General features: G+C 33.2%; 9 protein-coding genes and 2 non-coding genes across 15 annotated transcripts; 7 read left to right on the top strand and 4 right to left on the bottom strand.

Annotated features, from left to right (window-relative positions):
* Positions 1-44325: 44325 nt before the first annotated feature.
* Positions 44326-47193, bottom strand: LOC112784298 (putative FBD-associated F-box protein At5g56440). The gene is made up of 5 exons (XM_025827451.3): positions 46941-47193; positions 45831-46732; positions 45575-45724; positions 45185-45483; positions 44326-44761 (listed from the first exon to the last, which is right to left on the bottom strand). Exons 2-4 carry the CDS (start codon positions 46698-46700, stop codon positions 45205-45207), a joined length of 1299 nt encoding a protein of 432 aa, XP_025683236.1. The 5' UTR covers positions 46701-46732; positions 46941-47193; the 3' UTR covers positions 44326-44761; positions 45185-45204.
* A 3142-nt stretch (positions 47194-50335) lies between these two features.
* On the top strand, positions 50336-55954 carry LOC112784002 (allantoinase). The gene is made up of 15 exons (XM_025827079.2): positions 50336-50784; positions 51085-51187; positions 51395-51515; positions 52061-52134; positions 52540-52616; positions 52764-52800; positions 52875-52960; positions 53071-53130; positions 53391-53536; positions 53842-53968; positions 54113-54268; positions 54353-54463; positions 54856-54966; positions 55308-55406; positions 55542-55954. The coding sequence occupies exons 1-15, from the start codon at positions 50674-50676 to the stop codon at positions 55668-55670; spliced, it is 1548 nt and encodes a 515-aa protein (XP_025682864.1). The 5' UTR covers positions 50336-50673; the 3' UTR covers positions 55671-55954.
* Positions 55955-56263: 309 nt separating this feature from the next.
* On the top strand, positions 56264-58315 carry LOC112784003 (stem-specific protein TSJT1). Its single transcript, XM_025827080.2, has 4 exons — positions 56264-57109; positions 57342-57582; positions 57758-57878; positions 57988-58315. The coding sequence occupies exons 1-4, from the start codon at positions 56904-56906 to the stop codon at positions 58194-58196; spliced, it is 777 nt and encodes a 258-aa protein (XP_025682865.1). The 5' UTR covers positions 56264-56903; the 3' UTR covers positions 58197-58315.
* A 2201-nt stretch (positions 58316-60516) lies between these two features.
* LOC112783663 (putative nuclear RNA export factor SDE5) lies at positions 60517-65053 on the top strand. 4 transcript variants are annotated; one of them, XM_025826699.2, is made up of 12 exons: positions 60517-60685; positions 61210-61783; positions 61875-61900; positions 62251-62325; positions 62749-62822; positions 63009-63256; positions 63608-63687; positions 63822-63878; positions 64145-64212; positions 64343-64446; positions 64531-64601; positions 64724-65053. In XM_025826699.2, the coding sequence occupies exons 2-12, from the start codon at positions 61228-61230 to the stop codon at positions 64838-64840; spliced, it is 1476 nt and encodes a 491-aa protein (XP_025682484.1). In that variant the 5' UTR covers positions 60517-60685; positions 61210-61227; the 3' UTR covers positions 64841-65053. The 4 variants fall into 4 exon arrangements, with proteins under 4 accessions (XP_025682484.1, XP_072085417.1, XP_072085418.1 ...); XM_072229316.1 differs by having other exon boundaries at positions 60650-61069; XM_072229317.1 differs by having other exon boundaries at positions 60685-60772.
* Positions 65054-65169: 116 nt separating this feature from the next.
* LOC112783666 (stress-related protein) lies at positions 65170-66799 on the top strand. The gene is made up of 3 exons (XM_025826703.2): positions 65170-65762; positions 65845-66090; positions 66218-66799. Exons 1-3 carry the CDS (start codon positions 65742-65744, stop codon positions 66587-66589), a joined length of 639 nt encoding a protein of 212 aa, XP_025682488.1. The 5' UTR covers positions 65170-65741; the 3' UTR covers positions 66590-66799.
* Positions 66800-67278: 479 nt separating this feature from the next.
* On the bottom strand, positions 67279-69481 carry LOC112783665 (pentatricopeptide repeat-containing protein At4g21705, mitochondrial). Of its 2 annotated transcripts, none has more exons than XM_025826701.3 (2): positions 69156-69481; positions 67279-68662 (listed from the first exon to the last, which is right to left on the bottom strand). In XM_025826701.3, exons 1-2 carry the CDS (start codon positions 69399-69401, stop codon positions 67424-67426), a joined length of 1485 nt encoding a protein of 494 aa, XP_025682486.1. In that variant the 5' UTR covers positions 69402-69481; the 3' UTR covers positions 67279-67423. The 2 variants fall into 2 exon arrangements, with proteins under 2 accessions (XP_025682486.1, XP_025682487.1); XM_025826702.2 differs by having other exon boundaries at positions 68878-69471.
* Positions 69482-69553: 72 nt separating this feature from the next.
* Positions 69554-69626, top strand: TRNAV-UAC (transfer RNA valine (anticodon UAC)). Its single transcript has one exon. It is a non-coding gene; the product is annotated as a tRNA-Val (tRNA).
* Positions 69627-79965: 10339 nt separating this feature from the next.
* Positions 79966-80039, top strand: TRNAT-AGU (transfer RNA threonine (anticodon AGU)). The gene has a single exon. It is a non-coding gene; the product is annotated as a tRNA-Thr (tRNA).
* A 7110-nt stretch (positions 80040-87149) lies between these two features.
* On the top strand, positions 87150-89385 carry LOC112784767 (pentatricopeptide repeat-containing protein At1g08070, chloroplastic). Its single transcript, XM_025828088.3, has one exon. It carries the CDS (start codon positions 87733-87735, stop codon positions 89284-89286), a length of 1554 nt encoding a protein of 517 aa, XP_025683873.1. The 5' UTR covers positions 87150-87732; the 3' UTR covers positions 89287-89385.
* A 4993-nt stretch (positions 89386-94378) lies between these two features.
* On the bottom strand, positions 94379-96476 carry LOC112784312 (E3 ubiquitin-protein ligase RMA1H1). Its single transcript, XM_025827463.2, has 2 exons — positions 96340-96476; positions 94379-95437 (listed from the first exon to the last, which is right to left on the bottom strand). The coding sequence occupies exon 2, from the start codon at positions 95390-95392 to the stop codon at positions 94691-94693; it is 702 nt and encodes a 233-aa protein (XP_025683248.1). The 5' UTR covers positions 95393-95437; positions 96340-96476; the 3' UTR covers positions 94379-94690.
* A 9612-nt stretch (positions 96477-106088) lies between these two features.
* On the bottom strand, positions 106089-113777 carry LOC112784106 (DNA-directed RNA polymerase II subunit RPB2). The gene is made up of 25 exons (XM_025827223.3): positions 113111-113777; positions 112786-113007; positions 112406-112696; positions 112116-112313; positions 111675-111739; positions 111499-111585; positions 111294-111414; positions 111151-111195; positions 110927-111064; positions 110754-110826; positions 110594-110670; positions 110390-110497; positions 110187-110303; positions 109946-110101; positions 109761-109865; positions 109518-109643; positions 109362-109439; positions 109175-109270; positions 108975-109090; positions 108820-108889; positions 108626-108679; positions 108378-108521; positions 107700-107999; positions 106910-107332; positions 106089-106809 (listed from the first exon to the last, which is right to left on the bottom strand). Exons 1-25 carry the CDS (start codon positions 113363-113365, stop codon positions 106690-106692), a joined length of 3585 nt encoding a protein of 1194 aa, XP_025683008.1. The 5' UTR covers positions 113366-113777; the 3' UTR covers positions 106089-106689.
* Positions 113778-144179: the final 30402 nt, after the last annotated feature.

Raw genomic sequence — 144179 nt, 5'->3', positions numbered from 1 at the left:
AAAAATATATATTTTTTTTTAAAAATTGATAAATTTTCAACGGATCGCAATCTAACTTTAATAAATATATAGCAAGCTGAAATTTCTAAGTAGCTATATATTTTTGGTTGTCTAGTCTAACCATTGAATATTTGAATTCACATATTATTACGTCCAAAATTTTATATATTAAAATACGAGTATTAATTCTGCTAAAAAAAATTATTAAGGTAAGAGAAAACACAAATCGTTATTTACTACCCAAGATTGCCAATTGAAAAGGGTGGTGAGTCATGTGTTTTGGAGGGAATTTGTTGCAGTGTAATTTATGTGTTTTTATACGGTTAATGTGATAAAAATAAATAAATAAAATATTAAAAATTATTCTTTTGAATGGATAATTAATTAATTTCTGTTCATTTCTATAATAATAACTTAAATAATTAATATTTAATTATTTATTCATCTATTATTTTTTGATGGTTGTTAGTTAAAAAAGTTATTTTTTAACAAAATCTAATAAATAAATGTATAAGACGATTAATTTTAAATTCATGAAGTGGTACTAAACTGTTAATAGTGTTATAAATATAATAAAAACTCAAAATTGTAAATCCAATTAAGAAAGTAAAGAAGAAGGAGTACGTACTCTTTAATTTCAAATTGCTTTGTTAGGATTAATTTATTTTTCTGACAAAACTTAATTCAAATTTTAAAATAATACACTAAAGAGGAGACAATTCCAATTTTTACCCAATTAAGAGAGTAAAGAACAAGGAGTACGTACTCTTTAATTTCAAATTGTTTTATTAGGATTAATTTATTTTTCTGACAAAACTCAAATTCAAATTTTACAATAATACACCAAAGAGGAGACAACTCCAATTTGGCGCTGAAAATTCAAATTTCAAATCTCCTTTGTCTGCCTATATATAAATCTGGTGATTCAAAAATCCCAACCAAAACTATTTTAGCACAACCATGAAATTTGAGTGAGGGCAGCGTATTTATTGGTGCATTGGTTTTCAGGCGCACTTAGTACATTGAATGGGGGTACTTTAGCTTCTCCAAGTGTATATGAATTTCAATTTTCGAGGAAAGGAAAGAACTTGATGGGTAAAACTTTGTCTATTTTATACCACAAAGTTCAAACCTTTGGGTCCCCTTCTTTTCCCTCCAAAATCGAAATTTACCAATATAATCTAAAGAAACCATATTGATTACTGAAGAATATGTTTGTATCACTCTACTGATACTACTTATGAGTATGACACTATGATAAGTGAATCGATTTAGGGTATCTTAATAAAGAAATCCCAGATTTTTTATTCACAATTGAGCTAAAACACCAAACACAAAAAATCAAAGAATAAGAAACAAAAAAAACAACAAATTCAATAAATAAGAAAGAGCATATTGAATGAGTAGAGAAAAGAGATACAAACAAGGAATTTGAGTGAGGGCAGCGTATTTATTGGTGCATTGGTTTCCACAGGGAGATGCCCACTGCTGAGGTATCATTTTTCTTCTTCTTTCTTCAAATCCTCAACACAGTCACAAACAGAGGCGCCACCAAAGTAAACAGCACGCCAGGTAATTCCGTAATTCAAATCCCAAACATGGCTACCTTACCATCGGTTCGGTACTCAAGATAAGGGCATTTAGGGTAGTACATGTCGTAGAATAAATAAGGAAGATAAATAATATAAAGAAGCGTAAATTAATATAATTAGCTCAATAAAGATGATTCATATATTTATTTACTGTTGTTCTACATGTACACCACTTTCAGCCACAAATTCAGCCATTGTATTTTTATACACATACAATATAAAATACATACAAAATTCAAAACTTAAAAATTAAAAATCTCACTCTCAATATTACTCTCACGCGCTCGCTCAAACAACATTCTTCTTCTCTGCTTCCTTTACTCTCACTCTCCGATGGTGATTCTCCTTCCTCATTCTCATTTTCAACGGTGATTCTCTGGCGGCACGACTCTCCTTCCCCCTCTCTCCGGTGGCACGATCCTCCTTCGCTCTCTTTCAAGCGCGGTTGCGATTCTCCTTCCTCTGTCTCGAGCGTGGTGCTCTCTGTCTCAGGCGCGAATTTCATCGATTGCATTTTCCTTGTTTGATTCTACAAGGTAAATTTATATTCCTTGTTTGATTTTGCATTTTCCTTGTATTTTTCTTGTTTTATTCTATTATCATCTTCGATGGCATTTTCTTGGTTCGTTTTGAGCTTCTATCAGCTTCTTCAATTGCATTTTCCTTCTTCATTTTGAGTTTCTATAAATAAATTTGTGTTGTGCATAGTTTGTACTAAATTTTTTTAAGTTAGAGTTTTGAATTGAAGTCTCAGTTAGCTAATTTTAACAATTGATTATTAGTAGACTATTAATTGATTATAACTGGATTTTTGTGATATGAGTTGGAGTATGTTTGATTATTATACTGAATGAGTTTGATTAGTATGCGCACAGAAGCTGTTTACTAAAATGCCCCAAAGGAACACTGTTTTCTGGTCTTGTTTGATTTCAGGATATGCACAAAATTTGGATTGGTCTCACTCTAAATTCATCAATTTACCACTATAGAGTATGGATTGATTAAAATGGATAGTGTGTTTTTTTTACTTTGAGCAAGACCTTATCGCTATGTCACACTTGTAGTCATGAGCTAGTTCATTATCTACCCTATGAGTGTTCATATACCTATACCAGAAAAGATAACTGCAAAACTCCCCCATCTAATTATAAGTTTTGTCCTGAATTTAAACATATATCCAATCTAGTCTCAATTTTAAAATTAAAAATCAAATTTATTATTTAATCATCAATCTAATTAACATATTCATGAAACAAATAAGGGAAAGTAAAGAAGCACCATAGTTTAATTTAATTAAGAAATAAAACAGAGAATGTAGCAGCAACATAGGCATAAGGCTTCAAAGCAAACAACAAAAAGTACAATAAGACAACAATACCTAAGCAGCAAGAGGCGGAGGAGGAGGAGGAGGAGTGTTGGAGTCATCGGTGGCGGGAATAACAACGGACCATTCAGGAGGTAGAGGAGGGAGAGGAGGGTATACAGTGGGCTTGCGCTTGATGTCCAAAGGAATAATAACTGGATTTTTGTGATATGATTTGAGTCTATTTGATTATGCTCAGCTTTTAAAACATGATATTACAGCATGTTTGATTATAGTATACTTGATATTTGATTATTGAGTTTTAACTTTTTTTACTTTTTGAATTTGATTGGATTTTAGTTGTTGAATTTGCTAGTTTTGAAATATGTGCGAAAGAAGATTGCACCAAAATGAGTAGAAAAAGAACCAGAAAACAGGGACACCAAAGAAAAAAAAAAGAAGAAAAAATGTATCCAAAGAAACTTCGAAGGAGTATAATCAAACTTTAAAATATCTATAATCAAACTTTAAAATATAGCACTAAACCTAAGTATAATCAAACTTTGTAAATATGTAAACATGTATAATCAAAGTCAAAGTATAATCAAAGGAAGCAAGTAATTATTAATTTTTAACATCATGAGTACTGAAAAGTCAAAACAAAGAATGATGGGAATGCCAAACTAACTTACTTTTCATTGGAACTTATTGATGGTTTTCAGTAGCTAAGAGAAGGGGGGTTGAATCTTAGCCCATTTTTCACTTAATAACACTTGTTGGTTTTTGAAACAACTTCTGGAGACTTTTTAATTTTTATCTCGTACCCAGCCACGAGACTTTTTCTTTTTATCTCGTCACCCGGCACGAGATATTTTTCAGTTTTATCTCCTGAGCAGCAGAAACAGAAATGGAGTAGAAGAGAGAGAAAATTACACCAAGATATATCCTGGTTCAGTTGCTAAGTGCAAGGCAGCCTACATCCAATCTCCATCACAACAATGATGGAATTTCACTATAATCATACTTGATTACAAACACTAATTCTCCCTAGGAACAATCCTTCCTATCCGGGACAAGTCCAGAATCTAAATCCCAATCCTGAACTTGACTTGGTCACTGCCAAGCTTTCAACTGCTAAGTGCTAACCCAACTTGCAAGGGGATTCCCACAGAATCATGAAACACAACACAGATGTACAAAGGACCTCTAAGTACATCTATGGCTTTTTCTTTTAATTTTGCACTCTCTGCCTTTTTCCGCTCTATGACTTTTTCTTACAAACCTCACTGTTTGCCTTTTTCCATGAGACTCAAGACAGACAAAATTAAACAGAAAAATACAAAACAAAAAATATTGAAGGAGAAGAACTTCTGTTTGCTTAGGTAGCTATGAGAACTCTGTGTCTTGCACTCTCACTCCTTGCTTCAAGCCCTGACTGTTCTCCCTTATATATAGGGGGAAGCCTCCACGGTTGAAACCAAATGAACCAAGCTAAACTTCTTCTTCTTCATGCAAAACTGGTTCGGCCAGAGAGAGAGGAGAGATAACCGAATGCTAAAACCCAACATGCAATTACCTCTGTGTCTTCTCTTTACACCAATCTTCATCAATCTGAGCCATCCAACTTGACTTACCCTCCAAGTAGGATTTCTAGCCCTTGATGCTTCTTGATGCATGACAGCTCCTCCTGCTCCACTTTTGCTTCCTCCTTCACGCAGCCACCCTAGCTACCTTCTGTGATGAGTGAACACAAAAGCAGAAACGAGCCATCCCTCTGAGATCTTCTTCCTCTGACCGAAATCTTCTTCTTCCATTTTTGGTATGGAGAAGCTGAGATCTCTTCACCAAATCTTACCATATGTGATGAAAATCTCAGCCACAACATACTTTTTGTTTTCTTTTTCTTGCCATCATTACAATAGTCTTGTTGCGTGCTTCTTCTTCTTTTCGGTAGCTAGCCATAGCTTCCAAGCTTTCCTCTGTGATATGACCGAAGAAGAAGAGATAGATGAGAGAGTAGAAAGAGTAGAAAGAGAAGCAATCAAATGGATTTGATGAATTAAAATGATTAATTACTTCCCTTTGCTTTAGGTAGCGTGCCTTATTAAGGCAATCAATCAAATCAATTATAATTTCTCTCTCATTGTTCCAAGGTTTGCATTAACTCTCCTTAATAAAATTTTGAATTCCATCACATGGTAAACAAAGGAGATCTGTTGGAAGCATGAAGCAAAACATTTGCTTTCTTTCAATATTGGTCTCGGACCAATTTTAATGGTCTTGGAGCAAGAATTCCAATTGGGCTTGTATCACACATTCTGGCCCAAATATCATAACATCAATTCAGCCACAAGAGTAAAAATAATTTTGTATTAATGCTGAATATATTTTTAATAGAATTGGGCTTGCAACAATTTTCTTTTCTGTTCGGCCCAATACAGAAATCTGCACACACAAAATTATTAATTAAGTATGAATTAGGATCAAATTAATAATTTTATAATTTAATTATATTAATAATGTTTAGTCATCACTAATATTAACTTAGAGTTTTCCAAACTCATCAATCTCCCCCTTGATGACAAACATTATTAAAAATTGAAATGGAAAGAGATCAAAAGTTAGAGTACTCCCTTTTTAATACTTGGATTCCTTCCTTTCCAATTGTTACTTGACTCCCCCTTAATATATGCTATTTTACTAAGGGAAGCATTATACCTGTATCTTTAGAAATCAAGCTTAAGGCAACTATGTTATTCAACATATTAATTTTTGAAATATTGAATGCTTGATTTATGAGCAGAGTTGGTTTGATAAGCAAAACTCATTTGTTATTATAAATTGATTTTCTGCTCAAACTCATACAAAGCAATTGAGTACATATCAACCAAAAATATTTTTGATGTTTCAAGAGGTTGTTATTCAATCTATTCGAAAATATTTTCCAAACAATATACCAGAGCAAAAAAATCAGGGCAAAAAAAATATTTTTAATCAAGCATGATCATCTCAAAACATAGCAATTATTAGAATTTATTTACATATCACAGCTTAAAGGAACTGCCAAAAATAAAATATTCCTAATTCACTATACAGTATAGCCAACATATTTACCAAGGTAAATCCAATGTAGATTCCTGATCCAAAACATCAAACATCTTTACCAAGGTAAATCAAATGCATCCACAAGATAAGTCAAATGCATATTTTTAATTCAAAATACAGCAGGCATATCTACAAATGCATCACAAGAATCAAGCTGATCACCACAACAAGTAATTGAAACAAGGATGATCATAAATCCACAAAGGATTTCATCCCCTGTTTTGATCATTTCAATTTCTCAGCCATTTTTCCCCCTTTTGGCATCAAGGGGCACCTGCAAAAATGATATTGGAAGTAAAATAGCCAAAATATAACCAAAATACCAAGAGTGTATCACAGTGTCATAGGTCTAAAGTATCCAAGCAGACTACTACAGTATCAGATTGAGCCGAAACAAGCCAAATATCAACAAAAGAGAAACACAGTTATTAATCATCAGATAAATTGTACTCAGAGCCATCTGCCTCTTCTTCACTAGCAGCACCTATCTCCTCCTCAAAACTCTGCAACATTAGACCCACCCTATCTATGCACCTCATCCAAGCTCTCTCATGTTCAAAGGCTTGCTTGAGGGCTGCCTTATAGGATTGTACTATTAGCTCCGACATATTGGTGAATTCAGTGAGGATTTCTTTGATTGATTCTGTTGTCTTAGAAGACTCAGGCCGACTTTCAAACTCACTGTCCGAGGGTACTGACTTCTTCCCTTTGGTTCCCTTCATAGCTCCTCCTCCTTTAATCATTGAGACCTTATTCTCTACAGCTTCATTGGTTAAATAAACTTTAAAATAATCAAAAATACTGATGAGAAACATGCCATAAGACAGATTTACCTTTTTGGTACTCTTAACAGATTCCCACATGTGCTTTATCATAAGGTATCTAAAAGAGATAGGAGAGGAAGTGACAATAGCAAAAAGTATGAGAGAGTCAGAAACAGTTACTCTGTTATGTGAACCACTTTGAGGGGTTAGGATATGAGTGATGATCCTGTGGAGCAGGGAGTTTGTGGGGCCGAGTGCCTTGTGAGTCGGGATGGTGCCGTCCAAGCCAGACAGGTTCTCGCAAATATGTTGAAGGGCAACCTTGGATATGACTCCAACCTGCGAGTCCCATTGGTCAGTCATGTAGGCTCTTGGTCCTTCATCTGTGTAGCCTAAGGCAGCGCCGATTATCTCAGAGTTCAGAGTCAAGTATACCCTTTTTACATAGGAGTGAATGGTACCATCGATCAGCCTCATATTAGCATAAAACGCACGTACCAATCCAGGGTAAACCGGTTTCTGAATATGGAGCAGAGGAGTCCATTTCAGATTTTCAAACAGATGAGAAAATTTCATTCCTTTGGCTGCCAGTGAGTCCAGATCCACTAGGTATGTGGCACATAAGTGGCGTTTCTCCAACACTTCCTTGTGAAACTCATAGGATGCACACGAATTGAACCTGGCTGGATCAAAGTGTGAATGAGATTTGTTGAACTTGTTTTTGAAATCCAATGATTCCAAGTTTGTTGGCTCCCTGGTGTTGTGCAACATAAAGCTTTTTGTCTTCTGTGAACTGCGTCCGAGGGTGGTCTTCTTCGGGGGTGATGGCGGTGGTGATGGAGGAGGTGAGGTGTGGGATTCTTCTTCTTCAGCCACGGGTATCTTCTCCTTCTTTTTCCTTGAAGAAGTCTTCGTTGCTATCACTTTTCTCCTCATGGTGTCCGTGTGCTTAGATGGTGGTGAGGGAATATGTATATGAGTGAATGTGTATATGAGTGTGGGTTTAAGGTGTGGAAGGTTTGAGAAGAGGATTCGTTCACTTTTCCTTGGAGCGATTTTCTTTTTCATGATAATGAAAATGAAGAAGTGGAATGGGGAAAGATGAAGAGAACCAAATTGAGAGGAGAGAAGAGGGAGGTCAGGGACGCATTAAATGTTGAGTGGAGAGAGAATTGGAGGGAGTTAATACTCATTAATGGGCGGTTATTAATCAAGGGGAGTTTCCTTTTATTTGAAATGAACACTGAAAAGTGGTTTCCTAGAATCAAGGGATGAGAGGAGGAAAAAGATTTGATTTGACAATAACCTCTTCCAACAAGATTTGATGAGACAACAAAAAAGGAATTGTGATTTACACAAAGAGGAACTAACAAAACAATCAGAGTGGGGTCAAAGAAGTTTTGGTGGAGCCCAAAAGAATTAATGTCTACGCAGTCTCCCCCTTGATCATAGCCCTTTCAACACATCCAGATTTTTATCTCCTACTTTTCTACGAGATAAAACTGAACAGAATCAAAAAATTCACAAGTTATCAATAGAACTTAAATCTATCATTCCCAAACTTTTTCTCAAAGTGCAGAATCTGTCTTCACAGAGGGGTTTTGTAAAAATGTCAGCGAGTTAGTCTTCAGATTTTACAAATTGAATATCAATAGTATCCTTTTGCACATGTTCTCTAATAAAATGATATTTGATTTCAATGTGCTTGGTTCTTGAGTGCAGCACAGGATTTTTAGAAATATTTATATCACTCATATTATCACAAAATAAGGGTATACTATTGATTTTTAATTTGTAATCTTCCAACTGCGTTTTTAACCAAATTAGTTGTGAACAACATGAAGATGCAGAAATATATTCAGCTTCAGCTGTGGATAGAGCCACTGTGGCTTGTTTTTTGCTTAACCACATGTTGAGTGAGCTTCCAAGGAAGCAACACATGCCGGATGTCCTCCGTCTATCCATCCTATCTCCCGCATAATCTGCATCACAAAATCCTACTGCACAAAAATCATCAGATTTTAGATACCACAAGCCATAATCACTAGTTCCCTTAATATATCTAATGATGCACTTAACGTCTGAAAGATGGGATTCTTTTGGGTGAGATTGAAATCTTGAACATACACCCATACTTTGAACAATATCCGGTCTAGAGGAGGTAAGGTACATGAGTGATCCTATCATTCCTCTATACCATGTTTTATCCACATCTTTGCCATCATCATCCTTTTCAAGTTTAGTGTTTGGATGCATTGGTGTTCCCATTGGTTTGGAACTTTCTAAGCCAAATTTTTTAATAAGTTCCTTTGCATACTTTCCTTGGTGAATGAAAGTGTCACTAGGAGTTTGTTTAATTTGGAGGCTAAGAAAGAATATTAGCTCTCCCATTAAACTCATTTCAAATTCACTAGTCATGAGTTTTCTAAACTCTTCACACAAGGATTCATTGGCCGATCCAAACACAATATCATCCACATAAACTTGAACTAGGAGATATCATTATTAGATGCTTTAATAAATAAATTAGTGTCGGTGGTACCCCTTTAAAATTTATTTTCCAACAAGAAGGCACTAAGCCTTTCATACCAAGCTCTTGGAGCTTGTCTAAGGCCATAAAGAGCCTTTGAAAGTTTAAACACATGATTTGGAAATTTTTTATCTTCAAAACCGGGGGTTGTGCCACAAACACTTCTCTATCAATAAAGCCATTAAGAAAAGTACATTTCACATTCATTTGAAACATTTTAAAACCCTTATGGGCAGCATAGGCAAAAAGCAACCTAATTGCTTCCATTCTAGCTACCGGAGCAAAAGACTCATCAAAATCTATACCCTCTTCTTGATCGTAACCTTGGGCCACTAATCTAGCCTTGTTACGAACAACTTTTCCATCCTCACCTAATTTATTTTTGAACACCCACTTAGTACCCGTAACTTTCTTACCATCCGGATGAGGTACTAGTGTCCAAACCTCATTTTTGTCGAATTGAGCAAGCTCTTCTTGCATGGCTTTGACCCAAGATGGATCTTCAAGAGCTTGTTTTACATTGTTGGGCTCCATTTGTGACAAGAGGACAAAATTACTAGGTTTGGATTACTTTTTGGTTGAGGATCTTGTTGTTACACCTTGAGAGGGATTACCAATGATAAAGTAATAAGGATAACCTCTCATGGACTTCCATTCTCTTGGCTTCTGGAGTGATGTTGAGATTTGCTGAGCTTCTGTGGGTCTTACTGTTTCAGTTTCTCTTGCTGGCTCAGGAGACAAAATAGAAATGTCTCCTCTATTCTGACGAGACAAAACTGAACTAGCAGATTTTTCATTTTGAACAGACTTGGGATTCTCTTCACTGGTTTTCTTGTTGACAACATCTTCACAATCTGTATCATCTTCTTTCACAGTACTGGAAATTGAGTTAGAATCACAAAAAGAGACATGTATGGATTCCTCTATGGTCTTATGTTCTTTGAGATAAATCCTATAGGCCTTGCTAGTGGTGGAATATCCAACAAACATTCCCTCATAGAATTTTGGATCAAATTTGCCAAGATTTTCTTTATTGTTAAGTACAAAACATTTGCATCCAAAAATATGGAAGTACTTAAGATTTGGAGGGGTTCCTTTCCATAGCTCATAAGGAGTTTTCTTCAACCCTTTTCTAATAACGGTCCTATTCAAAATGTAACAAGCTGTATTTACAGCTTCAGCCCATAGAAATTTTGGAATCTCATTCTCACAAAGCATGACTCTAGTCATCTCTTGAAGGCTTCTATTCCTTCTTTCAACCACCCTATTTTGTTGAGGGGTTCTAGGACATGAAAAGTTATGAGCAATTCCAAAGTCATCACAAAATTTTTCAAAATCTTGGTTTTCAAATTCTCTTCCGTGATCACTTCTCAAATGGGCAATTTTTAAATCTTTTTTATTCTAAATTTTTTTGCAAAGGATTGAGAAAGCATGGAAAGCATCATTTTTATGAGCAAGAAAAAGTACCCAACCAAATCTAGAGTAATCATCCACCACCACTAGAGCATAGTGTTTACCTCCTAAACTTTGAGTTCTTGTTGGACCAAAAAGATCAATGTGTAACATCTCTAATGGCCTTTTGGTTGAAATTCCATCTTTTGGTTTAAAAGAATATTTTACTTGTTTGCCTAATTGGCAAGCATCACAAGTAAGATCCTTATCAAATTTGATATTTGGAATTCCTCTAACCAAATTTTTCTTGACTAGCTTAGAAATTTGGTACATGCTAGCATGACCCAACTTTCTATGCCATAGCCATTTTTCAGATTCAAGAGAAGTGAAACATGTTACATTTTGTTCTTTCAAGTCCTCAAGAGTCAATCCATACACATTATTGCACTTTTTAGCCTCAAATAAAATATCCCCACTTTTTTCACAAACAACTAAACACACAAACTTTCTAAAAATAAATTCATATCCTAGATCACACAATTGGCTTACACTAAGTAAATTATGTTTCAAACCATTCACAAGAAGAACATCATTTATACAAGATGAAAAGCTTTTACCAACTTTCCCAATGGCCACTATCTTTCCTTTACCATCATCACCGAAAGTGACAAATCCTCCATCATACTCATCAAGCTTTATGAAGAAGGTTGTCTTTCCAGTCATATGCCTAGAACACCCACTGTCCATGTACCACATGTTATCCTTCCGTTTGGATGCTAGACATACCTACAAAACAAGCTCAAGTGACCTTAGGTATCCAAATCTTCTTGGATCCTTTCACGTTAAACCATCTCTTGTGTCCTAATCCATTATAATAAAAAACAACTTTGTAAACTTTATCGCCAATCATCCTCTCACCAAAAAAGCATTGAATGGGAAAGTGTCCATTTCGGTTACATAATCTATAAAATCTTGGAGTTGTTGTTTTATTAAAGTGTGTTGGGTTTTGAAACCTTGTATCATTAGAAGATGATGCAATATTTTCAAAATAAGGTTTCTCAACAGATTTAAAGAAACCCAAGCCGGCTTTATCATAAAGAGATTTTTGACTAGCCAAGATTTGATTTAGATTTTCAGAACTTTGAGTGAACTTGGCTAAGTCTTCTTTAAGCTTTTTGACATCTTTAAGCAACTCTTCATTTTCTTTAAAATAATTTAGATATGCAACAACAGAATGATCACTTTCACAGCTCCTAAGTTGGGCTTTTAACTGCTTGTTTTCTTCAATAAGATCAATAGCAGTTTCGGCCTCCCTTAGTTTTTCTTTGAGAAAACCATTTTCTGCTTTAAGAATGGTAATTTGTTGTTCAAGATCTTGATTATCCAGCAAGAAGCATCTAATTTTTTTAGAAAGGTGGTCTATCATAAGATGAAGAGATTCAGTGTCAGGGTTGTGAATAACTACCTGTTCAACGTAGTCTGCCATAAGACAATGTTGAGACTTGGTTTCGGATTCCTCATAATCTTCAGAATCATTTTCCAAGTCCTCCCAAGAATCCATCAGACCTTTCTTCTTTCCCTTCTTTGGTTTCTCTTCTTTCTTCAACTTAGGGCAATCTGACTTGAAATGCCCAGTTTCTTTGCAGTTGTAACATATTACCTTGCTGAGATCTTTTCTTTGTTTTCTAGAGCTGCTTCCCTTGCTTCTCTCCTTGAACTTTACCATTTCCTGAATTTTTTGGCAAACAACACAAATTTATTTTCAGAAGAATTATCACTGGATTCATCATCCAGGGGGTTAGTAACAGATGTAAAAGCAATTCCTTTCTTTTTTAAATCTTTTTTCAAATAAGTATTTTCAAAAGCAAGTAGGTTTTCTCTCAAGTCATCACATGTCATGGAATCAAGACCACTACTCTCAGAAATGATTAAAGCTTTTGTTTCCCACTCTTTAGTAAGACATCTTAGAACCCTCCTCACAAGCACAGAATCAGGATACTTAATCCCATAGCATCCAAGCCAACAATGATAATGTTAAATCTTTCAAACATTTCGTCCATGGATTCTCCTTCCTTCATTGAGAATATTTCATATTCTCTATTTAGCATGTCTATCCTTGTCTTCTTTACTAAGGTGGTTCCTTCATGAGTGACTTGGAGTTTGTCCCAGATTTTCTTTGCCGTTGTGCATCGTGATACCCGTCGGTACTCCTCGAAGCTGATTGCACAATTGAGCAAGTTGATAGCCTTGGTATTGAGCTCCACCTTCTTTCTGTCTTCTTCAGTCCAACTCGCTTCTGGTTTAAGGGAAACTGCTCCTACTGCACTTGTGGTGGTTGGATATCGAGGACCCTCCAGGATGATCTTCCATAGTCTGTAATCTACTGCTTGCACAAAGATATTCATTCTCTCCTTCCAATAGGTGTAGTTTTTTCCCATTGAAAAGAGGAGGTCTGTTGCTTGACTGTCCTTCTGTCAAATTGTAGGACACCAGAGTTAAGCCACAGCTTTCTGTCATCTGGATCTTTTCTCCAAGCTGCAAAGCTTGATCTCTTTGAGACCAAGCTCTGATACCAATTGATGGTTTTCAGTGGCTAAGAGAATGGGGGTTGAATCTTAGCCCTTTTTTCACTTAATAACACTTGCTGGTTTTTGAAACAACTTCTAGAGAAACAACTTCTGGAGACTTTTTAATTTTTATCTCGTACCCAGCCACGAGACTTTTTCTTTTTATCTCATCACCCGGCACAAAATATTTTTTAGTTTTATCTCCTGGGTAGCAGAAATAGAAATGGAGTAGAAGAGAGAGAAAATTACACCAAGATATATCCTGGTTCAGCTGCTAAGTACAAGGCAGCCTACATCCAGTCTCCATCACAACAATGATGGAATTTCACTATAATCATACTTGATTACAAACACCAATTCTCCCTAGGAACTACCCTTCCTATCCGGAACAAGTCCAGAATCTAAACCCCAATCCTGAACTTGACTTGGTCACTGCCAAGATTTCAACTGCTAAGTGCTAACCCAACTTGCAAGGGAATTTCCACAGAATCATGAAACACAACACAGATGTACAAAGGACCTCTAAGGACATCTATGGCTTTTTCTTTTAATTTTGCACTCTCTGCCTTTTTCTGCTCTATGACTTTTTCTTACAAACCTCACTGTTTGCCTTTTTTCATGAGACTCAAGACAGACAACATTAAATAGAAAAATACAAAACAGAAAACATTGAAGGAGAAGAACTTCTGTTTGCTTAGGTAGCTATGAGAACTCTGTGCCTTGCACTCTCACTCCTTGCTTCAAGCCCTGGCTGTTCTCTCTTATATATAGGGGAAAGCTTCCACAGTTGAAACCAAATGAACCAAGCTAAACTTCTTCTTCTTCATGCAAAACCGGTTCGGCCAGAGAGAGAGGAGAGATAACCGAATGCTAAAACCTAACATGCAATTACCTCTGTGTCTTCTCTTTACACCAATCTTCATCAATCTGAGCCATCCAACTTGACTTACCCTCCAAGTAGGATTTCTAGCCCTTGATGCTTCTTGATGCATGACAGCTCCTCCTGCTCCACTTTTGCTTCCTCCTTCACGCAGCCACCCTAGCTACCTTCTGTGACGAGTGAACACAAAAGCAGAAACGAGCCATCCCTCTGAGATCTTCTTCCTCTGACCGAAATCTTCTTCTTCCATTTTTGGTATGGAGAAGCTGAGATCTCTTCACCAAATCTTACCATATGTGATGAAAATCTCAGCCACAACATACTTTTTATTTTCTTTTTCTTGCCATCATTACAATAGTCTTGTTGCGTGTTTCTTCTTCTTTTCGGTAGCTAGCCATAGCTTCCAAGCTTTCCTCTGTGATATGACCGAAGAAAAAGAGAGAGATGAGAGAGTAGAAAGAGTAGAAAGAGAAGCAATCAAATGGATTTGATGAATTAAAATGAATTAATTACTTCCCTTTGCTTTAGGTAGCGTGCCTTATTAAGGCAATCAATCAAATCAATTATAATTTCTCTCTCATTGTTCCAAGGTCTGCATTAACTCTCCTTAATAAAATTTTGAATTCCATCACATGGTAAACAAAGGAGATCCGTTGGAAGCATGAAGCAAAACATTTGCTTTCTTTCAATATTGGTCTCGGACCAATTTTAATGGTCTTGGAGCGAGAATTCCAATTGGGCTTGTATCACACATTCTGGCCCAAATATCATAACATCAATTCAGCCACAAGAGTAAAAATAATTTTGTATTAATGCTGAATGTATTTTTAATAGAATTGGGTTTGCAACAATTTTCTTTTCTGTTCGGCCCAATACAGAAATCTGCACACACAAAATTATTAATTAAGTAAGTATGAATTAGGATCAAATTAATAATTTTGTAATTTAATTATATTAATAATATTTAGTCATCACTAATATTAACTTAGAGTTTTCCAAACTCATCACCAGGGACGGACATATGCCGGGGGGGGGGGGAGTGGAGGCCTCGACCCCCCAACTTTTTAAAAAAAGATTAATAGTAATAAGTTATTAAGTATGATTTAATTTTTTTAAAAATTTATTTAGTATTTAGTTTAATATAAATAAAAGTCTAATCTAACTTGAATATTAATGATTTCTAATATCTAAAAAATAAGTAACAATATTAAAAAATCTGAAAAGATATTATTACTAATATTTTTAAATTAATTAAAATTTTTCAAATCTCATAAAGTATATTTTTTTTCTTCTTGTGAACGTCCTTCTTGATTCATTTGGTATTAATTCTCTATGTTTCAACTACTACAACTGAGAGATCTTTTTCAGTTATGAATGTTGTGAAGAATAACTCAGAAATAAAATGAAAGATGAATTTTTTACTAATTATTTTTTAATTATATTAAAAAAATTGTTGAAAAATTTGACACAGATTATCGATGAATTTTATGATATGAAAAATCGACCACTTTGTTAATAAAAAATACATACATATTTTTTGTATTTTAAAATATATTCTCTATCAATATATTTTTGTAATACATTTTACATTATATAATTTTTTGCATAATTTTTTAATATTATATATGTTATTGGCCCCATAATAATATTTCTAGATCCGTCCCTGCTCATCACTTATGTTTGCTCCTCCTTCTTGCCTCTTTTCTTTCTTTGATTTCGTGGAGTCTTCTTGCCTCAATTCCTTTGTTGTTTTTTCTTCTTGCCTCAATTCTTTTTTCTTTTCACTTTGCTCTTTTTTCCGCTTTAGTAGCCTCTTTTACAACCCTTTTCTTTAGTCGAACTGGTCGTTTAAGCACAGGTTGCTCTTTCTTTGACTTAATCAGCCCCTATAATACATGCATAATTAATGAAAATTCATTCATTATGGATATAAAATGAAATTTTAGAGAACGGACAATGTAAGAACCGATGAACTTTTTCTTTCTAATGATATTTGGGCAGAAATGAGTTCCTTTGTCTAATGGGGAAGCCAAGGCGGTTGTGGTTCTTTCTCAAAATCAAAGAGTCCATATTTTTGCTTATGGAAGTATAAAATCTGAATTCAATTAATTAAAGTTATATTATAATCAAACATGCTTTAGATAATAGTCAAAGAAAAAATTAGTTTAAATAAAAAATACCTGAAGCACATATATGCACCCATTCAAACTTGACACCACTCCTTCTTTATAGTTGTTAACTCCATCAGCAAGGCCATCAACAATGCATCTAATCCAATTGTACTTCATTAGATTATCAACATCAATTATAAATAGGAAAATTTTATCCCGAGTGATTGTTGTATTTATTGGTAACAAAAATATTATCAATGCATACAACAAAAAAGCTCTCCTAAATGTGGGACCCCCTCTTGGATTTTCTAACATGATTTGTTTCAAAGTATTTGGACTTTTTTTCTTGAACTCTAAAAGCAAGGGCTCATGCTCTTTAGTTACCTCCTTGAATGGGTCACTTGTTTTAAAGAAAATAATGAGAGAAACATGATTATAATCAAACTCAGTAAACATGTATAATCAAATTCATAGTATAATCAAACTCAGTACATATGTATAATCAAACTCAAAGTAAAATCAAACTTAATAAATATGTATAATCAAATTCAGTAAACATGTATAATCAAACTCAGCATAGCACGATATTTTTAACATCAATAGCTTCAATATGTAAAAGTTTTATCAAGCAAGTCATTAGTAATGCAAGATTTAGGTTCAATATATAGTTATACTCCTATACCAATCAAGTGATATTAAAACATGTTATACAGCATGTTTGATTTTATACAGTCAATCCTAATTAATAAAACCAAAGGATCTTAAAGAAATTTTAATTATTACTGTATGCACGCATTCCCAAGACAGCTGCAACTGGATCCCAAGTAACATCTACTTTTCCTACTGGAGTGAGAAGATGAAATTTGGAGGGATTATAGGCATTTACAAGGGTCAAAATCAAATTATGGTTTAAATTTTCCTTGGGAATACCCAAGAGGGATCCAAAATCCATTGCTCGGACCTCATTGCGTTGCGCATCATTCAAATAATCAGAAGAAAGTGTCGCTAACAAGTTTAGTGCGCATTTCATGTCAATATAGCACTACATTAATGAAAATACTAATCATATTCAAATCAAATCACAGATATAAAGTAGTAGCGTGCTCAGTTTCAATTCAAATTACCAACTTTCAATTAGTTAAAATAATAAACATTTCAGTAAGGCAATAATGTAACATCCATATGAATAACATTGTAATCAAATATGTAGTTGCTATATAGAATGAGAATAGTAGAATAGTGACTATATATAACAAGAAGGAATCCTGTTTCTTGAATTGTGACAACCTAATTGATGATAAACTGGTTTCCAACTAAAAGAACCTGCAGATTCTTCGTGCTTCTTTATTAATTGCTAAAGTGGCAAAATAAAAGATTTGAACTCAACACTGCATTTAATGGCTATTATTTCTGAAATTCAGAGATAATAATCAAACACTAAAATACAGCATATGTTAGATAAAGTGGCATTTGTTTTGTTGTGTAAACTAATATTTAGTAATGCACTCTGCATAATAAAATCAGAGCATGCAAAGACCTTATCAGATAGAAAAAAAATCTAGCATAGAAGATAAAAAAATAAAGACAAAATACCTTTCTCCACTCCATCTCCTTCGAAGTTTCTTTGGATACATTTTTTCTTTTTTTTTTTCTTTGGTGTCCCTGTTTTCTGGTTCTTTTTCTACTCGTTTTGGTGCAGTCTTCTTTCACATATTTCAAAACTAGCAAATTAAACAACCGAAATCCAATCAAATTCAAAAAGTAAAAAAAGTTAAAACTCAATAATCAAATATCAAGTATACTATAATCAAACATGCTGTAATATCATGTTTTAAAAGCTGAGCATAATCAAATAGACTCAAATTAAATCATATCACAAAAATCCAGTTATTATTCCTTTGGACATCAAGCGCAAACGCACTGTATACCCTCCTCTCCCTCCTCTACCTCCTGAATGGTCTGTTGTTATTCCCGCCATCCATGACTCCAACACTCCTCCTTCTCTTCCCCCGCCTCTTAATGCTTAGGCGTTGTTGTCTTATTGTACTTTTTGTTGTTTGCTTTGAAGCCTTATGCCTATGTTGCTGCTACACTCTCTGTTTTATTTCTTAATTAAATTAAACTACGGTGCTTCCTTACTTTTCCTTATTTGATTCATGAATATGTTAATTAGATTGATGATTAAAGAATAAATTTGATTTTTAATTTTAAAATTGAGACTAGATTGGATATATATTTAAATTCAGGACAAAACTTATAATTAGATGGGGGAGTTCTACAGTTATCTTTTCTGGTATGGGTATATGAACACTCATAGGGTAGATAATGAACTAGCTCATGACTACAAGTGTAACATAGCGGTAAGGTCTTGCTCGAAGTAAAAAAACACAATATCCATTTTAATCAATCCATATTCTATAGTGGTAAATTGATGACTTTAGAGTGAGACCAATCCAAATTTTTTGCATATCCTGAAATCAAACAAGATCAGAAAATAGTGTTCCTTTGGGGCATTTCAGCAAACAGCTTCTGTGCGTATACTAATCAAACTGAGCATAATCAAACTCATTCAGTATAATAATCAAACATACTCCAACTCATATCACAAAAATTCAGTTATAATCAATTAATAGTCTACTAATAATCAATTGTTAAAATTAGCTAACTGAGACTTCAATTCAAAATCCTAACTTAAATATTTTTAGTACAAATTATGCATAACACAAATTCATTTATAGAAACTCAAAATGAAGAAGGAAAATACAATTGAAGAAGCTGATAGAAGCTCAAAATGAACAAGAAAAATGCCATCGAATAGAAGAGAAGAGAATTGGGGTGCATGCAATGGAACCCTTTCTGCGAGAAGAGAAGAAAGCGCGAGAGATTTTGGCGCGATGAAGAAACTCACTCGCAGCGTGTTTGCTACTGTAACCGTATTTTTTTACTTCCTTATACGTAATGTATTTTTTACTGTATTTTAGTGAAAGTGGCTGAATTGGTGGCTGAAAAGTAGTGTACAAATAGCATTTTTTATTTATTAATATATGCAATAACGAAAAGAGAGAAAGAGAGAAACTATTAGTAAGGTATAAAGAGAGAGAATGGTGTTTTATTGCTTCTATGTATATCTCATATGCTTCATATTACGTTGCTATTTATAAGCACAAAGAAAATTTACTTTTCAAACATAATTAAATGCAATCACCCTTGGTAAACTAAGTCTCATGGAAAATGGGCATCCACATCAGGTATTCTTATCAAAACCTTATCACAACACTTCCCTTTGGATGATCATTTAGGATTATGCCTCGTTAAAACCTTACTAAAGAAAAATCCAATGGGAAAAAATTTTAGTGAAGGAAAAATAGTACAAAATTCTTTGTAATGGGGACTGCCTCATTAAAAACCTTGTCAAGAAAAAGCCCAATAGAAAAAAACCTGACCAAGAGAAAAAGAGTACAGTCTCCCCCTCTTGTCGACATTATTTAGTATGTCGAAATCGGTGCATCCCAATCTGATATACCAATCTTTCAAAAGAAGATTTTGGGAGTGACTTTGTGAATAAATCTGCCAGATTATCACTTGAGCAGATCTGCTGGATATCAATTGTCCCTTAATTTTGAAGATCATGAGTGAAAAAGAATTTGGAAGAAATATGCTTTGTTCTATCACCTTTAATGTATACACCTTTAAGTTGAGCAATGCATGCTGTATTATCTTTAAACAGGACAGTTGGAGCTATCTTCTGATCAATCAGTCCACATGATGACAGAATATATTGGATCAAACTTCTGAGCAAAAAACACTTGCGAGTAGTTTCATGTATCGCTAGTATTTCAGCATAATTAGAGGATGTTGCTTCAATTGTCTGTTTCATGGACCTCCATGATATAGCAGTACCACCATATATGAACAGATATCCTGTTTGAGATCTCCCTTTGTGTGGATCAGACAAGTATCCTGCATCTGCATAGCCAACTAGTTGTGACTTGGATCCATATGGATAAAACAATCACATATCAACCGTTCCATGAAGATATCGAAAGATTTGTTTGATTCCACTCCAATGTCTTCTGGTTGGAAAGGAACTATACCTTGCTAGTAAGTTTACAACAAATGATATATCGGGTCGTGTATTATTAGCAAGATACATTAGCACTCCAATGGCACTAAGATATGGTACTTCAAGACCAAGGATATCTTCATTTTCTCCCTTAGGATAGAATTGATCATTTTCCACATTCAAAGATCTTACGATCATTGGGGTACTTAGGCCCAGTTTGGGTAAACAACTTAATTAAATTACTTTTGAAAAAATAGCTTAAACAATAAATGCTTATATTAAAAGTAACTTATAAATAAGTTATTTTGTGTTTGGTTGTTTAGTTTTAAAAGTGCTTATTTTAAGAAAAAAGTGATAAAAAGTTTTTTATTATGAGAGAAGTCATTTTTTTTAACTTCTCCATAAACACTAAAATAGCTTTTTAGAAAGTTGCAATTTGGTTTTGAAAATTATACCAGACATTAATACTATACATTTTCATAAGTTAAAAGTTAAAAAAAAAATCACTTATGAACCTATCCAAACGGGGCCTTAATGGATGTGACTTATCCATATAAAATCTCTTCAAAATCTTTTCTATGTATGTTGTTTGATGAATGAAGATCCCATTTTTTGTATGCTCGATCTGTAGGCCGAGACAAAATTTAGTCTTTCCAAGATCCTTCATCTCAAACTCTTCTTTTAGAGTTTTTATAATTGTTGGAATCTTTTCAGGAGTTCTAATGATATTTAAATCATCAACGTACACAGCTATATTATAATGAATCCAGATGCAGATTTCTTTATGAAAACACACGGACAGATATCATCATTCTTGAATTCATTTTTTGCCAGATACTCAGTAAGACGATTATACCACATTCATCCAGATTACTTTAGACCATATAAAGATCTTTACAATTTGACTGAGTATAACCCTTGCGAATATTCATTGGATGATTTAGATATCTTTAGTCCTTCAGGGACTTTCATATAGATATCACGATCTAATGAGCCGTATAAGTAGGCTGTTACCACATCCATTAAATACATATGTAGTTTATGATATGCAGATAAACCGATCAAATAACGTAATGTTATCGCATCCACTACAGGGGAATAAGTTTCTTCATAATCTATACCGGTCTTTTGTGAAAAACCTTGTGCCACAAGTCGAGCTTTGTAGCGCACAACTTCATTTTTTTCATTTCGTTTTCTCCCAAATACCCATCGGTAACCAACAGGTTTTACATCTTCTGGTGTACGGACTATAGGTTTAAAGACTTCACGTTTTGTAAGTGATCAGTCTAACTCAGCTTTCATGGCTTCTTCCTATTTTGGCCAATCATTTCTTTGTTGATATTTTTCAATTGATCTTGGCTCAAGATCCTTATTTTCATGCATGATATTTAATGCCACATTATATGCAAATATTTTATTGATAATTGTCTTATTTCGGTCCCATTTCTCTTCTGTAAAGACATACATTTTTACAATTTTCAGGTACCTGAACGTCTTCTGGCGTTAAAATTATATCAGAATTTTAGACAACTGTATGTATCTTTACTATGTCTTTTTCAACAGGAATAGTATTTACCTCTTTTATTTTTCGAGAATTTTTGTCTTTGGAACCGACACGCCTGCCATGCTTCTAGCGTGAATTTGCTTCGGTGGCAATTTGTCTGACTGGGATATCAACTCAAATCGGAGCATTTTCAGCCGGTATATAGGATTTAGTTATCCTTTTTGTATCAGAAAATAGATCAGGCAATTCATTTACTATCCTTTGCAAATGAATAATTTTTTGAACTTCTAGTTCACATTGTCCTGATCGAGAATCCAAATGCATCAAAGATGATGCATTCCAATTAAATTCCTTTTCAAAAAGCTTATTCTCTCCCTCTAATGTTGGAAATTTTGATTCACCAAAATGAAAATTTGCAAATCGGGCTTTAAATACATCCCCAGTTTGTATCTCAAGATACCTTACTATAGAGGGAGAATCATATCCAACATATATCTCCAATTTTCTTTGGGGTCCCATTTTGGTGCGAGAAAGTGGTGCAATGAGAACATATATCGCAATCCGAATATTCTTAAATAGGAAATATTTGGCTGTTGGCCAAAATCTAATTACACGGGAGAGAATTGATGGTAACTTGTTAGTCTCAAACGAATAAGTGCTGCGGCATGTAAAATAGTATGCCCGCAAAACGAGGTTGGGAGATTTGTTCTCATAAGTAAGGGTCTAGCAATTAATTAGAGATGTTTAATAAGTGATTCTGCTAATTCATTTTGTGTGTGAACATGAGCTACTGGATGTTCAACACTTATTCTATTAGCCATATAATAAGCATCAAAGGCTTAGAAAGTAAATTCACCAGCATTATCAAGGCAAATTTCTTTGATTGGAGTCTCTAGAAACTGTGCTTTTAATCGAATAATTTGAGCCAGTAATTTCGCAAACGCTAGGTTGCGAGAAGACAATAAGCACACATGTGACCATCTCGAAGATGCGTCTATTAGGACCATAAAATATCTAAAAGATCCACATGGTGGATGAATAGGTCCACATATATCGCCTTAAATCCTTTCTAGGAATTCAGGGGACTCAAATCCAATCTTTACTGGTGATGAGCTTAAAATTAACTTCCCTTGAGAACATGCAGCACAACAAAATTCACTAGATTTAAGAATCTTTTGGTTTTTTAGTGAATGTCCATAGGAGTTTTTAATAATTCTCCTTATCATGGTTGTTCCTGTATGACCCAATCGGTCGTGCCAAGTTATGAATTCATTTGGGCTAGTAAACTTCTGGTTTACAATGGCATGTGATTCAATTGCACTAATTTTTGTATAATATAACCCAGATGAAAGTGAGAGTAACTTTTCTAATATAACCTTTTTATTTAAATCATGAGTTGTGATACATAAGTACTCATGATTTTTCTCATTTATTATCTCAATATGATATCCATTTCGGCGAATATCTTTGAAACTCAATAAGTTTCTTAGAGACTTAGTAGACAATAGTGCATTATTTATTATGAATTTTGTTCCTCAAGGAAACAAAAATTATAGCTCTTCCGGAGCCTTCTATCACATTGTCTGAGCCAATAATAGTATTAACATATTCTTCTTTTGGTACAAGATGGGTAAAATATATATTACTTTTGAGAATGGTGTACGAACTTGCACTATCCGCAAGGCATACATCTTCATTATATGTCCTTGCCATTCTCTTCAAAGACAATAATAATAATAAAATGAGTAAAAGTATATGCACAATAAAATTATATTCTTAATTGAAATCGTTTTTCTAAGAAGTACTGTACATAGTATCATATACTAAAAATTTTTGTTATTATTATCTTGGCACATTCAGTAATTTTGAAATTCATAAACATAAATATTTTATCAAACATTATTCATATATATCACACTTGAAATTCAAATGCATAAAACTTAACAAGAAGTTTCTTACATTATTTATTCACAAGAATACTTAACAAACACACACACATTAAACTATTCCATCATTGATCAAATGATCAATATTTCCTTCAGGATCCTCAAAGAAATCAGATACATCATAATGAGTGGTGTAATTTTTAACATTATTTGAAACAAAATTTGTTTGCTTTTCTTTGTCATCTTTTTTCAAAGATACTTGATAAAGATCGACTAGGTACCTTGGGGTATGACAGGTACGCTACTAATGTCCCTTTCCACCACAACAGAAACACTTATCCTCTGTCGATTTATTTTGTCCATTGTTTCTTTCTTTATCCCACTTCTAGTGAGAGCCTTTCTTGTGAATATAATTCCTTTTCCTTCCATAATTTTTCTTGTTACCAAAACCTTGTCATTTACCTCTTCTGGGGTTATGATTTGCCGCATTTACTTCAGAAAATGGGGCGGCACCAGTTGGGCGCGCTTTATGATTTTTTAAAAGTAACTCATTGTTGCATTCAGCAACAAGAAGACAAGAAATTAACTCAGAATATTTTTTAAATCATTTTTCTCGATATTGTTGCTACAGGAGCACATTCGAGGCATGGAAGGTCGAGAAAGTTTTCTCTAACATATTAGGCTTGAGGAAGTATCACCGTCTTTTGATGATTATACCTTTCTTCAAGGTCTTTCCACAGATCTGCATGATCTTTTAATGTGAGATATTCATTTTTCAATCCTTCGTCAAGATGACGACGAAAGAAAATCATGGCTTTGGCGTTTATTCTTTTGGAATGGATTATTTTCAGCCTTAATGGTATCTCCAAGATCCATTGAATCAAGATGGATTTTAGCATCTAGTATCCATGATAAATAGTTGTTTCCAGATATATCAAGGACATTAAATTCAAGATGAGAGAGTTTCGACATAATAAAAATTTATTACCTGGAGTCTTCCTAAAATTTTATCAGAGTCTTGTGCTGATAACATGTTGTAGAATAAATAAGGAAGATATATAATATAAAGAAGCGTAAATAGAAGACTCTAGTATTAATATAATTAGCTCAATAAAGATGGTTCATATATTTATTGATATATGTAGTAACGAAAAGAGAGAAAGAGAGAAACTATTAGTAATGTATAAAGAGAGAAGGGTGTTTTATTGCTTCTTTGTATATCTCATATGCTTCATATTACGTTGCTATTTATAAGCACAAAGAAGTTTTACTTTTCAAACATAATAAAATACAATCATTCTTGGTAAACTAAATTTCATAAAAAATAGGCATCCACATCAGGTATTCTTATCACAACCTTATCATAACATCACAATGTTTAATTTAATTTGTAGGGACCTTAGTCTTTTAAGTCGAAAACAAATAAATTATTGACTAATTAAAAATATAAAAATATATCTCAATATTCTAAAACACGAAATATTTAATTTAAGTATTTTTGTTGAATTTGTTTGTTTTTGATATTTTAGACTAAAATACTTAAATATTTTATATTTTAAATAATAAAAAATATTTTTGTATTTTCGATTTACTAAAAAAACAAAATAATTAATGTATATATGAATTTTATAAATACTAACAACAATATCAATAAAAAAAACTAATTTATACCCAAAAAAATAAATTTATTTTTGTTAACTTTTTTAAAATAAAATAAATTATTTGCTCCTTTATCTTTAATCTTAATTCTAGCTATTTATATCTCTTCTTTTTCAAATTCCAAATTTTCACAATTTTTTATTGTCATTATCTTAATTACTTTTTCTCTTTTCTACTACTCCCTCATCATGATGGCATTGACATCAGCTATCTCAATAATTTACATTATGTTTAAGCAGAGCAAAAAAAAAAGAATAGAACTTGGACTCAGACATTAACAAGATAGAGTTTACAACGGCTAAATATGGAATAAACCAGAAAATATAACAAAATTAGAACAAACTAAAAAATAAAGAGTGAAGACCATAAACCAAAATCATAAACCAAGAATTCAAAATAAATGTTCTATCTGAAGCACCTCTTTTCGGAATTGAAATTTGTTGATTAGAGATAGAGACCAACAATGAGGATATAACAGGCCAACAAAGAGGAAACAAGACGTAACAAACTGGCAACACCTTATTTTGCAGCAATTTTGGGCAGTTCCATCAATGATGATAGCGAGCTCTAGCAATGACAATTACCTTTTCTTTGTCTGTAGTCATCTTCACCTAGCATGATTGATTTTGAATATATATTCTGTATTTTCAGAATATATTTCACTATGTATCTTATACAAATAAGTAATAACCAATTTTAATGTACAATAGTAACATTTTTTTTAAAAAAAATTATTGTGAAGGACATATTTTTTTGAAAAATAAAAAATCTAATATCAAATTTTGTTTTGAATTTTTTTCAATCTTCTAAATATTTATTCAAATATTGTTAAAAAATTAGATTTAATGAATAAGTCATTTACTAAATATAATTTTTTTTTTGTTACTTATTAAAAATATAATATTTATTTTTTTATTGTATTTCAAATAAAACCCTAAATACTAATTGATTAAATAATTAGTTAAATAATTCTAATAAATACTAATAGATCTTAATATATTTTAACAGTAATTAAAAAAAAATCAACCAAAATTGCACTAATTTCAATTAGACTGAATTTTATTTTTGGTAAATTTTATAGATTGAATTCAATTTTGAATTTATTCTCAATTCAATTTCATATTTTTATTTAATTAGTATTTATTATTTTATTATTAGATATAAAGGTTAATTTTGTTTATATGAAAAAAATATTGATGTTTTTGTTAAAAATAGAATTATTTGGTGTAATTACATGTAAATGAATTTTACAGGTAGAGAATCAATATATGTTGGATACGTGTCAATATTATTCTAACTAACATGCAAAATACGTGTTAAATACCTTTTTTACACATTCACAATATTATAATACATTTCAAATATCAATATTTAACCAAAACATCATCTTCATCTCAATATTAAAAAAAATTTCTAAAATTTAAAATATTATTTATAATATTTTTAACGATAATACTACATATATAAAAATTTTTATAATCAAGTCTAATCAAATTGACATAAATCTAACAAAAAATTAATGCACGTACTCATCACGTTTTGCTTTTCCTTTATCCTTTTTCAGCACAAAAATTTTGCATAAAGTTGAAAAAAAAATATTACGAATATATTTTTTGGTTGTGTGAATCAGTGGTATAGACATGTGATCCTTTTGTTAGTTGAGTTTAATATTTTAAATACATTGAAGGTTGTGGTAGACTTAGAGAAGGGGGGTTGAATCTATGCCTTCCTTTTAATTGCTGTTGTTACCCTTTTAAAATAGATTTGCAATTCTGATTCTGTTTTAACTTAGCAGCGGAAATTTATGAGACAATTTATTTTTGTCTCATGAATATCAGAAAACAGAACACAGCAGAGAAGAGAAAAGCTAACACCAGCAGAGAAGATTTTCACTATAGTTAACAGTATTATATACACCAATAACACAGGATTGACCCAATCCTTTCACACTCAAGTTCTAACCTAACTTGACATTGGCTATGCTAATACCTAACTATACCTCTTAGTGCTAACCCAACTAAGAAAGGGATACCTCACAGGTACAAGATACAAGACATAAACACACTTAAAGAAATCTGAAAATAACTCTAGGCTTTTCTCTCAAGTGTTTCACTCAGCCTTTTTTCACTCATGGCTTTTACTTGAGTTTTCTCACAATGCCTTTTCTCACTAGAAATTACAGAATGATAAACATTGAAAAGAACATTACAATCAGTAAAACATGAAGGAGATTGACTTCATCAACAGCCTCTGTGCTATGCGAAAAACCAGATTAGCAAGCCTCTGATTCAGTTCTTCATACTGGCGGAATGCACCTTTGATTAGGTTACACTGTCCAGTTAGTTGAACTTCTTCAAAGAGCTCTCTCAGAACAATATCTCTATTCACTGGTTTTCTCTCCTTAGTTTCTGAATGAACAGCAAACTTCTTATATCTCCTTGCATGTGGCTGAGTTCTTCTTCCAAGGTCAACACCTTGAGCCTTGAGCTTCACCAACCCACAAGCTTACTTTTTCTTCTCAAGCATCAAAGTAGAACCTTTGCTTCTGACTTCTCCAACTTGACCGAAAGCCACAAAACAGTAACAATAGAAATCTTCTTATGGTCAACTTGATCTTAGCCATTGAAAAACTACTTGGTCCCCAAGTATCACTTGTGACCGTAGATGTGAAGCAGAATAGGGCAGAGACCAACTTTCCCTTGAATGCCATTTTCGGATATAGCAGAGAGTTGGGAAGAAGGGATGAAGATTTGATGCATGCAAGATGAGATGGATTACCTTTCTTAAGCTTGATTTAGCTTGGGATTTCTGTTTTAGTTTCTGTGCTTCAAGCTTCAACTCTCTCTCTCTTGCTTCTTTGGTTATTGGCTTATGGAGAAACCTTTTTCTCTCTTTCTCTTTCTTACTTTTCTGATGCCATGATTTGACTTGATTAGAGAGGAGAGATACGTTGCACTTCAAAAGAGGGAAGACTTCAATCTTACAAGAGAAGCTTTGTGGGATGGATACGGGTTTGGATTTAATTTCCATTAAGCAACCCGATTGGCCCATCAGTTCCTTAGGCTTCTTTCTTTTGAGCTGTGCTTGCTTCTTTATCCATCAGCCTTGCTATATTACTTTCATACCACTTGGGCTGCTTGAATTGAATTAGGCCTGCAACACAAAATAAATAATTAGCAACATATACTTATTAATTAAACAAATTCTAATTATTTATTTTGCCAAAAATAATGTTTGTCATCACTAATTAATTAGTTAATTTCTTAACTCAACAATCTCCCCCTTGATGACAAACATGATTTAAGCAACAATCAAAAGGAAATGAGTTTGAGTAAGGTTTTAGAGACTCCCTTTGAATGATGTTGCTTGCTAATGTGTTGCTCCCCCTTTCCTTTTCAATAGTAGCTCCCCCTGAATCTATGCTCTTTCCTTTTTGTTCCTGTTTATATTAAGCTTAAAAGGAGCTATTCAAGATGTAACTTGACTAAGGGATTCTATATAACCAGTAACACATATTCAGCCCAGTATTTCTTATCATGACAACAGCCAAAGCATATTGTAAAACAAAAAAAATTTGCAAAAACAAAGTTCAGTTCTAATCCGAAACAAAGTTCAGAAAAGAATTAGCAGCATCAATAAATTTATCAGCATTAATCAACTGACTAATCAGAAAAATCAGCAGCATCATTCAACTGAATCAATCAACTGAATCAAAAAACAATCTTAGCTATTACTCCCCCTTTTGTCATCAAGGACGGATAACATGTAAGATCAACAAAAACAGCACTATAAACCCTGCAAGAAAGGTTAGTGCACAGCCAAGATAACTAACAAAAGTGCATCAGTGTTCAAAGTTATTACAGTTATCCAAGACAACAAGAGTATACCAAACAGTAGCAAAATAAAACAGAGTTTATGAGACAAAAAAATGAGCAGCATCATCAGATTTTATGAGACAAATCATAGGCATCAGAACCATTTCCCTCCGAAGCAGCTTCCTCTTCAACATCAGTGGCAATATCTTCATCATTTTGAAGGTTGTCAATGAAAGTCATAAGTACAGCCACCCTATCCCTTGATTTCTTCAGAAAGTTCTCATGCTTGCTAGCCAGCTTCCTTTTCTCTTTGCTCAATTCAATCAAGTGATTCGATTGGGAGACAAACTCTTGAGCAACATCTCTGACCACATTCAGCAGAGTGGATTTCTTCCCAGTGGAGATGGAAGTACCCTCAGTGGAAGGAGCAGTAGAATCATCTGGAATGAACTCTTCATCATCATCATCTAGAACCACTCTCTCAGATCGAGTTGATCCTTTTTGCTGTTTCACTGAACCACCTCCCTTTAGATATGAATGTCTATTTTCATATTTCTCATTTGTCAAGTCAACACCAAAATATTCAAAAATGCAAGTTAGAAACATGCCATAAGGAAGAGCTTTGTCCTTTTCACTTCTAACAGAGTCAAACATGTATCTAACCATCAAATATGCAAATAAAATTTCAGTTTTGGTGAGAAGGGCATATAAAACAAGAGTATCAGTATAGGAAACCCTTTGATATGAGCCGCTTTGAGGCAGAATAATATGATTGACTATTCGGTGCAGTTGGGCACGCTCATATCCTAGGGCTTTGTGAGTGGGTGTAATGCCATCTATTAAAGAGATGTGTTCACAAATACTAGCCAGGGCATCATTGTAAGAAACACCAACTCCTTCATCCCACTTAACTGACGTGTAGGCACAGGGCCCAACATCAGTATACTTCAAAGCATCACTGATGGTCTCATTGTTTAAAACGATATCTCGGCCCTTGACATACGAATGAGCAGTGCCTTCATGATAAGTCATGTTTGCATAAAACTCTTTGACCAACAAGGGATAAACAGGTTTTTTGATGTCAAAAAGGTGATTCCAGTCCAGAAAAATCAAGTTATCAACAAAAGGAAAACCTTTTCTTTTCAAAGATGGCAAATCAGCGAGAAAAGAGGGACATAGGGTACGATACTGGATAACCTTCTCATAAAAATCATTGTTCATGGCAGATTTGAATCTATAAGGGTTATAGTTCGAATGAGAAGTCAAAAAGTGAGCTTTGTGATCAAAAGGTCCAATGTTTGGTTCTTTAACATTCTGGAGAGGGACTCGAGTGTTACCTCGTTGAGATCGCATTGGAACCGACCTGGATTTTGGTTGTGTTGGTTCGGGTATGGGTTCCTCAGTCGCCTGACGTTTGCCTTTGGAGGAGCCAGGCTTTGCTGAACTTGGTTTTGAGGAGCCAGGCTTGGAAGGTGTGGCCTTTGGTGGTGGCGTCGGCTTGGCAGAGGCAGGGTACCTTGGTGTAGTCTTGGTTCGCGCCATGGATGCTGTGCGAGGAGGAGAGGTAGGAGGAGAAGGAGAAGGGGTAAAGGTGCGGTCTTGAGAGCGAGTGGAAGGCTTTGTGGGTAGCTTGAAGATCTTTTCACGAGGAGGCCTTTTAGGAATGGTTTTCTTCCTCATTTGGTTAGTTTCAGTCTTTTGAGGGAAGAGAAGCAGTAAAGTGAGTGGGAAGAAACCGAAGAGTGTGTGGAGAAGTTATGGAGGGAAGAGAGGGAGTGTTGGTAACCGTACCCAAAAAGTGGATTTCCAAAACCATGCAACTGCATCACCATTTGAAAAGACTTGAAAAGACATGACCTCATTCAAGAAAGATTTTATTTTATTTTAAAATAAAAGGGAAGTTAATTTTAAAATTTGAGAAAAACAACAAAATTAACCTGAAACACCTTTTTGGGCCAAAATTAAATCCTCTTGAAAACCTTTTGGGCCACAAAACATTTATTGAAAACCTTTCATGAAACACACAAGTCATCAAAAACTAACACACAAGATTGTAACATTCATATTTGGGCCTTGAGGTGATAAGAAATTAATGAAACACATTTGGACCACTCTTGATCTGAATATTGAGGTTGGCCCAAATTGAGATTCATTTGAAACAAGCCCAGAACACGTTGACTTGAGGGAAACGTTCATCACCTGCCCAGAATTGTCTCATACCTGTTTATGAGACAAAAAGCTCCAGCAAATACATCAGTATTTTTCAAACAAGGAATCATAACTCAAAATTCCTAGACAAGTCCTAAGCATGCAGAATCTATCCTCAGCTAATGGTTTTGTAAAAATATCTGCTAATTGCTCCTCTGATTTAACAAATTGAATACTAATATCCCCTTTTTGGACATGTTCTCTTATTGAGTGAAATTTCACTTCAATATGTTTAGTCCTAGAGTGCAAAACTGGATTTTTAGAAATATTAATGGCACTCATATTATCACACAGCAGGGGAATATTTTCAGCCTTTAATTTGTAATCAGCAAGCTGTGTTTTTAACCATAAAAGCTGAGAACAACAAGAAGAAGCAGCTATATACTCAGCCTCTGCAGTGGAAAGGGCCACTGTTGGTTGCTTCTTACTTGACCATACATTTAAGGACTTCCCAAGGAAGCAACATAAACCAGAAGTGCTCCTTCTATCAACTCCATCACCAGCAAAATCTGCATCACAATAACCAACTGCAGAAAAATCATCAATCTTAGGATACCAAAGACCAAAATTGGATGTGCCATGAACATATCTAATGATCCTTTTAACTGCAGAAAGATGTGACTCTTTTGGTTTGGATTGGAACCTAGAACACAATCCAACACTTTGCACAATATCGGGTCTAGAGGAAGTTAAGTACATAAGAGAACCAATCATTCCTCTATACCTAGTCTCATCAACATCTTTCTCATTTTCTCCTTTATCTAATTTAGAATTAGGATGCATGGGAGTTCCCATGGGTTTGGCATTTTTCATACCAAATTTCTTAACTAATTCCTTGGCATACTTCTCTTGATGAATGAAAATACCTTTTTCAGTTTGATTAATTTGCAGCCCAAGGAAGAAATTAAGTTCACCCATCATACTCATGTCAAATTCACTTGTCATGAGTTTTCCAAATTCAGAACAAAGGGATTCATTTGCTGATCCAAAAATAATGTCATCAACATATATTTGGACTAGAATAAAAGAATCATTAGAGTTCTTGATGAATAGAGTTGTGTCAGTGGTGCCTCTTTGAAATCCATTTTTCAAAAGAAAAGAGCTAAGTCTCTCATACCAAGCTCTAGGAGCTTGTCTTAAACCATAGAGAGCTTTAGATAGTTTGAAAACATGATCAAAATGCTCTTTATTTTCAAAATCAGGAGGCTGCTCCACATACACTTCTCTATCTATCACTCCATTCAAAAATGCACATTTCACATCCATTTGGTATAATTTAAAACCACAAAATGCAGCATAAGCTAAGAGAAGTCTTATGGCTTCCATTCGGGCAACAGGGGCAAAGGATTCATCAAAGTCGATTCCTTCTTCTTGGTTATATCCTTGTGCCACCAGCCTTGCCTTGTTCCTTGCAATGCTACCATCTTCTCCCAACTTGTTCCGGAATATCCACTTGGTGCCGGTCACTTTCTTTCCACTTGGCCTTGGAACCAACGTCCACACTTGGTTCTTTTCAAACTCAAGAAGCTCATCCTCCATAGCTTTAACCCAAGAAGGGTCACTAAGTGCTTCCTTGACGTTTTGAGGCTCTATTTGTGAAAGAAGAGCAATGTTTGAACCTTCATTTGCCTTTCTAGTGGAAGACCTGGTTTGCACTCCACGAGAGACGTCCCCAATGACAAATTCCTCAGGATAATTCTTCAAGAATCTCCATTCACGAGGTCTGGTGGACTTGGAGGCAGATTCAGTCACCAAGGGATTCTGTGTGCTGCTGTCTGCAGAATTTCCTTCAGATTCATGAGACAAAATGGAATTGTCTCTTGAATTTTCAGCATTTGCTGTTTCTGGTTCAGATTGTCCAGAATTTTCTTTTCCATGATTCTGAGCAGTTTCATCCTCATTTTGAGCTTGATTTCCTGCATCACCATCTTCCAAAATGCTTTGCACCAAGTTAGTATCACAGAATGTAACATGTATGGACTCTTCAATAATTCTAGCATCTTGATGATAAACCCTATATGCTTTACTAGTTGTGGAATATCCTACAAACAAACACTCATAAGCCTTTGGATCAAATTTTCCCAAATTTTCTTTGTTATTTAAAACAAAACATTTGCATCTAAAGATGTGCAAGTAATCTAAGTTTGGTGGGTAGCCTTTCCAAAGTTCATAAGGGGTTTTCTTCAAAAATTTCTTTATGATTGTTCTATTTAAAATGTGGCAAGCTGTGTTAACCGCTTCAGCCCAAAGGAATTTTGGAACATTGCTCTCACAAAGCATAGCTCTTGTCATCTCTTGTATGCTTCTATTTCTTCTTTCCACAACACCATTTTGTTGTGGTGTTCTTGGACAAGAGAAGTTGTGAGATATTCCAAATTCCTCACAAAAGGATTCAAACAAATTATTTTCAAATTCAGTTCCATGATCACTCCTTATAGATGAGATTTTCAAATCCTTTTCATTTTGAATTTTCTTGCAAAAAGGTTCAAAGGCCGAAAAGGCTTCATTTTTGTGTGCAAGAAATAAAACCCAACCAAACCTAGTGTAGTCATCCACAATTACTAAACCATAATGTTTACCACCTAGGCTTTGAGTTCTTGTTGGACCAAATAAATAAATGTGTAGCAACTCAAGTGGTCTTTTAGTAGAGATGTCTTCCTTTGGTTTAAAAGAACTTTTTGTTTGTTTTCCCATTTGGCAAGCATCACAAGTGATGTCTTTGTCAAACTTTATCAAAGGAAGACCTCTTACTAATTCTTTCTTTACAAGTTTGTTTATTTGAAACATACTTGCATGGCCCAATCTCTTGTGCCATAACCACTTTTCAGATTCTTTAGAGTGAAGACAAGCTACATTTTGATTCTTTAGTTCATCAAGAGTAAGTCCATACATATTATTGAAACGCTTGGCAACAAACATCACTTCATTTGTCTTTTCATTGACAACACAGCATTCAAGCCTTTTGAAAACAACTAAATATCCCAAATCACACAGCTGACTTATACTTAAAAGATTGTGCTTTAAACCACAAACCAAAAGTACATCATCAATGAAAGTAGATTGCTCATTACCTACTTTTCCAACAGCAATGATTTTACCTTTACCATCATCTCCAAAGGTCACAAAACCTCCATCATACTTATTTAGTTTGATGAAGTAGGTTGACCTTCCAGTCATGTGCCTTGAACATCCACTATCCATGTACCACATGTCCTTTTTGTTCTTGGATGCTAGGCAAATCTGCATGATGAGTTTCAAGTAGCCTTAGGTATCCAAATTAATTTGGATCCTTTGAAGTTAATCCATCTTGGTTGCCCAAGTGCATTGAAATCACAAATAACATTGTAGACTTTGTTTCCTACAACTCTCTTTTCAATGAAGCATTGTGCATATGAGTGACCAAATTTCTTGCAATTAACACAATGATTTTCTGGTGTGTGTTGCTGAAACTGATGTGAGTTATATTGCTTGAAATGATTAAAGTTTTGAAATTTTCTGGTTCTTGGAGGAGATGCATTTCTTTTGACAAACTGATTTTTAGTAAAGTTATTCCTCTTTGCAAAAGCATTTTCACCAGAATTTTTTTGAATATTTTTGCCTTTCGAGAATGAGGTTTTGTTGTGAAAAGTTGGTTTCTTGAAAGCAGCCTCATTTTTCGAAATATAACCCAAACCTGGCCGGTTTGAACTTGGACCAGTTCTTGGTGAAGGCTCAGCTACATTTGTGTATTCTTCATCAGATTTTTCTTCACATTTTGAAACATATCCGATACCTGATTTGTTTGGTATGGATTTGGTATTTGATGAAGAAGCCACAAATTTTATAGAGGATGTGTTAGAAACAACATCTTCCTTGGCTATGTAGCCTAAACCAGATTTTTCAAACAATGGTCTTTGACTTGCAAGTAATTTGTCCAAGTTGCTAGAACCTTGAGCAAATTTTGCTAAGTCACCATTCAACATTTTAATCATATCATTTAATCTTTTGTTTTCAGCAATTAACTCATGTGAAGGATCCACAATGTGCTTTCCTTTTAATTTTTCAAGTTCAGATTTTAGAAATCTGTTTTCTTCAATGATGTCCAAAGCACATTCAGTTTCCTTCACTTTTTCTTTTAAAAATTCATTTTCAGCTCTTAACACATCTCTTTCAGATCTGCATCCATTGTATTTATCAAGCAGTTTTGAGGTGTTTAAGGTGAGATCATCAATAATAACATGCAAGTCCTCAATGGTCAAATCATAATAATTTACCTCATCAAGATTGTTGTTTCCAGCAATGAAACAGTCTTTGTCATCTCCTTCAGATTCTTCTTCTTCATTTGAGTCATTCTCAAGATCCTCCCAAGCTGCCATGAGTACTCTCTTCCTTTCCTTCTTGCCTTTGTCCTCCTTTTTGAGCTTTGGACAGTTTGACTTGAAGTGTCCAGCCTCCTTGCAATGATGGCACGTCACTTTGCTCAAGTCTATCTTGTGCTCCTGTGAACTTGAACCCTTGTATTTGCCTTTGTTCTTCATCATCCTTCTAAATCTCCTAGCAAAAAACAAAAGTTTGTCATCTGAAATACCATCACTAGACTCACTCTCTTTCGGTTCTATTTGTGACTTGAGGGCTATTCCCTTTTTCTTTGAGTCTGTGTTTGTGTGTGTGGCTTCATAGGCAAGGAGTTTTCCTCTCAGCTCATCATAGGTTATGGGACTTATGTTGTTACTCTCGGTTAGGATAGTGGCAGTGTTTTCCCACTCTTTTGTGAGGCTTCTAAGGAGTTTTCTCACCAAGGTTTGTTCTGCATAGTTGTACCCATAGCATCAAGGTTGTTGATTATGATTGAGAATCTCTCAAATGATTCATCAATGCTTTCTCCACCCTTCATGCTAAACATCTCATGCTCTTTTCGCAGCATATCAATCCTCGTTTCTTTGACTTGTTTAGTGCCTTCGTGTGTAACCTGGAGTTTTTCCCAGATTTCTTTGGCTGTCTTGCATCTAGACACCTTCCGGTACTCTTCAAAGCTGATAGCACAGTGAAGAAGGTTGATTGCTTTAGCGTTCAGCTCTATCTTCTTCTTGTCATCTTCATTCCATTCAGCTTCTTCTTTCGGAGTCACCACTCCATCAGCACTTGTTTTTGTTGGGATCTTGGGACCACTCACAACGATCTTCCATAAGTTGTAGTCAATGGATTGGATGAAGATCCTTATCCTTTCTTTCCAGTAGGAGTAGTTCTTCCCGTTGAAGAAAGGTGGCCGGTTGTTTGACTGGCCTTCAGTGAGGGTGTAAGCAACTGTGGTTGTGCCCAAGTTGTTTGCCATTGGATCTTTGCTCCAAGCGGTTAAGCTTGTTTCTTGAGACCTTAGCTCTGATACCAATTGAAGGTTGTGGTAGGCTTAGAGAAGGGGGGTTGAATCTATGCATTCCTTTTAATTGCTGTTGTTACCCTTTTAAAACAGATTTGCAATTCTGATTCTGTTTTAACTTAGCAGCGGAAATTTATGAGACAATTTATTTTTGTCTCATGAATATCAGAAAACAGAACACAGCAGAGAAGAGAAAAGCTAACACCAGCATGTATCCTGGTTCGGTTGCCTTGTGCTATGCAACCTACATCCAGTCTCCTCCACAACTATGGAAGATTTTCACTATAGTTAACAGTATTACATACACCAATAACACAGGATTGACCCAATCCTTTCACACTCAAGTTCTAACCTAACTTGACATTGGCTATGCTAATACCTAACTATACCTCTTAGTGCTAACCCAACTAAGAAAGGGATACCTCACAGGTACAAGATACAAGACATAAACACACCTAAAGAAATTTGAAAATAACTCTAGGCTTTTCTCTCAAGTGTTTCACTCAGCCTTTTTTCACTCATGGCTTTTACTTTAGTTTTCTCACAATGCCTTTTCTCACTAGAAATTACAGAATGATAAACATTGAAAAGAACATTACAATTAGTAAAACATGAAGGAGATTGACTTCATCAACAGCCTCTGTGCTATGCGAAAAACCAGATTAGCAAGCCTCTGATTCAGTTTTTCATACTGGCGGAATGCACCTTTGATTAGGTTACACTGTCCAGTTAGTTGAACTTCTTCAAAGAGCTCTCTCAGAACAATATCTCTATTCACTGGTTTTCTCTCCTTAGTTTCTGAATGAACAGCAAACTTCTTATATCTCCTTGCATGTGGCTGAGTTCTTCTTCCAAGGTCAACACCTTGAGCCTTGAGCTTCACCAACCCACAAGCTTACTTTTTCTTCTCAAGCATCAAAGTAGAACCTTTGCTTCTGACTTCTCCAACTTGACCGAAAGCCACAAAACAGTAACAATAGAAATCTTCTTATGGTCAACTTGATCTTAGCCATTGAAAAACTACTTGGTCCCCAAGTATCACTTGTGACCGTAGATGTGAAGCAGAATAGGGCAGAGACCAACTTTCCCTTGAATGCCATTTTCGGATATAGCAGAGAGTTGGGAAGAAGGGATGAAGATTTGATGCATGCAAGATGAGATGGATTACCTTTCTTAAGCTTGATTTAGCTTGGAATTTCTGTTTTAGCTTCTGTGCTTCAAGCTTCAACTCTCTCTCTCTTGCTTCTTTGGTTATTGGCTTATGGAGAAACCTTTTTCTCTCTTTCTCTTTCTTACTTTTCTGATGCCATGATTTGACTTGATTAGAGAGGAGAGATACGTTGCACTTCAAAAGAGGGAAGACTTCAATCTTACAACAGAAGCTTTGTGGGATGGATACGGGTTTGGATTTAATTTCCATTAAGCAACCCGATTGGCCCATCAGTTCCTTAGACTTCTTTCTTTTGGGCTGTGCTTGCTTCTTTATCCATCAGCCTTGCTATATTACTTTCATACCACTTGGGCTGCTTGAATTGAATTAGGCCTGCAACACAAAATAAATAATTAGCAACATATACTTATTAATTAAACAAATTCTAATTATTTATTTTGCCAAAAATAATGTTTGTCATCACTAATTAATTAGTTAATTTCTTAACTCAACATACATAATTCTTAAAAAAAATTTATGTTATTAATTGAGTTTTAATATTTTAAATACATAGTTTGTAAAAAAATTTTATATTGTGTATTAAAATTTTTGTATTATACTTATTTTGTTAATTGTGTTTTAATATTTTTGATATGTGATCTTTTAAAAATTTCAGTTTTATATATAAAAATTTCTATCTTATATACCAAAATTTTTTTATTCAATAATTTTGTTAAACATAAGAAGACAACGATAATAATAATGGAGGATAAAAAGAAAGAAAAAAGAGAAAAAAAATCAAACGAAAAAAGAAGACGACATTATTAAAAAGAATTATGGAGAAGAAGAAGAAAAAGACATGATATAGAAGAAAATAAGTAGAAGAATAATATAGCAATGACGATAATAAATTTTAGAGTAAAAGACAAATAGGTCCCTAACCTTTTTTTTAGCGAACATTTTCGTTCCTAACCATTGAAAAATACTTTTAAGTTCCTGACGTCCTTAAAAGTTGGACGGATCAGTCCCTCCGTCCAAATGTCTCCGTCAGACCCAAAAGAGAGTGCTTGTCACGCGTACGCGTCGCCTGATAGACTTCTCTCACGCGTACGCGTCGCCATAAATTCTCCACTTTGCATTTTTTTTTTCATTTCTTTCAAGTCATTATTGCCTTCAAAACTTTAAATCACTTAAACAAACATATCAAGGCATCGAATGGGAGAAAAGTAAATTAAATTTAGCAATTTAGGGTGTGTTTGGGATTCACATTGGGAAGAGAGAAGTCCGTTTGAGTGTCTTGAACGTCCAATTTTTATGTTTGGCAACGTTCATGTGAAGCAAAAAATTCTAGTTTTTACGTTTACGTTGGAGAAGGTTGAATACAATTGAAAAATTAGATGAGAAATTCATTCATTTTCTACCAATTCTACCCTTCATTTTCTTCTATAAAAAGAATGCAAGTAATCATATAATTTTTACAATAATTCTTTGTCGTTCCAAATTTTTTTTCATCAAAATCTTTTAGATTTGTTTCAATTACACTAAGGTAAATATTTTAATTTTTTTTATTATTTTTACTACTCTCTTTTATATTTTGATTTTTATGTTTTTTATTGTATTTTTTTAGTGTTTTAATGTTATATTTTTATTGCATCTTTTTATTCATATAACAACTATTATTAATATAAATTTTTTTTTAATTAATTTTTATGATATTTTTATTATTTTTTATTTATATAAATTTTTTTATTCTTTATTATACTATATTTATATTGTGTATAAATTTTTTTATTTTTTATTTGATTTTATTTATATAAATTTTATTTACTTATTATAATTTTTTTGTTCATACGATTGGAAGATTTTCACATGTGCCAGCCAACTTTAGTGGCACATTGCTATGCCATGTACGGTTAAGTAGCAGGTTCATAATTTGTCTTATAGCAAGTATGAGAATTACAAAAGAAGCCTTAAAACCGTAGATGAAAAGACGAAAACATCTTAAAGTAATAGCCACTTAAATAGGTAGCTAAAGTGGGAAGGAGCCAAGCTACTGGGCTCATTTTAATCACTATATAAATACCACATAATTTCTTTAACCACTAAAAAATAATTTTCTTTTATCTACTATTACATTATAATGCATGTTAATTAAAATAGTGATTTTTTTATTTAAATAAAAAATTATTTATCAATTTAATTTAATTTAAAATACAAAAATTTACTAATTTATATATTTAATATCATTTTCGCAGTCAATAAATACGAAAATAATTTTTAAAAGGTAACGCAAACATGATCAACGAAAATGAGATAAAATTATTTTTCTATTTTTTCATTTTCTGTCAGTAAAAATAAAAAAGTCATTTTTTTTTTGCGTTTTTGTTATTCTTGGCAATGAACATGTGTTTGGGAGAGAATGAATTTTTATGTGATTGTGTTAATATTAGAATATATAATATTTTGAGTAATTATATATGTGACTTTTATTTTTGTTTTTATGATATATGGGGTTCCTTAAGTTAAGGGAGGGGACAGGGCTTTAGAGGAGGAGTGAGGACCCGACTAATGGGAATCAAGACCCCTATCTCATAGGAGACTCTCTTGAAAAAATCTTTCTTTCTTGATGAATGATATGGTTTTTCATAAATCGGGCTGTTCGCCCATTAAAGCGGTACGTGAGTTCAGAATGTCGTGATACAGTTCAGTCCATATCCGGTGTAGGCGTTAGAGCATTGGGAGGACCTTTTCCTATATATATATATATGAAATTGATATTTAAAATGATGAAATTATTGAATATGTAAAGGTCTTGGTTTTATGGTAATTGATACTGTCATAGATTTAGGGGTGAGCATGGATACCGAGTATCCGATTATCTGTTCGAACCCGAACCAAACTAATTAAATTGATTCTGGAACCAACGGGAAATCGGGTCCAATCTGAACCAAATTAATGGCTCTCTCTAGTAATTGATCCGGATAACGGCTCTGGGGTGCGGAATTCGAACCAACTCGTGGATCCAACCATATATTAATTAAATAAAAAAATAAAAATTTAATATATATATATATATATACCTTTTAATGATTTTGAGTTTCTCTCTATTGCACTTTTATATTTAGCTTTTAATGTCTTTGGTGTTTAACATGTTTGGATTTTAATGTCTTTAGTGTTTAATATATTTGGATTTTAATGTGTTTAGTTTTTAATATATTTGGTGTTTAACATGATTGGATTATTTCTATTGATTTTACATGTTTATTGTACTTACAGAATTTTTAAGATAAAAATTTCATTTTTTTATGATTTTTTGTTTCATCGGGTACCTAATTATCCGAACCGAACCAATCCATTCTTAATCGATTTGGTTTGGTTCGGGTACATACATAAAAATACGTAAATTCGAACCAACCCGACCTCGTGTTCACCCCTACATAGATTATCACGCTAGAGACACTCTAGTAAATGGTTGAGACATACAAAATGATATTTGGAGGAAAGAGACTCAAATAGAAGAAAAAATGAAAAAACTCCGGTCAAACTACAAAGCTTAGGTAGAAGCAAAAATGATGGTGTACCATTAGCCAAGGAAGACCTTCGCAAACCAAAACCTCCTGTCATGGAGGAGGAGCAGCAACAAAAGAAGAAGAACCAAGGCAACTCAGTGAACTAGATCTAAAAACGGATAAGGAGACTGAAACGGCGAAACCAACCGTCAAAGGGAAGCAGAACATAGGCAAAATAAGAGGCGGTTCAGCGTGGAAAAAAATGAGGCGGCAAGCGAAAAACCAAGAACGACCAGCACTGAGCCGTTCGGCCTCCAGCGTGGCAGTAACACATGGAAGATGGTGGTCGGCAATGGTGAAACTAGAATTTTAACATGGAAATCTATATGTTCATCGGATGGAGAACTATCCTAACATTGTTTTCGATCAAATTATAAACTTCTACAAATTCAAATAAATTGATTTCACAACAATGTTATACAATTAACACCACATTTATTTAGGCTTGAACACTGACTTATGAACAACACAAAACATATTAATTTCTTTTGGTAGACGTGTTTTTGCAAGTCTTCGTTGATGTAAACAAGAGTTCCAAATTCGATTCATTTTAGCATCAACTTAGCATTCGATTTTACAAATAATTTTTTATAATAAGTTAAACTTAGAGTGTATGATTTTTACCAAATTCAAAAACTTAAAACAAAAATAGGTTAATGATCAATTGATTCGATTAAGACAAATTACAAACAATGAGTGTTTAAAATGAGCCAAAATAACTTGTACACATTAAATATATCACTTTTTATAAATTTTGAATTTTAATAAATAAAAATAAAAAATCTTTTAAAAAATACTAATATAACCTTAATAATAGAACATATTAAAATATAAATAAATAACATATAAAATAGTAGTAAAAAATAATTGCTTTATTTATATATATTGAAAATGTTCGTATTTATCTTGATTAAACCAAATTCACTTTTTTTTTACCTGCTCTTATAAACAAATAAAAAATAACATGATTATAAATTTATTATGAAATATATATGTATATACCGTTATATATATATAATTCCGACGTATCTAATTTCTTTAGATATTTAAAAAAATAATAATATTGTTTATTTTTTGTTTTTATTACTATTTTCAGGTATATATTAAACAACTAAAAAATTTCACAATTTTTTTTCATAAAAAGAATCCATCTTTGTATGTAATTATACATGTAATATTTTTAAATTTTATGTAATTATACAGGTAATATTTTAAATAAAAATCTATTTTAATAATATTTTTAACAAACATAGTTATTTAACATATTTTTAATAGCTATATAAAATAATCTATCATATATCGTAAATTAAAATATAATTTATTTATTTTATATTTTATTTGTTGCAATAAAAAATAACATCTTAATATAAATTTTATTTGTTTTTTTAGTTGGGATATAAATTTTATTTGTTGAAATAGTCACATATTATTGTTGTCACATCAATTTAATGGTTCCATCTCATATTCTCGTTGTTATAGTGTTACTCATTCTCCCAATCTTTGCATCGGCTCCCACAAGACCACAACACTCCCAAGGCTTGGTTCTAAACAATGGCTTCACAAAAAGACAAAAAACACATTCAAGAAGAACAGCCAACACCCTCTGTCTCTTTACCCTACTATATAATTTTACCAATCCATCTCCACCTTTATAATTTTTTAATATATATCTCAACGGTTCTGCATTATGGCATAGTAATATATCAGTAAAGTGTCCTGGCACATGTGAAAATTTTCCCATATCCAGCGGCTTCTATGAAGAAGGCGGCGCAAAGGAGGCTCGAGGGCTTGTTAAGGAAGGCGGCAAGGGCTGACGAAGGGGGGAAAACGAAAGGCGTTCATATGTTGTTGGTTGTAATTATTATAATATTATGTTTGTATGAAATTTTTTTCGTTTTTTTGTTGTTTTTATTATACTTCTCACTGTACTTTATTTTGTTTTTATTATATACTAATGATAAGTAACAAAAGAGTCATAAATAATAAAAATGTATAGTCCAAAATGATACTAAATTAAAAAATTATAGAAGATTTTTTTTGTTTAAGTGATCTAAAATTTTGAAGGCAAAAATAGCTCGAAAGAAATGAAAAAGAAAAGCATGCAAAGTGAAAAATTCATGGCAACGCGTTCGCGTAAGAGGGAAGTCTGCCAAGCAAGCACTTTTCGTTGGGTTGGAGACATTTGGATGGAGGGACTTATCCGTCCAACTTTTAGGTAGTGTTTGGTGGAGAGACAGAGACTAAGAGACAGAAATAAATTTTAGTATTATGTTTGGTGCAAAGTGGGAGACAGAAATTAAAACAATAATGAAATTCTAATTTAATTTGTACAAAAGGTAAAATTAGAATTAATTAATTGAAATGATGGTATTTTAGGTATAAAATATTATTAAAGTTTCAATGTGTCCTCACTTTTTGGAGGTGCTGAAATACTGAAATTTTAGGACAGAGACAGAAATTTTAGTACTGAGCCAACAAACATGATACAAACATGATACTACTTCAAAACAAACGCTACCTCTACCTTAAGGACGTCGGGGACTTAAAAGTATTTTTCAATACTCAGAGACGAAAATGTCCGAAAAAAAAATGTCAGAAATCTATTTATCTTTTACTCTAAATTATATTTTTTATTTACTACATATTTTTATCTTATTTAAGTATTATTATTAATTTATAAATATTTTATAAAATAAGATTTATTTATTCACTTTACGAATCTAATTTTTTTTTTTAAATTAAATAAACTGATCTTATCTAAACTATTACAAATTATATATTTCAAACCAGATAAATGTTCAGTTTAATTCTTTAAAATTGATCCAAAAGCACTGCAAACAATCATGCAAAATGCGGACGACAAAAATGATCTTTTGCCAAATATAAATAACATTTGTCAAATTCATGAATATATGTCTCAAATTACTGGGTCTGCTACCGCAGGTTAAAATTTTTAGCTATTCTTTTTCATTTGAGTCCTTGAAGAATAATGTACCTAGACGGCTAGACATAGATTTTATGAGGTTTAATCAATTTTACATCCTTGTAATTACCATATCGAATAGGTCAACAGAAGAAAATCAAATGTAAGCATTTAACTATCATTTTGGTCAAAACAAACAACTCTAGTTGTCCAAGACCGGGAGCTCCTTCCAGAGGCAGCGCCACCTGCGAGACAGGACGCTGGTGGGTATAGAGTGGTTTAATCTAGCAACACGGTTAAATAGCAGCCCACATGTTTTGTGAATATAACCATAAAACAAGCAAACGTTTGGCAGGTTTCCCAGAGAGTAGAGATGCCATCATCCTGCATCGTAAATCGATATATTCAAGAGCCTATGCAAATTATAGCATTAAACGGCATATATAAATTTCCAAGGTTGAGGGACCAAAAAAAAAATTATGCATGAAACAAAGAATTGAAAATACTTGTCATTGTCAATATCAAAGTTAGCGAATCCAAACCACCGATAATGTTCAAGTGCATATTTCATTATTTCTCAAGGAACAGGGCACCAGACAAATTTATTCATAAGCATGATATTCGGTAAGAAGTATTCACAAGCATCGACAAATATTCAAGAATTTAGGTGGAACACTGGCCCTAAAATTGACTCAATGTTCTGCAATTTTAATAATATAAAACTCTAAGACTCCAAGATGATATCATGTCAACAGTTTTGATCAACGAACAACAAAGGATAAGGATAGAGATAGTGTGAGTTCATACCATGTTAAATGGGATTTTGATCAATGAAAATTTAGCTGACATATTGTAGAGCCCCTCGGTATAACAGATAAACCCCTGACAATATTGTACTTTGTCTCTCGGTCAAAACCAGATTTAAGATGAATTGTCACTGTCTTCAAAACAAGTCCTGCTTGTAAAAGATATGCAACAAATTCATATTCATCTGCAGCATTTTGATATTCTCTAAACTCAAAACTCTTGAGATGTGATGTCACACAACTGGGAACCATGGTTGGTGGTGTTGGTCCATTATAGTCCATGGTGCGGACATAGACTTCCTGATAACAAAAAACAACACTTCTCATTAGACTCAGGCAAACAACAAAAAGTAAATAGAGACACTAGATTTAACTTGAAATGCATTCATACCTCCCAAATACGAATTACGAGAGCTTCAAGTACATGACAGCTGTGAAGGAAGTTTAGCAGGAAGTTTGTGTTGAAAAATGGAATATCAAGCTCTAGATTGAGCAAACGGTGAAATTCTGGAAACTTGAAAGCTGGAGCACTAAATAAGCACTGTGTAGAAGATAACTAGACATTAAATATAATTCCTAATTCAAAATTATAGAGTTATATCAAACATTAAGCTTGAGGAATCATGGGATTATAATAAGCATGTTACCCGTGTTGTGTAAGGTTTCAGTGCCAACAACTTTGTTTCACGAAGTGCCTGGAGAAGCATGGGCACCCAACAGACATGTTCATCAAGTTTGTGTTCTTCACGAATATCAACATGTGCCTCCACCATGTTGGGAAAATGGCTAACCGAAATCTGTAGCTCAGAAAACACCGGCGTCACTATTTTCACATGGAGGTATTCAAGAGATGGTGTGTCTATCACACGATGGTTAATCTCATCACACACGATAGAGTAATCTTCAAAGGTTAAACTCTTCAATGTCTGGGGCATCTGAATTGTAGGTATATAAACATAACCTTGTAGAATGAGCTTAAGATTTTCAAGAACAGGACAGCCAGATAAAAACTTGTTGTCCACACGGGAAATATTCAACTCTAGGTTCTTGAGGGATGGCAGATATACATCTGGAAACTCTGGACCATAATACAATGAAATATCACCTTGCAAAACAAGGGACTTAAGTGATGTACACGTGAATATGGCTTTAGGCAAGTTGATTCCAAACATTACATTTACTTTAAGGCTGAGATCTAGTTCCTGAAGACGGGGCCCAATGACGGCATTAAGCCATGTTGAGATGGCATCCTCTTCAAATTTTTCGCAAGTGAGGCGGAACTTTTCGATGGGATACGAATCTGCATTGCGCAGAGCTAGAATAGCATTGACAAAAGAATCAAAGCTGGCTTCCCCAGAGGACCAAAAGGATCTATCATCTATGTCAAGGACTTGGAGATTCTCCCAAACATGGCGCCACCTGCGACCGAGGATGCTGGTGGATACAGCTTGTTTTGTTGGGAGGTATGAGAGAATGTCGCAAAGAATAGTGTCCGGTAAGTAACTGATCCTATCCATGTTGATGGATTCGCCTTTTGTCAATTTTGTATCTGGAGAAAGGGTTACAATTAGATTTAGGGTTAGGGTTTCAATTTAGTGAAAACGAAGGAATCAATTTAACTCTTGGTTGGTTCCGCTTGAGGACTAAGATTCTAACAATGATCAGATAAATAAATAAAAAAAAAGGAAACTGAAAGAAGATATGAATCAAATATGAACAAAAATACAAAATGAATTTCAGAGAAAGAAGAGGTGTACGAGCGGTGCCGTGATTTGCCGGCGAGTGGAGAGCGGTGGGGCCGTGGTTGTGAGTTTTGACGGCAGTGGCGGCAGCTGTATTTAGATTTTAAATAAGAACGATAATAGAGAGGGAAAGGAAAGAGGAACCGGGCGACTGGCGTGCGACTTGCGATTATTTGACCATTTCTATATATAAAGTTGGGTGAGAGAACCAGTGAACATTTTTTTAAAAAAATAAAAAATAAAAATATCACGGACAATCAATATACATATTTCTACAAAAATTAGTTATCATTATTTTCAATCATCTTCCTTCTCTACTAAAAATTATTTTATAATTAATTAATTATGCACATTTATGAAAACGTTAATAATCTTGCTTTTATTTAAAAAAAAAAAATATTGACAGTATGGTCAAATAATTAACGTTTTAGTGTTGTCATTTTTGTTTAGTTTTAGTGATTAAGAGTTTTAAAATCTATCCTCTATTATTCTATTATATTATATTAAAATAAATTTTTTGTATTTGATGATAAAATTGGTATAGTATATTTTTTAATATATTTTTAATTTATTAAAGTAAATAAACTATATTAATTATTTATATCAACTAATTAATTTGATTAATTTATTAGATATTAAAATAATATACACATATAAAATGAATTATTGATATATTTTCAATTAATAATTAATAATACTAAATAATTAATAATATAAATTATTATCAATTTCATACATTCAACATTTTAAAAATCTATGACCGTTAAAAAATTTGTTTTAATAATTTTATTTAATTTAATAATTTGAGTAAAGTATCGTTTTTGTCCCCAACGTTTGGGGTAAATTCTATTTGTATCCCTAACGTTTAAATCGTCTTATTTGTATCCCTAACGTTTGTAAAAGTGATTCAATGTTATCCTGCCGTCAATTACACATCATGAGCGCTTTAGTTTGAGTTTTAAAAATCTCTTCTTCAAGTTAGAATATAAATGTTTGGGATAGAATCGATGATCTATTCCGAAAAATAACTCATCAAATGTTGAAACTAATTCCTACAATATTTACATAATTCACTTTTCTAGGGACATAATTGAATCTAAACACAAATAGTGTGTATAATATTAAAATCGACCACATCCAAGTAAGACCTAATTGAGAATGAATACATCTAAGTGAGAATAATTGAAAAATATAATCTGATTTGTTAGTATAATTGATAGTAGGATAACATTGAATCACTTTTATAAACGTTAAGGATACAAATAGGACGATTTAAACGTTAGGGATACAAATAGGGCTTACCACAAACGTTGGGAACAAAAACGATACTTTACTCTAGTAATTTATATATTACCAAAATTAATTTATGGCTAATTTTTTTCTACATAAAAATATAATAAATGATATACTTTAACATTATAATTTTTTGTATTTTTTAAAACAATGAAAGATATATAAATAAAATTGTATAATTTAAATTTCATTAAATTTTATTTTTAATAAATACATGAATTAGATAAATTTTTAAATCTACTTTTTAAAATTATTCAAACTACATAACGTAATATAATATTATTATTTTATTATTATATTTAAATTTTTAATTATAATATATTCAATTTGTTATAAGAAAAATTCCGTAATTCAAATCCCAAACACGGCTACTGTACCATTGGTTTGGGACACAGGATAAGGGCATTTAGGGTAGAAAAAGAGTTTAATTTAATTTGTAGAGACCTTAGTCTTTTAATTAAAAAAATAAATAAATAATTGATTAATTAAAAATATAAAAATATATTTTAAAATTTTAAAATATAAAATATTTAATTTAAATATTTTTGGTGAATTTATTTATTTTTATATATTTTGGATTAAAATATTTAAATGTTTTATATTTTAAAAGATAAAAAATATTTTTGTACTTTTGATTAACTAAAAAGACAAAATAATCAATGCACATATGAATTTTATAAATACTAAAAAAGTATTTATAAAAAAAATAATTTGTACCCAAAAAATTATTTATTTTTGTTGATTTTTTAAAAAATATTCAAATTATCTGTACTTTTATTTTTAACTTAAACTCTCCTCATATCTCTTTTTTTCAAATTTTAAACTTTTATAATTTTTTATTGCCATCATTTTAGCTACTTTCTTTCTTTTCTACTATTCACCTATCATAATGGCATCGACATCAACTACCTCAATAATTTACGTTATGTTCAAGTAGAGGGGGAAAAAAAAAACAACTTGGATTCGGACCGTAACAAGATAGAGCTTACAACGGTTAAATATGACGAATTCTAGAATAAACCCAAAAAATATAACAAAATTAGAACAAACTTAAAAGTAAGGAGCGAAGACCATAAACCAAAATCAAAACAAAATCATAAACTAAGAAGGCAAAATAAATATTTTACATAAAAGATAAAAGATTTCTTTCTAAAACTGAGATTTGTTAATCAGAGATAAAGACATAACCGACAATGACATTTCCTTTGTCTGTAGTCATCTTCATCTAGCATGATTAATTTTAAATATATATTCTGTATTTTTAAAATATATTTTAATATGTATTTTATACAAATAAATAATAGCTGATTTTAATATATAATAGTATAATTAAATTTTTAATATACATGCTATAAATAAATTTTTACAAGTTTTAAAACGATCAAGAGATTAATCCGAAATTAATTTTCAAAAATTTTAAAAATATTAAAAATAAATGTCTAGTCTTAACTCTGTTATCAATAAATTTGAGTGTTTTTCCTTAATTTTGTTTATGACAATTAGGTGAAGAAATAGAATAGTTTATAAATTTTTAAATAAAATTTAAATTCGTCAAAAATTAATTTTTAATATATTAGACGGAAGATACCGTAAAAAAAAAAAAAGATTTCTTGGTGGAATTACTAAAATGCCCACCAAGACTTCGTATTATTAATGTAGCGTTGATCTATGTCATCACTCATCACTCATTAGCACATGGTTTCTGAGATTTTATTGAAGTAAATTACTAAGATGAATTTCAAAAGATCCTAGACAACTAAGTTATGAGGAAAGATTTAAAAAATGATAAAAAAATAGATATTAAATATATATTCAAAAAATAAATTTAGAGATCAATTTTTAATATAAATTTTTATAATTATAATTTAAAATAAGATATTTTTATTATTAAAATTTTGGTAATTTTTTGTTAAGATTAGGAAAGACATCTTTTTTAAAAAATAAAAAAATTTAAAAATTAATTTTTATTTTAAATTTTGTTATAAATTTTTTAAATATTTATTCAAATATTATCACAAAAAATTAGATTTAATGAATAAATTATTTATTAAATATAAATTTTTTTAATTATTTATAAAAAATATAACATTTATTATTTTTTATTGTATTTTCAAATTATTCAGTTTTATGGATAACAATTTTGGGAACATTTTGTCGGGAGATTAACCCAATTTTACTAATATTCTCCTTCAAAATTTTCCAACCCTAATATATATATATATATATATATAAGTTGACGAAACTACATCAATTTTAGTTGAACCAGCTGGTCAAATTCATCAATTGAAAACATTGCTTAATTTCATGTCATTTGACTTAGAAACAAAAATTATACGGTGATTAGTGATTAGTGATTAGTGAAGTAGGTATGTGAATGTGTACACTATGCAGAGTATTATTATATATAGTTTGAAGAATTGAAGGAATAATCAAAAGTGAAGTGTGTGAATCAGAAATGGATAATTTTGTGTGGAGAGTGTTACCCCTTTTTGCACTGCTTGTTGCCTTCGTTACATTCTTCTACTTGCAGGATTCCTACAAGGCTCAATTTTCTCCTTTTATAAAGGTTCACTATTCCCTCAATTTCTATTAAAAATTGCTTATTTATTTATTTATTTTGAGATTCATGATTATCTCTGAACAGAATCAGTAATCTTTTAACTGAATTGTTACTTCGGAGTTATGCAGCATACATGTTTGAAAAAAGTACCTACTCTGGCAAGAAGTGTTGAAGTATTGGACTTGTAGAAAATTAGTGTTTTATGTGTTTCATGTTTTGAGTTTTGAATGTCATGGTGTGAAGGTCTGAAAATGGAAGAGGATGTTGTAACAGTTTGAATGATGTGTGTTTGTTGTTGTGGCACAGTTACCAGTTGATGATGATAATGAGTGCAGCCTTCTTCCCTTTCGACACTATTGGATATCCAGCAAGCGCATTCTGACCCCACAAGGCTTCATTTCTGGCTCAGGTCTATTCTTTATTCTTTTTATCATCACTTTCTTTTCAGTTTTAACTTGTGGGTTGTAAAGGTTTTTCTGTAAAGTAAAGTTGTCTGAAAAGATCAAATCTATAATAAAAAAATCTCTTAACATCATATTATCCTCGTGTATAATAAAAAAAATCTAGATATCACTGTATACATGTGTTGATTGATTTTAGTTGTGAAAATAAACAGTGGAGATAAATGAAGGGAAGATTGTATCTGTTGTTGAAGGATATGGTAAGCAGGGGAATTCTAGGCAAGAAGAGGTTATTGATTATGGAGAGGCTGTTGTCATGCCCGGCTTGATCGATGTGTAAGATGTGCAATCGTCTTCCTCTGTTGTTTAGTATTATTTTAAATCCCTGTTCTATATATGTATGTTCAATTATTTAACTCAATCGTCAATAGTGAAAAGTGATACCAACCCTGGATATGCAGGAAATTGAAATGTTCCTGAAAACAGGCCAATGTACACAGACTGACTATTGAAAATTGAAGTTTGTTATTTGCAATGTAGAGCAGTAGATCTGTCTGTGGAATACAAATGAGTTAGGCTATATATCTTGCCATGTATTCTCACTTCTCCAGTTGCTTCTTTTGAAAACATGATAAAAAAATTTAGCTAAAAATGACATGGGGAATGGGTTTTAATAGATTTTGCTTGCTTGAGACTTGTCTCATGTATCTCAAGGGTTCATTTTGATTAAAGTTCATTGTGAATAATTAGATTATGCACACGAGGTATGATAAGATTATCATATTTTATACATAGGAACTGAAAGTGAAAAAGAGGAATGATTTCCTGATAGAAAGAAACTTTTCTCTTTCTTTCACCATATAAATTTTTTGCCATGGCAGGCATGTACATCTTGATGAACCTGGGAGAACTGAATGGGAGGGATTTGTTACTGGTACTAGAGCTGCTGCTGCTGGTATGCATATATTCTTCTTCTCTTGGTCTACAGATTTTCTATTTGAATAACTTCGGACTTGATTGGATATATCAGAAGAATACCCGTTTCTTTCCAAAACTGCTTAAGAACATCTAATTGCAAGCTAAATGCAAAGAAAAACAATACCTTGGTATGTAAATATGCATATCATGCTGTATCAGTCCCCAGCAGATGTTAGTGGATGACAAATGACTCTGATAACTTTCTCCGCTCTTCATTGTGGTTCCATTTTAGCCGATCTCGCCTAGTGGGAGAAGGGTTTATTGTTGTAGTGGTTCCGTCATAATGGTCATCCTGATTGTTGTTTTGTTGTTGATATGGATGACTTCTTTAGTTTGGTTAATATGAATTATATAGATCTATTATAACTCTCTGCTATATCAGGTGGCGTGACAACAGTGGTTGACATGCCTCTAAACAATCACCCTACAACTGTGTCTAAGGAAACGCTAGAACTTAAGGTATCAATGATCGATCAGATGCATATATTTTTTTTTCCTTTTTTCTTTAAATTTCCTGAAAGTGAAAATTGACAGGTCACTTATGGTTGACTGTAGAACTGAGTTAAATTTTCATTTGCTAACATGATCTTTAACTTTTTTACGCAGCTTGAAGCTGCAAATAAGAAACTCCATGTTGATGCGGGTATGATCAGCAAATTTTACCTTCACATACAGTTGATTGAGCTTCTGAATATATATAATTTTAATCTGCAACAGGGTTTTGGGGAGGCCTGGTCCCTGAAAATGCACTTAATACCAGTATTCTTGATGGCCTCTTAAGTGCTGGTGTTCTTGGTGTAAAGGTAGCCTTTTGAAAACTTGTGCAGCATGAAATACTAATTAACCCTTCAGGACATATTGGTAGAGTCTGTTGTGTTTCTCTCTGACTCCTGTTTTGTTTTTTTGTTTGTAGTCTTTTATGTGTCCTTCAGGAATTAATGACTTTCCTATGACTACTATTGATCACATCAAGGTAAATTCCTCTTATGAATTGATAGTCAGATTTTCTTTTTCTTCATCAGTTCCTTGTACTTCTGCATATTTCCTTACATGTCATTTCGAAAATCGTATTAATATGGCATGGGATTTTTGTTTTGCTTGATATACTGTGCTATTCTTGCATTAACTTTGATTCATAAAGCACTTGCTAGTTAGGCAAAATATTACTTATTTACACGAAATAGACATTTTTTATTTCTTATTGTTCAATTTATTTATTTATTTCTTTTTAAGGAGGGACTACCTGTGTTGGCAAAATATAAAAGACCTTTAATTGTGCATGCTGAGATTCAACTAGATTCCGAAAGTCATTCGGAACTCAAAGATAATAGAGACCCTCGAGTTTATTTGACCTATCTCAACACTAGGCCCCCTTCATGGTAAGACATTATATATATCTTCGTTCTTTGAGTAACAACCATCCTATTGCACTAATAGGCTCGGTCAAGATAAATGATATTATGCTTTTTCTTTCTGTATTAACATGAACTTGTTAGTCTAGCTTAAACCTGTCCGAGTTTTCCATGACATGATTAGCTATTCTCATTGTATAAAGGGAAGTGGCTGTTAAATTATTCCTACGTCGTAGGATATTATGTGAATATTCTATGAAAAACTAATTTATATCAAACATCCATTATGTTTTCCTGATATGAAATCCAAACATCTTCTTTTGCTTGACCAGGGAGCAGGCTGCTATTAAAGAACTTGTGGGTGTTACGAAGGACACTATAGTCGGAGGACCTTTAGAAGGAGCGCATGTTCACATTGTCCACTTGTCTGATTCCAGTCTTTCCCTAGATATGATTAAGGTATTATATCATATGTTCCTTTTTAACATTTAAAATATTGTCTTCTTTTGAATTTTTTTGTCATTACTCTGCTTTTCCTATTTCAAAAACTTTAGCAAACTTTTCCCTTCATGAGAGTGCTATTCATGCATTTATATTTTACAGGAAGCAAAACGTCGAGGTGACAGCATAAGTGTTGAGACATGCTCCCATTACTTAGCTTTTTCATCTGAAGAGATACCGGATGGAGATACTCGTTTTAAGTGTTCCCCACCCATTCGAGATGCACACAACAGAGAGAAACTGCGGGAGGCTGTACTGGTATGCTTGTACACCACAGTACCAAGTATTGTCTTTAATCATCTTCAAACACTTCAGTTTTACAAGTTTTATTCTTCATTTCAGGAAGGGCACATTGATTTTTTGACTTCTGATCATTCACCTACTGTGCCAGAACTCAAGCTTCTTGAGGAGGGTGACTTCTTGAGGGCTTGGGGTGGCATTTCAGGTTTGCAGGTTAGATGAGTTAAAATGTGTTCTCATTGCAATACAATAAAACGTTAGAAGTCTACAAACAGATAGATGAATGCACACAATTGTTTAACCATGGTAATATTAAAAAAGAATATCTGGGGGAGTTTGATGGCATTTTGTCATTTTGTTTAATCATGGCAATAGTAAATAAGAATAAATATATAGGAATGCTTATTTATTGAAATAACAAATGGTGTAACTCATGACTACCAGGTGCAGTTTTACTAGTCCTAAGGGCCATTTTGGTGGAATTAACCAAGATTTTAATCAGAAAGTCTGTTAGTTCCTTTTTCAGTTGAAGCCGATGTCTTGCAAATATGTAACTAATACTACTGGCCTATAGACTGAATGATTTTATACTGGGATACCTGTAGTTTGATCTTCCAGTGACATGGTCATATGGAAAGAAATATGGATTGACTCTGGAGCAATTATCGTTATTGTGGAGCAAGAAACCCGCAGCATTTGCAGGAATAGAATCAAAGGTGAGGTGATTGGAATTTCCTTCTGCGCTCAGTTTGGTATTGCAAAATTAGAAGTTTTTTGTTTTGGGGTGAATACTCTGTAAAAGAAAACCAGTTGTGATCTATCGATACTTCAAAGGAAAATAAATAAATAAAGCATTCTGATTGTGATCTATCAGAACTATTCTCTTGAAGTGAGTGATTAGATTAGAGCACATGACAGATTGTCTAAGCGTCTAAGAGAAGTTCTGTTTGGCATCTTACTGGAAAACCTTTGTTTGCATATGATGTTGTCAAGCCAATCTGTATCTATGCAAATAAATGCAAGTTCAAATCTGACTTTTGTTCCATTGATGTTTTAGGGAACCATTGCAGTTGGATACCATGCAGACATTGTAGTGTGGCAACCAGAGGTGGAGTTTGATGTGAACGAAAATTATCCCATTTTCCTTAAACATCCTGTACGTCACAGTTTTTTTGCCAACTTCACCTAATAGGATAAGACTTTGTTGTTTTTGTTTTATATTTACATAAAATATGTTATACTAACTATGCTGCTTTTGTGACTCCCTTGTGCTTTAATCTTTGATATATAGAGCCTCTCTGCTTATATGGGAACACGGTTATCCGGAAAAGTTTTGGACACTTTTGTTAGAGGAAACCTTGTATTTAAGGAGGGGAAGCATGCTTCTGCAGCCTGCGGTGTTCCAATTCTAGCCAAATGAATTGGTTCAAAGTTTGGTTAATGTAATTTATCCTGCATGATCCTAATCCATGCTATAGAGGGGTTCCAAAGATGCTATGCTATTTGGCTTGTGTCATAAATAAGAGATAACATTCTCCTTCTCCAAGCTATAGATTAAGATTAGTGTTGTAGTTTATATTATTGCTGTATGCATGTTTGAACACTAAAATTTCTCAAAACCTTTCTTGTTAGAACATTTCGAAGTTTAGTTTTCTGTAATCTTCCACATAATTTTAGTAATAATAATTCAATAGCACTTGTAAAGTTGAGTTATACTTTTAATTATTTTATCAAATAACTATGTAGTCAATGTTAATAGCTTGTGAGAAATACAAAGTTGTCTTCCAATTCTAGACGTTTTCCCTAGCTTGAACGTTGATTGGAAGAATATAATTTGAATTATTAAATAAAAAGGATAAATTTGATTTATGAATGGAGCCTGAACCATCTAGATGTTTCTTCAAAAAAAAAAAAGGTTTGAAAATTAAAACTGTATGATAAGGTGCTAGAATGCCATAGAATGACAGTGACACACCACTAATTTATTCAAGAAAACTTTTTGAAATTTTTTAATGGTAGGGTCAACAGTCCAAGTACTACAATTAGGTGAACCAATTTTGCTTACATAATAATAGTAGGAGGATAAGACATTGGAAGAAAGACCCAGAACACTCTTATCAGTTGCACACATAGTAGTCCATACTCTGCACTTTATTTGATATGAAAAATATATATATTATTATACAGATTACAATATTAAACATATAATTCCCCTTTAAAAAGAAAAATCATAACCAAAACCAAAACAATAGTAACACCATTTGGATTCAACTCTGCAGAGTCTGCAAGGGAATAGTATAGAAAACTGTGCACTGTGACACACCGTTGTAGTTGTTAACTTAGGTTGCGTATTATCACACGTATCATCCTCATATCTGAAAACCGTCTTATGAGGCTGCCACATACACACATTATCAATTACCACCATACTTCTATTTCTATGTGCTAACATGGAATAATTTTTGGATGCTACTACCATGTCACATAACTCTGCAGTTTGCAATTACAACCCTGATTAATTAGCTCTTTATGTATATATATGTATGTATGTCCCATACAAAGCTTCAGGGGTGATCACAATTCACAACACAACTGAATAGTAGTTAGTGGTACTAATAAATTTGTGATCTGAACAAAAGAAAAAAAGAAAGAGATGTTGGCAGTGTTTGCAAAGGAAGCTGCAAAGCCACCTGAGGAGCTGAGGCTTCCGGCAATGGCTTCCAACAATGATCCAATGATGACTCCAGAAGAAATTGTGGACAAGTTTAAATCTTTGTGGCCGGATTCTACTGTTTATAACCTCCCTCATGGAAATTTCATGGCTTTGTCCCATCAACAGGAGACTCCAACGCACCCCAGGTACATTCAATTCAAGGCTTTTCATTCAGTTTGTTATGTGTATGATTTCTGTATAAACATGTATTCTGATATGGCTTTATATAGTAAAAGATGCATCTGGCTAGAAGTTTAAATTTCAGAAGCTTGATTCTCATCATGTTTTGATTTCATGATGATGATGCTATGAACTATGCTCTTGCAACAGTTCCTCTTTCTTTTTTTTTTTTTTGCCCCTTAATTGGTTTTGTTTCAGGTCTATTGTTGTTTTAGACGACATATTTTGCATATTTGTGGGAGCACTAGCAAACATAGCTGAGCTTAGACATCACTATGGCCTCCAAAGACAAGCAACAGAAGCTATGATTGTGGTTGAAGCTTATAAGGCCTTAAGAGACCGAGCTCCCTACCCACCTGACCAAGTTGTTAAAGATCTTGATGGAAAGTTCGCATTCACCATCTTTGATGCCAGAACTAACAATCTTTTTGTAGCAAGGGTGAGTTATCAACAAAAGTTTCATGGGGATAGAGTCCATTTTGGCTTTAATTCTATGCATGCATTTGGAGACTGTCACAGATATAGTGAGAAACATTGTTGCTAGGTTTTGTGTGTTCTTCTAAGATGTCCACTAGATTTTGTGTGTTCTGATGAAATTGTTGCTAATATTATAGGATCGAGATGGAGGTGTGAATCTGGAGTGGGGATTGGCAAGTGATGGTTCCTTGGTTTGTTCTGATGATCTTCAAATCATTAGAGAAGGATGTGGAAAAGCTTGTTCACATTTTCCTCAAGGTTAGTTCAAATTCATCTCTACAAACAAGTTTTCTTGTCTAACTCTCATTTGATAACAGAATTAGCAAACTGTGTTGTTTGATTTACTTGTTGAATTGGAATAATGCAGGGTGCATTTTCATAAGTGGAAGTGGGTTAACAAACTTTGATCATCCACTTCACAAGGTTCGAGGAATAGCACATGAAGATGACAGTGGAAATATCTTTGGTGTATATTTTCAGGTGGATCTCTACACAAAGATTCCAAGCATTCCTCGCAGGGGAAGTGCATCAAATTGGGCAGATACTGCTATGATCAAGGGAGAACAAAAGCTTTGATCACTTGTCAAACCAAAGTCTTTAACATATTAGACATTATGCCTCTACATCATGGACTAATTAGTTTCTGTTAATGCTAAGTTTTATAAACTTTAATAAATGTGTGTTATTTTTGTGCATTTTTAAAGTTCAAGAATTAGTGTATGTGGTGTATACTTATGAAGAGTAAAGTGTAATTATGACTGTCTACAAACAACAATGAGCTTAATAGAATAAACTTGATAAGTGTTATTGAAACCCACAGTACTTGCTTGTACATATGATTAAGCAATTATTGAGGTAATATATAAAAAAAGTAGACACATGCTTTTACAGTATGAACTTAGTTTCTATTTCATATAGTAAGAACTTTGAAGCATGGTTTCACTTCATTAACCTAATGGTGGGGCCATAGCCATAGCACTGTTTCCATCGAGTTGAGCGGTGTTGTTTGGTTGAGGCACCAGCTTGACATATACCACACCACATCGTCCATCTGCGGATAGACAATCAAGAGGTGTACAAGCCATCATATTATTGGAATCCATGCCAGTACTTGGCACTGTAACATCATCAGGTTCATCTTCAGGATTAGCAACGTTATCATATGAAGAACGTTTTGGAGCTGGAGGGACCCTGCTTGCTTCACAGAATAATAATACCATACTCAAAATGAGTAAATATCCTAAGTATTTTGGCGTGGCCATTTTCTGAAATGTTGTTGGGATTTTCCTATTGTTGGTGGGGGATGTCAAGTGTTTATATATCAAATTCTTGCATGGTTTTTGAGGACTAATAAATAGTGTACAAAGTGTGGGATATTGATACTTGAAATATGCACTCAACTCCAACTAAGTTTCATGCCGATGTTGTGAGTAAAGAATAACAAACGTGCATGTTTCTTCTATGTTCTATCACTTCTATGTTTATGCTTCACAAAAGACTACTGTATTTTCTTTAAAAATAAATTACCATTTGTATACAGACGCTGACAAATGTACAAATGTACACATATAAGAATAAAACGACAATTGTAATCACGGAAGATGGCCTGTGTGTGCCAAGAGTACCCAGACGTTGATTACGTAATTGATCGATTAGGGTACTCTTAGCACGGAAGCCATCTTCTATGGTTACAATTGTCGTTTTATTCTTATATAAATACATTAGTCAGCGTCCATATCTTTCATGGGTACAAATGATAATTTATTTATTTTTTTATTATACATTACTCTTTGCATTATTTGTATTTGTAAGAGATAGGTAAGGAACATAGAAAAAGATCATTCTTCTTTGTATGTGAAAGTAGTTGTTAGTTCTGTGTGTGAAAATGTGAATGCTGCACCATTTGTATTGAATGTCATGTGATCTGCATAGACCGGAAGAACTTGCATGCACATTCAACTAGAAGAATGATTAAATAAATATATTAGAGTAATACTCTAAATCTGTTCTTAAAGGAATTTTTAGTCGAACATTTTAGTTCTCAATAAATTTTAATAATTAAAGCAGTTTTTCAAATTTTTTATTTCATTAGATAAATTAGTCCTAAAGAATAGAGGATTTAGTCTAAGAATCTAAAAATATTTTAAAAACTGTTATTTTGTTAAATAACGACAGATATTGATTTATTTAACTTCTTATTAAAATTTGACATAAAAATTAATATATCTAGCAAAGAAAAAAAAACTATTTTAATGATTAAAATTTATTAAAAATTAAATTGTTTGACTAAAAATTCTTAAAAACTGATTTGAAATATTACTTGATATATTATAATGAACAATTATTATTATTATTATTAGTAATGCCTTTCATCTTCCTATGCCAAGGATGATTGGTAAACAAAACATTGATCTCTTATTAATTTATCTAATAATAATGGTAAATTTGTGCAACCAAAAAAAAAAAAATATCATGGTGCCTAAAAAGTGGTGTCTGTTTATTAAAAATGGTTAAAAATTATTATTTTATTTAAAAGATATAAGAATAAATAATTTTTAAAAAATTAAAACTTACTACAAAAAATAAGTTAGGTAAAATTTAGACAAAAATCTATAGACATCATAGAATTGATAAAAAAAATAATGATAATTAATAAATTTATAAGGTGAATATTATGATGCCTTTAAGATTGTGCCTAACTTACTAAAAAATGTAAATAGATAATATTTAATAAATTTTAAATATTTTATTTTTTACTTTTAAAAGTAAATTAGACAATTTAAACATAGTAAAAAGCACCATAAAATTCACCGGTCAACAATACAAAAAGTAACCCGAAGTCAACAACTTGCAAAGGAAGCAGCCTTCATTGTGTGGCGCCAAGAGTGCTTTTTGCGTCCCACTTTTTCTATTTTTTTTTTTCAATAAATAAAATAATAAATATTTATTTCTTGCTCACTCAAAAATGTTGATGATTATAATTATTGTTTTTTTAAGTGCATAAATAAATAATAAAATAGAAAAGAAGAGTGTTCCCTCTTCACTCTCAACTCCTCCCATCACAGGTATTCTCCTTCCTTCGCTTCTCAAGCCAATTGTTGTTTTCGGGATATGGTGTTGTGAATCCGCCTTCATTCTCTTCCCCCATTTGCGTAAAAGATTTCATTTTGATTGAGATTGTGTACTTTGTGTGTTTGATTGCAATGTTAGCTACCTGCATTTTTTATCCCTAAATTTAAGTTCACGTATCCGTTATGCTTTTCTTCAATGAAGTTGTTTTCGTGAATTCGGAATCTGATTCTGATTCTCAGTTGCTATCCCGATATTGATATATGGTGAGAGGGAATATATATCTTCATGTTTGGTACTGTGAGTGCTTAGTGTGCTTTGATCGTTCCCATTTCTGAAGGCAAGGTCCTGTTAGCTTTATTTTCTGTGTTCTTAGTTAGGTATGCTCATATATGCAGACGCATCCTCCCTCTAACCCTAATTCATGCATAATTTTGGGATTTCATAGTTGTATCCTTGTTGCATTGATTTGAAAAGTGATTACTTTTTAATTTGTATTTTACATCATTTTCTCTTACAGTGTTTCAATCAAATTGTTATGGAAGTCCCCGCCCAGAATATAGTCACATGTGATGAAGAAAAAGCATTAAAGTGCTTGCTTGATGCCTTTGGCTCTGTATTTTCGCTTGAGGAAATAGCTTCTGCCTATTGCAAGGCAAGCCGGAATGCAGACTTGGCAGGAGAAATGTTGTATGAGATGAAGGGGACCTCTTCATCCTCTTCAAGCCATTCATCTAATGCAGATGCCAGGGTTGAAGAGACTTCAGGAACGTCTGATGGATATTCTGTTGAAAACTCCTCCCACGAAAGAAAAAACTTAAGGGCGAAAGCTCGCTCAGTCTCAGTAGGTACTGTTTCAGGCACTATTGGCAGGGATTATGTTAGGCCAGTGCCATCTGCAAATGGGTCTCATGGTGCGACTAAGCCAGTAAAAATGGATGTAAAGGAGATGCCCCTGACTGGAATCTGCCGTGAAAAAGCAAGGCCAAATGTTTCAAAGCATAATCAGCTTCAACAGGACATGGAAGATTTCTTATTTAAAATGCTTGGAAATGGCTTTCAGCTTGACAGAGATATGATACGGGGAGTTCTTGGTATATAACTCTGTAGTGTATTATTGTTACTAGCATTATCTCTTTTGTTTGTACTAACAGCTGACTCCATATTTTATTGCGAAAAATGCAGAATCTTGTGGTTATGATATGCAGAAGGTATGTGAAGGTTGGCTTATGCTAATATCTTGATGGCTATTTACTATTTGATATAACATACCGAGTATTAAATATGCTTCAGTGATATTGTTGATGTTTCTTACTTTCTTCCCCACTCTCTGGCTCAGACCAGAATCCACAACATTAGTTTTCCACTTTTTTACTTTCATTCAGTTTACAACCTCCTAAATCTGGCAAGGATACGTTTCACTAATTTATCTTTTATTGCACAGACTACTCCTAGCTTCATTTTATCAAATGTCATTTCTCGTTTTTACCATGTCATTGGGGTATATTTAGAAATACCACTTGCATTCTTAATCTAACAAGTACACTTTAAATTCATCCAGAGCATGTATAGACTTCTAGATCCATCCAATGTGACTTTTGACAGGACAGCTGTTGTTGGTGATTCAGCTTCGAGGGTAAGTATGAATGCCAAGATAGTTTATTTTGGAAGCTCCAATAATTGTATCTTTAACATTATAATGTGTTTTTATTATTATTTTTTTTTGTCATGTGTTCAAGGTTTTAGAATTAAGAGGGGGGCCACGTCCAAAAAAAAAAAAAAAGAATTAAGACTTTAAGAGGGGGAAGTTTTAGGCAAGGGAGAATATTAACTCCTGGTGATAGTAGTTTGCCATCTGTCAGCCTTTATCTTAGGCTTTGTCTAGTTATATATGTGAATGATTCTATAACAAATTGTTTGAGAAGCACATAATGTGTGAAAAGGAATCCAGTCACAATATATTTCTCTCATCTTTTGTGCAGCAAGTTACATATTGATGTCTGAATTTAAATTCTAATTGTTATATATATTGATTGATATGTGATATTGGTATTGGCAGTTTACAGATGTGAAACCAAAATCTGAATTATCTTCATCTGAAAGTAAGTCTCATAATCTAAATCATCTCAGAAGGTATGTTTCCCCCTTTTGGTTTGTTATGATCTACTTCTTCTGTGATCATCATAAATGATATTAAGTACAAAATTTGTAATTGTGTAGTATGTTCTGCTTTAACTGGCCTTATGCTCCAATGGCATGATCTACTCATCTCCATGCTAGATATTGTCCTAACTCTTAGTTATATTCTTTGTCACACAGCGATAGAACTGTAGCTTCAAACAAAGGAGTGGAATCACATCAAAAGCAGAAACATAAAGATGAACTTCAGAAGGAAATCTTGTTTGCTCTTTTTAAAGGTTATCAGCGATGTGAGGAGGCTCCTAAAAAAACTGTAAAGGATGTGAATAATAGTTCACGATATAAACATGTTGTATTTGAACCTCCGGAAGACACAATGGAAGAATATAAGATTGATATGGACTTCTCACTACGAGATGCTACAAATGGTACTTATCCAGATCTGTTTCTCAGATTTGTCTTCCTTTTGTCATTCTGGAAAATTTGGTTCTTGATTATTCTTTTGTTAAACATGCTTAGCAAGATTCTTTGACTTTTGTACTGTTTCTGAGTGTTGATTATTGCCTAGCAAAGCTGGTTGACTTAATATGTGCTCTGCTATATGGAACTCGTGTGCTTACATTCCTATAGGCTAAATCTACTTGTCATTTATTTTTTGTTATATTATTGTTAGTTATGTGGCCTGGATCCTACATCATTTCTCTTTCTAAAGCTGAGTTTTACTTTGTACTGGAAATAAGAATAATGATGATGATGATGATGTACTTTCTTTATAACAGATGTGGAGGATGAAGATTACCAGTGTGTGCGTAGAGCAGTGAAGGAGTACCGGGCCACAATGAATGAATATTATAAAGCTGTATGTTGTATTCTTTTTCTTCCCAGCTTATTCCGTTTCTCCCACCTTAGATCATCGATAGTGCTAGGCAGAGTAACTTACTAACATGTTTTAGGTCTATGTTCTGTACACTTATGCATCATTTGTCACTTCAGGCTGTTGATGCATTTGCAAATGGGGATAAATTCAAAGCTGAAAAACTTATAGATCAGGTACGATTTGTTATCGAACTAGGTTTTCCATAACCGAAAAGTTGCATTATGACATGAATAGCTTTGACTATGACTCCCAAATTTCCAGTGCATTAGTCTTCTGGTTTTCGTGTACTATTACTATTACATGCAGCCTCTTCTAATTTTAATTAATTTTGCCTTACAATTTCTTGTCATATTGCATTCAGTTCGTTTACAGAAATACACTGCTTGAGTTTGTAGCATTGCCCTTACTATTTCAGTGGTGTATGCTATGGTATTGACAGGGAAATTTTTTTCTCAAGAAGGCTCGTGAAGCTGATGAAGAATCTAGCAGAATGATTGTTGAACCCAAGTGATTATCTTCTGCTCTGAAGTTCTCATTGACCGGGCATAATTTCTTCTTCTACTTGGTTATAGGGGGATTAGCATGGAAAAGTTGTATGATTAGTGACGTAGTGTTTTGTGCATTGTTTTATTCGTAGGACCTCAGAAGCACAAGAAATGTTGCTCGACTTGCACGACCATGGTTCAAGGGAGGCTATACGTCTACTGAAGTGTCATCTTTCTTCTCTTGCTGGCATTCCGTGTGAGTCTTATTGATATGATCCCTTTCCAGTTTTCTACCAATTTACTATGTTATTCTAATATTCACTTATTATATTACCATCAGCATTTGAGTATCTCAAGGTTATCATTGATGCAAGTAATCAAGAAAATACCAAAGGGTCTCGCAGGCGGGCGGTAAGATCAATTGATTTCTTGAAGCATGATTTTAAAGTACTAGTGCATGGGAGACTTTATTGATGCCTTATTCTTGAGACATGAAGTGATTTGTGACATGATGATCTTCTGATTTTGGACAGATATTAAAACTATTAGAACAGGAAGCTATAAAGTGGATTGAAGGAGAAACAGCTGGTACAATATTGATCCGCTTGGATAGCATTGATCGGAAAAAACTCAGTTTTCTCAAAACATAGGGAATAGCAAAGACTTGGATTTTGATCTATAGGTCTGTCTCTGATTTGTTAACAAATCATCCTCCATTGATTATTGTTGAAATTTGGATTCAAGTGAGTCTTTTGGTGGTTTTGGCCCCCATGTAGCTTTCACCAAATCTTTGTTGTAACATCTTTTTTGGAAATGTATGTGCCTCGATGTAATAGATTTTCTTTATTATTTTTGGTTTTTTACGATACCTCTCTGCCTAACAGGCTCCTAAAAGGTCAAAGACTAATCTGTCGTGAAAAGTATAATGCAAATGTTAATACTTAGAAGAATGAAATATCAAGGTTTTTAAGTTAGAAATATTATGGTGGGTATATAATTTGTATGATGGGCGGATTTTAATAAACGACCCATCCACCTTCCAAATATGATTTCATTGAGAGTTAAGATAACCTACTAATCTAGTATAACCAAAAACAAAGACTGCCGCATAATGGCAGAACTTTTGCATAAGAATGTGTAGCTCAACTTTCAAATGGATGGTTATGGTAAATTTGTTAAAATTAAGCAGGACAAATACTGTGACATGTAAGTGAAAAGGAGGTCAAACTCGAAGAAATAGGGATGGTATTAAGATTTAAGAAGAATAGCGTTATGCGGCAAAATCAGATTAGAAAATAGAAAATTGTGTGTTCATGAGAAATAGCGTTTACTTGCAGCCACAGGTTTTGTCTAAAAAGAACACAAACTTATCGGTGAAGAAAAAGCAGGTTTTGCCTACTAACGCGCTTTGATCATCGTTTTCTGACCGTAACCGCTTCCCTCTGCCCCATATAAATTCCCAATTTCCCTTCTCAATTCTTACCTCACACCAACCAAACACCGTTTGATTCTCCAAACTTTCTTATTCCCAAATCCTTCATCACCGCACTCATGGACACCCAAGCTCCCAAGGTAAGGTTTCGTTCCTCTTCTAGGGTTCCAAAATCTCCCCTATAATCTCTCAATTATTCAATTTGATCCGAAAATTTTGCAGGTCGAGAATGAGAAAGCTGTTGTTGAAGCTCAACAACAAGAGCTCAAGTACCTTGAATTCGTGCAATTCGCCACGATTCAAGCTGTGATGCGCGCCGCGATCCTCTATTCCTACGCCAAGGAACGCTCCGGCCCCCTCAAATCCGGCGTTGAGACCGTCGAGGAGGCCGTCAAGACTGTCGTCGCTCCCGTCTACGACAAATTCCACCTCGTCCCTACCGAGTTCCTCCACTACGTAGACCGCAAGGTAATGAAGATCCCAGAAATGGAAGCGGTTATTTAATCACTCATTCTGTTACTGTATTCTGATATTTAGGTTAGGTTAAAATTCAATTCAATTTCAATAATTAATTGATTGATTTTAACTTTTATAGGTTGAGGAGTCCGTAGCTGAGATCGATCGCCACGTTCCAACCAACGTCAAGGTGGCCTCAAACCAGGCCTGCTCTGTCGTCTCCAGTGTCCGCCGCACGGGTGTGGTGGACGCTGCCTCAGGATTCGCCAAGTCGGTGTACGACAAATATGAGCCAAAGGCGGAGGAGTGCGCCGTGTCGGCATGGCGCAAGCTGAAGCAGCTGCCATTGTTCCCTATTGTTGCCGGCGCCGTGCTTCCCAAGGCGGCATACTACACTGCCAAGTACAACGAGGCGGTGACCGTCTCCGCCAAGAAGGGTTACAAGGTGTCTGCTTACCTTCCTTTGGTGCCCACCGAGAAGATCGTGAGGGTGTTCGGCGAGTCGAACTGATGAGATTTGGCAGTGTAGACGACTAGTGCAAATTCTGTTAAGTTCGTTGTTTGTTTCTGTAAAGCAAATTCTGTGTCGTCTACATGTTTTAATGTTTTGTTTGGTCTTTTTTCTCTTTTTAGAATCGTGTAAAAAAAGAAGAAAGGTGGTGCTTTTGGTGTGGAGTCACTATCTTTAATAGTTAATATACCTGATTCTTTGATGGTAAAATTTTTACATTCATATTCCAATGGCATCACTAGTTTTGGCGAGGAAAAAGAAAGCAAGGGTTGGTTACTATCAAAAGATCACGTTAGTTTCGATTACTTGCCTATGTAATAGACAAAAGTTACCTTGTAGAGAAAAATAATGAATTGTTTGGATAGACGAAATCACGAAACATTGGTAAACAATTATATAACATCTAAGAACAAAAGAACAAAAGTTGTTTACCTTATCTGCCATACTGCACCATATGTGAAAAAAACATGCAAGTGAAAGAATGATACAACAAACCTATTTCACTAGTGACAATGATAAATTCTTTTCCGCTTGACATGGCTTTATCTGCTAAGTATATTCATTAAACAGAGTAGGAACTGGACTTAAGAAGTTATCGTCAATCGCGGGCATTTCAACTGCATCTGGCAAAACTGAATGTGGAGACCATGGGATTAAGAACTAATAGTGCTTGGACAGTTGCACCTCGGTTTTAAGCAAATAAATGTAATATTACGTTTTGAATCAATTCTACTGTAAATCTGTAATGTATATAGACCTCAATCATTTAGAAACTGAATGCTGATATGAACGATGATACAACCAAAGAATAATAATATGACTTGAAAGTCTAAACTACAGCTTCCTCATTTGAACAATTTCCCTAGTTTCTTCGTTTTCATCAATGTTGTCTTTTTTCATGCGGTCCAAAAGTTCATCCACTTCTTTACCCTCTCTAATGTAAGTCTTGATTAGGGCATGGTACATTTGTCTATTTACTGGGACAACATTTATTAATGAACTCACTAAATTTTCTGCGTCTGTGACAGTTCCATTGTCACCAATCCATCTCAATACACCAGAGATCACCTTGGGGTTTGGCTTCCATCCTTTCTTGTCAACATACAAAGACAGACCTGTTTTAAGGCACCTCAAAGCTTTCCCCATCTCACCCGTATGCAGGTATCCACCTGCCACCACAGTCCAACTGTTCGGAGTCGTCACCTTTCCGGTGTTCTGTAAATCTTCCAGCATGGCTTCAGCTTTCTCATACAAACCCTTCTCTGCGTACCCAATGATTATAGTGTTTGGGACTGAAAAATCGTAACAGTTGCCAGAGGATTCCCATTCCTTCAGTATTTTCTCTGCTTCGTCCAGCTCACCGAGCTTCACCAGAGATTCTAACATGGTTGTAAAATCCCTGTTTAAGCATCTTTTGCAAGAACTTTTCTCCAACTCCCATACTCTTAGGACCTCATTCTTGTTGCCCAGTTGTGCATAAAGAGAGATGAGATGATTGTAACCAATACCATCTTTGTTATCTAGCCTCTCCTCTGATTTCCTTAAAGCATCAACTGCCTTACCCACGAACCCTGCTTTTATATAGAAATTAGCCACAACAGAATAAGTGTTCCACTCCATCAAAATTTGCGGTTGACTCTCCATCTCTTTCAATATTCTCTCCATTTCAGTGACATCAGACCTCACGCCATAAGAATTTATACATATTCTGTAGCTGAAGTTGTCAGGTAAAATCCCGTTTTCTTTCATCTCAGTTAACACATCGGGGACCTTCTCATGCTGTCCAATATTTGTATACAAACACATAATATCGTTGTAGGTTAGAGGCGTCGAAGCGAACCCCAGCTTCTTCATTTTCTGGAAATGGGAGAGAGCCTTCTCAATTTGGCGCTGGCGAACATAGCAATTCAAGAGAGCACCATATGTCTTATCAATTTTATCTTGGTCCTTCAAGCTGTCAAAATAGCATTCAGCAGACTGAAATCCATGAACCTTGCCAACCAAATCCAAATGCACTGCATGTTCAACTGGAGAAAATATGCACACACCATTCTTATTCATCCACTCAGATACCTGCAACCATTGAGCATCAAAAACTTAAGACACACATACAATGAAACAATTGAGTATTTCAACTTTCTAAGAGCCCAAACAGTCCTCACATCACAACTTATAGCAAACAAAGCTTCTCAGTCTGACATACATATTATTCTGAATCAGCTTCAAATCATATTTTAACAAATATAGCAGTTGATAATTCACAACTTATCCAATAATAACTATCTTACTTTGAAGCTTAAGAATCACCATTTCCGAACTGATAGCCTCAGCCAATCACATTGTTTCTTCACCTAATTGTGGATTATTTCAACTGAACTAATTTGTTTTAAAATCATAATTATCCTGATCTAAGACACGATCAACCAAAATCATTCCATGCATCACACATTCCATCACCAAAGGCTTCAACTTTGTTTTATTTCCAATTTCCCCTTTCCATAAAAGCTTGAACCCTAAATTTAGAACAAGGAGACAATTTAAAAAGGGCACATTTTTTGGGGGGAACCTCGAGTGCCTGGGCGAACCTCCTGCGCTTGCGAAGGTCGCGAACGATGCGCTGAAGCTCTCCAACTCGAACCTTGTTACCCTTGTAGACCCAATCGTCGAGCTCAGGTTCCATGCTTGTGGTAGGGTTTCCAAGTGGGCTAATCTTGGAGTAAAGGCTTAGCTTCTTCGTCCTGCTCGTGTAGTATGATCTGCTTCTCGTGTTCGCAATTTGCGCCACCACTCTGCTAACAAGCTTCAACGCCATGACTAGACTTTTTTCTTTTTCCCACTGGGATGGGTGAACAATAAACTGTAAGAGTGAAAACGAAGACGACGACACTGCAACTCTCAAAAATTAAATTATGTAAAAGAAAAAATTTATAAATTAAAAACGTTGGGAAGGAAAATCATCATCTGGTTGCTGTGGTGTAGTGGTTATCACGTCAGTCTTACACACTGAAGGTCTCCAGTTCGATCCTGGGCAGCAACATTTTTACTTTTTTTTTCCTCGGTATTCTCTGGTTCCATTATGTGACTAAACATACAACTACAACTACATATAGATATTTAAAGAGAGAATATATATAATTTGTAGGCATTAGTTATGCACGAGTTAATTGTGCATCAAATAATCAAAATCTTAGTTTCATTATTTTAGTGCCAGGTAATGATAAGTTATAAGTAGATAATAGATAATTAATAACACACGTTACGGCTCAACGGACATGATTCATCTGCTTTTCTAATGTTTTTAAGAGATTAATTTTTATTTTTAAAATTATAAATTTAATAAAATAATTTAAAATTTTAAAATAAATAATATTTAAAAATAAATATAAAAATTTATAAGTTATTTAAATTTTAAAACATATAAAATTTATAAATTTAAATTAAATAAAATATTAAAAAATTTATTATATCATTATTATGTATAAAAAATTAAAATAAATATTTATAAAGTAATTATTCATAAACATTATATAAATTTATTTATTTATTTTTCAACTATTAGGATTGAGACTCGAATCCGAAACTTCTGTATGAGGATAGAGAGACTATGTCATTTGAGTTAGGAAGCAAATATAAAACATTATATTCAAAGCATTCTTTATCTTCATGAATAATTCTAAATTTTATATTCAATTTAGTAAATTATCTTTAATTTTATTACTTTTTTTAAATTATTAATTTATACTTTTATTATATTCCTTCATTGTATCACACACTATTATTTCTCTTACTATTAGTCTCTATATATACATATCTCTCATTGAACAAATATATTAGTAAACATTGAACATATATATTTTTCTTATAATAATACAGTTATAAAAATTCTATATATATATAATATTATATTAAAAATTATTAAATTATCCAATAATTGAGATTATAGTTATGTAAAGTATATTAAGACAATATAATAATATCTATAATAATATTATTTAGGCCAATAATAAAAGATTTATTAAATTAAAATTAAAAAAATAAATTATTATTAATTAAATAAATATAAATATACAGGATTCTTATCCATATTTGGACCATTTAATATATTACTTGAACCAGCTCCACTGTTATGAGTATTTGTATATGTAAAAAAATTATTATTAGGATGAAAATAATGTAATTTGATAATTTAAGGGTACACTCAAGAGATAAATTATAAATAATTGGTACTAAGTACAGTAACATAGATATATCATAAAAAATAATTCACCTTAAATGATAAACTAACAACATAAATTTATTAATGGGAAGTATAACTTAGAGTACCTGATAAAGAATATTGATGAGCGGGTGTATTTGTGATATCTTGTGGTCTTGTCATGTTTGCCTCTGTTTTTCGCTCATATTTTGTCTTTGTTGTTTGGCATAATCTTGCCAAGTTCGTGGACCACTTCCATGTGAATCTTTCATTGGTATGTAGGAGAAGTGAGAAGGATGTAGGAGAAGATGGATGAGAAATGAAGGAAAACTTTTCTATTATGGAGTAACCAGTAATGTGAAGTGAGAGAGATTAAGAAGAGAAACTGGTATCTTATTAGTTATTATAGATGAAGATGAAGTAGTGGAGTATTATGCAGTAGTAACATGAAGTGAGAGAAATTAACGAGAGAAACTGGTATCCTATTAGTGAAATAATTATAGAAGTTACATTGACATGAACGCGAACGTAAATGAAAATGAAGGAGTGAAAATGTTGTAACTAAGAGTATGTTGTTAGGAAGGATAAAAATAGAAAATAAATTTGGATACCAAAATGAGTTTTAGCATTATATATTGTTATAGATATTATAGATTATAGATATAGATATAGATTATAGATAAAATTAAAAAATAAAATATTTTTTTATCTATTAGAATTATGAATAAAGATAAAAAAAAAAATACTTTGAATATAAATTTTTATCTTTGCTTTAAATTAAATACTGTTAAGAAAATAAATAAATAAACTTTATAATATTTAAAAATAATTACTTTATAAATATTTATCTTAATTTTATTACACATAATAACAACATAATAAATTTTTTAATATCTTATTTAATTTAAATTTATAATTTTTGAATGCCTTAAAAGTTAAATAACTTATACAATTTTTATATTTATTTTTAAATATATTTTTTTAATTTTTAAATTATTTTATCAAATCTATAATTAATTGAATTAATTGAATTTGTCCCTACTATATTAAGGAATCAATTTAATTGAATAATCTTAAAGCGTTTATATAGTTATTTACTTATTTTTATAGTCAATAAATCTGACCGTTTTTCAATAATAAAAAAAATTATTAATAAAGATATATATGATGAATTACAAAGATTTTTTCATGTAGACAATTTTTATATTCTCTTCTTTTGTTTATTAATTACAAGATATGTTGCTTGCCTATTTGTATAGCACTGAGTTGCAGTTCAAGTGGGGGCATGAAGGTAGTGGAACCAGTGCAATGGTTGGTTGGGCCTCGATGAACACTTCCTACTCCTGACGGTGGGCCTTCCTACTTGAACCATCATATTTTTCCCATTTATTTTAAAATTTCCCTCTTCGCCAAGTTCGAGTTGCTAGCGGCGACAATTGTTGGCGCCTCCTCAGCTTCCCTCGCCGCTAGGGGTGGGCATGGTTTGGATTTTTATAAATCCAAATTGGATCCACTTCAGAACTAGTTTTATGGTTTATAAAATCAAACCATAACTGAATTGAAGAGAGAAACTGGTTCTAAACCGGTTTGAAAAAATAAAAACCAATTTTAAATCGGTTTTAGAATTTAAATCCAGTTTTGTTGTAAAATAAAAGATATATATAAAATAAAGTTGTTAAATAGAAGACTCTAGTATTAAAATAATTAGCTCAATAATAATTTATATATATATATAATAAAATTATATGTTGTATTGTGTATATATATACAAAGATAGAAAGAAGTATTAAAAATAAAGAGAGAGAGAATCGCATTTGTTTATTGTTACAATCTCAATATAATAAAGATGATTAATATTGCTATTAATATTATATGTAAAGAGTAATAGAAAATAGAATTTAAAATACTTATAAAATAAAAGAAGAGAAAGAATTGTAGTAGAAATATAGGGAGAAGAGTATTTGATTGCAACATAAAAGAGGATTGATTTATTATTATTTGCTTGTGTATGAAAAGAAAGGGAGAATGGTATTTTTTGTTCTGTTACATTCACGGAGGTTCACCTCCTATTTATAAGCTTATGGAAGGCATATTGTCAACCTTCATTTATTTCATTCTCTTTTGAGAATGTAAACTTTATATAGGAAATGGGCATCCACGTCCCATTCCTATCACAACACTCCTCCTTGGATGACCATTTAGGATTATTGCCTCATTAAAACCTTACTAAAGAAAACCCTGTGGGAAAAACCTTAGTGAAGGAAAAAGAGTACAATATCCTTTGTGATGGGGACTGCCTCATTAAAAGCCTTGTCAAGAAAAACCCAATGGGAAAAAACCTGACCAAGGAAAAAAGAGTACAGTCTCCCCCTCTTGCCGACATCATTTAACGTCTCGAAATCGGCGCATCCCAATCTCATGTACCGATCTTTCAAAGGAGGATTTTGGGAGTGACTTTGTAAATAAATCTGCCAGAATGTCACTTGAACGGATCTGTTGGACATCAATTGTCCTTTGATTTTGAAGATCATGAGTGAAGAAGAATTTGGGAGAAATATGCTTTGTTCTATCACCTTTGATGTATCCACCCTTAAGTTGAGCAATGCATGCCGTATTATCTTCAAACAGGACAGTTGGAGCTATCTTATGATCAATTAGTCCACATGATGACAGAATATATTGAATTAGACTTCTCAGCCAAAAACACTCGCGACTAGCTTCATGAATCGCCAGTATTTCAGCATGATTAGAGGAGGTTGCTGCTATCGTCTGTTTCGTGGACCTCCATGATATAGCTATTCCACCATATGTAAACAGATATCCTGTTTGAGATCTCCCTTTATGTGGATCAGACAAGTATCCAGCATCTGCATAGCCAACTAGTTGTAACTTGGATCCATAGGGATAAAACAATCCCATATCAACCATTCCATGAAGATATCAAAAAATTTGTTTGATTCCACTCCAATGTCTTCTGGTTGGAGAGGAACTATACCTTGCTAGTAAATTTACCGCGAATGATATGTCAGGTCGCGTATTATTAGCAAGATACATTAGCACTCCAATGGCACTAAGACATGGTACTTCAGGACCAAGGATATCTTCATTTTCTTCTTTAGGGCGGAATTGATCCTTTTTCACATCCAAAGATCTTACGATCATTGGGGTATTTAATGGATGTGACTTATCCATATAAAATCTTTTCAAGATCTTTTCTGTGTATGTTGTTTGATGAATAAAGATCCCACCTTTTATATGCTCGATCTGCAGGCCGAGACAAAACTTAGTCTTTCCAAGATCTTTCATCTCAAACTCTTCTTTTAGAATTTTTATAATTGTTGGAATCTCTTCAGGAGTCCCAATGATATTTAAATCATCAACGTACACAGCAATTATAACGAATCTAGATGCAGATTTCTTTATAAAAACACATGGACAGATATCATCATTCTTGAATCCGTTTTTGGCCAGATACTCAGTAAGACGATTATACCACATTCGTCCAGATTGCTTTAGACCATATAAAGATCTTTGCAATTTGACTGAGTATAACCCTTGCGAATATTCATTGGATGGTTTAGATATCTTTAGTCCTTCAGGGACTTTCATATAGATATCTCGATCTAATGAGCCGTATAAGTAGGCTGTTACCACATCCATTAAATGCATATGCAGTTTATGATATGCAGATAAACTGACCAAATAACGCAATGTTATCGCATCCACTACAGGGGAATACGTTTCTTCATAATCTATACCGGGCCTTTGTGAAAAACCTTGTGCCACAAGTCGGGCTTTATAGCGCACAACTTCATTTTTCTCATTTCGTTTTCTCACAAATACCCACTTATATCCAACAGGTTTTACATCTTCAGGTGTACGGACTACAGGTCCAAAGACTTCACGTTTTGCAAGTGAGTCTAATTCAGCCTTCATGGCTGCTTCCCATTTTGGCCAATCATTTCTTTGTCGACATTCTTCAACTGATCTTAGCTCAATATCCTTACTTTCATGCATGATATTTAATGCCACATTATATGCAAATATTTCATTGACAATTGTCTTATTTTGGTCCCACTTCTCTCCTGTAAAGACATAATTTATCGAGATCTCGTCATTTTCACAATTTTCAGGTACCTGACGTCTTCTGGCGTTATATCAGAATTTTGGACAACTGCAGGTGTCTTTACTATGTCTTTTTCAACAGGAATATTATTTACCTCTTTTCTCTTTCGAGGATTTTTGTCTTTGGAACCGACATGCCTGCCACGCTTCTGGCATGTATTTGCTTCCGTGGCTATTTGCCCTACTGGGACATCAATTCGAATTGGGGCATTTTCTGCCCTGCCACGCTTCTGGCGTGAATTTGCTTCAGTGGCTACTTGTCCTACTGGGACGTAAATTCGAATTGAGGCATTTTTCGCTGGTATGTAAGATTTGGTTATCCTCTTTGTATCGGAAAATGCATCAGGCAATTCATTTGCTATTCTTTGCAACTGTATAATCTTTTGAACTTCTAGTTCACATTGCCCTGATCGAGGATCTAAATGCATCAACGATGATGCATTCCAATTAAGTTCCTTTTCAGGAAGCTTATTCTCTCCCCCTAATGTTGGAAATTTTGATTCATCAAAATGACAATCCGCAAACCGGGCTTTAAACACATCACCAGTTTGTATCTCAAGATACCTCACTATAGAGGGAGAATCATATCCAACATATATCCCCAATTTTCTTTGGGGTCCCATTTTGGTGCGATTAGGTGGTGCAATGGCAACATATATCGCACACCCAAATATTCTTAAATGGGAAACATTTGGCTGCTGGCCAAAAGCTAATTGTATAGGAGAGAATTGATGATAACTCGTTGGCCTCAAACGAATAAGTGCTGCGGCATGTAAAATAGCATGCCCCCAAACCGAGGTTGGGAGATTTATTCTCATAAGCAAGGGTCTAGCAATTAATTGGAGGCGCTTAATAAGTGATTCTGCTAACCCATTTTGTGTGTGAACATAAGCTACTGGATGTTCAACACTTATTCCATTAGCCATACAATAAGCATCAAAAGCTTGGGAAGTAAATTCACCAGCATTATCAAGACGAATTGCTTTAATTGGATTTTCTAAAAATTGTGCTTTTAATCGAATAATTTGAGCAAGTAATCTCGCAAACGCCAGGTTGCGAGAAGATAATAAGCACACATGTGACCATCTCGAAGATGCGTCTATCAGGACCATAAAATATCTAAAAGATCCACATGGTGGATGAATAGGTCCACATATATATCACCTTGAATTCTTTCTAGGAATTCAGGGGACTCAAATCCAATCTTTACTGGTGATGGCCTTAAAATTAACTTCCCTCGAGAACATGCAGCACAACAAAATTCACTAGTTTTAAGAATCTTCTGGTTCTTTAGTGAATGTCCATGAGAGTTTTCAATAATTCTTCTCATCATGGTTGCTCCCGGATGACCCAAACGGTCGTGCCAAGTTATGAATTCATTTGGGCTAGTAAGCTTCTGGTTTACAGTGGCATGTGATTCAATTGCACTAATCTTAGTATAATACAACCCAGATGAAAGAGAGGGTAATTTTTCTAATATAACTTTCTTATTTGAATCATGAGTTGTGATATATAAATATTCATGATTTCCCTCATTCATAGTCTCAATATGATATCCATTTCGTCGAATATCTTTAAAGCTCAACAAGTTTCTTCGAGACTTGGTAGACAACAGTGCATTATTTATTATAAATTTTGTTCCTCTAGGAAACAAAATTATAGCTCTTCCGGAGCCTTCTATCACATAGCCTAAGCCAATAATAGTGTTAACATATTCCTCTTTTGGCACAAGATGGGTAAAATATATATCACTTTTGAGAATAGTGTGTGAACTTGCACTATCCGCAAGGTATACATCTTCATTACATATCCTTGCCATTCTTCAAAAACAAATAATAATAAAATGAGTAGTATGCACAGTTAAATTGAATACTTGATCAGAATTATTTTTCTAAGAAACACTGTACATAAAATAATGTCATATATTAAAATTTTATTTTAAAATTTGACACATTTAATAATTTTAAAATTCATATTAATATTTCATTATTTATGTACATCACATTTGAAACTTAAATACATAGAAAATAAAACTTAACAATAAGTTCTTTACATTATTTATTTACATATATACTTCACAATCCCACATATTAAACTATTCTATCATTGATCAAATGACCAATATTTCCTTCAGGGTCCTCAAAGAAATCAGATACATCATAATGAGTGGTGGAGTTCTCAGCATCATTTGAAACAAAATTTGTTTCCTTTCCTTTGTCGTTCTTTTTCAAAGATGCCTGGTAAAGATCGACTAGGTGCTTTGGGGTACGACAGGTACGTGACCAATGGCCCTTTCCACCACAGCGGAAACACTTCTCCTCGGTTGATTTATTCTGCCCGATATTCCTTTCTTTGTCCCACTTTTGGTGAGATCCTCTCTTTTGAACATAATTCTTTTTCCTTTCATAATTTTTCTTGTTATTAAAAGCTTGCCATTTACCTCTTCTGGGGTAATGATTTGCCGCATTTACTTCAGGAAATGGGGCGGCGCCAGCTGGGCGTGCTTCATGATTTTTCAATAACAACTCATTGTTGCGTTCGGCAACAAGAAGGCAAGAAATTAACTCAGAATATTTTTTAAACCCTTTCTCTCGATACTGCTGCTGCAGGAGCACATTCGAGGCATGGAAGGTTGAGAAAGTTTTCTCCAACATATCATGATCAGTTATTTTTTCCCCACACAATTTCATTCGTGAGGTGATTCGAAACATTGCAGAATTATATTCATTTATAGATTTAAAATCTTGTAAACGCAAATGCGTCCATTCATATCGGGCCTGAGGAAGTATCACCATTTTCTGATGATTATACCTTTCTTCAAGGTCTTTCCAAAGATCTGCAGGATCTTTTAATGTAAGATATTCATTTTTCAATCCTTCATCAAGATGACGACGGAGAAAAATCATGGCTTTAGTTTTATCCTTCTGGGATGCATTATTTTCAGCCTTAATGGTATCTCCAAGATCCATTGAATTAAGATGGATTTCAGTATCTAGTATCCATGATAAATAATTGTTTCCAGATATATCAAGAGCATTGAATTCAAGATGAGAGAGCTTCGACATAATGAAAATTTGTTACCTGAGTCTTCCTAAAAATTTGATCAGAGTCTCGTGCTGATAACGTGTTGTAAAATAAAAGATATATATAAAATAAAGTTGTATAAATATAAGACTCTAGTATTAAAATAATTAGCTCAATAATAATTTATATATATATAATAAAATTATATGTTGTATTGTGTATATATATACAAAGATAGAAAGAAGTATTAAAAATAAAGAGAGAGAGAATCGCATTTGTTTATTGTTACAATCTCAATATAATAAAGATGATTAATATTGCTATTAATATTATATGTAAAGAGTAATAGAAAATAGAATTTAAAATACTTATAAAATAAAAGAAGAGAAAGAATTGTAGTAGAAATATAAAGAGAAGAGTATTTGATTACAGCATAAAAGATGATTGATTTATTATTATTTGCTTGTGTATGAAAAGAAAGGGAGAATGGTATTTTTTGTTCTGTTACATTCACGGAGGTTCACCTCCTATTTATAAGCTTATGGAAGGGATATTGTCAACCTTCATTTATTTCATTCTCTTTTGAGAATGTAAACTTTATATAGGAAATGGGCATCACGTCCCATTCCTATCACAACAAGTTTTACTTACAAACCGATTTTAAATCCAGTTTTACTTAATCCAAATCTAAAATCCGATTTTTTTTTTAATAAAATTCAGTTTTAAAATCAGTTTCTTCGACCAAAAATCTAATTTTAAAACTAGTTTTTAAAAATCCAATTTACCAAGAACACCGCAACCATCCACCCTACACACAACCTTGTGGCTGCTACAATCCGTCACCACCAAACCCCCTCTGTACACCGCATGCGGCCTCATCCTAAACAATGTTCAAACCATCTCGGCTCAGTTTCTCATCAAAACAGCAATTCCATCGTAAACCTAATAATCTAAAAAAAAATCATCCTAACAATTAACCAAAATTAATCAAATTTAATAAAAATAAAAAGGAAATTGACAAAAACCTAGAAGCAAAGAACTAGAACAGGGTTACTGCTTGTGCTGGAACTGCTTGTTTTGGTTCAGTTTCACGAACTTTGTTGTGCTCCTGGGTGGAAAAACAAAATCTGCAATGCAATCAATTGCAAAATCAGACACGACAACTTGAAATTCTTCTAGAAGAAGAACGAGTAGAGGTAATGGTACTAACGCTGTGACCTAGTGGCAAGAAGCACGAGCAGAGGCGAATGGAAAGCCCACACCTGTGACAACAACTCGATGAGACGGAGACGGTGAAACCAAAGAATGACAACGGCAAACGAGAAAGGAGAAGACCGAATGAGAAGCGCTAAGGAGAAGATGCCACAGTTGAAGGAGAAGCGCAACGCCATAGTTGAAGGAGAAGCGCGACGCCACCGTTGATTTGTGCGTAGTGTGAACTGTGAATTGGTTCACCGAATTAGGGTTTTTCCAAATTTGGATCCTAATTCAGATTTGGATCCGGATCTGTATTTAAGTTGGTTAAATGATTTGGATTAAAAAACCAAACCATAAAATGATAAAATTGATGCAATCTGGTTTGAATTTTTTTTTAAAAAAAAAATTGGTTTTTTTAAAATGGTTTGGTTTGGATTGAGTTTAAAATCCAAGATTTTGATTTTTTTGCCCAGCCCTACTCGCTGCCATGGTCGTCCCGCTCGCCAAAGGTTAGTGACAATCAGGGTTTTTCTTGGTGGATTCTTTGGTACAATTGGTGGATTCTTTATCTTGATTTCATGGTTTTAGTTTACTTTACTCACCCCTCGAATATGCTCCATTGAGTTCAGAACTAGATTTTTTTTTATTAATAATAGATGTAGATTTATTTGTTATATTTTTTTAGTGGGAGTACATAAGGAGTACATATTATATAAAGTATAATAACTCAACAGATATTAAGGAGGGTTTTCATTTTTTTTAACAATAAGAATAATTTATTTTTCTCCCTCTCTTAATCCCTTCTGATTCATCAAACTATCAATATTATCAAGTAGCTCTTGTAGCTCAGTTGGTTAGAACACCCGTTTAGTAAGCGGGAGGTCTTGAGTTCGACTCTCAATAAGAGCATTATTAACAAGCTTTATAATGTTATTATGTGTAATAAAATTAAGATAAAAATATTATAAAATAATTATTTATAAATATTATATAAGTTTATTTATTTATTTTTAATATTATTTAATTTAAAACAAAGATAAAAGAATTGAGTACGTATTAACAGTTTTTTTTATTAAAATCAGTTTTTAACTTTTCTTTTATTATGAACTTTTTTTATTATCTAATATGCATACAAATATGCATACAAAGTCACATATTTTTATTTATAATAAAAGTTAAAAATTAAAGTTAGATGACATTAGTATTTTTTGGTTTACTAAAATTAAAATAAAACACAAAAATAAGGATAAAAATTAAAAAAATAAATGGCTATAGAAAAGGATAATATTAAATTTTATGTACCAAATAACAAAAATATTAAATTTTATGTCCGTTTTTTATTACTTATGTTACTTATTTATAGTTGTTTAAATTAGACTTTATAATTATTGAGTCATGTTTCTTTCCAACAAAAAAATAGTTATGAAGTCATTTTTATTTTTCGTATGAATACATCCATTATATCATGATTTTAATAATTAATATAAAATTTAAAAAATTAAATAAATATATATTTATTTTGATTACATTCAAGAGTAAATTATATATATTTCTATAGTCAAGAAATAGATTTAACTTCTTTTATAATAAATAATTTTTTAATCATTTAATTTATGAAAAAAGTCTCATCTTTTTATTTATCTTAAAAGTTAAACATTAAAACTAATGTCAATACTTTTTTATTAATACAACTAAAATAAAACATAAAAATAAACCTTGAATAAAAATAAAAATACAAAATTTTGAATCCCAAAATATAAAATGGTTATAAGATAAAAAAATTATTTAAATATAATTTTTATAAGGTATTCCATGAGATGAATGAATATTATATGTAAAATAAATTCTGAAATATTTGTACAAAAATTATTCTGTGTAAATTTTTTTAAAAAAATATTGTCTTGTTAAACTGTTTTATTTTTATTCTTTTAAAAGTATATCCATAATAAAAAAAATCCGCATGAACAATAGAAAATTCTTAATAAGGTTGGTGTGAAAAATGTGTGAAATTTCTTTTTATTCAACGTAATTAACGAATATACGGGAGAAATTTTTTAATAATAAAATTTTCTTCTTGAGGGTAATATTGGAACTTAAATTTAGATGCCAATTGACATTATTATATATATATATATATATATATATATATATAAAAGTACCTAGGGTATATTAGAAGAGTATGATTCTGTATAAATTTATTTTTTAAAAAATTATTCCTATTGAATTATTTTATTTTTATTTTTTAAAAATATACCCAAATAAAAAAATCTGTAACAATAATTTACATCTAATATAAAATTTTAACGAGATTACTGTCAAAAAATGGGTAAAAAATTTTTTATTTATGAAAGAATTTTTTAATCATAAACCTTCTTTTACGAGTAATATTAAAACTTAAATTTAGACACTAATTATCCTTACATATTGTGTAGATACCAAAAGTATATTAAAATAATATGATAATTGTTCATACCCTGAGTCAACGCTAAGGCCCAGGTCCAAACGAAAGCCCAATCCAAAAGATTGAGCCTCACCCCACGCCGACCTTTCCCTAAAGAAGTCGGTTCCAGCCACGTCTTGCTCTAAAAGAAGTCGGGGACGAGAGTTAGCTGGCAGATAAACACTCACTCAAATGGGTAACTGCCCCTAAAATCTCTCAACCCACTTCCAGGAGCCATATCCAACTCCCCTAAGATAAAGGGACGGTTATCCACCTTAAAAGGTGGAACTACTTCAACGGTGGTTATTGGTTCACCACTATAAGTACACTGACACCCCTCAGATATCTCTAAGTCCTAATACTCTCTAGACCTGCTCACACTCTTGCTGACTTAGGCATCGGAGTGTTTTTGTAGGTACCACCCCCCATTCGTTCATACTCACAAGTCGGACGGAGGCCCCCAAGACGCAAACCCGCTCGAAGGCTTCTTCCTCAGACGATTGGACTAACCCAGCGAGTCCAACCCAATAATCTCCGATTACCTAACGTAACAATAATAATAATAATTTAAAAAAATTATTCTGTGTATTTATTTAAAAAAAATGCCATATTTAAACTATTTTGTTCTTTAAAAATTTGTAACGATCATTTATATCAAATAGAAAATTTTTAATAGAGTTGCTGTTTAAAATGGATAAAAAAAATTATTTGAAGTAATTTGACGGTTGTATAGGAGAATTCTTTTTAATAATAAATCTTTCTCATTAAAAACAACATTGAAACTTAAATTTGGACACCAAATTTCCTGTTATTGTCATTATATATTGTTATGAATTTAAAGTACATTAATATAATATAATAATATCTATAACAATATTATTTAGAATAATAATTGAAGGTTTATTGAATCAAAATTTAAGAAAAATATATTATTAATTAAATAAATATACAGGATTTCTACCCATATTATCACCATTCAGTTTGTTATTTGTGAGCGCTAATGATGGATATATTTGTGATATCTTTTAATGAGGTTGTCATATTAGTTAGAACATTCAGATGTATCAATTTGTTTTTCTCAGTCTCCATAACTGGCACGCCTCTTGGTCAGGTGTTGTTGTCTCTGTTCTTATCTCATATTTTGTTTTCGTCACATGGCATAGTTTTGCCAAGTTGGTCGACGACTTTTTATATGAATTTTTCATTGATATGTTGTCACTGTACTTAATCAAAACAACTATATAAGCATGGTTTTATACTTTTATTTAATAATTGAAAGCAAATTATATTAGGTTTTACGTTATATTTAAGTGAAGTGAGAATGATGCAAAGAAAGATGAATAAGAAAAGAAAATTTTTTTTTATTATGCAGTAACAATAATCTGAGATGATAAATAGAAGAGAGGAAAGAGATAATTATAGAAGTTCCGTAAATATGAATTAATGAGATAAGAGAGAACGTGAATATGTGGAAGTTTTTTAACATGGAATAACTGATATATAGTGAAATAGATTATTAGGACGGGCAAAATTGAAAAAGAATTTTGGACACTAAACTTATGTATTGCCATTATATATTGTTAGGTAGCGTTTGGTGAAGAGAGAGAGACGGAAAGACTGAGACTGAGAGACAAAGATTGAAATAAATCTCTCAGTATTCTGTTTGGTGCAAAGTGAGAGATAGAAATTGAAATAAGAATGAAATTCTAATTTAATTTGTATAAAGGACAAAATTGGAATTAACTAATTGAAATGAAGGTATTTTAGGTATAAAATGTTATTAAAATTTCAGTTCCCATCTCTAAAAATTGTAGTCTCCTGTGTCCTCACGTTTTGGAGGTACTGAAATACTGAAATTTTGGAGACAGAGACAGAAATTTTAGTACCAGTCTCTGAACCACAAACATGATACTGAATTTCAGTCTCACAGTCTCTGTCTCAGTATTATAGATTTTTTTGTTATTCCCGCTTAAAATTTGTTAATGATTTAGGGGCCGTTTGAAAATTTTCAAAAGTTATTTTTTTGAATTTTTGACTTATAAAAAATAATAGTATTAATATCTGGTACAATTTTTAAAATTAAATTATAGTTTTTTAAAAAATTATTTAAATATTTATAAAGAAATTAAAAAAAATGACTTCTCTCATAATAAAAATTTTTTTATCACATTTTTTTTAAAATAAATATTTTTAAAACTAAAAAATTAAATATAAAATAACTTATTTATAAATAACTTTTAATATAAATATTTATTATTTAAATTATTTTTTTAAAAAAAATTAATTAAATTATTTATCCAAACTGAACCTTAATCTAATTGAAATTGAGGTCTACTTTATCAGGTCAACAAATTGAAGGGTGAATATGAAAACTGAGATAGGCTTGCAATAAATAGAGTTAAATTTAAACCTAACTCATCATTATCAACTGTCAAGCAAAAACCAGATAATTAGCAAAAGGCAGGGAAGGTGGAGGCCCCTCAAAAGCAACGCATATCGGAAAATGTCTCTTGGTTTCCCTATGCTCTATTTATCATGTTAACCTCAACCCTCTTATTCTTGTCTCTTCTAAATCAGCCTCCATGGCCCCACACCACTCTAGCTTTTGACCTATTTCTTAGAGAAATTACTGCATATCTTCGAAATATTTAAGTATAATTAGATCAATTATTTCCATCTATTAACATAATGAAGTTTTAGATAAAAATATTAGTTATTATAATTCAGTCTAATGTGACACGTATATAAAATAAAGTAAATAATATATAAGTAATTAATTTTTTATTTCAAAGACAAATAAATCTTCAATGAATTAAAAATTTAAAAAATATCTTTTATTTTTTAAAATATGAGACATCTAAATTTTTTCAGATGACCGATTTATTCTTATATATTTTAAACGCAGAAACTTAAATATCTCGTAATTTAAAAAATCTGAGACGTTTTTATATTTTCAATTAGTTAAGAATTTATTTGTCTTCGAATTAAAAAGCCAGTGATGTATTTATCTTTTTCTCTATAAAATATAATTCACTTAAGTGTTTTATAATAGTATCTTTAATATTTAATTTTAGTTTAATTTTATTTTTTATTTTAATAAATGATATATCAATATTTGTGGAACTACATGTTATCAATGATGATTTAAAACTAAATGTCAAATTTATCACTCCAACGTTTGGTTTTAATTTATTTTAAATTTTATGTAAGGTGACAAAATCTAATTAGTTCTCTACTAAAATGAAACAATTTCTTTAAAATGAGACAAATTTCATTTCATCAATTATCTTTGATGCAAAGTGAAATTTAAAATCGTTTTAATTTATGTATACGTCTAAGAGTCCAAAAATACTCCCTTAGAGTTGTTGTAGGTAATAATTCTCATCTTTGATTTCCCTTCTTCATCTTTACACTTTTTCACTCAATATTTCTAACTTTTCATACTTTTCCTCAACAACACTTCACGGTGGTAGGCCTCATGCATTAATGGTTTTATTTTGATTTAACATACAAGCCCATGTGTACATGTCTCATGCACGTATAAGGAGCTTACTTGTTCTACAAATCAGGTTGCTCTCACATCTAGAAACAACCCCACCTAGGTCCTTAAATGTTCTTGGAGCATCATTTTCTTTAGGATCATATATATCTGATATTATCTATATATAACAGCCCCCCAATAGAACTTTGATCCTACTATATATATACTTTAGTTGCATTGTAGTTATAAAACTATGCTAATTAGCACGTTTCTTAAAATCTTGATTTCTATATATTTATGCCCACTTTCAAAACCTTTCCAACTGTCTCCTCTTGCTTCTTATTCCCTCTCTGCCTCTCCTCTGTTTATTTTCTACAAAAAAGTTGTTACCAATTGGCTTTATCTGCAATTGGAAATTTCAGATACATGTCCAGAATGTGCTGTAGTGTTGATGTCAATGAGAAAGAGACCATCTTTCTCAAGAGAAACAGGAAAAGGGTCACTGGAACATGGTCTTTGAGGTTGCCCAAAGATCCAAGGTTGTCACCTGTGAGGTTCCTACTAAGGCTTGGAGCAAAGGTTGCAAGTGTTATAAGAGTTGCTTCTATGAGGAGGAGATCCTCAAGAAAGGTTTCTTCTTCCTCATCTGCTTCTTCTTCGATTAGGCCACGACCATCATCAGACAACACCGATTCGCATCGTGCTAAAGCAGTCCAAGATTGCATTGAGTTCTTACATTCTTCTTCCTCTAGGGAGAGTCTCAGTTGAGAAAATATTTTCCAAGGTTACTGGTTTCTGGAGATGTATATTACAAAAGAAGGGTACTTTTGCTTAGTTGAATTGACATGTTAGAAGTTAAGAATCAGAAAATAATCTACTTAAGGTTGCTGCTTGCAAGAGATGTATGTTACAAAACAGGGTACTCTGTTAAACTAAGTAGGAATATAATGGAGGGTGATGCTTTGTGAAATATATGCCACTTTGGCAATGCAGTGTGATAAGATATTCTCACATAATACTGGCTCAAATCATTGCTTCATTTGCAGAACTTTTTGTCTTGCATTAATTAGAGTACATAGTATGTAGTTCTAATCTGTCGCATTCTAGATGTGGTTATCAGTTTCATTTTTTCTATTAGCCATTATTATCTGAATTTGACTAGTGCCTAACCTTCCCCTTATACTTTTTCATGTGTAATAAATTAAGTGATCAAAATTCAACAAACTCAACAAGGAAAAAGAAAGAAAAAATCATTGTCAAATGCCTGAATTGTTCGGTTTCAATGAACTCCAAAGAGGATAATTAAATTATGAATATAATTTTGATATATGGACAATGTAAAGTAATTTTATATGTGCATCTAATTATATATCATTATGTCAGTAAAATAATCACTTTTCATAATCAAAGCGTGAATGGTAATCTAAAATAACGAACATGATTAAACGATTTTGTAAAATAGTTAACTTTTCAATTATTCAAAAGAAGATCCCTATTCGCCACACTCAAGATTCAAAATCTTAAGTAACTGACATAAAAGTTTGAAAAATTGGTTGTACAACAACTTGTGAGTGACAAGTTCTTTGATAAAGAAGAACTGCAACTAATAAACCAGCAATTTAAAAGTTTGAAAATTTGGTTGTATAGTCACTTCCGAATGAAATAATCTTGACAAAGTTGCATGAAGAACTGCAACTAATATACCAGCAATTTCATGGGTGATGGGCCTGAAAATCTGTAAATATCCAAATTTACATATCCTTTCATCGTTTAATCATATTGTAAAAGAGTTTTAATACACCGAGAGCATGCAAAAATTGCAGCTTTCGATAGACAAAAATAATGGCAAAAAGAAAAAATATGTTTCCTCATGTCTTTCTGCTTAGTCTTTGTTGAAAGAAACTTCAATAAAGCAACAGTCTAATAACATCACCACCATAATCCAGTGGAACAGTTACCTTATAAAGCTTGGACGGTTATCTATGAAACAATTTGTCTTCATTGAAAGATTGTGACAACAAAAGACTTTCCAGGCAGGCAATGATGGTAAAAAGAGAATAGAAAGCAGTAAAGTTCACATAGAGGCTAATAATTTTCAATAGACAACTCATATCATTATAAGAACAAAACAGAATTCCACAGAAAATAATAATAACAACAAAACAGAATTCCAAAAATCCTAGAATCCAATGAGAGATTTTTCAGGGTCCTAGAATATACTGAGGATCCAAAGCTACATTAGGCAGTGGATAAGAACAATAAAAAATCATACTTAATGAGGTCCCTACATGCTAGAAATGGGATGTTATGTACAGCTCTTACTAGTAACCAGGGCCTTTCAACCACCCATGATCATATACTCGAGTCAAGACTCAAGACCATAGACATGAAAATAAGAATGCATGATACAGAGGAATTCATTCAGTAGAAAATGAATTTGTTTGTGCAAGGCAAGTTTTTCACTCCATATACTATAGTATATGCCTCCGCAGCAATTGAAACATATATAATATAGATGGTCAAATCATAAAAAATCATAAAGAGAAAAAGGTTCAAATATATGTATCGTTAAGTTCAAATAAAACCCCTAAAATTTAATAGAATATACAAAAGAAGAAAACAGAGTATGCAGACAGAGACAGGTTTCACAAACCTCGTACGGACCTGAAACCAATGGAGTGATGAAGAAGCTATCGAGTTTGAATCAAGTACGAGCTCAGTTCATCAAGAACCCTAACCCCCAATTCCTAAATCCATTGCTAGGGAATCTCGCAACCTCATCCAACCCTAAAGATGCCATCTTTCTCTACAACACAATGCTTCTTCATCCCTTCACCCACAACCACTATACCTTCACCCACGCACTCAGGGCATGTACCTTACTCCACGCGCGCTCCAAATCCCTCGAAATCCACGCGCACCTCGTCAAGACTGGTCATTTCTCCGATATCTTCATCCAGAATTCGCTCATACACTCCTACCTTCTTCAAAACGACGTCGTTTCCGCAAGGCAAGTTTTTCACTCCATCTCTGACCCTAACGTCGTTTCGTGGACTTCGATCATCTCGGGACTCTCTAAGTGCGGATTTGAATCAGAAGCCATCGAGAAATTTGCCTCCATGGACGTGATGCCCAATGCGGCAACACTCGTTAGTGCCTTGTCCGCGTGTTCTGCCATGAAAGCTCTGAAATTCGGCAAGGCGATTCATGGTTATGGGATTAAAACCGGGATTATTGATGGGAACTTGACTTTGTATAATGCAATGTTAAATTTGTACGGGAAGTGCGGGTCTTTTGTGAATGCAGAGAAACTGTTTGTGAAAATGCCTAAGAGGGATGTGATTTCTTGGACGAGTTTGGTGATGGCTTATGCACAAGGAGGGCGTTGTGAGGAAGCTGTGGATGTGTTTAAGAGGATGGTGGATGAAGGAGAAGCTGAGCCAAATGAAGCAACTGTGGTCACGGTATTATCTGCATGTGCTTCTGAGGGTGCTTTGAATTTGGGGCAATGGGTGCACTCCTACATTGATTCAAGGTGTGACCTTCTGATTGATGGTAACATTGGAAATGCATTGCTCAACATGTATGCTAAGTGTGGTGACATGAAAATGGGGTTCGAGATTTTCAACATCATTGTGCATAAGGATGTTATCTCTTGGGGTGCCGTTATTTGCGGCATGGCGATGAGTGGTCACGGTAAACAAGCGTTGCAGCTCTTTTCGCAGATGGTGGTTCATGGTGTTTCCCCTGATGATGTCACATTCATTGGTTTGTTGTCTGCATGCAGTCATGAAGGAATGGTGAGTGAAGGTGTTATGTTCTTCAAAGCTATGAAGGATACTTATGGCATTGAGCCTCAAATGAGGCATTATGGTTGCATGGTTGACATGTATGGAAGGGCTGGTCTTTTTGAAGAAGCAGAGGCTTTCCTTAAAGGTATGCCTGTTGAAGCTGAAGGACCCATTTGGGGTTCCCTTCTTCAAGCATGTAAAGTTCATGGCAATGTGAAAATGTCTGAATGGATCAAGGGACAACTCAGTAACAGAGATAATGTTGGTGTTGGTACACTTGCTTTGTTGTCTAATCTTTATGCAAGTTCTGAAAGATGGGATGATTCTAATAAGGTTCGAAGACGAATGAGAGGGGTTGGATTGAAGAAGATTGCAGGGTGTAGTTGGATTCAGCTTGAGATGCCCACCAACCAGATATTGGCTTCAGATTTATGTGTTGCCTAGAGAACGTAATGGTCAGGATCAATGAATTTGTGAACTGTATAAACCAATTTTGATTATATAAATTCCAAAGGTTGAAAAATAAGTGACCATCCTCAACAATTTTGTACTTCTGTATATAATTAAGACTCAAATATGACCTCTTTTTCTATTTTTAGGTGACTCAACTCAAATATGACTTATTCTATTCTTGTACAATGCAGTTAAGTTTTACTGTGTTTGTGGATTGGCAGAGCTAACTCTCTAAATAGATTTTTTTTTTCCATCAACACTTTGTTTCTTGATAAAATCTCTTGATGGTAGATTTCCAGTTTTGAATCTTTGATTCTCTTAATAGGATTTGGAGTTAATAACTGAATTGAAATTCCCACAGTTGACAGAAGCCCAATGTCCAAGGAATGAACCCATCTGAGTTTCTGACCCAAAAACACAGCAAACGACAAACAAATATTGAATGACAGAATATTGTGGAGGCAGCATACTAAATTAATACCTGATTAGTTATTCTAGATGTGATTCTTTAATTACGTGCGAAACATCATATGACATGACAAATTAAAGAACATGAATGAAAGAACAAAACTAAAAGACAAAGATAAAGAAAGCTGCATGAGTGGCATATGTATGACATGTCCCAAAGAAAACACAAATTCATTGGCAGAACATGGGAAGATAGGTGTACGTTCCCAAAAGTGATGGGGAAGAAAAACAAGGAGGCACATGCGTGAGGTTGTACTTGGTTTCAATTGATTTGCATGCATCTTTCAAGAATGTATGTTCTTGAGAAAATTCTATTATCATAGAGTCATTTTTTCAAACTTATATTATTTTTCGTTTAAAGCAAATATATTAATCACTGATTGATAAAAAATTACAGATTTCTCAAATCATCAACTAGAGTCAATTATCTTATACTCCATTGACGTGTGCAACTTTTTAAAGTCTAATTAGCGAGTTAAGTGACACATATGCATGTTGATAACTTTAATATTGATAGCTTAAATATGTGTTTTACTATCTTGCATAGGATTTTTTTTAAGGCCAATTCTACTGTGTCTTTTGTTTAGTGCTTAATTTTTGCTTAAATTATTTTTTATAGTAATTTTAAAATATTTAAAAAATTTTAATTTTTATACTTTAAAATGTAAAATTAATTATTTTATCTATTTTAGTAATTAGACAATACTTTTTAGGCACCATAGCAAATACCTTTTTTTAATTATAGTTTCATATCAAGAACTCCACTTATGCTACACCTGCAGTACATAGCCGGTTCTAAACCCGAATAAAGGAGGAGGATTATGTTAGATCTTTGACAACCAACATAAAAATTTAGTCGAATCTTTATGACATGGATCAAAGACGTTATTGCGCTAAAACTAGGTCGTTACCCGAAAGTAGTGCGTTGTATGGCTCGCGTACAGTGTCAAATGAGAAAGAGTTGATGCATCAGTGTTCGGGTGTAGTGTTAAATGAGTAAGGGTTCTCGCATTTTCGTGAACGGATGAGGGTAAATAAGATAGTTCACAAAGAAAAAGGTAAAGGTAAAGGTCGGAGCGACAGAAAATTGAGATTTGAGACATGTAACATAGACACTCTAATAGGAAAATCCATAGAGGTGGTGGATACCATGACAAAGAAGAAAATTAACATCATGTACCTACAAGTAGGGCTGGCAACGGGTATGATAGGGTAGGGAGATTTGGACTCTACCTTAACCCTACCCACGGGTTGAAAACTTTTTTAAAATTCTACCCTACCCTACCGCGGGTTGAGAATTTCTCAACCCTAGCCCTACCCACACCCTAAAGTTCTAAACCCTAACCTACCCGACCCTACCCGCAAAAAAATAAAAAAATTTTAAGCAAATATAAAATTCAACCATTTCAAATTTCATACATATTAATAAAATAGAAAATAAAAAACTAAGTTCAAATTAAAATTAATAAAATCTTAAAAAAATCTAACATAAAATTACAAATAATATTATCATTAACTAACTTAGTGGTTATTTCAAGTTTTTATAAGAGGAAGATTGTGACTTCAACATTCACTTTCTTTATTACATACATAACTTTTACATATATATTATATAATATATTAGGGGTGCGGGTAAAGTAGGGTAGGGTATATGCTGAACCCGTACCCTACCCTACCCGCAGCGGGTCAGGTAGACAACCCTACTCGAACGGGTTGGTCTGGTTGAGTACCCGCGAGTAGGGTATAGATTACCAGCCCTACCTAGAAGAAATAAAATGGGTCGGTGTGAAGGTTAGGGAGTTGGATACCTCTGGATTCAAATTTTGGTATACAAAAAATGTGAAAAATAGGAATGGGGTAGGTATTAGCACCTATGCACCGCAAGTGGAATCAGATGAGCAACACAAGATAAGATTTTGGGAGGATATAGAGAGTTTGGTTCAAGACATACTTTTGGGAGATAAGATTTTCTTAGGAGAAGATTTAAATGGCTATATTGGAATAGAAGTGATTAGGTATAGAAGTATTCACGGAGACCATGGTTTCGGGTGGTCAATACCGAGGGTAAAACTATTTTGGACTTTTCCTCAACTTTTGACTTTCTTATCGCAAATACATGTTTTAAAAAGAGAGACGGACATCTTATAACCTATAGGAGTGACATGATAACCTTTCAAATCGACTTCTTCTTGTTAAGGAGAGTCAACCAAAAATTTTGCATTAATTGTAAAATTATTCTGGAAGAGAATTTAATAACACAACATAGGATGCTCGTCATGGATTTTCGTGTTGAGTAAAAGTTGAGGAAAAGACATCATACGAAGAACTCAAGGACGAGGTGATGACAGATGAAAGGTGAGGAACAAAGAAACTCCTAATAAGACAGGTAGGAGAAGAAGCAAAGTGAAAAGGAGATGGAAACGCGGAGGAGATGTGGAGAGAGATGACAGAAGTTATTAGAAGAATAGTAAAAGAGTTCTGGTGGTAGAATACGAGTGTACAAGAAAAGATAAAGGGAAAAATGAGTGTTTTAAAGAGTGGTCTTTGTGCCGCAATGCAGATAATTGAAAAAAATATAAGGCGGCTAAAAAAAGACAAAAGTGGCTATAAGTGAAGCAAGAACAAGAGCATATAAGGGTCTCTACTAGTCTTTAGGCACGAAGAACGGAGAAAAAAATATATATAAAATCGTAAAGAGCCGTGAAAGAAGAAGAGACTTGGATCAGGTTAAGTGCATAAAGGATAAAAACTGAGAGATTCTGGCTCAAGACGAGAAGATCAATGAAAGGTAGAAAAACTACTTCTACGAGTTATTTAATGAAGGACAGAAGACTCTTCCAAGCCTTGGTCAGTTATGCACGAGGGAAGAAAATTAAAACTTTGAGTATTATCGAAAGATTCGAGACTTCGAGGTAAAAGAGACTCTAAAGCGTATGAAAAATGGTAGGATAGTAGAATATGATAATATTCCGATTGAAGTTTGAAAAGACCTTGGAGAAAAATGCATGAGTTGGTTAACCAAGTTTTTTAATGAGATTTTAAGGTCAAATAAAATGCTAGATGAGTGGAGAAAGAGCACCTTGGTACCTATCTACAAGAATAAGAAAGATATGCAGAGTTGCAAAAATCATAGAGAGATCAAGCTCATGAGTCATACCATGAAGTTATGGGAAATGGTGATAGAATGAAGGCTAAGACAAGAGACACAAGTAACAGAGAACCAATTTGGTTTTATGCCAGACAGATCCACCACTGAAGCTACATACCTGTTAAGAAGGATGATGGAGAGACATCGTAGTAATAAAAAAGATCTACATATGATGTTTATTGATTTGGAAAAAGGCAAAAAGCGTATAATATGGTACCAAAGGAGGTTTTATGGAAGGTTTTGGAAAGAAAGAGAGTAAGGATCACATATATTCGTACAATTAAAGACATGTATGATGGAGCTATAACTAATGTGAAGACTCAAAGTGATGTGATAAGGAAATTTTCTATTGGTATAGGATTACACCAAGTATCTTCATTAAGTCCATACATTTTCACATTAGCTTTAGAAGTACTCACAGAGCATATCCAAGAGCTTGTGTCATGGTGCATGCTTTTTGCCGATGATATCGTTCTTATGGGAGAGTCAAAGGAAGACCAAAATAAGAAGTTTGATTTATGGAGAAAAGCTCTAGAAGTGTATGGTTTGCGCATAAGCCGTAGCAAGACGGTATACGGAATGTAAGTTCGGCTGCCAAAGAAAAAACCATAATAAAGAGGTGAAGATTGGAGAAAACATCCTACAAAAAATTAAAAGTTTTAAATATTTTGAGTGCACCATACAGGATAATGAAAAAATTAAACAGCGTATAAATCATAAGATCCAAGCAGATTGGTCAAAATGGCAGAATGCGTCTGGTTTCATATGTGACAAAAAAGTGTCTTTAAAACTTAAGTGTAACCGGCTATGTTTTATTGTACAGAGTGAGTGTTGGGCGGCCAAAGGGAGCACGAACATAAGTTAAGTGTGGCAGAGATGATGAGTGATTATACGCGATTGGATAGAATAAGGAACGAAGATATAAGAGAGAGAATTGGAGTAGCACCTATTGTGGAAAAAATGGTAGAATCACGTTTCAAGTGGTTTGGAGATGTAAGAAGAAGACTGACAGAGTACCCAATCAGGAGGGTGGATAAGATGAAAGACAGAAGAAGACTTAAGAAAATCATCCATGAAGTAGTCAAACAAGATCTACATGTAAATGGTCTTTTTGTAGACATAATACATGATAGAACTCAATAGCATTGTTTAATCCATGTAACCGATTCACCATTAGGACAAGATTTTATTGTTGTACAATTTCATGTCGAGATTAGCAATTAGGTAGAGTAGTTTTCAAAGTGAAGACTCGGGATTATTTTGTTTGTGTACTAGAGAAGACAAAAATGATTACAACCACAATCACAATTCCATGGTGTAGTGACAACTCACAGAAACCTAGCTATCATTGTCTTGACACTTTTATCCATGTTTTGAAAATTCAAAGAGTTCAACATGCTCGGTTCTTCACCATTGATCACCAGCATACCATGCTGCATTTATTATATATATCCACACACACACAAATTATCATCAAGCAATTCTACATATTAAGAAGTCTTTTTCTTTTAGTTCCACAAAGGTACCACAACCACATGCTCTAGTTGAACTCCATAGTCCATAGGGTAGAATAAAACAAGCTAAAGGAAAATGACACTACAAAATTTAACTTCACAATCATGTACTACTTAAATTTAGAATTAAATCTAGAAGAACATATGTCATGTTCTTTGGCCTCTGATAACTGTTAAATTTACCAATCTGTCCTATCTTGTAGTCCATGCTTCTTTACAAAATATGCAACAGAAAAGAGAATAAATTAAATATCAAGCTGCTTCTTCAGAAGACAATGAGACACAGAAGGAAGCAACAAAAGAGAAAAATTGAGATTCTGTTCAAGCATTTATCTGCCTCCATCTCTTGCCTTCTCAATCTGGAATTATTACTTGTCATGGGTTGATAAGAATTTGGGTATGCATACAAGTTTTCCGAGTTGCCAAACACTCTAGCATAAAACATCTCCCCAAACATTCCAACCAAAGAAGGGTGTTGGGGTCCTGGATTCATGCTAGCACCATTGAGCAGCTGCGAAGTGGCAGCATCTTCCTCCTCAGGGCTTAAATACCGACCCTGATAAGGATTTCGATATGGGAGCTGTTGTCCACTCTGAGAATTTGCAGTCAATAGAGACTGAGCACTGGAAGCAGGCGGCCTTGGGGGCACGAAAAAATCACGAGACAACGCCTTCCTATCAGACGGAGCCTGGCCACGGCCGTAGAGAGGAACCATTGTGGTGTGGGATATATCAGCCTTGCAAACAGGACATTGTGGTGGCTCATCAGGTGCTAGAGAATCACTTTGGACATGGAGCCACTTGTAGATGCAAGGCCAGCAGTAAAGATGGCCACATAAAGTCACTACTGGTTCTCGCGCGAAATCTAAGCAGATGTTGCAATCAAAACAGCCATTGCAGCTTTCTGTCTCGGTCGCCGAATTTGGGATGGTTTTCCATTCCTTGGAGAAGTAGTGATCTATTGCCATAACCAAAGAACCCTTCTCAAGAATTTGGTCACCAAGTAAAGAGATCTGGCAGAATTGACATTGACAAAATGAGATGAAAGTGTAAATTGAATTAAATCAAGATATCACCAAGATGGTTAGTATTTAGCAGAATAGTTAGGGTCAGTACAACAATTCCCTAAGCAAAATTTCCAGTGCTAATCTCCAAGTTGTATATAGACTCCGAAACAAACAAAGCAATTATGTAGGCAAAGAACTCACCACTCCAACTTCTAAGTCCTTCCCAACTAAAACACAGAATCTCTAGCAGTAAATAAACCAACCCAAATGTTTAATTATGAACTTAGCCACAAATCATGCATTGTTACTACCACGCGTGTAAGAAAGACTCTCAAAATCTCCAGGGGAAGAGATTTTATGTTATGACTCTCAATATATATATATATATATATATATTCTGGAGATTCACCCGAACCACACACAAACAAAGGGAAAAAATGGCTAATTGGTTGACTTTGATGCCTACAAAGTTCACACATAATAATTGCCTCTTTACCCGTCCACATGCACATGCTTTTCTGCAAATTTTGGTGACAAGGGAGGGTCTATCTGGAAACCAAGGTTGATCACAGATCTCAAGAATGATGAAACAAGCTAAGGTCCCCACTCACATATTCTGGCATGACACTGCGATTCTCGCTCACTTCACAAACTATAAAACATATAATCTCAAAAAGCAAAGCAAAGAGAAACACAAGATCTACAGTTCTACACGCTACAAGGTAGAGCCAAGAAAGCAAAAACAACAAAAGAGTAATAATGAAAAAAAATAAAAATAAAAGAGAAAGACTTGATCATAAAGATGATGATGATATGAGAAAATAAGAAAGAATCAGCACATAAAAGCTATGAGGTGAGAAAAGAGAATATGAGAGAGCAAAGAGGAGAAGAAGGAAGAAGAGACATACCCAGATGAAAAAAGGGAACAGCTTTGGCAGTGGGAGTGGAAGGGAGAAAACTCTTTGAAAGTAGCAACCAACCAAACAATGACAATGGACAATGGTGAAGCTCTCTGCTTGTTGGATATGGATATAATGTAACCTTATTTTATAAAATATTAGAGTCCTATTTATTCTTTATTTTATTTTATTTTAAAATATTTAACTAAACATAGTTGAGAGAGACTGAAATAGATTCAAGAGTAAACAAATATTTTAACCTCTAAAAAATTTAGATGAGAATAGATAATTATTAATTAAATATTTGAATAATTTTGTTAAATAAAATATATTATTTAAATATTATTTTATTATTACTATTTTTTTGAGATTATTTTATCAAAAGAATTATTTACTCTAGATTGAAAAAGTGAAAGCTTGTATATGAAGCCAAGGCCCACCCATCCAATTTCATTTGCAGATTGATTGTCTTGTGTGAAACTTTTATACAATATTATTGTTATTATTTTTATTATTAATAATATTAATTAATTGATTTTTTAGATTTTCTAGTTAATCTCATTTTCTAGTGATTAATAACAACAATTAATACATAATATAATTTTATAAAATGTTCATATGAAAAAAAATTATTCCTATTTTGCTCATCTAGAATTATCAAGTGATTAAATTTTTTTAATATATACTTCTACTTTTTTTTAATAGTTTATTAACAGGATATACATATGCTAATACATGGTATCAAAGAGTTATTGCTGTCCTCAATCGAAACTCGAAAGGATTCAATTTGTTGCGGCAACACGTTCACTATGTCCTACACTAGCTGTTCACCAGATGAGATTTTTTTTTTCTTTTTTATTTTAGATTTTATCTAAGCGACCCATTCTACTCTGTGGCTAATTTCTTTTTATATGTTTCACGAATGTGAGATATGCTGGGTTATAAAATTTTGGGTTAAATACGCTGTTGTGACTGCGTTACTTTTTAAAATTTAAAAAGAAGAAATTGAACCGTTTGATTTTTTGTAGAGAGAAAAAAAAAACATAAATTAGACTGTCTAATTTGTGTGGAACAGAAATTCTTGTTGCATGAAATCGGATCCACTAATTTTTTGTTTTTTTTATGCGAAAGACACTAATCGGATGGTCTGATTTGTGCTTGCTAAAAAATTTGAAATGATAGTACGGTTGGACTATTCGATTTAATTGTTTATGTATACTTAAATCAAAATTTCACATAGAAGCCCCCACTTCTTGAGATAAGCCTCAATGTAGTCCCTGGAGTTGCACTCGAGCTTCATAGTAGTCCCTGAACTTAAAAGTTCCTCAGAGTCATCCCCGAACTTGCACTCCGGGACTCAAAGTGGTCCTTCCGGCAATTTCAGCACACATGGCGCAACCGGAAAGCTTAGCTGGCAGCGTTGGTGACACGTGGGACTCACAACGGCTAGCTGATGTAGCAGAGTAAACTCTTCCGACTCAATTTGGTCCCTCAGGTGAAGTTAAAACCCTAATCCCCTTTTTTGAAGGCCACATTGTTCACTCTGCTGTCTCCTCATCGGTGCTGTGTTCTTCTGTTCTCCCTCTCTGAAGCCCGAAGGTTATGGCTAGCACGAGCAATGCAGCTGGGAGCTCGAACAACCCACGATCGTTTGGAAGCATCATGAGGAGAATGAACAGAAACAGAGAAGCTCGTTTGCCAGAATGGTGTGCTTGCGGGTCGAGATCGGTGCTGCGGTGGTCAGGGACGGATTCTAATCCAGGGAGACCGTTCCTGGGTTGCCCGAATTACAATGTAAGTATTATTGTTGTTGATTGCTGTATTTATGGATATAAATTTTGCTGATTGAATTTTCTTTGATGTGCAGACTGTGGGAAGAAATGGTGTGGATTGTTTATGTGGGTTGATAAAGTTTTGGAAGATGCCATGTCATGTGATGATAGAACAAGACATTCAGTTGATGATGAAGAATGGAAGATGAAGATGGCTTGGAAATTTGGTAAATTAGAAGCTGAAATTAGGGTTCTAAAAATGGGAAGAATTTTGATGTTTGTGTTCATGCTGCTGATTGTAATTGGTGTTCTTGTATTAAAGCTGGATAGACAGCAGGGTCAACTGTATCTAGCAAAAAACAAATGACATGCATGTTATATGCATTCCTTGTTCATGTACTTGTTCCTATCCTTTTGTTTGAAAGAAATGGAAATTAAAGTGTTTGATTATATGCATACTTTTGTTCCTGGACTTCTTTTCAATGAAATAGAAATGGACAGGATTTGAACTACTCTTAAGTTTGTAACAGAGGATAAGATATAAACAAAAGGCGGAGAAAACTCAATTCAATAAAGTCATAATTCATAATTCATATTGGTAATGTTTTACTCAAAAAAGACACAATATAGAGCCAAAACACTAAGTATATCAAAGTTGTTGACATATTGACCTGATAAAATTCAAATTCTAAAATTTCCAATACTGGGACAATGTTTTAGGCATTGTAAACAACATCAGCAAAATAGATAAAAAAAAAAAACAGCCTGTTTTTTCTAAACATAATCATCCTAATCTTCATTTTTTGTGTCTGGGTGCCTTGAATCCAGGGTTCGACACAAACTTCATGAAATTTGCAAGCCTTGTAGCAGTTCCCTGTGTTGCACCTTGCATAGGGCCACTTGTTCAAATACTCCCAGGCTTCTTTATTAACCCTTTCAATCTTTTTTATGATATCAAGGAAGCCATCTTGGCTAGTACATCTTGCACAATTCCAAAGTAGCCCTCTAAGCTGGAGATCCTTCCATTGCTTATTTAAGTTCTTCCACAGATGCCAAACACAGAATCTGTGATGGACATCTGGAAAAACCTCCTTAACTGCATTTATAAGGCCCTGTTTCAGATACCAAAGAAGGGGTCAGATAGTTGTTTTCGGGCAGCAAAACTGTCCCTACAGTTATATAAGTGACATCAAAATAGTCCCTAGACTTGTTCAAGTGACATCAAACTAGTCCCTAGACTTATGTAAGTGACATCAAACTAGTCCTTACACAGCACTGTTACAGAACATTATGCAGAACAGGATAAATGAGTAACAATAGATTGACAAAATATTATGCAGCATATAATCAGTCCAGGATTAATTCTACATATATGGACAGCAGCCCAGTGTATTAACATCATATAATCAGTCCAGGATTAATTCAGCATATATAATCAGCAATATGTGCCTTAAACCAAACTGGCAAATAAATCACAAAGACAAGCACCAAACTTCACTCTCCGTGTAGTTTCCCACAAAACCCAAGACCAAGACCCTTTTTTTTTTTCTTTTGCAACTGAGGGAAATATATATATACAACTACAACTTACTACCAACAAAAAAAGGCACACAGAAATAAAGAAAATCTGCCAAATTTGGAGCTAAAGTAATCACTAACTAGAGAGGTTAAAAAATAATAAAATAATATACAACACTAAAAGTGGAGATGAAACAAGAAAAACCATCTAGAAATAGTAATGGTAAATAGTAGTTAATGAAAGCTCATTAAATGGCATCTGTTATCTTCTTCATATCATAGCATTGATTCAGTCCTAATCTTCTTCTACCATTTTCATCATCATTCTCACTCTCTCATTTTCATTACTTGACAGTTGGCAACAAAAGTACCACTCCCTTGCTTTTCTACTTCTCCTTCTCCCTCTAATATTTTACTGTGCTATATTATCACTATATTCAAATTAACAATATAAGTTAAGTCTTCTATTATTTTGTGATTTTTTTTTTCAAAATTTTTATTAGAAAAAAAAGGTTATTGTGGACCGGGGTATTGAATAGAGTGCCTAACTTTGTTAGTTGTTAACTGTTAAATTATATGATATTTCACCTTTATTTTGATCATGTTGCTAATGATTTATGTCATGTGAACATAAGAAAGTGTGAAATCAAGAACATTATTTTAGTGTAACTAAGGATAGCAGTTCTCTAGACCCTAACTTCAATCTTGGTGGATCAAACCATTCAAATTTACATACCCTTTCCCACAACTAATCCACTAGTCCAGACCAAATTCATCAAACAATTTGACTATTCCAATAGCTAAGTTAACTTCATTAGCAATTGCAAAACTTATTACTTTATATTACTCTAACTTATGTATGCAAGAATCCTTTATGATCACACACTCAGTTTAACTAAACAGCATTACATATTACATTCAGTTTAACTAAACCAACCCAATACAAAGAAAGGCAATTAGGTAAATCAGTCAAATTCAAAATCCATTATCAGAGTTACAAAAAATTTCAACTTCCAAAAGATCTTTACTTTTACTGTGATCATGCAAACTCTGTTTAACAAATTCATTGATCAGAGTCATTGTCCTGAAACACATTAACAGTTTGGAAACTCTTCCACTAAGAGCAGTAAACCCTAACACATAAAGAACACATTTTCATATCATCAAAACACAAGAAACACTCCTACTCTACAATTTTCTTGGCCAAACCACTACGAAAGCCAGTAGTGATCAAACCCTAGCACAGAGAACAGAACAGAGGCGTTCATACCCACCAATTACAATCGAAAAAAATGGCCTGAACTTTTGTGAATATTAGATTAACAACAATATCAAAAAACAGAGGAACCACATTTTTTTTCATTTTTGGCTTACCTCTTTCAGAGAAACCAGGCTTCTCATGATTTTTTTTTTCATTTTTTGCAAACGAGCTTCTCTATTTCTGTTCATTCTCCTCATGATGCTTCCAAACGATCGTGGGTTGTTCGAGCTCCCAGCTGCATTGCTCGTGCTAGCCATAACCTTCGGGTTTCAGAGAGGGAGAACAGAAGAACACAGCACCAATGAGGAGACAGCAGAGTGAACAATGTGGCCTTCTAAAAAGGGGATTAGGGTTTTAACTTCACCTGAGGGACCAAATTGAGTCAGAAGAGTTTACTCTGCCACATCAGCTAGCCATTGTGAGTCCCACGTGTCAACAACGCTGCCAGCTAAGCTTTCCGGTTGCACCACGTGTGCTGAAATTGTCAGAAGGACCACTTTGAGTCCCGGAGTGCAAGTTCGGGGATGACTCTGAGGAACTTTTAAGTTCAGGGACTACTATGAGGCTCGAGTGCAACTTCAGGGACTACATTGAGGCTTATCTTCCCACTTCTTCTTCTTCTTCATCATCGTGAGTTCATCAGCTCATGTTCTTCCTCTTCTTTCATTTTTCCCTTTCATTTTTTCAAAAAAGTAATAGTGAGATTGAGAATGTTTAAAATTTAAATACGTATATTATTATGGATGATAGAGTTGTGTTAAAAATATATTGTTATGGACAGATTTTATTACAAACATATGAGGGAGTTCAATTTGTATGTGAAAATTTATTAGATGTTGTTATTCCATTCACATTGTCATTTGAGGAATTAAAAGGTGTGATTTGTGAGAAGATAGATTCTCAAATATTTAGGAGAGTATCGTGTATTTTGTACAGGTATCCTTTATCCGTGTTTGGTGGGTTCGTTCAATTTCAGACCAAATACGTGACGGATGAAGCGAGTATGCATGAAATGTTTCCAATCTATATTGAAAATCGCCACCGAATGTCGTACATCAAGTTGTATATTGAGTTCGAGCAATCTAAAGCGGACCGAAATATTGAGTTAGAAGATTATAATAGTGATAGCGAGGAGGAATTTGAAAGTAACTATGAGATCGTTAGTCCAGGTGAAGACAAAGATGAAGCTGACGGCACTATAAACCCAGATGTGGCGGAAGTTGCAAATGCACTAGCAAACCCACATCCGTTTCAGGAACCTTCTTTCATGCGGTCGTTGGATTTGGAGGCTATGCATGCACCAGAATTTTCCCAATATATGAATGCAGGTATGTAAAGAAAGATAACTGTATGATAGTTTAAAGTAGTAGATCAATAAAGTTAATTGAGTAATATATGTGATTTGTGGATTATAATTTGTGATCATAGCATTTGATTAATTTATGAGTTAATGATTTTTTACTATGGATTATATTTACTAGGTCTTTATGTAGATAAAATAGTTAGAATATAGACTATTATGATTATATCTATTAAAGTATATTTATCAATTGTGTAGATAATAAATGATTTATTACTGTATACATAATAAATAATTTATTAGTTATTACCCTTAGAGAGATTTTAATTGTTAAGATATATATTTAATGATTATTTATAAAAATATATATCCTGCTATTTGATTGTAGTAGAGCTTCTTGCTGTGACGGATGGTGAATTCACGGTGGGAATAGAATTCAGTTCGAGGGATGCAATAATCAAGGCAATGAAAGATTACACTATCCGTAGACGTGTAGACTATCGGGTGTATGAGTCGGAACCGACGACATTCTATGCTAAATGTACACAATATGTCACAGGTCGTGATTGGCTGATTAGGGTTACCAAAATGCAGAAGAAGTACAGCTGGGAGATACGGAGGTACAATGGTAGTCACACTTGTACCAGATCTACTATTTCTTAAGACTATTCGAAACTGGATTCCAAGACAGTTCCAGAAGCAATTAAGCCGTTGGTAGAGGTTGACCCATCTATAAAGGTGAAATCAGTCATTGCAGAAGTACAATCGAAGTTTAACTACACCATCAGTTATCGCAAAGCAGAAGGCGGTGGAGTCAATTTTTGGAGGTTGGAAAGCATCGTACGAAACCTTGCTCATATGGTTTGAGGCCATGTGTCACGAGGAGCCGTCAGCAGTGGTTCACTTTGAAACAATGCTTACGTACCAGGGGATGATTTGGTTCCTAATATCCGTGTACTACATCGAGTCTTCTAGAGTTATTACCCTTGTATTAGGGCCTTCAGACACTGCAAGCTAATAGTACAGGTGGACGGGACTCATTTGTACAGAAAATATAAGGTTGTTTGTTAGTTGCAGACTCACAAGATGGCAATAACAACATCATGCATATTGCATTTGCCATTATGGAGGAAGAGACTTATGATGCATGGTACTTTTTTTTAAATAACTTGCGTCAACATGTGGTGACACGTGATGGTGTAAGACTTATCTCTGATCGGCACGATTCTATCAGGTCAGCTATTGCTCTTAGTAATGGGGCTTGGTCTCCTCCTAAAGCTTTCTATGTTTTGTATCCGCCAATTTGATTGTACGGGTCCGGCGGCTTTAAGTTGTCACATATCAACATCCATAAACTCTACAATATCACATTTCCGTTATAACTACCAATATATAATATTTCAAACATACATAATAAATCTATTATACAAAAATCTTACATTCATATTTATTACCTTATAAAAAAAATTAATTAACCTTAACTAAATAACCAGAATAATTTCAGTAATGATAAATTATTTTATATATATATATATATATATATATATATATATATATATATATATATATATATATATATTAACAACTAACATTATTATTATTCTTCATGAAACAACCTACTAAATTCATACTTCTATTTCTATTTCTTCTAGTACAATACAATTAAAACAAAAATAGGTTAATTAAAAATTCAAATTTTATTCCAACAACTAATAATAATAATAATAATAATAATAATAATAATAATAATAATAATAATATCTACAGATTTTATCAATTAGTTTGCCTCATTCATTTCAAAATATATTAATTAATCATAAATTTTATTTCAAATCAAAATTTAATATACTATTAATAACAATTTTCAGAGACTTCATAAAAACTAATTCCTAATACTACTTCAATCTCTATTTCTAACACCTAACAGTAAAAATATTATACACACATAACTAATCTCTACTTAGTGCTATTATAATATATATTGCTACTAAAACCTACAATATTATCACTATTATTTTTATTAAATTAAAATATTAAAAAAAAACTTACATAATTTAGATGCCCAAGATAATTAACAATATGAAACTCTGGCTGGTTTATTTCCTTAATTTTTAGTCTTCTTGACATTGTATTTTAATTTTTTTTCTTTAACTATTTTGTGGTCCAATAATGGTGGACAATGAACAAGGTTGTGGAGTTGGGAGCAAGCAGAAAAGAATACGAGAGTGAAAGAGATAGCTGCTGGGAGGGGGGAAGACACTCGAATGGTATAAATGCATCGAAGCCAATCAGGGAAGCAGTACGCAAATCGGACAGTTCGATTTGTGTACCGTCCGATTAGTGAAATCGGACCGTCCGATTAGTGAAATCGGACCGTCCGATTACAGGTCCCTCCATTAGTTCGTTCGATTTGTTCTGTGCAGCCATCACACACCCGTAAAACACCATAAACCTCTATAACCCAGCTATACACCAACAATCCCTCCATTTCAAAATTAAAATTCCTACTCTGTACATTAATTTATATTTATAACATTATACTTTTTCGACAGACTCTAAAAAAGGTGTTTTCTATTTAAATAGCTAGAATCGAAGAGTACATATCTTTAAAAAATCATATAATATAAAAATGTGACTTTGATAATGTACTGACTACAGATTAATTATAAGAAAATTAGAGAGACATATACTTTGAAGTTTGAACACATCGCCAAAAATATCAATGTCCTTATGGAAACACAGAAATTAGAAATAGCAAAGTGTCCTTCGGAAAACAAAGAAATAGGAAAAAGAAATAAAAGGACAGAAAGATCCACTATGTGTCTTAGTCATGAGTCATGTATTGCAATTCGTTTATCAACTTTTAAAAGTAAATATTAAGAATATTTTACACTATTATTTAGGGGTGGCAAAGCGGACTGGCCTGCTCCGCCTAGGCCCGTACTATAAACGGGACGGGTCAACTCGTTCTGCTAACTAAAGTGGACTCAAAATGCTAGTCCATCCTACTTTATGGTGAATTAACGGGCCGACGGATTAGTCCGCTTCACTCTTTTTTATTTTAAAAAATAAAATTCATAAAAATTAATCAAAAGATAATAATTAAAAAATTAAATACAAATAAAAAATAGATAAATTATAATATAAATTTTTTACTATCTTTTTTTTATTTTTAACTTCAATAAAATTGTTCAAAATAATATTTATCAATAGAATCATCTTTATTTTAAAAAATAGGTCACATAATTTAAATATATATACGAAATTGTAAAATAAAATAAATAAAATTAATAACTAAAAGAAGAATAAAAATAAAAAAAATATTTAAAAATTATATAATTATTAATTTTGTAGTAGTAATCACTCTTTTATTTAATAAAAAAAAAAAGAAAAATAAAAATCCTTGGCCCGGCGGGCCGGCTCTCCCCGCCCCGCCAAAACCCGCAAATTTGGTGGTGCGAGTTTGGCGTATTTTTTTAATTTGGCGAGTTCCAAAATCTAGCCCGACCCGCCTTCTTAGCAGGTTCTGCGGGTCGGCCCGACAGGTTCGACCTGTTTTGCCACCCATACTATTATTTAATTAAAATTTACTATATGCATATTGCATAACTTTTGAAACAGTTAATAATAATTAAGTAATTGATGTCAAACAAATCATCAGAAAAGAGTGCATATGTTTTTACTGTACAAGGCTCATTTAAGTATATGATTGTGATTTAAATCAAGAATTAAATGCAATGTGTTAAGCCATGCTATTACTAGGTCGGCATTCTCTGAGTCCATAACACATGGTTGATGTGACACACAGAACTGCGTGAATCATGTGTGATGTTTCAAATAATTGCTTGCAATTCAAGGCAGAGAAAAATACTCCAAAGCAACTTGTTAAATTAGGTTTTAGAATTCCTTTCTTGTTATAAAAAGCCAAGGCCCTCAAGATACCAATTTAATATGGAATAGATTTACACTGTTTGGGTATGCTAAATTTGTCGTCACAATAACATCTTCCTACTCTGTAACTAGTTGATTTGTCAAGGGCAATTCTGCATTTCCTTCATGGCCTGATACGAGTCATAACGAAGTATCGAGCAGTGACGTCACTTGGTCATTTAAGTAGAAAATAGATTACCAAGTGCATTTTTTCACAAATATTCACATTTTTCTTGAATATTTTTTACATTTGACCCCATTTTCTCTTGAATAAATTACCAAATAAAACAGGTGATACAGCTGATATTGTATAGTGGAACAAGATTCATCAGTATCAAACTTATAAACTGAATTCAATAACTCTGCACTGAACACCACCATAGGATAACCAATAACGTAGGAAAAAGGAACAAGCTCTTGCTCGTGTTCCTGCTGATTCAGAGAACTGTTCCACTATATGTACAAAACACTAGTTTGCTAGGAGAAGATCAATCCTTATGAAAGATCAAAAAGTAACATGAGATCAATGAAACTCTACTCACTAGACTCACTTCCAATGGAATTCAACTTGGTTGAAATCAGGCTCCTTTCTTCTTGTGATCTTTCGCAGCTTTGACTTCCTTCGTAAGCATTCTTGGAGCAATCGCCATAGCCATGAGCTCTTGGAAGAGCAGCTTACAAGCATAAGGAATGTAAACCTGCATAGAAATGAATAACAAAAGACTACCAAGTTCAGAACAAGAAAACCGCAGAATCCATGAATACAAAAGCCACGGAAATATGGAAGATCACACGCACCTGAACAATGTCAGTTTTGTTCTTGCACCCCCTGCACTCAAAAGAATTCTTCTTGAGGTTAGCAATAGCTATCAACCCACATTTCTCACACACGTGAACCCTATATGCATCACTTTGATCAAACAATCTCTCCTTTAGGAAGTGCGCGGCTCCATGGGCTATCATGCAATCTCGTTCCATTTCCCCAAATCGGAGACCTCCATCACGTGAGCGTCCTTCAGCAGGTTGCCTTGTCAAGATCTGCACAGGACCTCGTCCACGAGAATGGATCTTATCATCAACCATATGCTTCAGTCTTTGGTAATATGTAGGACCCAAGAAAATCATAGCAGATAGCCGCCTCCCTGTATGACCATTGTACATGGTCTCAAAACCTCGCATTTGGTACCCACATTTATGTAAAGCTTTACTGATGTTGTCAACCTGGGTCAGAATAGTACAAATGTAAAACATCATCAAAACCTAACCAAGCACAGCCAATAAAACTTGAATATAGTTGTACAAGGAATGGTAATTTCAACAGGTGAAGTAGACGTGAATTGTTGTGACCGGAACTCCAAAAAAGGATAATTTATCCACAACAGACGCTCAATTAAATGCAGATTTTTCTAAATCTTGCTGACACACTTTATCGGCATAATAATTTCATAATGTGAATTGCAAGAGTACATTCATCCTACACATATGGAGAGGTTACAGTAAGATCTGATTGGAGCCGCTGAAGTAGCATTTGATGCAAGTAGCTTAAATATCTTAAAAGTATATAGTCGCAGCGGGAAAAGCTACTTACAGTAACATCTGTAAAAGGAGTTGCATCTCCTTCCTTTCCCATGTGTGCTGCTACCTTCCCCATGATACACTCGATAAGCTGGCCAATAGTCATACGAGAAGGAATAGCATGTGGATTGACAATAATGTCAGGGGAGATGCCTTCAATGGTCCAGGGCATGTCTTCTTGCGTGTAAGTCATACCAACTGTCCCCTTCTGACCATGTCTACTACTGAATTTATCACCAATCTGTGGTATCCGAACAGATCTCACCCTCACTTTCACAAATCTTAATCCATCAGCATTTGTTGTCAGAAGAACCTACAAAAGACAGCAACGGAAAAAGAAGTGCCAATATTAAGGATTTTAGCATAAAAATAAGGCTTCATGATATAATTTTAGTTACAAGACCAAAAAGAAAGAAAATGAGCAAATACTAGCCACCACCCTTGCATTGCAGCAAAGCTATATATAATTCTGTTTTAATATATAGTGATATATTATTAAATCATTTTATTATTCACACAAATATGTATTATATTAATTAAATATTAAATACATTTTATGTATTAAAGAAGTTCTAGAATAATATATAAGTTCATTAGTTTATCTTAACATGCCATTAAGCTCTAATACCATAGCTCAAACTTAATCTATAATTCATAGAATGTGACAGACAAATCATTGAGAGAAACTTACTTGATCAACAATACCCGTTTCACTATGCCGTAAGCTTATGCTGTGATCACGTCTTGTGTAACGTGCAGCTTGTCCCTGTGCCTCTTCCTGAGATATTGGGGTGGTCTTTCCAATAATAACATCCTCACCAGATACACGTGTGCCCTATATTACAGCATTGCAATGTGAATTATTTTGTTTCCATTTATATCAAACATTGGGGACAGGCAGGATCAGGATGTTTGAAAGCATAATCCAAACAAACTTACTGGTGGTGCAAGGCCATCATCATCCAGCTTATCATAAGAACCGTGCCTCATACCCTGCAAAATAGACATTGATTATACAAATAGCAGAACCAACTTTATTCTTTGTGGGGATGGGTTTTATGTTTTTATGGGGTGAAAGGGATAAAATTGCATCGCAAGAAATAATCATGCACTAGCAAAGCCAAAAATCTCACCATGGTGTTGGTCCTATCTGGACGACCAAAATCTTCTTTGACAAGGGTTCCCATCTTCTTCTCTTCATCTCTGTAAAAGTTAACAAAGCAAATCAGAAATGAATCAAGATCCAAAAAGTGGGTGAATGCATGATTGATCTGGGCAGAGAACGTACCTATATGATCGGAAAAACAGAGACCGGAAGAATCCACGATCTATTGATGATTGGTTCATGATGACAGAATCTTCTTGATTATAACCAGAATAACAGGCAATGGCCACAATGGCATTCTAAGACACAGGATTAAGCATATAAGGATATTTAATCATTAAAATGGAAAAAATAATATATAAAGAAAGGAAGAAAGGATTTACAATTCCAGCAGGGAGCTGCCGAAAATGTAGATGCTCCATTGCTCTTGTTGTCACCAGTGGTTTCTGAGGATAATATAATACATATGCCAAGGTATCCTAATAAATGGAAGAAAACCATGAGTAGAACTCAGTATTGAGTAGAGTATAATATACAGAAGAAATGTAAAACAGAACAGGTAAAAAGTACCATTCGAAATTGGTAATTGGTTACATAAATTCCCATGGCTTGTTTTCCCATAGCAGATTGATATGTATTACGTGGAGACTGATATCAAAGTGAAAGGTGAGTCAAATGACCAATATGTACTAATCTCAATGACAAGACAGTAAAACACCAAATTACCTGATTGTGATCAGGAAATGGTATAATAGAAGCACAAACACCCAAAATCAGTGACGGGTGGATTTCACAATGAGTATAAGTATCAGCATAAGCTTCTTCTGGATTAAGTCTTGCTTGCACAAGATCCTACAATATTTTACGAACAATATGTTATTATTCCAAAGTCTCCTAATCTACACCTATGAACATATATATAGACTGGATATGCTTTTCAAAATTCAAATCTGGAATTATTGTACTGACATTAATAGTCATGGAAATCATAGTTGTCTCTTCTTCTTCTGTGTCTATGTATTCTATGAAGCCCTTGGACACAAGATCATGCCATCCGCCCTCCTCCGGGGATTCCTGAAAAATGTTAAATAGCACGTCTAAGCAATCATGAAACAATACCAGCACCCAATATGCACTTGTTACTACTGGCTCACCCTCTGTTGCAAAGCATGAATGTCCTTCTTTTTTATAAGTAGCCTTTGCTTGTCCACAATGAATAGAGGACGACTGCAGCGACCATAATCTGTATATATACGCAATTCTTTAAGACGGATATCTCTAACAACCCCAACTTCAGTATTAACATCAACCTGCACCACAAGAGTAATCAGCACCAGTAGTAATGCAATAAAGTATCGAAGTTTTGAGCAGACAAAGAGACAGGTAGATAGTTACCCGGCGTCTCAGCTTTCTCAACGTTCTGACCAACATGTCGGGATCACGATGGATGCCCACCCAGCAACCATTTACAAAAATTTTGGTAGCTTGGGGAATAACTGCAGGAGAAATTTCCTATAGAAACGGAAAATAAACAATCTTAACCACAAATCATAAAAGAGAATGAAGCAAATTTCACAATGCAAGAAAACCATTAACACCTCAAAATTTTCGGTGCCCCATTCTTCCAAAAACTCCAAAATAGGAGATGCTGCTGAACCAACTGTTATGTAAACCATCAATGCCAGATTCTTCACCAGTCCACAGGCCTAAATGATAGCCCAATCAGACTTATAAATACAACTGAGAAAGATCACTCATAGAAAGTAGCATTGTACAGTATTCTTGGAAAGCAAAATACTCACTTGTCCTTCAGGTGTTTCTGCAGGACACATCATTCCCCATTGTGAATTATGCAGCTGCCTTGGCTTGGCCAACTTGCCTGAAATAAAAGGGAAATTAAAATTCAACTCTAAATCTTCATAAAGCGCAGTCTTAAGGCTTGGATGAGTAATTTTATTTTACCTTCACGCCCTATGGGAGAATTCAATCTTCGCAAGTGAGACAAAGTGGAAGCATAAGTTAATCTATTTAACACCTACAACAGATAATCAAAAAGGTATGTGTTACTTCCACCGTAGAAGGAAGAATGCAAGACTCTTGAACAATAACAATAAAGCAATGATTCATATTCAAACCTGTGATACTCCAGCTCTAGTACCCGCAGCATTTGCTTGCCCCCAATTACCAGTAGCAAGTGAGTATTTAAGACCACTTGTGATGGTTTTTGCTTTGATAGCAAATTGCAGGTTGACATCTTTCCCATTATCAACACACTGCACCACCAAGATAGTAAGGTATAGCGAACTTTAAATGATATAGTAACAGATGCCAAGTTGCAAATAAAAGCTATAGAACACACCTTCTGCACATAGCCCCTGACATCTCTAGTAAGCTTTCTGAATAGCTGCATCACAGATTATAGTAACCAGGAAATAAGGGGAAAAAATACCTACATAGAAAGACAAAAGAAGTTTGACAATATCAGTAACTTGATAAACAAACCATTCTAAAGAGACCACCAAGTAAAGGCCCAGCCAGGTCCAGCCTTTTGTTGCCATAATGATCCCTATCATCTTCAGCCCTCCGTCCAAGAGCACACAGAAGTAGCCGGTGAATGATATATCTGTGGGACAAAGCATAATAAATATTTACCCGGTTAAGGTCATTAAAATTAAAACAAAATATCTGACAAAATGAAGAAAATTACCCAAAATAGTATGCTTTCTTTGTCTCACAATATTCTCCAACACCAACATGAGGAAGCATCTCCTTTTGGAGGATCTCTTTGGCATACCTACAGATTGAAGCACACGTGTAACCCTTGCTCAATAATGGGTGAACACAAATCATCATCTGGCTCGAAAGAAATAAAATTCAACTCACTTAATTCTCTTTTCCTTAGTTACACCTACAGTTGCTCCTCTTTTCCCAATGTAGTCAAGTGCAACCTGGAAGGGAGATTGTCATATTTGAAATAGAAATTAAAACAAAACCGTGCTCTATTACAATTTTTCACTAATAACACCATCTCTCTCTCTATCTATCTATATATATATATATATATATTCAACCACAAAGTTAGAGAGCATGCTCTAGAAGAAAAAGATACTGTTAGACAGAGCGACTGTAGTGCCAATAAGATTAGAAATAACTTTAGTCTAGAGATGGAGAAAATTACTTCATTAAGCCAGTTAAAAGAATCCTCACTAAAAATTGATTAAACAAAAAATCCAGCTGCTAAATACGCCAGAGATTTACTATAAATTCTATCTATGCAAGCCTCATCTTGGCTGTAAGCAAATAGGAAGGCAATGCAGCACCAACCTGCTGATTTTGAATCACAAATGCTTCTTCCAAGGATGGACGAAGCAACTCCATCATTTGAGTGTCTGAGAAGTCGTAGCAAATATGTTCAAGTATATCTTTGTCAGCAACAAAGCCCAATGCTCGAAACACAATAATGATTGGAATTTCTGATCGAATGTATGGAAGAGTAGCACGTATATATTGTCCTGAAGAACCCTGAAGGAGCAACAAATGCATAACACATTCAGACATCATCATGCAAGACATTTAACAACTAGCCAAAACAGTTGATAATTGTTTGCATTTACCCCTTTGGAGCTTGCCCTAGACAACATGCGAACAAACATAGTACTGGGTGGTCTATTCTGAGACTCTGCCATAGAGCGGACCTCCGCAACATAGGCATACTTGTTAGGCTGCCTCTTCTTGAAGACATATACATGATTGGTGCTCATCTTCTCCTGAGCAATCAGAACCTTTTCACTACCATTGATAATGAAATATCCACCTTGATCATAGGGGCACTCCCCAAGCTCAGTCAAATCCTTCTCCGAATTCTGGTACAATGTGCAATAACTAGACCGGAGCATAATAGGAACCTAACACAGAAACACCCAATTACCACCAGTATTTCAGCTACAAAACACAAAACTGGAACAGAATCCAAAACTAAAATACAAACGCATACCTTGCCAATGAAGACTTTGGTGAAATCCTGTGTCTCAGTGACTTCTTCACCATCATGGCCTTTCTTGATAACCCTTTTGGTGACATCAACATACAAAGGAGCCGAATAGGTGAGGTTCCTCAACCTAGCTGCCTTGGGGAATAAGGTAGCAGTTTCACCATCAGACTCAGTCATCATGGGCTTACTCAAGTAAATCTGACCGAAGCTGATTTTGTAAATAGTCTACAACACAAAAACCATAAATTATGATCACCAGCATCACTGAAACAACAACAACACAGTAAAAAATTAATTTAAAAAAAAATGGGGGAATGAGGAGGGGTACCTCTGCAAAATCGGACTGGTGACCGGGATTGTGCTGGGATTCGGGGCGGATTTCGATGTCGGCAGATTCGTCCACGATTTCCTGCATAGTGTTTTGGATGAACTCGTCGAAAGAATCGAGCTGCTGGCGAACAAGTCCCTTCTCTTCGAAGTAGGCGGAGATGACAGCCCAAGCGTCCTCCTGAGTAATCTCTTCCTCGTCATCCTCCTCCTCCTCCATTTGCTGCTCGTACTCTTGCTCATCTTCCAGGTCCATTATTTCCCTCTCTATTTTCGGAATTTAGCTTCTTTTTTTTTTTGAAATTTAGTTTCAATTCCAATTAGGTTTTGCCTCTTCTTTCTTGTTCTTCTTCTTGTTTTTGTGTTTGGATTAAGTGTTTTTTACGTTCGAATAAACGAAGAGGATGAGGATGCAGCGAAGGGATGAAACCCTAGCAGAGTGCCAGACCCAGGATTGGGGTTTCAGAAAAACGAACAATGCTAGAGGGAGTGCTGCTTTTATAACGGAGAAAAGGGGATCTGGCAACGCTAAACGCCCGCAAGTCGGTTGGGACTTGGGAGTTGGGACCGGAGATTTTTCCTTTTTTTTTTTTCTAAATGGATTTAATTTGAACAGTGTAATAATAAAATTAGTAGACCAAAAAAAGGAAGAAAAAAAACAATACATTGTCAAACTTTTGTATATATATATATATATATAAAGAAAAATCTTACTATAAATATAGCGGAAGTTAAAATATTTTTGAACAAAATATTAGGTGATTTACTCATCTATCAGTCCATCAAAGTTAAGATGGAACGATACAAATCAAGTCATTCTTTCTGAACTTATCAAAAAATCAAGTTGATATTTGGTGCAACCAAAAAAAAAAAAACTTATATTAATTGGCATCTTTATTCGATAAAATATATTAAACTCAATTCTGATGATAGGGTTGTTTATGGTGTAGGTTGGATTTAAGTAGATTTCATGAAGAAGACAAAGTCAAAGAAAGGCACCCTGGCCTTTAAGATTGATTTGGAGAAAGCGTACGATAGAGTGGATTGGGGATTTCTGAAATAAACCCTGGTGAGTTTTGGCTTTCCTCCTTCGACAGTCAATCTGATTATGCGTTGTGTCACTGCATCCTCACTGTCTATCCTCTGGAATGGGGATAGATTAAATAGCTTTACTCCGAGCAGGGGTCTTAGGCAAGGAGATTCTATATCACCGTATCTGTTTGTGTTGTGTATGGAAAGATTGTCCTGTTCTATTAATCAGCAAGTTGATAAGGGCTTGTGGAAGCCAGTTGCGGTTTCTAGAGGGGGTCCAAGAATTTCTCATTTGATGTTTGCCGATGATTTGCTTCTTTTCTGTAAAGTTGAAAAACAGCAAGTTCAAACTGTAATGGTAGCTTTGGAAAATTTCTGCAGAGCCTCTGGGATGAAGGTTAATGTGGAAAAATCTAAAGCGCTATGCTCCAGGAATGTTTCAGCGACAAGAAAAGAGATTTTCACTGGAGTCTCCTCCATCAGATTCGTTCAGAACTTGGGCAAGTATTTAGGGGTGAACCTTAATCACTCTCGGGTGACACGCGCAACTTTCAACGATGTTTTGGACAAGATTCGGGGAAGGCTAGCCAGCTGGAAAGGAAGATTGCTTAATAAGGCAGGCAGACTCTGTTTGCTCAACTCGGTAGTGACTGCGATTCCTACTTATCGCATGCAAGTATCTCTCTTCCCTAAAGGGGTAACTAATAAGATAGAATCCATGATGCGAAACTTTCTATGGAAGGGTCAAGCTGATGGTAGAGGCCTGAATCTAGTTAACTGGAAAGTGTTGGTCACTCCTAAGAAGTTTGGAGGTCTGGGAATTAGAGATCCTTTTTGTGCCAATATTGCTCTTCTTGGAAAACTAGTTTGGCAACTTTTTCACCATCCCAACAAGCTATGGGTTCAACTGTTGACGGAGAAATACCATTCTTCTAAGGATGATTGTTTTAGTCGGTCTCGAGGAAGGGGATCTTATGTTTGGAAGAGTATATGTCGAGCTTGGGATATCCTAAAGGAAGGTTTTAGTTGGTGCATTGGGGATTTGGAACAGAACTTTTGGTTTTCTAAATGGAGAAGAGAGGGGCGACTGTGTCAGGAGATGGATTATGTTCACATTTCTGATTCGGATCTCAGGATCTTGGACCTTTGGTCATCTGGACAGTGGAACCTTGAGAATATTTATTCTCCTCTGAATCAGTCTCTGCAGAGCAACATTAATTCTTACAACCCAGATGTTCAAGCTGGTTCAGAGGTCGGTTGGTGTTGGACTGGTGCGGCCTCAAAGTTTTATGATGCTCATAGTGGTTATTTATGGCTCAGTAAGAAGATGTTTAGTTGGGAGGATAGGGGTAATTGGCTTTGGCTTTGGCGTCAACATGTTCCGGAAAAGCACAAATTTTTGGCCTGGCTATGTCTTCGGGAGGCTCTTCCTACTGCTGCATTTCGTTTTAGAAGGGGCATTTCGCACACGGATAGCTGTCCACGATGTTTCTCAAGTCAGGAGTCAGTTTTACATTGTATTCGGGATTGTCCAAAAGCCCAACTTGTTTGGCAAGCTTTAGGGATCTCCGATCAACCAGTGGATTTGATGAGTTGGTTCTTACATAATAGCAAACAGCGCCCCTTTAGATTCTTTTATGGTCTCTGGTGGATTTGGTGTTCGAGAAACAACGAGATCTTTCATCCTCACGAGCATTGGACCACAGACAAGGTGATTGGTATGGCTTTGTCCTTAGAAAAGGAGCTCCGAAATATTTTTGAGTTGCAACGACTATCTATCCCCTCAACCATTAGTGGCTCTTGGATTCCCCCCTCAGTGGGTACCTTTAAGATTAATTGTGATGCTAGCTATCCTGGCAGTGGTGCTCGAGTTGGTTTTGCTTGTGTTAGCAGAGATTGGAAGGGAAGGTGGCAACGAGGCTGTCTGGGAACAATTGAGAGTCGTAGCATTTTGCAAGGAGAGTTGTTTGCTATTTGGAGAGGCTTTCTTTTAGCATGGGACTCGGGACAAAGAGACATTATATGTGAGACAGACTATGTGGAGGCTTTTACTATTGTCAATAATTTACAAGATTGCTCTGGGTTTACTGATCCTTTGGTGTTAAAAATCCGAGATATCATGTCTTGGAAATGGCGTGCTGATCTTCGGTTGATCTTGAGAGATGCAAATACAGTAGCAGACATCATGGCAAAGACTGCAATGAGGGCTATTTATCCCCAAGTGGAGCTTCCATTGCCTTGGAAGGAGTTTGAGAGTAGTATTCAGCAGGACTGCCTTTCTTAAGCAGTTTCTTGTTTTTTTTTTCTTTCTTAGTTTTTGTTTATTTTTTTAAGTCACCAAAAAAAAAGATTCGGCTTTTTAAAAGTTATAAATTATTTTGATTTGATCTAAAATAACGATAAATAAATCCGTTTAAATCAAAATTGATTCGATATAAAATTAGTATATACAAATTTGTAAATTTTATATATTAAATTAATAAAATTTTATTTTTAAAAATTAAATTGAACAAATATTATATTATATTTATATAAAAATAAATTATTTTAAAATAAAAATAATATCATATAATATAAAAAATATTAATTAAAGTATAAAAGTATAATATGATATTACTAATTTTATTTTAAAATATATCATTTTTATTGTAAAAGGTAATTTTGGAAGGGACCAAATAATCCAAAAAATAATCTGAATCTCACCCATCCAATGAAAATAATAAACCCAAATCTAATAAAATATGTCTCGAATTTAAACTTAATTTTGAGTCGGGCCGAATTTTAAATACTTTTAAAGGAGGCTAGGAAATTTAGAATGTGTAGATATATTTTACAAATCATGAATGTAGATAAATAGTAAGAGTTAACACTCAAAATCGTCCCTAAAAGATACTCCGATCTCCATTTTGGTCATCGAAAGATAAAGTTAATCGAAATTGTCTCCGAAAAATACACGACTTGGTCACGTTAGTCCTTCCATCAGTTGGATGATGACGTGTCACGTTAAGTGCCACGTGGCACATGATGACGTGGTGGGTGATGCCACGTGTCACGAGATGATTGGTTGACGTGTCACTTGACATGTAAAAGAGTTATTTTTAATCAAAATAAAATAGTCCTTGAAAGTTTAGATATAAGTCATTTTCATCCCTAAAATTTTAAAAAAATAATCAAAATTAGTCTTTATATAATTTTTTTAATTTTTTCTTTATAATATTAAATTTGAAATATTTTTTGATACTACTAATTTTAATAGAAATATAATTGACAAACAAAAAATTAATAATTGTATATTTTCTTCTTAAAAATTTTGTCAATAAAATTATCTCTCTCCTTTAAATCTTCTCAAAATCCCTCTTATTCTTTTCTATTCTAAAACTTTTTTTCTTATATTATCATATTTTGCTAGAATATATATATATATATTCAAAATTGAAATGTATGTATTTGTTAACCTAAACAAAGTTATATGCTCAAAATCAAAATTTATGTATTAAAAGAAAAATTATATAATCTATCTCAAACATATAAAACACACAAAATATTAAATATTTTTAACTATATAGAAGTACTAAAGAAAATATTAAGTCATAATATATATTCGTTACCAGAGTTAATATTTTTGTTGTCAAATTATTTTGGTTTGAGTCAAATAGATCTATTAAGAGATCCAAATCTTTTCTTTTTTTAAATATTTACAAGAAACGAATATAAAATAGCACAAACGAAATTATTAAACTAATTACGTGATTATCACATCTAAATTTATAAGTGATATTATTCAAGGGTCGAAGTAGTGTCATTTTACTTTTTTTAAATAGTGAATTGAAAAGAAATTCAATTTTTCTTAGAACTTTCTAAATTTAATTAGTTTCAATTTAATATTTTGTGTGTTTCATATGTTTGAAATAGATTATATAATTTTTCTTTTAATACATAAATTTTGATTTTGAGCATATAATTTTGTTTAGGTTAATAAATACATATATTTTAATTTTTAGTATATATATTCTAGCAAAATGTGATAATGTAAGAAAAAGATTTTAGAATAGAAAAGAATAAGTGAGATTTTGAGAAGATTTAAAGGAGAGAGATAATTTTATTGACAAAATTTTTAAGAAAAAAAGATACCATTACTAATTTTTTGTTTGTCAATTATATTTCTATTAAAATTAGTAGTATCAAAAAATATTTTAAATTTAATATTATCAAAAAAATTAAAAAAAATTATATAAGGGCTAATTTTGATTATTTTTTAAAATTTTAGGGATAAAAATGACTTACGTCTGAACTTTCAAGGACTATTTTGATTAAAAATAACTTTTTTACATGTCACGTGTCACCGACCTGACATGTGGCGTGATCTGACACGTCAACCAATCATCTCGTGACACGTGGCATCACCCACCACGTCATCATGTGCCACGTGGCACTTAACGTGACACATCATCATCCAACTGACGGAAGGACTAACGTGACCAAGTCGTGTATCTTTCGGGGACGATTTTGATTAACTTTATCTTTCGAGGACCAAAATGGAGATCGGGATATCTTTGAGGGATGATTTTGAGTATTAACTCTAAATAGTAAAGACTATAAAGTACAATGATGTATGGTGCAGTATTTGTAAGACCTTTAATCTTTTGAGGGATGGTTTCACGTGAAATATTAGTCCTCTGATCTTAACCAATCCTTTTGGTGTGGAAAATGGAGGATAGAAGGCCCCATTGACCAAGAAAGTGTCGTATGATCATATTTTTTATTTTGAGGTGGATGGACAGTAGAAGCTTGAAAGGTGCTACACTTTTTTACCTAACCTTGTTAAATAGAGTATTCTTTTTTATAATCCGGGTTGTCAAATGGGTGAGGAGGCTAGTTGGAGGTGGTCAGCAACTCCTTTTAATATCTATCTATCTACTTAATATACTAAAATTGGGTTTTTCCCCAACTAATGAGAGTAAGGTGTCAATTTCTTATGAATCTATTTTTCCTCCAAAATGAATGCATTTAATGAATAATACATAATTATACTAATTTAGAAAAATATCTTTATTATAATTATATAAAGAGTAAATTACCCATTATGCCCCCGAAATTGTAAAACGCTAACAATAACCCTAATATTTGTTAACGACAATTATACCCTCGAAAATTTTTAAAACGCAACAAATCTGCCCAACCGTGAAGAGAGCCCTTCTCCGTTAAATGGAGTTTGGTGATGTGGCAGACGGAATTCCAACGTGACATCCGTTGAGGGTTTCAATCCTGTTTCTCCTTTATCCCTAATTCATGAAACCCTAATTGCCCAATTCCAAGTAAATGACCAAGTTAACCTTAAATAAAACACCATATTTAACTATGACCATTTAGGACGCGCGAAACTAAAGAGTTTGTTAGTGGTGATCTCTGTTTCTCTTCGTCTCTTGTGTCTTTGTAATCGCCTTTCGGAATTGTTAATATCACATGCAATCTCACGTTTGGCATTGATACTCAGTGAGAAAATCTCCATTGAACAACAAAGGTTTCGGTAAGTATTTTATGTTTTCGTTCTTCTTGTTATTAGTTCGTTGGGGTTTGCATATTGTTGGTGATGAAGTGAAATTTTTTTTTGAAATGGCAGCTCGATGATGGGTGTCTTAATGTGTTGATTTATCTAATTGTAACTTATTTGATGGTTTTTGTTAGATGGCAACTCATATCACGTTTGTATATCACCATCGGGGTTGGTTAGAGAAGGATGCGGATGCTGTGGTGAAGTATAACAGTGGTTTAGTGAGTATCATCGACAGGATGCATGTTGATACATGTAATTTGTTCCTTGTTGAAGGTTTGTTTCTGGATTTAGGTTATACTAGGTATAACGAAGTGTATTGGTTGGAGTCAGGGATGGATTTAGCTAACGGGTTACGGGTGCTGAGAAGGGATGCCGATGTGGTTAAGTTGTGTGATGCTGCACTGAAAAATGAAAACAGGGTCTACTTGTATTTTGAGCATCATGTTGACGCCGATCCAGAGTTAGTTGATGAAGTTGAGGGACCTCCTTCAGAAGATCAGCAAAATCATCACCAGGATCTCCCACAGCATGAGGACCATGGAGGACCAGATGATATAGAAGTAGAGGGAACTCCTTCAGAAAATCAGGAAAATCATCAAGATGATCCCCCACAATACGAGGAGCAACAGCAACAGGAGGGTGAACCAATGTTGAGTAAAGGGGGGAATGATCAATCGCTGAAAGATGACGTAGCTACTGATAACGTACCTATTCAAACTCAAGCTGCAACAGTTGAAAATGAGGAACCCAATTTAGGAGACAGCCATGAGACACAAGTTGAAGGCGAAGAGGGGCAATCTCATCTTGAAGAAGCTGATGGCCGAGGAAGAAAACACAGGAAGAAACATGGAAGGCCCCAACCATCTGGTAGAGCGCAACCTGCCCCACAGAACAATGGTGACGAACATGCAGGTTAGTATATTTATTGTATATTTTTGTTGGTTAAAACATGCAATTATTCACAAATATCATGTTAATGAATTGTAGATCCTAGGTATAATATTGTTTACTGTTAAGATTCTATTTTAATTGCCAAAGGTTGTCTGTTAATTAATTACCTAATCATATGAATGCATCACGTTGTTGGGTTAGATGAGGATGCCTCGTGTGGGATACAAGGTCGGAGGCATCATCCAAGACCCCCTCCATCAGGTCAGAGGATTCTGCCACCCAGCGAGGAGAATCAGGCTCCAAGGGTGGTTATTCCTAACCGAAATGACCATGATGATGAGCCAATTGAATATCAGTACCACTCTGAGGAGTTGCACACCCCACCCGGTTCTGATTCTGAGGATGAAAACCAGTATTTCCTCAGCACAATCCTGATACAAACTTTGGCAAAATTAGACTGGAGTTAGGTATAAAATTTGGCACGATGCAACAGTTTAAGGATGCAGTCCGGAAGTACAGTATTCAAATGGGCAGAGAGGCATTTTTTCTCAATGTTGAACCACATAGGTGCAGGGTCATCTATTACAACGAAACGTGTCCATGGGAGGTTTACTGTGCAAGGAAAAACCAGCCACCTAGTTACCAAATAAAAATATTGGTTGATGAGCATACATGTCCTAGGAGTAATAGAAGTAGGTCAGTCACTTGTAAATGGGTTTCGAGGGAGTTGATTAGCAAGATTAGGATCTGTCCTAATTTATCCCACAAAGAGGCTCGAGATATGTTCAAGGTGGAGTTTGATATATGTGTCGGAGAGAAAGGTGATGTTTAGGGTAATGGAAAAGGCTAAGGATGTCATTGAGGGCACAGAAAGGGAACAATATTTGATGTTGAGGACTTATTTGAATGAGCTCTGTAAGGCCAACCCAGGATCCAGTTGCCATATGGGCACAACCTCACAATAAGAAGGGTTGCCTAAGTTTAAAAGTCTATACATCTGTCTAGAGGCCTGCAAAAGGGGATTCAAGTAAGGATGTAGGCCTTTCCTATGCCTTGATGGATCATTTCTGAAGGATTATTTTGGAGGGCAGGTACTGATTGCCATTGCTCAATATGCCAACAATCATCTATTCCCAGTTGCATATGGAGTAGTTGATGTAGAAACAAAAAAAAAATTGGAAAGAATTCCTTGAATATTTGTTGGCAGATGTCGGAGACCACCAGCAATTTGATTGGCACTTCATGTCAGATAAGCATAAGGTTAGTTTTTAATCTGTGTATTCAATTATTTTATTCACCTACTCATACCTCAAGCTATGGTATATGTTGCCTAACTAAGTCAATGACAGGGACTAATTCCTGCTCTGCAAGAAGTTATGTCAGGGGTTAATCACAGGTTTTGTACTATGCATATGTGGAAGAATTTTAACAAGCGCTGAAAAGACCTTGAAGTTAAATAATTGTTGTTTCAATGTGCAAGGACGTTGACTGACCAGGAATTTAATGAAGGTATGGCTGCAATCAAGAGGATTAATACATCTACTTGAAAATACTTGTCTACATATGAGCAAGAAACTTGGTCAAGGTCAAGATTCTCTACTTGGCCGAAAGTAGATAACATAACGAATAATAATGCGGAATCACTTAATACAACAATGGTGGGACTAAGAGGCAAGAGCATCATTACCATGCTGGAGGAGATTAGATATTACCTCATGAAAACTATGGTATTTCATAAAGATGCACTAATGGCCTACACGGATAAATTAGTGGTATTAAGACTTCAGCGGTGTCAAATGAAACCATGAATGGAGCAAGTAAAGCAACCACTTTTAGGTTCTCTAAGTTCATGCCAAATCAGTTTGGTTGAAGGAGACTTGGATCTCTAATTAGTTATTCTTTTGAGTTATAAGTTGAAGTTTAGTTGCAATACTTTTTCTACTTTTTGGGTTATATGTTGATATTAGTATTGATAGTTATTAGCCTTTGTTGCACAATTTAAGTATTTTAGTGTCTGATATAAAGACTAATTAGCGAGTATTCAGTATTTTGGTTGGAACAATTTGTCTTAATGCTAAATGTTATGCAAACTAAATATTTTGGTTTTATTCTTGTTCCTTTGGCAGTGTTTGATTTCTTAAGTCTATCTCAATTTAGTTAACACATCTGAGTTGTCCTTTTTACTTATTTGTATTCACTCCATTCATGCTTTTGTTAGTGATGCAATTTAATGTAAGACACAGATTCACTTCGTTAACAAGCAAGAAAATAGCTACAACAATGCCAACATAACTTCCACAAAACAATAACACATAACATCCATTAATAAACCCTGTCCTGCATGCATCCTTTGTCCTATCTAACCAACTAAATCACACTCACAATCAAACTCAGTACAATTTCACACAGAATGATGCATAGAAATAATTCAACTCTCTTCATGTGCTCCATCATCATCTTTCGATCTCTGTGTATGGTCTTAGTCTCAACACTGGTAAATCTCCCTTTCAAGACTCCACATTCATTGCATACTAGTGTGCCATTTTTGGAGGATTCCTCCACCTCAACAGATTCCTCGTTGGTTTCGTCCATCCACTGAAAATAATGGCACCCAGTATTCTTTGTCTGCCCAGCACAAAAGCCATTCATCAAGCTCAATTCTCAATAGGGAAGGGGGACAGATTGACCAGAAAATTTATACATACCTTCCACAGAGGACACCTGAAAAACCATCTCCCTGGGTTTCTCCTCGTCTTCGATTTCAACGCCACCACCTGAAGACGGCAGAAGCATGTCCCGTTATAGGGCTTGCTCCCATGTTCTTCGAGCCCTTCAGAGCTACTATTTTTCATTGATTGTGTCCTTCGATTGTTATTGGACATGTCCCTGCTTTCACCATGCATGACAGTGGTTAGGGTTTATCTTTCTGGTGAATTGGGGAAAACGTTCTCTCTCAATTCTTATAAATGAGAAACGGGATTGAAATCCTTAACGGATGCCACGTTGGAATTCCATCTGCCACATCACCAAGCTTCGTTTAACGGAGAAAGGCCCTATTCATGGTTGGGCAGATTTGTTGCGTTTTTAAAAATTTTGAGGGTATAATTGTCGTTAACAAATATTAGGGTTATTATTGTCAGCATTTTACAAATTCGGGGGTATAATTGATAATTTACTCTTATATAAAATCAATATTTAACATATTATTAAACTACTTATCAACTATCAATCGAAAATATAATAATAATAATAATAATAATAATAATAATAATAATAATAATAATAATAATAATAATAATAATAATAATAATAATATACTTCTACTTAATATACTAAAATTGAATTTTTTTTCTCAACTAATGAAAGTGCGGTATACTGTAGGAAAATATATTTATTATAATGATATAAAATCAATATTTAATGTATTATCAACTAATGAAAGTGCAGTGTCAATTCTTCGTGAATTCATTTTCTCTCCAAAATGAGAGCATTATTCTCTCTTCTAAATTTATTTTAGAAAAATTATAATTCCACGCTGAATATACGTGGCAAATTAAAAAAATTTATCAAGTTAATGGAATCAAATCATATTTCTATAACATATATAAGAATGTATATTTCTATTATATAAAAAATGAATTTATGCACTTAATAATGGACGTGGCATACTTCTGAACGTGTTTCTTAATTTATTTTTTTATAACTCATTGAATACAATTTATTACAATAAATTAATTATATCAAATAATTAACTTGATTAGATATTTAAATATTACACGATTTATTATAATTTATATCAGTTAAATAATTGTAATTTATTATATCAATTATTTTAATTCCTTAATTTATAAGGTACATAATAACATAGATAATTTGTTACCTATATGATTAAATACAATAAATACAAATTAATTTTGTTAAAAAAATCATTGTCTCCTATGTTTTTCTATTTATTTTTTTAATTTATTAAATCTAATCAATTATAATAAATTAATTATATCAACTAATTAATTCAATCAACTATTTTCTAATTTACTTTTTTGAATTCAGTAAATCAAATAAAATCAATTATACTAATTATTTGTATCAACTAATTGATTTGATTAATTCTTAAAAATAATTTTATTTTATTTATTTTATTTATTTAAATATATGAATTATAACTAATTAGTAATTTAATTTTATTAGGATAAATTTCAAATTCTATTCCTAATATAAAAATACAAAATTTTATTCCTTCCATTTTTATTTTACCACTATAAAAGATCATATATGCTATAAGAAAATAATCAAAATATCATTCATTTACCAATTATTCTTTCATTGGGTAGCTTTTATAACAATTCTTTTTCTTCTTATGAGGCATCATCACAAAAAGGAAACTATCGTGGATACAAACCACCACATACTCTTCAACTTTCATACTTATCATTCATAGCAATATATGATATGTTATCCATGAAACATTTATAGACCATGGTGTTATCATGTATGCATAAATAAAAAAAATTCCGTAATTAAGCTTAAGTCATTTACCTATTTGTGTGGTATATTGTAGTATGAAATTACTTTCAATTTGTGTTGTGCAATGATATTATGGTTTAATTTAAGCTTTTTTTTAGAACTATGTTATGATTTTATCTCATCATTTTCTCTTAGATATCAATTTGATGTATTTTTATTTATTATTATTGAAACGGATGTGATATAAAATTTGTTAAAAAAAACTCTCAAATTCAATTTATTTTATTGTAGTCTTCTATTTCTTTTTATTTTCTTCTTATTTATTTTATTTTCTTTTTAAATATTATATAATTTATTATAATTTATACCAATTAATTAATTATAATAATTTATTTTATCAATTAGTTTAATTCATTAATTTATAATCTATATGATAATATAGATCATTTGTTACTTATACGTTTATTCTTCTAAAATCTAAATCTGAATAATTATATTCTTGGTTTTTGTTATGAACAAAATATTATTAATAATGAATAATAACTAACCACTCATACTTTTAATCAAAGTGTTTGGATGATTTTTATATTTATTAATATTAATTTTTGATTATTTTTTCGTAAATAAATTATATTATAATTTTATGTTAGTTCATAATTGATTAATGATTAATGTTCAAGAAGCTATGTTATTCTAAATTTTATATTTTATAAATATTTTATTTAAATATTATTTTTAAACATAAAAATGTATTATTTTTAATAATATCATACTTTTACTTTTTTTAATTATCCTAAATAAATATTTAATCAAATACTAATTAAAGCCATCCTTTCATTTGCTTTTACTAATCTATTATCTAACTATTATATAAAATTAAAATCGTATTAATGAATTTAATATTAAAGTTAATTTAGCTTTTTATTTAGAATATTTTTCGATTTTTTTATATTTAGTCACTTCTATCTTATTTTATATTATTAACTAATTAAAATTACTAAAATTTAATAATACAATTCTGTTTTATATTTTTATATTTAGTCCAATCTATCTAAACTATATATATATATATAATAATCATTTCAATTTTTATATTCTATAATGTAATATTATATACACTAATAGTAAAATAACATAGTAAATTATCATGTTTTAATATTAAATATAAAATTAATACGTACAAAAATTTTTCATGTTTTTAAATTAATATGGATTATTGTAAACAATACTTATTTATGACATAAACAAAAAATAAAGAATCTTAAGTTTTGCATATAAAAATTTAGGAACACGTTATATGTACAAATGTAATTGTATAGTGTTAATTTTTTTAATGGTATAGACCAATAACTCTAATTTTATTTCATGGTCAAATTAAAAAAAAAGTCGTAATTTTAAAGTAGTCAGAAAAAACAACGAAATTGATCAAAAAATAGTTAACTTATATTATTCTATTAATTTTAAATGTTTTAAAATAAAAAAGTATAATTAATTATAATTTGTATCTTAAATTATGTTGAGTACATGATATTTTATTATGCTGCTAAAAATAAAAATGAGACAACAAATATAATTTTATCTCTTAATTTATTATATTTATTTATATCTTATACCTTTTATGATTAATTTTGTACGGTGTTGGTATATTGAATAAAAATACCTGTTATAATAACAAAAAATAAAATAAAATTTCAATCAATAATTTTATACTCTTTATTTTTTTCAGTTTCATTTTGGATTTTAATTTATTACTCAAAGGTAGTGAAATTCCATTGATACTTAAATAAAGTTACAAAAGGGTCTATAGGGTAGAATAAGTAAAATAATGTGATACCCACATTGCAACATCCAAAAGAAACAACCTAGGATCTAAAATGTTTATCTTTCTCTTTCTCGCCATCTATTATATTATTTATTCTATTATATAAAATCGAATTTTTACATTTAATGATAGAGTCAATGTAGCATGCTTCTGATAGTGTTTTTTAGTTTATTTTGTTTAACTCATTAAATACAATTTATTATGATGAATTAATTATAGGTTTAATTACTCTATTGATCTCTATAGTTTCACGAAATTTTTAATTAGGTCATTATACTTTTTTTTCCTTTTAATTGGGTCCCTGCACTAATTTTTTTTTTCAATTAGGTCCCTCTTAACAGTAATTGGTTTAATTATATAGGGACCCAATTAAGAAAAAAAATTGGTGCAGAGACTCAAATAAAAAGAAAAAAAAAGTATAGGAACCCAATTAAAAATAAAATTTGGTGTAAGGACTCAATTAAAAGGAAAAAAAATATAGGGACCCAACTGAAAATTTTGCAAAACTATAGAGACCAACAGAATAATTAAACCTTAATTATATCAACTAATTGATTTTATTAGATATTTAAGTATCACACAATTTAAAATTATGTATATCAATTATTTGATTTGATTTTTATGATATATAAATTTAAGGAATAAATTAAAATAAGATAATTTATTACTTATTTAAATTGAATACAATAAATACAAATTAATTTAGTTAGAAGTTTATTATTTTTTAATCTTCTATACATAAAAATGACAAAACAAAATTGTAAAAATAATCTTTTTATCACTTTTGCTATTTTAATTTTATTTTTTTGTTTTTTTAACATGTAATTTTATTTTATATTAATTTTGTTTATTTAATAACAAAATATACTCATATTAATTCTATCATATAATAATATATTTTTCTCCTATGTTAATCGAAGAATTTCAATAGTTATCAACTACCTCAAATAGAATGGCTAAAAAGTGAGAACTACGAGAAGTTAAACCCAAGTTTAAAATGCCAAAACAAAGAAAAGAAAACCGTGGATATATGATTAGAGAAAAATATATAATAATAAGAAATATACTAAAACTGTATTTTTCTCAAATTAATAAAAGTGAGGTGTCAATTCCTCATGAATTCATTTTTTCTCTAAAATAAAATCACTATTTTCTCTTCTAAATTTATTTTAGAAAAATATCTTTATTATAATTATATAAAATTAATATTTAATACATTATCAACTAATAAAAGTGAGATGTCAATTTCTCATGAATTTATTTTTCCTCCAAAATAAAAGCACTATTCTCTCTTCTAAATTTATTTTAGAAAAATATTTTTATTATAATTATATTACAATATTACAATTATATTACAATTAGCATTTAATGAATAATGTATAATTATAATAATTTAGAAAAATAAAATAAAGTCCAGTAATTTATCTTCTGCCTGCATGATGACATGTCATCATGTCATCTTTTTCTATGCTTTTTCATACAAGAAATTGATAATTAGTGCTTAAATATTGCATTCTTTTATGCTTAAATGGTATATTTCCTTGATCTTTTAATTTTATAAATTTGGTAGGAAATAAGAAGAAAAAGAAGTAAAAAAAACACAAAATAAGCTAAAAAGGAGAAAAAAAGAGCTTTGGGGCACACTTTGAAGTTGGAGCACACCTTGGAGCCTTAGGCCACGCTTTTAAAAGCGTGACCCATAACCAAATCAAGGAAGCATGAACAATCAGCACACAAAGCTCAGTTCACTAAGTGAACTTAGCTTTGCCGTACAAGAAAAATGTGCTTGGAGGCAAGAAATTTCGCTAAGTTAAAAGTTGGGCGTTTACAGCATGACCATGCCTTCTTCAAAGGGCCATAACTTGAGTTACAGATGTCCAATTGATGTGCTTCCAGTTGCGTTGGAAAGCTGACATTCATAGCTTTCCAAAGATGTATAATAGTCTATATTTAGCATGAAATTGAGGCACAAGTAAAATGCATCTTTGAGGGCCAAAAATAAGCAAAAAGATCAGCCAATGCTTTCACCAAGGCTCGAAGGGGGAGACACAAGGAAAACAAGGAAAGCAAGGAAAGAGTGCTCAGTTCACTTTCCCAACTGAGCTTTATCGGGCTCCCACTCAAGAAAATTCAAGGAAAAGGCTCACAAAACTTCTTCCACCAAGAGTTGAACTTGGGACCTTGAAGACAAAAGCAAGGCGCCACAAGGGGAGCTCAGTTGGTTTTCCCAACTGAGCGCTACTTCCCCCCTTTTTCCCACATTTTGACACGGACCAAAGGCACCAAGCAAGCCTTGTGCGTACAATGGGACACGGCCAAGGCTGGGACGCACGCACAAAATTGGACAAACAAGGCATTGGAGTGTTCAGTTTGGTTTTCCAACTGAGCCGTCCCCTGGGAGATGCACTTGGGCCAAAACTCAACCAAAATTCCATTTAAATTCAATTCTTCACCAAATTAAATCAAGGCCAACCAAACCCATCTCTCTTCAAATCCAAAGCAAGCAAAGCCCACATCATCACTCAAAGGCACAAGAACAAGCTAGAATTAGGATTTTCATTTAATTTGTTTTTCATTTCAATTTCATTTTATTTTCATTTTGTAAAAAGCCTATATAAAGGCATCACTCTCATTTTCAAAAGGGAGCTCGATTAGAAAGGAGGCTAGCTCCAATAGGGAGTTTGGCACTTTTTAGTTTTCATTTTGCTTTCTCTCTTATTTTTCTTTTCTGTCTTGAAGTTTTGGATTGAGATTGGAAGGAATTCTGTTTTCATTCCCCATCTGCAGCTTCTTCTTCTACTCCTTCTGCAATTTACTTTTCTTTATTTCTTTTGCAATTGTTCTTGTTGGATCAAGGAAGGATTTGAGATATAGACTTGTTATCTAGTCTCTTCCACTCCTGAGATCTTGAAGCACCTTTAAATTGCTGCAAATTAAGCATTGCTTTTCTGTTTTTAAAATTCTCCAAGCATTTTTACTTTCTGTTGCATTACTTCCAATTTACATTTCCTGCAATTGCTCTAAGTTCTTATTCACTGCAATTTTACTTCTCTGCTCACATTGTCCCTAATTTATTCTTCCTGCACTTTAAATTTCCAGTTACGTGATCTATTGCTCTCTTTAATTTCAAACACCCCAGCCCCTTTACTTTTCATGCAATTTACATTTCTTGTCATTTAAGATTCTTGCAATTTATATTTCTTGCTTTTTAAGCTACTTGTCAATTTACATTTTGCAACTTTAAATTCATTGTCATTTACCTTCTGTTGGCTACAAATTCACACAATTCACTTCAATATTAGCTTGACTAAACTAATCACCCACTAAAGTTGCTTGATCCATCAATCCCTGTGGGAACGACCTCACTCTAAGTGAGTTTTACTACTTGATGCGACCCGGTATACTTGCCGGTGAGTTTTGGGTATTTGGAATTCGTTCGTTTTCCAAATTTTTCCCATCAAGTTTTTGGCGCCGTTGCCGGGGATTGATTAGATCAACAATGATTAAGTGGGTGAGAAGTCTAGATCAAGCATTTTTTTATTTTTGTTTTCTGTTTTAGATTGAAACCAAGGTGTTTGAGTTTTTGCCTCACTAAGAAATTCTCATCTCTGATATGAGCAATTTCAATTTTCCTTGGTGTTGTGTTTTCCAAAATTCAAATGGAGTTCAACTCATCTTATGATCAAACAAATTTTATGGGATATTACCCACCATCACCAATTTCTAATGGTGGCTGGGAATATCACCAAGAAAATACAAATTCTAAGCACTCCAATCCATGGAGATTTGCTTCAGAGACACAAGATGAGCAAGAAAACCATATGGAATATTTCCCTCCACCACAAGATAATTCAAGTCATTATTCTAATGGTGGTTGGGAGTATTACCAAGAAACTGCAAATTCTGAGCAGTCAACTCACATGAGAGATTGTCCAACCTCACCTCCCACTTCTACATTTGAAAATTCATCATCATCTAAATATGCCTCAATACAAACTTCCACGAGCCAAAGCCTCTCAAAGCTTGAGACCATGTTTGAAAAATATGAGAGGGAGGCACAGATATCCTGGAACGAGCAAGAGAATTCATTCAAAAATATAGAAGTGATGGTAAACCAAATGTTAAGTGCAAGGGAGAAAGTGGAAGAGCAAGATGAGGAGGCTACTGCATCAAGTGAACTTCCAATGAAGAATGAGGTGGTTGAAAATGAAACTGCACTTGAGGTGACAAAGGAACATGAACATTCACAACCCTCACAAACTTCCCTTGAATCTGCGATAAAAAAATATGAAGAGGAGATGAAGAAATCTTAGGAAGAACAACAAACCTCCTCCATAAAAGAACTATTAAGTCAAATGTTGAGTGCAAAGAAAGGAGTGGAGGAACAAAAAAGTGAGGAAGTCATTCAAGAGAATTCACACCCAAGTGAAATGGAGAAGTGCACAGAGGAAGAGCTCACAAAACCACCATTGCAAGAAGCTCTTAATGAAGAAAACACTCCAACAATCACACAACCACCAAGTCTTGAATCCAAAGAAGTGAAGGCAACTAGCAAGAGCACCAATTTTGTCCCTAAGCCAGCAAGCAAGATCAATCAAGCCATTTGCAAAAAGAAGCTTGCTGAGGAAAGGCCAAGACAAGGGACAGTAGCTAAATCTTCTCCTCCCTTGAGGTCATTCCTCTTAACAAGATGGAAGAAGAGGAAGAAAGTGAAGAACAACATGTCAAGCTAATGACACTAAAAGAGCACTTGTTGGGAGGTAACCCAACCGTAGGTAACATTTCTTCTCTGCTTTGTTTTCTTTCTTTGCTTTGTTTAAATTCAATACATTGGCATATGGTTACATTCTAAGTTTGGTGTTGCCTTGCAACAAATTGTTTTTAATCTTTTTGGATGATTGCATCAAATCAAAAATGAAAGTGACACACCAATATTCTAAGTTTGGTGTGCCACTTATTTTCTATGCAATTCATTCAAGCAACACTACTTGTCTGCATAATCATAATGCCTCTGCAATTTTATTTCTCTCTTTTAATTTGACACTTTTTCATTCTACTTTCTTTAGTCATTTTTTTTTTGTTTTTAAATGCTTTCATTTTAGTTTGCTTATTCACTGTGTTTGTTAATACATCACCAAGAGAGCTTTATTCATGACAGATTCTTGACTTGGTGATTGTACTTAACAAATAACAGTTTCATTTGCTTAGTTTTAATTTAAATAAATTGACATATGATTTCATTCTAAGTTTGGTGTTGCTATGCAACAAAATTTGATTCCAATTCTTACAAGATACTTGCATTAATTCCAAGTGAAAGTGTCACACTAAGTTTGGTGTGCCACTTATCTTTTTATGCAATGTATTGTGCACACCTTCTTATCTATGCAATCAAAATGTCTCTGTCTCTTGTGCCTTGATTGTTATCTTTAATTTTGCTTGCTTAAAATACACGTGCTACTAACATTTCATTGTATAAGACATTCATGATCCATCTTAGCCCCATAGCCATTGTTCTAATTGTTGCTTGAGGATGAGCAAGCATTCTAAGTTTGGCAAGGGAATGGGAAGAATAAGAGGAAAATGACAACAATAGAGAAGATAGACTACAAGGGTGTAAAGTTCCTTTTCCTCTCCTTTGTTTCCAGTACTTTATTTTGCATGATTGTCTTTATATTCTCTATATGCATGTGTGGTATGAATAAGCATAGTTTGAATATTGATTTGTAACATGTTGCCATGCCATTATGATTACCAACTTGAGTTTTGTGAGTTCAAAAGCAATAGAGCATCATGATCATAAACAAACAATGAATTAAAGAAGAGTTTAGCATGTGCATATAAGTTTTGGAAAGCTAGTATGATTAATTGTTGCTCAATTGCATTGGATTTTATTTAATTGAAGTTTTCATCTAGGACATTTTGTGAAATATTTTAAAAATCATGAAAACCTTGAAGAAGTAAATACAAATTAAAGCAAGAAAAGAAAAAGGGAAAGAATGAGAAAGCTGAAGGCTCTGAGTACCAATGGCAATTTATTTGTTAAGTACTTGTGGTGTTTATGTATCAAGCCAAATGCTTGAAAACAAAACACTTAGAAGTCAAGGCTAGGCTCAAGTGCAAAAGCACTCCCTCAAAGCTCAAGGTTCTGAGCATCAATGATTAGAGAGTCAAGAAAAGAAAAGAAAAATGAGCTTAATAAAGTCCTCTAATTAAATGCTTGTGGTGCTTATGTATCAAGTGGTAATACTTGAAAACAAAGCATTTAGAATCGTAGCTTTGTTATTAACTCATGGGGCAAAGCACCCAAAAGGAGAAGCTAATAAGAAAAGCAAAAGCTTGTTTCAAGGAAGAAATATAAGAAAAAGATTTCATAAAATGAGCTAGATAGAAGCATCAATCATTTACATTTCTTATGTGATTGTAGCATGCATAGAAAACTAGCCTACCGTGAACATTGAGTTGCTATTCTTCTTACCTTGAATTGTCAATCTTTATTGCATGATTCTTTTCTTGCTTGGGGACAAGCAAGGTTTAAGTTTGGTGTTGTGATGACATGTCATCATGTCATCTTTTTCTATGCTTTTTCATACAAGAAATTGATAATTAGTGCTTAAATATTGTATTCTTTTATGCTTAAATGGTATATTTTCTTGATCTTTTAATTTTATAAATTTGGTAGGAAATAAGAAGAAAAAGAAGCAAAAAAAGCACAAAATAAGCTAAAAAGGAGAAAAAAAGAGCTTTGGAGCACACTTTGAAGTTGGAGCACACCTTGGAGCCTTAGGCCACGCTTTTAAAAGCGTGGCCCATAACCAAATCAAGGAAGCATGAACAATCAGCACACAAAGCTCAATTCACTAAGTGAACTTAGCTTTGCCGTACAAGAAAAATGTGCTTGGAGGCAAGAAATCTCGCTAAGTTAAAAGTTGGGCGTTTACAGCATGACCATGCCTTCTTCAAAGGGCCATAACTTGAGCTACAGACGTCCAATTGATGTGCTTCTAGTTGCGTTGGAAAGCTGACATTCATAGCTTTCCAACGATATATAATAATCCATATTTGGTATGAAATTGAGGCACAAGTAAAATACATCTTTGAGGACCAAAAATAAGCAAAAAGATCAGTCAATGCTTCCACCAAGGCTCGAAGGGGGAGACACAAGGAAAACAAGGAAAGCAAGGAAAGAGTGCTTAGTTCACTTTCCCAACTGAGCTTTATCGGGCTCCCACTCAAGAAAATTCAAGGAAAAGGCTCACAAAACTTCTTCCATCAAGAGTTGAACTTGGGACCTTGAAGACAAAAGCAAGGCGCCACAAGGGGAGCTCAGTTGGTTTTCCCAACTGAGCGCTACTTCCCCCTTTTCCCCACATTTTGACACGGACCAAAGGCACCAAGCAAGCCTTGTGCGCACAATGGGACACGGCCAAGGCTGGGACGCACGCACAAAATTGGACAAGCAAGGCATTGGAGTGCTCAGTTTGGTTTTCCAACTGAGCCGTCCCCTGGGAGATGCACTTGGGCCAAAACTCAACCAAAATTCCATTTAAATTCAATTCTTCACCAAATTGAATCAAGGCTAACCAAACCCATCTCTCTTCAAATCCAAAGCAAGCAAAGCCCACATCATCACTCAAAGGCACAAGAACAAGCTAGAATTAGGATTTTCATTTAATTTGTTTTTCATTTCAATTTCATTTTATTTTCATTTTGTAAAAAGCCTATATAAAGGCATCACTCTCATTTTCAAAAGGGAGCTCGATTAGAAAGGAGGCTAGCTCCAATAGGGAGTTTGGCACTTTTTAGTTTTCATTTTGCTTTCTCTCTTATTTTTCTTTTCTGTCTTGAAATTTTGGATTGAGATTGGAAGGAATTCTGTTTTCATTCTCCATCTGCAGCTTCTTCTTCTACTCCTTCTGCAATTTACTTTTCTTTATTTCTTTTGCAATTGTTCTTGTTGGATCAAGGAAGGATTTGAGATCTAGACTTGTTATCTAGTCTCTTCCACTCTTGAGATCTTGAACCACCTTTAAATTGCTGCAAATTAAGCATTGCTTTTCTGTTTTTAAAATTCTCCAAGCATTTTTACTTTCTGTTGCATTGCTTCCAATTTACATTTCCTGCAATTGCTCTAAGTTCTTATTCACTGCAATTTTATTTCTCTGCTCACATTGTCCCCAATTTATTCTTCCTGCACTTTAAATTTCCAGTTATGTGATCTATTGCTCTCTTTAATTTCAAACACCCCAGCCCTTTTACTTTTCATGCAATTTACATTTCTTGTCATTTAAGATTCTTGCAATTTACATTTCTTGCTTTTTAAGCTACTTGCCAATTTACATTCTGCAACTTTAAATTCATCGTCATTTACCTTCTGTTGGCTACAAATTCACACAATTCACTTCAATGTTAGCTTGACTAAACTAATCACCCACTAAAGTTGCTTGATCCATCAATCCCTGTGGGATCGACCTCACTCTAAGTGAGTTTTACTACTTGATGCGACCCGGTATACTTGCCGGTGAATTTTGGGTATTTGGAATTCGTTCGTTTTCCAAATTTTTCCCATCACTGCTCACGTGTGTAGAATAACTTTTAAGAAGGAGTCATATATAGTAAATATGATCGATAATTGTAAAACTGTATACTAAGATTGATATAATATTATTTCAGGTATATGTTTTGCAGGCATCAAAGAAAAGTGTTGAGTTATTTTTTAGAGGGTTTAAATTATTTATTGTTTATTAGAGAATTTTGTGCATTAGAATTCTCTAATAATTTATTATTTATTTTGAGCTGATTTTAATATGTTCTTACTTGACAGTAAAATAACATACAAAAATTTGTTGGTGAGTCTAAGTATTACTAGGTTATTTATGGTCACATTGAGTATATATGTTTGATTTATTGAAAAAAGTAAATTACTAAAACCAATTAATAATTATTTTAGAGTTAATACATTTTATACTAAATTAAGAAAAAACAAGCAATACATAACATGTCATATTTTTATTAATCAAATTATTATAATTCAAATTAATCTTAACAAAATAATTTAAAATTATAATTTCAATCTTATCACGTGCATAGCACGGATTATTACACTTGTTTATTCTTCTAGACTATTTGTGGCTTTGTAAGCGTGTTTTTGGTTGGGAGGAGCAGACTAATTGGCCTTGATTATGGTGGACCCGAATTTTTGAAAAGTATAAAATTCTCATTTGACTATGTATCCATGATGCAATTTTCATAGTTGCTTTTCGTTTTCATAGAGGTTTGGGAAGCTCCGATTTATACCTTCAGTGTAATACTGAACCTGAAACAATTTTTCACTGTCTTTATGAGTGCCCCAAAGCCAAAGCTATCTGGCATAGTTTGAATTTAGAAGTTAACAGTCAACAGTTAGATTACTGGTTGTGTAGAAACGTGAATTCTAATGCCTTCCTTTTTTCGACGACTATTTGGTGGATTTGGAGAGATCATAATAATGATGTTTTTAATCCAACTAATTCACGGAGAATGGATAAGGTTATAGCTCTTATACATGCTTCTCAATCTGAACTTCATAAGTTTTTATCTATGCATTATGGGGAATGGATCCTCTCAATTTCTTTTAACAATTGAGGGAGTAAAGTGTGATCTCTCACCATTAATTTTATAAGTGAAACCAAGAATAAATATGAGAAAGAGAGCAATGAAAGGTTAGAGATTACACTTTACACTCTCATTTTTTTTTAACAATTGAGAGTATCCATTCTCCTTATCTACTCCTTTTTATTTGCTGCTTTCTTGGTCTCCACCTACTCATTTTTTGGTTAAAGTAAACTGTGATGCTAGTAAATTTGGTGAATCTGCTGGTTTTGGGTGTGTGTTGCGTAAGAGCCGAAATTTAATTAACCGTTTAATTAAAATAAAATAAAAATTTAATTGTTCGAAATAGGTTGAAAAATTTAGAAATATTAATTTGAGAATAAAAATGGGAGATTTGGATTTAGCGAATTTTTTTTTAGTGGAAAAAAAGTATTTTTCTGTGAAAAAATATGTAAAAACGCGTACCGATAACTTAGCCGATAGTATCGACTCAAGTCTGTCTGGTGCTGTTTATGAAAAAATAAAAACTGCATAAAAACTTAGAAAAATATTTAGAGTTGAAAACATATCACTTATTCTAAAGATTTTGACCCAAAATTTTGCCAAACAAACCTAAAATGCTAACCGATTGGATCGGGTCCGAATTGGGCTCAAGTCCAATATATAAAAGTTTCAATCATTCAACTCATTTCACCACAAAGAGAAAGTTAGTGTAATATCCTGAATTTTTGAAAATTAAATAATAAGTTATTCATGGTTTATTATTTTATTTAAAAAAATTATTTTTTTAAAAGTAATTAAATTAAATTTTATAATATTTTGAATTTAAAAATTCATTAAAGTTTTTAAATAATTTTTATTATGATAAAATATTTTAAAAAAATAAAAGAATTATTATTATTATTATTATACCATTACCGTTAGTTTTTTTTATTTGGCCAAAACCAAAGAAACAAAGAAAAAAGAAAATCATATATATATATATATATATATATATATATAAAATAAGGACGCATGTACCGTAATTATCATATAAATTCTATTTCTTTTGGGTAAAAAATCTTAATAAGCCAAGTCAAGAATCATGTAACGTAAATACGTCAAAGCGAAAATTGTTTCAGCAATAAGCCAAATCATATTTTTATATAATTCGAACCACGCTGGTTCGAATTCCATTTCTACATAATTCGAACCAGCTTGGTTCGAATTACACACAAACACACGCACACACTAATTCGAACCAGCTTGGTTCGAATTACACACAGTAATTCATGGTATAATTCGAATTATGCTGTTAAAAAATTAATAATTTATTAAAAAAAATTTATTAAAAAAATTAATAATTTAAAAATTAAAAAAAAATTTTTTTTTATTTCATACGTTAAAAAAAGCTAACAAAATATTTAATTACGAGACTTCTTTAAAATATTAATGAGCTATCAATTCGAATTCCATACAATACTTTTCTGTCCATTTTTAATAGTTCATGAATATTTTTTAATAAATTTTTTTAATAATTTTTTTTTAAATTATAGTACAAAAAATATTTTATTCTATGTAAAACAATTTAAAAAAAATGGCTTAAAAAATGTTAGGAGTACTATAAAAATTTGTAATGTTATAATAACTTAGGTAAATACATGCATGTACTCAAATTTTAAATAAAATATTCTACATAGTCAATAATAATTTAGAAATGAAAGAAAATATTTTATTCCATACAAAATAATTAAAAAATATATTTTATTCTATACAAAATAATTTTAAAAAATTGCTTAAAAGATGTTATGAGTATTATAAAAGTTTGTCATATTCTAGTGATTTAGGTAAATACATGATAAAAATATTTTTTCTTTAATTTCTAAATTATTAGTGACTATGTGGAGTATTTCTTTAATGTCTTAAGTCATTAGGACATTACAAATTTTTATAGTACTTCTAACATCTTTTAAGCCATTTTTTAAATTATTTTGCATAGAATAAAATATTTTTTTATGGTATAATTTAAATAAATTTATTAAAAAATATTCATGATAATTTTTTAATAAAATTATTTAAATTATATGGTGAGATATTACATGGTTCGAATTACGTATAGGGAAGTTCGAATTACTCTGATTCAAATGATATGGTGAGCAATTCGAATTCTATACAATACTCTTCTGCCCATTCTTGATAGCTCATGAATATTTTTTAATAAATTTATTTAAATTATACCACAAAAAAATATTTTATTCTATGCAAAATAATTTAAAAAATAGCTTAAAAGATGTTAGAAGTACTATAAAAATTTGTAATGTCCTAATGACTTAGGACATTAAAGAAATACTCCACATAGTCACTAATAATTTAGAAATTAAAGAAAAAATATTTTTATCATGTATTTACCTAAATCACTAGAATATTACAAACTTTTATAGTACTCATAACATCTTTTAAGCAATTTTTTAAAATTATTTTGTATAGAATAAAATATATTTTTTAATTATTTTGTATGGAATAAAATATTTTCTTTCATTTCTAAATTATTATTGACTATGTAGAATATTTTATTTAAAATTTGAGTACATGCATGTATTTACCTAAGTTATTATAATATTACAAATTTTTATAGTACTCCTAACATTTTTTAAGCCATTTTTTTTAAATTGTTTTGCATAGGATAAAATATTTTTTGTACTATAATTTAAAAAAAATTTATTAAAAAAATTTATTAAAAAATATTCATGAACTATTAAAAATAGACAGAAAAGTATTGTATGAAATTCGAATTGATAGCTCATTAATATTTTAAAGAAGTTTCGTAATTAAATATTTTGTTAGCTTTTTTTAACGTATGAAATAAAAAAATATATTTTTTTAATTTTTAAATTATTAATTTTTTTAATAAATTTTTTTAATAAATTATTAATTTTTTAACAGCATAATTCGAATTATACCATGAATTACTGTGTGTAATTCGAACCAAGCTGGTTCGAATTATGTGTGTGTTTGTGTGTAATTCGAACCAAGCTGGTTCGAATTACGTGTATGCATGTGTTTGTGTATAATTCGAACTAAACTGGTTCGAATTATGTAGAAATGGAATTCGAACCAGCGTGGTTCGAATTATATAAAAATATGATTTGGCTTATTGCTGAAACGATTTTCGCTTTGGCGTATTTACGTTACATGATTCTTGACTTGGCTTATTAAGGTTTTTTACCCATTTCTTTTTCTTTCTTCCACCGAAACCAAGAGGCAAAAGGAAAAGAGAGCAACGTGCTTATATGTATATATATATAACCTAAGCATGACTCCTAATCATTTCATTTAATAACCAAAAACACCTAAACTTTTCCATGTGTAACATTTTTTTCCTAAATCATGACTTAGTACCTATCAGCCTTGGATGCTTCATTTTTGGGTAAGGCAAGAGAGATAGAACTGAGAAAGAGAAAAGAGAAACCATGAACTTCCGTAAGGCTTCCAAGCTTGATTTTTTACAATCTGTAATCTCAATAAAAAATTTAATCTGATAAAATTGTTCGTATCTTCTTTTTTATGCGTTGACGTTACTTTTGTCTGATAGAAGTTGACGGTGACGTAGCTCTTCTTTTCCTTGAGTTCAACCAATTGGAGTTTTAGGAGGCACAGACAATTTCTGACATTTTTCTCTTTAGCAGCTCAGTCAAAAAACTTCTCCAAAATTTTCGTTGATTCTGATTTCGTACGGAGGTAAGAAGTTCGTTTTTCAAACTATAAGTTTTTAATTCAAAAATGCTCAAAAATTTAATAAGTAATTGCAAATAATTTATGACTGTCTAGACTAGTTGAATGATGAAATCGTATTAGATTTGTGACTGTGAAAATAACTGAATTTGATGAATATGTGTTTGGTTCCCTAAATGTTTAATGATGCTAAAAATTTTGATTTCTAGCTGATTGTGATGAGAATTGTCGAAACTGTGGCTATGTCTGCTGATGAGAATTAGCGAATTATCATATGCTTGATTGATGATGAATATAGCTTTATTATGTGCTTGAATGATGATCAAAGTATATGAATTGTTATGTTTGATATAGTGTAGAAAATTGAAAACTTGATTATAATTAAGTACTTGAATCTGTAAAAACTATTAAATTTGGATTCTTGGGATGTATTGGCTGTGAAGGCAACTTAGAATAACTGAAAAAAGGTTAGGTATGTGATTTTGGAAGGGTTATAAGTTTAGATGTGGGTTATGATATGTAAGGTTGTTGAAAAAGTTCAAGGCAGAAATTTTGCATAATTGACAGTAAAGTAAATCAGTTTTTGGGAGCAATTCCGGTCATAATTTTGAATGAAACTATTTTTCTATGAAACTTTAACGTGTTTTGAGCGTCTCATAAAAAATTCAGAATTTATTGATGAGTGGTTTGGGAGAAATGAATTTTTGAAGATTGATGATTTTCGCAAAAAATTCTATTTTTTTACTGCAGAAGCACCAACTTCCAACCCACTTAATTTTCAATTCTGGTGAGTGTCTGAATTGAAACCAATGGCCATTTCAAGATTTGTGTGTCCACAATCCTCAGTTTAAATTTCGTGTCAAAACTCTTTTTACCAATTAGATGTGTTACAAAGATTGTGGGTTGCTTGCTGGATTTTGAAAACAGAATTCTAAAAGGCAAGGCTGTGTTTCTAACCTCATAAATTTTTCATATGACATGGTAATAATCTCGAATTTGATTTTGTAGGAAGCTGCAAGAGTCTTGTTTAAGGTCATAAATTTTGAAAGGCAATGGGTGATAATTAGATTTTTAGTGAATTTAACAAATTTACTGCCCTGCAGCTTTTTCTACATTTTCCCACAAACAATAATGGTATTTTTTTAAGGGAAATAGTACAAGCTTAAACTATGCCCAAATTACCTCAACACCAAGTTTTGAGTTCTAAATCAGAAGTATTAAAACAACCAAGGAAGGTTTAAGGTTAATTGGTGATGCGGAGGTATGTGTGATTAAGCGGTGATGCGGAGGTACGTATAAGTAATTGGTGATGTGAAGGCATAATAAAGAGAAAGAAAAGGAGAAGCCATATATGAAAGAGATAACTGAAACGGATAATGAATCGTGAAATTGTATGTCAAATCGGCTTCGTGCCAAAGTGCTAATGCGGAAGTGCCCGCCTAACTGATAGCCTAAGACTGCTAATGCGGAAATGTCCGCCTAACTGATAGCATATGATATGTTGAATGGGCCTTGTGCCAAATTGCTAATGTGAAAGTGTCCGCCTAACTGATAGCCTGAGATTGCTAATGCAGGAATGTTCGCCTAACTGATAGCACTGTTTCTTACTGTGATGCACATTAAAATGTTATTATGATGAGGCCTAACTGACACGGGTAACCGTGATGCCAAGGTGTCTAACTGACACAGTAAAGAAACCATATTCGGGGTTCACTCCGAGTAACATCGGGTTGCGGGTAGACAACTGACGCATGAGCTCATGGCCTGCTTAGGACAGACAAGCATCGTATTGTTTGCGCATTTGCATTTGGTTGTATTTTGCTTGTTATATTTTTCCTGTAATTGTGCTGGTTGTCTTGTTCTACCTTGTTTGTGTATTCAATTGGGTCTCTGGTACTATTATTTTATATATTTACGTGATTAAGAATTAATGTTGCGAATACGTTTCATTTTAAGTTCAGTAACTTTAAAGAAAGCAATTAATTGTCTAAAGTAGAATTAAAAAGTATTTTCAAAAGCTTGATAAAAGAATAGTTTTATTGAGTAAAGTCAATTATTCGCATTTTGTTCATTACTTTTACGGCATTTACTTTTCTTACTGAGAACATGTGAGGACAACGTTTTTATTCCCCTACAGATCTTCTGTTTCAGCGACAGTTTCGGGAAATCTTGGCAAAGAGCCGCGGCCGATCCATAGAGTTTTGTAAATATATGTATTCGTGTTTCCTGTATTTGGTTTAGTCCTACAACTTACTTTTTCCTCGCCGTTTATTGTTTTGACTTTTAGAGGGGCAAGAGTTGTAATTGAGAGTCTTTGAATAAGTCTATGTATATAAAGCAATGTGAATGGATATACCTTTGTGGTTAAATGGTTTAAAATAAAGAATCTTCGTTTTCTTAATTAAGAGTTTCGATTCGTATTCGCGAAGGCTCAATATTAAATAAAGATAGTATAAAATAAAAAGGTTTAGAGGTAAGTGACGCCTGTACTTTTAGTATGATCATGAGGTACTAAAAGCTAAGGTGTTACAGTTAGAACAGCTGAAGAGAGGGAACAGAAGAGAGGAAGAATACTATTCACTTTCCTCTTCAATCGCTCATATCTTGAGTTGCGGAGTTCCGATTTGTGTGCCGTTTGTGACCACGTAAAACTCTCGCTGAACTCTTTGATTCTATCTAAACAAAATGATAATAATCTTGAAATCCATGCTTCAATTCTCTGCTCTATACATTTTTGCATTTTTTTGATTTGGTTTTTGAGAAAATTTTATGATTTTTGTTGTTTAGATGTAAACTACTATTAAAAAATTGTTGGGTTTTATCCCAATCCACAGTGGGTAAGGTAAAATTTTACTTAGCCTTTGTGGTTTGTCAACTTTATGAACCCTAGTTTGATTTTGATGAATTATATGATATTAGATTGAGAATTGGTGTTATTGGAGTTGATTTGGCTATTTGGAGTACTTGGATTTGAACTTGGTGTTTCAAGTTTGGAGGAAATCGACCAATGTATGGTTTTAGTTTCTTTTAGTTAATATGTAATGTTGCGTGAGACTTATGCTAGTTGCCTTAAGATAGGTAGAATTTGTATGAATGATTAAATTATTGATTAAGTGTATGTGTGATATGTAAATTTGTAAATGGAAGGATGATATATTTGTTGTGGAATAATAATAAGTATAATGCTATGAAATGAATGGATATGGTGAATGGTTGATAGTGTTTGTTGATGATTATGTTGATAATAGTGTTGATAAGGATTTACGGAAATTATTGAGTATTGATATGAATTATGTTGAATTGAGGACTTTGAATGGGTTGATGAGGTAAGAATGAATGGTTTAGATGGTTGAATGATTTAGAATTGGTTGAAGAATGTTTGATATAGATTTTTGGATTGTTTGGGTATTGTTTGGGCTGTGATTAAATTGGTTTGGTTTGAGAGATTTGGTATTTTGAGGATTTGAAAAATTTGGTAAAATCTTGTTTTGAACCAACTTCGATGGGTCATAACTTGGCCCTTGGAGTTTGTAATTGAGTGAACTTTGTTTCAAATTAAAGGTGGTTGTGAGAACTTTAAAACGATATAAAGATGAGGAAAATTGAAGTTTTGTAGAGAAAGTTATGAACGTCGAAAGTTAGGTATAAAAAACTGAATTCAGTGATGCTGCAGAGAACCAGAAACTTTTATTTGTATGCTTGCGCAGACTATCGTGCGCATGCACAGACCAGAGCGTGTGTTGCGACTTGTACGTATGCACACCCATAAAATTTTGCAAGTTGTGCGTACACCAGGTTGGGGAAGCCGTCTGGTGCGTGCGTACGCACAGTATGATGCATATGCACACGCTGGAAAATCTTTCTAGTGCGTGCATACGTACAAATCCTATTTTTTACGAAAAACCTTGTTTTTAACTGTTTGACCTTTTCGACAAGCTTGTGAACTTCTGTAATACTTGTTTAAGATCTCCTAACTAGTATTTAGATTTTGAAACAAGGGAGAGCACA

Source organism: Arachis hypogaea, chromosome 20 (assembly GCF_003086295.3).
Source record: "Arachis hypogaea cultivar Tifrunner chromosome 20, arahy.Tifrunner.gnm2.J5K5, whole genome shotgun sequence".
Lineage (NCBI taxonomy): Eukaryota > Viridiplantae > Streptophyta > Magnoliopsida > Fabales > Fabaceae > Arachis > Arachis hypogaea.
Note: the sequence above shows the minus strand (reverse complement) of the source record. Positions and strands in the feature narration are given on the sequence as shown.

What these genes read in the sequence shown, in the direction of transcription:
- LOC112784003 (XM_025827080.2), top strand. Translation starts at nt 56,904, where the DNA reads ATGTTGGCAGTGTTTGCAAAGGAAGCTGCAAAGCCACCTGAGGAGCTG. An exon ending in GAGACTCCAACGCACCCCAG is followed by an intron (nt 57,110 to 57,341) that starts GTACATTCAATT and finishes GTTTTGTTTCAG; the next exon opens with GTCTATTGTTGTTTTAGACG. An exon ending in TTGTTCACATTTTCCTCAAG is followed by an intron (nt 57,879 to 57,987) that starts GTTAGTTCAAAT and finishes GGAATAATGCAG; the next exon opens with GGTGCATTTTCATAAGTGGA.
- LOC112783663 (XM_072229315.1), top strand. An exon ending in GTGGTTATGATATGCAGAAG is followed by an intron (nt 61,901 to 62,250) that starts GTATGTGAAGGT and finishes AAATTCATCCAG; the next exon opens with AGCATGTATAGACTTCTAGA. An exon ending in CTGAAAAACTTATAGATCAG is followed by an intron (nt 63,879 to 64,144) that starts GTACGATTTGTT and finishes TGGTATTGACAG; the next exon opens with GGAAATTTTTTTCTCAAGAA.
- LOC112783666 (XM_025826703.2), top strand. Translation starts at nt 65,742, where the DNA reads ATGGACACCCAAGCTCCCAAG. An exon ending in TGGACACCCAAGCTCCCAAG is followed by an intron (nt 65,763 to 65,844) that starts GTAAGGTTTCGT and finishes AAAATTTTGCAG; the next exon opens with GTCGAGAATGAGAAAGCTGT. An exon ending in TCCACTACGTAGACCGCAAG is followed by an intron (nt 66,091 to 66,217) that starts GTAATGAAGATC and finishes TAACTTTTATAG; the next exon opens with GTTGAGGAGTCCGTAGCTGA.
- LOC112784767 (XM_025828088.3), top strand. Translation starts at nt 87,733, where the DNA reads ATGAAGAAGCTATCGAGTTTGAATCAAGTACGAGCTCAGTTCATCAAG.
- LOC112784106 (XM_025827223.3), bottom strand. Translation starts at nt 113,365, where the DNA reads ATGGACCTGGAAGATGAGCAAGAGTACGAGCAGCAAATGGAGGAGGAG. An exon ending in CCAAAGTCTTCATTGGCAAG is followed by an intron (nt 112,697 to 112,785) that starts GTATGCGTTTGT and finishes TTTCTGTGTTAG; the next exon opens with GTTCCTATTATGCTCCGGTC. An exon ending in AAGAAAGCATACTATTTTGG is followed by an intron (nt 111,415 to 111,498) that starts GTAATTTTCTTC and finishes TTTGTCCCACAG; the next exon opens with ATATATCATTCACCGGCTAC.
- LOC112784312 (XM_025827463.2), bottom strand. Translation starts at nt 95,392, where the DNA reads ATGGCAATAGATCACTACTTCTCCAAGGAATGGAAAACCATCCCAAAT.
- LOC112784298 (XM_025827451.3), bottom strand. Translation starts at nt 46,700, where the DNA reads ATGGATAGGATCAGTTACTTACCGGACACTATTCTTTGCGACATTCTC. An exon ending in TGAAACCTTACACAACACGG is followed by an intron (nt 45,725 to 45,830) that starts GTAACATGCTTA and finishes TCTTCTACACAG; the next exon opens with TGCTTATTTAGTGCTCCAGC. An exon ending in TCGTAATTCGTATTTGGGAG is followed by an intron (nt 45,484 to 45,574) that starts GTATGAATGCAT and finishes TTTTGTTATCAG; the next exon opens with GAAGTCTATGTCCGCACCAT.
- LOC112784002 (XM_025827079.2), top strand. Translation starts at nt 50,674, where the DNA reads ATGGATAATTTTGTGTGGAGAGTGTTACCCCTTTTTGCACTGCTTGTT. An exon ending in GAAACTCCATGTTGATGCGG is followed by an intron (nt 52,801 to 52,874) that starts GTATGATCAGCA and finishes AATCTGCAACAG; the next exon opens with GGTTTTGGGGAGGCCTGGTC. An exon ending in GTGGCATTTCAGGTTTGCAG is followed by an intron (nt 54,464 to 54,855) that starts GTTAGATGAGTT and finishes GGATACCTGTAG; the next exon opens with TTTGATCTTCCAGTGACATG.
- LOC112783665 (XM_025826701.3), bottom strand. Translation starts at nt 69,401, where the DNA reads ATGGCGTTGAAGCTTGTTAGCAGAGTGGTGGCGCAAATTGCGAACACG. An exon ending in GGTTCGCCCAGGCACTCGAG is followed by an intron (nt 68,663 to 69,155) that starts GTTCCCCCCAAA and finishes CAATGGTTGCAG; the next exon opens with GTATCTGAGTGGATGAATAA.